At 45.2% G+C, this 143,501-nt stretch overlaps 8 protein-coding genes across 10 annotated transcripts; 7 read left to right on the plus strand and 1 right to left on the minus strand.

The window, feature by feature from the left end:
* The first annotated feature begins 26,418 nt into the window (after positions 1-26,418).
* On the plus strand, positions 26,419-33,614 carry LOC117837003 (protein NRT1/ PTR FAMILY 8.3). 2 transcript variants are annotated; one of them, XM_034716537.2, is made up of 5 exons: positions 26,419-26,719; positions 31,286-31,385; positions 31,504-31,721; positions 31,950-32,482; positions 32,686-33,614. In XM_034716537.2, the coding sequence occupies exons 1-5, from the start codon at positions 26,636-26,638 to the stop codon at positions 33,503-33,505; spliced, it is 1,755 nt and encodes a 584-aa protein (XP_034572428.1). In that variant the 5' UTR covers positions 26,419-26,635; the 3' UTR covers positions 33,506-33,614. The 2 variants fall into 2 exon arrangements, with proteins under 2 accessions (XP_034572428.1, XP_034572429.1); XM_034716538.2 differs by lacking the exon at positions 26,419-26,719 and adding an exon at positions 29,217-29,817.
* A 10,732-nt stretch (positions 33,615-44,346) lies between these two features.
* On the plus strand, positions 44,347-49,377 carry LOC117836740 (protein NRT1/ PTR FAMILY 8.3). Of its 2 annotated transcripts, XM_034716226.2 has the most exons (7): positions 44,347-44,521; positions 44,605-44,683; positions 44,794-44,883; positions 47,152-47,251; positions 47,369-47,586; positions 47,708-48,240; positions 48,375-49,377. In XM_034716226.2, exons 3-7 carry the CDS (start codon positions 44,803-44,805, stop codon positions 49,192-49,194), a joined length of 1,752 nt encoding a protein of 583 aa, XP_034572117.1. In that variant the 5' UTR covers positions 44,347-44,521; positions 44,605-44,683; positions 44,794-44,802; the 3' UTR covers positions 49,195-49,377. The 2 variants fall into 2 exon arrangements, with proteins under 2 accessions (XP_034572117.1, XP_034572116.1); XM_034716225.2 differs by lacking the exons at positions 44,347-44,521; positions 44,605-44,683; positions 44,794-44,883 and adding an exon at positions 44,890-46,799.
* Positions 49,378-53,322: 3,945 nt separating this feature from the next.
* On the plus strand, positions 53,323-54,063 carry LOC140221186 (uncharacterized). Its single transcript, XM_072290498.1, has one exon. The coding sequence runs from the start codon at positions 53,323-53,325 to the stop codon at positions 54,061-54,063; it is 741 nt and encodes a 246-aa protein (XP_072146599.1).
* Positions 54,064-69,359: 15,296 nt separating this feature from the next.
* Positions 69,360-71,986, plus strand: LOC117841094 (peroxidase A2). The gene is made up of 4 exons (XM_034721668.2): positions 69,360-69,726; positions 69,838-70,029; positions 70,850-71,015; positions 71,385-71,986. The coding sequence occupies exons 1-4, from the start codon at positions 69,505-69,507 to the stop codon at positions 71,825-71,827; spliced, it is 1,023 nt and encodes a 340-aa protein (XP_034577559.1). The 5' UTR covers positions 69,360-69,504; the 3' UTR covers positions 71,828-71,986.
* Positions 71,987-73,361: 1,375 nt separating this feature from the next.
* Positions 73,362-75,684, plus strand: LOC117841093 (peroxidase A2). Its single transcript, XM_034721667.2, has 4 exons — positions 73,362-73,662; positions 73,738-73,932; positions 74,427-74,589; positions 75,102-75,684. Exons 1-4 carry the CDS (start codon positions 73,429-73,431, stop codon positions 75,539-75,541), a joined length of 1,032 nt encoding a protein of 343 aa, XP_034577558.1. The 5' UTR covers positions 73,362-73,428; the 3' UTR covers positions 75,542-75,684.
* A 14,145-nt stretch (positions 75,685-89,829) lies between these two features.
* LOC117836271 (peroxidase A2) lies at positions 89,830-91,992 on the plus strand. Its single transcript, XM_034715663.2, has 4 exons — positions 89,830-90,134; positions 90,256-90,447; positions 91,085-91,247; positions 91,341-91,992. Exons 1-4 carry the CDS (start codon positions 89,901-89,903, stop codon positions 91,766-91,768), a joined length of 1,017 nt encoding a protein of 338 aa, XP_034571554.1. The 5' UTR covers positions 89,830-89,900; the 3' UTR covers positions 91,769-91,992.
* Positions 91,993-108,002: 16,010 nt separating this feature from the next.
* Positions 108,003-108,877, minus strand: LOC117835559 (serine carboxypeptidase-like 50). Its single transcript, XM_034714914.1, has 2 exons — positions 108,722-108,877; positions 108,003-108,515 (listed from the first exon to the last, which is right to left on the minus strand). The coding sequence occupies exons 1-2, from the start codon at positions 108,875-108,877 to the stop codon at positions 108,003-108,005; spliced, it is 669 nt and encodes a 222-aa protein (XP_034570805.1).
* A 21,033-nt stretch (positions 108,878-129,910) lies between these two features.
* On the plus strand, positions 129,911-133,590 carry LOC117840347 (peroxidase A2). The gene is made up of 4 exons (XM_034720853.2): positions 129,911-130,204; positions 130,330-130,521; positions 132,378-132,540; positions 132,752-133,590. The coding sequence occupies exons 1-4, from the start codon at positions 129,965-129,967 to the stop codon at positions 133,183-133,185; spliced, it is 1,029 nt and encodes a 342-aa protein (XP_034576744.1). The 5' UTR covers positions 129,911-129,964; the 3' UTR covers positions 133,186-133,590.
* Positions 133,591-143,501: the final 9,911 nt, after the last annotated feature.

Below are 143,501 nucleotides of genomic sequence, written 5' to 3' on the forward strand. Positions count from 1 at the left end.
TCATGACTACCATGGTTTATTTAAAGAATAAATGTGAGTGTTTTCAAATGAGAAAAATGAGTTTTTGGAAAGAAAGAAAGGAAATGCTTAGATGAGATGGATGCGTGTTTCTTGTGTGAAATGCCAATAAGTTAGGCTCGTACCTTTGTGGTTGAGCAAGGTTGGGAGATATCCATCTTGTCATAGTTAAGGACCGAGTTGATGTGCCATCTTGCCTAACCCAACTATCGTGCAACCACTCGACCGTTGTGTGGGTGGCGGCTTAGCATAAATCCCACTAGCTGGTCTGCTAGCTATCAGGAGAGCTGGTGAGCAACGGGAGACCATGGAGAAGGACTAAAAATTGTGTGAACATAGATCCTGACTAAGACCTCATTGGTAGGTTGTTAACCCCTTGGTTGCTTTCATGTTGGCTAGTCAGTCTTAGCTAAGGTGGATAATGACTTTGATAGGATCTGCACTAACACTAAGGTGACCTTGCTACGGTACCCTACTTATGGGTAAACTGTACAACCTCTGCTGAGTTAAAATCTATCCGGATAGCCATGTCCACAGCATTGGACGAGTTACGGCTTGGACAAATAACTAGTGTTTGGGTGATGGATGGTTTTCATGGTGTGAGTTGGATTTTGGAAGTGTCTGGCAGTTGTGCTGTGAGCTACCGCGGACGGGGAATCCAGTAGCATCAAAACTTGGATCCTTTGTGTAGGATCAACCCCACCTAATGATTCGGTTACTAAAAAAAATGTTTTGAGAAAAGCCTCTTTAAAAATGAACCCTTGCATGTGTTGAAAAACCTAGCTTTGATGCAAATAAACCTGAAGCCTTATCCTTGATATATCTGTGCATATTCTTGATTGTATCCCCCTCCGTAAATAGGGTTTGACTTGTTGAGTATTTTTGTACTCACCCTTATTTTGTTGCTTCAGAGGAAGACCCGGACTTCGTCGCCGATGATTTTGAGTAGAAGGTCGCTTCCACACCCAACGCTTCCTATGGTGTTGGCCTTTGCAGAATGCTTCCACTATCGTGTAGTCCTGAGTGTTGTCTCTTGACAGTAGCTTGGCTTAATACTATTGTTTATTTACTTATTATTTCGGCATGGCTTTCACGCTCACTCCCTCAGGAGTTGTACGGTTTATGAACCATCTGTTGAATAAATGTGTTATCAGCCTCCTGGGACTGATATTTGTATCACATTTAGTCTCCGCTGATGTGGGGACGCTTCAGGTGGTATCAGAGCCGTTCTTGGCCGTAGGACGCGACCCTTAGGACCGGAAAAGCCTATTTACCAAAATAAATGATTTACAAAATTTCTTCATTTCCCTACTCTATTGCAAAACTAATTTGCACCCCGATTCTTTCCAGATGGCCGAAGAAGGATGGGTCAATAGCCACTGCCTAGAAGAGCCTGGATTCCCAAGGTTGTTGTTCACCTGCATGGATGATCTTAGCATTTATGAGCGTCTAGAGTACACTAGTAGGGAGTACGAGCACCGTGGAACAACCCGATGCGAGATTATCATCTATGTCGGAAGAAACAGTCGCTACTCCGAGATCCAACCTTGGAATGTGACTGCCACCGGCTTCCAGCACAAGGATACTTACCAAGTGGTAGCCCGGAAGGCCCTCCGCTACTTGTGCCAGATCTATGAGAGGAACCTCGGCCGCACGCTGATGAGATTCTACCCACCGGTCAAAAAGAACCACCCCGTTTGGCTTGCCTGGGTGAAGACTTTGGAAGGATGTGGATAGCGGGAGGATGACCCCACTGTGCTCCACATGGCTACTTATCTTCTCACCCTGGACGAGCTCTACGACGAGCAGGCTGCAAAGCTAAAGTAGCAAATTCGTAGAGCCGAGGACGCAGAAGTTATGGTGATGAGGCTTCAAGTGAAGCTAGCAGCTGCTGAAGCACGAGCTGCAGCCGCCCAAAGCAATGAGGCTGCCACCATTGAGGCCGTCAAGGAGGCCGAGGATCGGCACTCCAAGGAATTGAAGGATGCCCACCTTGCAAATCGAGCCAGAAGGAGGATGGTGGCTCTTGAGGATGAGGAGGCCCCGATCCAGGATGGAATCCCTATCACCCTAGGGTTCGGCAAGAGGAAGAGCCCTGACGCCACACCAGCACCACTGCCTTCAGAAAGAGGCTCTAAGATAGCTGATGGAGAAGCAGTGGACCCCCCTCCAGCGGATAGGATGCTAAAGGACGAGGTGCTAGCCCTCCTCATTCCGCCAAAAGACCACTCCATCCAAGAGGAAGACTTGCCTCGCGAATAGTGTGCTCAACCCAGAGTTGCACCCAAGGGAATGAAGCCGTCTCGGTCCGAAGCTTAGAGTTGTACCCCCAGTTGTGTTGTAGTACCCGGTCGTGTAGTGCATGTTTTGGCCTTACCCCAAAGTATTGTACCCTCCCCGTGGCAAAAAAAAATCGTTTGTGCTTGTTGTTTGTTAGTCTGTGTGCTTGTCGACAGGAGGTGGATTCTGTCTTTTCAAAAATACGAATTAATTAACTTAAAGATCATATAAACCCAAATCCTAGTCTCATAAAATCCCGCTCAATCTACAGATGCCTCCCAAGCGTGCCACCAGGACCTCCCCGAGTTAGGCCCATGCGACCCCCAGAGCAGAGAGACAGCCGGAAGGGCATGGACCACCACCTGCAGTGCTTCATGAGGAGCAGGAAGTGAGTTAGCCCGAAGGTGGAGGGGAAAGTCAAGTGGGAGCACAACAGCCATCGCCCCCACCGGTCATTGATCTGGTTCAAGTGATGCACAACCAGACCCTTCTGTTGGAAGCTTTGACCAATGCGGTCGCTCACCAAAGGCCCCACAGGCAGAACATGAATGAGAAGTTGACAGATTTCCTCAGGACCAAACCATCCACTTTTGGTAGGTTTGTCAACCCTTTGGACGTAGATGACTGGCTGCAAGTCATTCAAAGGAAGCTAGAGCCATTTGGATGTGAGGATAGAGATAAAGATCTCTTGCCTGCCCATCAGCTCACCGGGACTGCCTTAGCTTGGTGGGACAACTACTGCTTTGCCACCCAGGGTGCCTCCACTATCACCTGGGAGGAATTTGTGATGGCATTCCACCACTATCACATCCCGGTAGCCACCATGAAGCGCAAGGCAGATGAGTTCCGTGAACTACGCCAAGGCAGCAAGTCCATGGAGGAGTGTACATATCAGTTCATGGAGCTAGCTCATTATGCTCTGGAAGAGGTGGACAAGGATGAGAAGAAGCAGGACATGTTCAAGAATGGCTTGAATGTAGAACTGAGGACCCTGCTCACTTCTCAGATCTACCCAGACTTCAACACCTTGATGAACATGGCCATCCTAACTGAGAGGGCCAAAATAGAAGAGAAGAGGGACAACAAGCACCGGTTCCTGGAAGGCAAGATCAAGCAAGACCACTTCTAGAAGCCAAGGAGCTTCAGCCATCCATTGTTCAGGGCCCATGCTCCCATGCAATACTGAACTCAGTCCTAGACCTCTGGTTCTCACCAGCATAGTGTCACATTCAGGAGTTAGAATACTACCCAGGCCCCGAAGCATAGTGCCAGCCAAGTCACTGGCAACATCAGGGCGTGCTTCAACTGTCGTGAGATAATGCATTTCATTGCCAACTGTCCATATGCCAACAAGCCAGTCGCATCAGCCTTCTTCAACTCTGTGAGTGGACCGAGGCCAGCATTATCAGGAGCCAACTGTGTCCCAGTCTGCAACAATTACAACCCTAGCAACAACAACAACCAGCAGATGAGATCGCCCCAACAATCATTTGGACGAGCCCGTGTCAACCACATCAGCGCGCAAGAGGCTCGAGAAGCTCATGGCGTGGTACTCGGTGAGTTTCTAGTCAGCTCAGTCTTGGCAACAATACTTTTTGATTCAGTGAGCATCACATTCTTTCATATCCTCAAGTTTTGTGGAAGAGCATAATATACCTACAGTACTACTAAAGTTACCCCTATTAACCCAAACGCCTGGAGCTGACATTCGGTGTCAACTAGGTTGTTCCCGGGTAAGGATCAATTTAAGTGGGGTAGAGTTCTTAGTAGATCTAGTAGTACTTAAGTCTAAGTGGATAGATGTGATTCTCGAAATAGATTGGTTAAGCCTGCATGATGGTCACATAGGATGTGCTGATAAGGTAGTACACCTGATCAATCGGGATGGTGTGCAAGTGACCTGTCACACTCGAGGAAGTAGACCAGACACCATGGTTTTTAGCATGGAAGCTAAGACCATTGAGGAAGTTCTGGTAGTGAGTAAGTACCCTGATATCTTCCCTGAAGAGCTACCTGGACTGCCCCCGGACAGGGATATAGAATTCATAATTGACCTTATCCCTGGAACCTCCCCGATAGCCAAGAGACCCTATAGGATGGCAGCATCTGAGTTGGCAGAACTAAAGAAGCAGCTAGGTGAATTGCAACAGAGTAGTTTTATCAGTCCTAGCTCATCCCTGTGGGGAGCTCCAGTCCTCTGTTAAGAAGAAGGATGGAAGCATGAGGATGTGCGTGGATTATTGCGCACTAAATGAGGTCACCATCAAGAATAAGTATCCTCTCCCCAGAATAGACGATCTCTTTGATCACCTAAAAGGAGCCAAATACTTCTCCAAGATTGATCTAAGGTCTGGGTACCATCAGCTCAAGATTAAGGAGAGTGATATTCCAAAGACGGCCTTTGTCACCCAATATGGTCAGTTTGAGTTCACTATGATATCTTTTGGACTAACCAATGCACCTGCTTATTTCATGAACCTTATGAATAAGGTGTTTATGGATGAGCTAGATAAGTTTGTCGTAGTCTTTATCGACGACATACTTATTTACTCCAAAAGTGTCAAGGAGCATGAGCAGCATTTACGGGTGGTATTAGAAAAGTTGAGAGCGCTCAAACTCTATGCCAAATTCAGCAAATGTGAATTTTGGCTTGAGAAAGTGGCTTTCCTTGGCCATATTTTGACTGCCAAGGAAGTAGCGGTTGATCCCATAAAAGTTGAAGCTATTTCCAATTGGCAGTAGGCAACCAATGTCAGTGAAATCAGAAGCTTTCTTGATTTAGCTGGGTATTATCGGAGGTTTATTGAAGGATTTTCCAAGATAGCCTAGCCCATGACAAAACTGCTCAGGAAGGATAAGAAGTTCACCTGGACAGAGTCATGTGAGAGAAGCTTCCAAGAGTTGAAGAAAAGGTTGATGACTGCCCCAGTGTTAACCTTGCCAAATATTCAGCGGGACTTCGTCATTTATTGTGATGCATCCCGACAAGGATTAGGATGTGTCCTCATGCAAGATGGGAAAGTAGTGGCATATGCTTCCTAGTAGCTCAAGCCTCATGAGCAGAATTACCCAACCCATGATTTGGAGTTTGAAGCCGTAGTACATACTCTCAAGATCTGAAGGCATTATCTAATTGGGAATAAGTGTGAGATTTACACTAACCATAAGAGTTTGAAGTATATCTTCACCCAACCAGATTTGAACTTAAGGCAAAGAAGGTGGTTAGAATTGGTTACGAATTATAACCTGGAAATTCATACCACCCCGGCAAAGCTAATGTTGTAGCTGATGCCTTAAGCAGAAAATCCTATGGACAGCCTAGACCCGAGGATGCCCGTCTGCAAGAAGAAATGGCATGGTTAAATATGCACATTGTTCCCGGGAATCCCAGCCGCAAGTTAAAGTGTTCAGCCCACTCTAGAGGATAAAATCAGAGAAGCCCAAGGTTCAGATCAGGACTTAATGAAAATCTGTGAGCAAATTGGAGAAAATAAGGCCCCAGATTTCAGAGTGGACGACAAAGGAACCTTGTGGTACAAAAATAGAATTTGCATACCCAAGGAAGGGAATTTTCAGCAGATCATTATGGACAAAGCCCATAACTCGACATACTCCAAACATCCAGGATCCACCAAAATGTATATGGACTTAAAGCAGAAGTACTGGTGGAATGGGATGAAGGTGGACATCGCCAAGTTCGTCGCCCATTGTGATACCTACCAAAGAGCAAAGGCCGAGCATCAGAAGCCAGCGGGTTTACTGCAACCACTACCCATCCCGGTTTGGAAATGGGATGAGATTGGTATGGATTTTGTGGTGGGTTTACCCAAAACTCGGAAAGGAAATGACTCCATATGGGTAATAGTGGACCGACTCGCTAAGGTTGCCCACTACTTACCTGTATGGACCACTTATAGTGGAGAAAGACTGGCTCGGCTCTATGTGGATAACATAGTGAAGCTGCATGGTGTGCCTAGCAGAATTGTTTCAGATAGAGGAACCCAATTTACCTCTAGATTCTGGAGAAGTCTGCATAAAGCCCTGGGCACCAAGTTGGATTTTAGTTCAGCCTATCACCCATAGACCAATGGCCAAACAGAGAGAGTGAATCAAATTATGGAAGATATGTTGAGAGCCTATGTTCTTACCTATGGCAAGGATTGCGAACAGAGTTTACCCTATATAGAGTTCTCATACAACAACAGTTATCAGGCCAGTTTAGGCATGTCGCCATTTGAGGCTCTCTACGGAATAAAGTGCAGAACCCCTCTGATGTGGTCATAAGTGGGAGAACGCACATTAGTCGGACCTGCCTTTATAAAGGAGGTAGAAGATCAAGTGGATGAAATCAGAGAGAAGTTGAAAGTGGCACAATCCAGATAGAAGAGCTACTTAGACAAGAGGAGACAAGAACTGAGTTTCAATGAAGGAGATTTTGTCTACCTTAAGATCTCACCAATTCGAGGGACTCGAAGGTTTCAAGTTCAAGGAAAATTAGCCCCTCGGTATATTGGACCATACCAGGTGCTAAAGAGAGTTGGAGCTGTAACATACCGTATCCAACTACCCGAGGAAATATCGGATGTACACCCGGTGTTTCATGTCTCACAGCTAAGGAAATGCTTGGGAGTACCTGAGGAGCAAGTACCGGTGGAAACAATAGATGTACAGAAGGATCTTCGGTATCAAGATGTGCCTGTCAAAATTTTAGACACCGTCACCAAAAGGACAAGGAATTCAGTGGTACGGATCTGCAGAGTTCAATGGAGTAGGCATGGTGAAAAAGAAGCTACTTGGAAACACGAACATGTGTTGAAGAAGGAGTTTCCCCATCTCTTCATAACTCAGCTGAATCTCGAGGATGAGATTCAATTTAAGTGGGGTAGGTTTTTAACATCCGTAAAAATCACCAACTTAAATCACCAGCTAAAATTTGTTTTCAAAATCTTTCTACCGTTGAGCTCCCAAAAATTCCATCTTCCCGGCAATTTCACCATCCCGGCACCCAAAGCCGACACCCATCATTTTTATCCTCTCCACAAATTTCACCGCGTGCCAGTCAACAAACCGCCACGCGTGCTTCGACCATTTTCCGCAATCACTGCCGATTCTCCCTTTTTTTTCTCTTTTCCCCTATTCATTCTTCTCTTTTCTTTTTCTTCCTTCTCTTCCTTCCTCCTTTCTTCTTCCTTCCTTGTTCCTTCTTCCTGGCTGCGCCTGTTGCCTCTCCTCCCTGGCGTGCACCCCAGCCCCCCTCCTCCACCAGCCCCTGCCAGCGCAACCCACCAGCCCCTACCGTTTGCTGACCCCGTCACTACACCGCCGGTGGCCCCTACTGCTTCGCCACCGGCACCGCGCTAGGACGCCGCCCGTCGCCGCATCTAGCCCCGGTCCCCACCACCACTGGCAGCTACCCCACTCCTTCCACCGGCTATAAAAGGGGGTGACACCCCAGCCGCACACCCAAGGTAAGGGGCCAAATGGGACCCCTCACCCTGCTCCACCTTCCCCGCCACTCGGCTTGCCGCTGGCGAGGCCCGACCAGCAGGCCGCCGCTGGCCATCTCCTCCCCATCTCTCTATCTCGGTACAGACGAAGAAGAAGGGGGAAAACACCCCCCCAATTTCGATCTAACCCCCTATTATCTCCTATTCGCAAAATTGTCCTCCCACCTCTCTCATACTCTATTCATAGAACAACCCTTCCACCTTCCAAAAATATTTACAAACAAATCCCTGGTTCCTCGCAGTTAAGCCTCTAAGCCTTGTTTTAACCCCTAAACACGCCTTTGCCTCATCATTTCATGCGCCAAACTTCCTCCAATTAATCCAAATTTGACCACGTCATCCTCTACTATATTCCCGCCGAGTCATCTACAAATCCCATGAAAATACTCATTCCTCCTATTTTCCGTTCGCTTTCTCTGATCGAGCTCAACGGGTAAAATCTTATTTTTCTTTTATTTATCGTGTGCCCGATTTTGTGTGCCGTAGATCGCGGAGTACCCGTGGAGGAGCCTGAGGAGGAGTTTGATCGTGAGTCCGAGCCTGAGGACCAGCACCGCGAGCAAGAACTCCCAGCCAACTACGAGGACGGCAAGTATAATCTCACCCTTTGATACATATTTATCATAGTTTTTCAAACACAACCTATTGGCCTATTTTATAAAATTGCATATTGTTTACTGCTGAAAACACGGTTGGATAGCCACCCCTTGATTGCTATGAACATTCCTTGATTATCCTATAATTATCTCTAAATATGATTTGCTCTGTTTGGATGATAATTACTGCTAGAATGCTTAGGACCTTGTTACTCAATTCAATCATGACTACCATGGTTTATTTAGAGAATAAATGTGTGAGTGTTTTCAAATGAGAGAAATGGGTTTTTGAAAATAAATAAAGGAAATGCTTAGATGAGATGGATGGGTGTTTCTTGTGTGAAATGCCAATAAGTTCGGCTCGTACCTTTGTGGTTAAGCAAGGTTGGGAGATATCCATCTTGTCACAGTTAAGGACCGAGTTGATGTGCCATCTTGCCTAATCCAACTATCGTGCAACCACTCGACTGTTGTGTGGGCGGCGGCTTAGCATAAATCCCACTAGCTGGTCTGCTAGCTATCAGGAGAGCTGGTGAGCAACGGGAGACCATGGAGAAGGACTAAAAATTGTGTGAACTTAGATCCCGGTTAAGACCTCGTTGGTAGGTCGTTAACCCCTTGGTTTCTTCCGTGTTGGCTAGTTAGTCTTAGCTAAGGTGGGTAATGGCTTTGATAGGATCTGCACCAACACTAAGGTGATCATGATGCGGTACCCTACTTGTGGGTAAAGTGTACAACCTCTGCAGAGTTAAAACCTATCTGGGTAGCCGTGTCCATAGCATTGGACGAGTTATGGCTTGGACGCATAACTAGTGTTTGGGTGATCGATGGTTTTCATGGTGTGAGTTGGATTTTGGAAGTGTCCGGTAGTTGTGCCGTGAGCTACCGCGGACGGGGAGTCCAGTAGCATGAAAACTTGGATCCTTTGTGTAGAATCAACCCCACCTAATGATTCGGTTACTAAAGAAAATGTTTTGAGAAAAGCCTTTGTAAAAATGAACCCTTGCATGTGTTGAAAAACCTAGCTTTGATGCAAATAAACCCGAAGCCTTATCCTTGATATATCTGTGCATATTCTTGATTGTATCCCCCTCCGTGGATAGGGTTCGACTTGTTGAGTATTTTTGTACTCACCCTTATTTTGTTGCTTCAGAGGAAGACCCGGACTTCGTCGCTGAGGATTTCAAGTAGAAGGTCGCTTCCACACCCAATGTTGCCTATGGTGTTGGCCTTTGCAGAATGCTTCCACTATCGTGTAGTCCTGAGTGTTGTCTCTTGACAGTAGCTTGGCTCACTGCTGTTGTTTGTTTACTTATCATTTCGGCGTGGCTTTCGCACCCACTCCCTCGGGAGTTGTACGGTTTATGAACCACCTATTGAATAAATGTGTTATCAGCCTCCTGGGACTGATATTTGTATCACATTTAGTCTCTGCTGATGTGGGGACGCTTCATTTAGTTTCTGACCTTTTCCCCTCAAAAGTTTTTCAGGACCATGTTAGTCTTGATCAAATCTTCCGGAGTCTTCTCAGGGTTGCGGTAAGTAGCATATGGCATTATATTAACAGCAGCACCACTATCTACCAGCAGCTTGGTCATCGGTCTACCATCAACATGGCCTTTCAGGTACAAAGGGTTGAGATGATGGTGTCTCTCTTCCTCTGGTTTCTCAAATACAGCTTGCTGAGCTGGCAACACCAATTGGGCAACCCATTTTTCATCGCTATGATAAGTCCCAAACTCAGCAGGTAACATAAAAAAAAATATTAATTTCAGCCAATACCTCTTTGCCTTTACCGGTTTTCTTGACGCGCCACTCCTAGTTCTGCTCTTTGTAGCGTAGGCGTTAAACCCTCCTTCTTTATGTCTTGGTCAACTCCTCTGGACACCAACGTTCTCCATGAATCAGCTTCTCTTGTTGCTTGATATGCTCTCCATAAACTCATCAACAACAACATATCCACGCCTTGAAGGATAACTCAGCCTCTCATGCACAGATTGCACTTATTTCCCTTTATCAAATCCCTCGACTGCAGGATGGTGCCTTGATGGCTGATACTCCAGACGTTCATACACTGACTGGCACTGTCTCTTAGAATTGTGATACTCTTGATATTGTGAACTACACTCTGGGCAATTAACAACCGATGGTAACCTCAGCTTCTGGTTCCAGCAATATTGGGGAAAAGGACAATTCCAGTGTGACTCAAACTTGCTCTGTTCTTCATCTATCCTAACTCCTCGAACCTCCCATCTACACTGGTACTTGTTGATCAACATCTTGGAAGTCACTTTAGATTTCCCCAGCAGATCAACTAGTTTCAGATTCCTCAACTTCTTGAGCCCAACTTACTTTCTTCTTGAACTCCTCAGCCAACATCTGCACTTGTGGATCCACTGCACCAGATTACTTTGCTCTTTTTGATGTAAGCAGAACTGACCTAAGCCTTGATTCATCTTGCTCATCAACTGGCACAGCCTCCACCATGTTGACCACTGGGAATGGATGTTTGTCAACCTTCATCGGCTTCTTGTTGTCATCCACTTTTAGCCTTCCTTGTTCTATAGCCATTTGAATCTGTTGACGGAACACCTTGCAGTCGTTAGTATGATGTGTAACAGAGTTATGTAGCTTACAGTACTTCCTCTTCTTGAGTTCTTCAACCGGCGGTATCTTGTGACCTGGAGGCAGCTTGATCTGTCCTTCCTGCAGCTGGAGATCAAAGATCTTGTCAGCTTTGGTGATGTCGAAGTCATATGTCTCTGTATTAGTTTTTATCCATGGACATGAGACTGGCTTCTTGCTTTTGACCCATTCTGCTATACTAATCTCCCCTCCGCATTAGAATCTTCATCAAATGAGTCATATGCCTTGAAGTGGGAAAATCCATACTTGCCCCTACACGTGTTCTGGAATCAGCTCTCATCAACCGAAACCTTATGCACCAGATGTGCCAGACTTTCAAAGTCCTGAGGAGCAATTTTTTCCTTAATGGAGTCCAGCAACCCAAGATAAGCTAATTCTACTAGCTGCCCATCAGTTAGGTATATACTCTTGCACTTGTTGTGCACTTCTCTGAACCTCTGAACAACTGCAGCCACTGACTCTCCATTCCTTTGCTTCATCATTATGAGGTCCGTCAGCTTCATCTCCTGGACCTCCACATACTAATGTTTATGAAATAATATCTCCAAATCTTCCCATATATTAATGGAATTTGGCGCTAATGTAGAAAACCATGTGGAAGCAGGCCCTGTCAATGACAACGGAAACATCCGTACTTTAAGCGCATCCATGGTAGCTGCTTCTCAGCATCGAACCAAGAATCAGTTGACATGTTCCCTCGTAGACATGTTGTCTTCTCCAGAGAATGTGGCAAAGTCAAGAACACGGTACCGAGGTGGCATTGCAACTTGATCAAACTAGCCAGGATAGGGGCATTGATACATGTAGGCTTGTTCTTTAGGCTTCAAACGGAACTGACTCCTCATCACTTCGGCAATCTTTGCAGCCCAATATTCACTGCTCTGCCCATTCCCATGCTGTGAGTGTGGAGAAGCTGGAGGCATGAGACCATCTATGGGTTGTGGCTCGCGAGTATCAAATACTTTGTGTCCATCGGATGTAAAATCCGGCTGTCTTGGCGGCATCGGTTGCGGGTTGGCAGTTCTTATAGGAATTGAACTAACGCCTGCCTCAGCTGCCATTAGATGGGCCGACTGTCGGTTGTCCCGCCGGCTGTCCGGAAGATGACATGTTAACCGTATATCTTTTCTAGTGTAACACCCAAAATGTTCAACTATGCATTTACTAAAATTTGCTAGAAACAAATTTGCTTGTTTAAGGCAAATAAGGTGGTTTTGCAATTTTTAGGCATTTAAGCATTTTTCTAATTAAATAATGAGATATAGGATTTTATTTGTGCATTCATGCCGTTGCATAGTTTTCATCATGTTTGTTTGGTTTGAGTTTCGCTTTTTGGTGGCTCCTCTTCCTTTCTGTCAAATTGGTTAGCTGTTTTTCAGTTCTTGTTTTCTGTCAGTTTGGTCTGTTTCAGTTTCCAATTGGTTTCTGTCGTCAGTTCTTGCCATTTTCGATTCAGAAACAGCAGTAGCTGGTGGCCGTGCTCGCTAGCGCTGGGCTTTAGCAGCGTTTCATGGCCGGTCACCATTTTCTTTCAGCCCAGTTGCGCCTGCTCCTTGCTGCCGGCCCAGCAGCTTCCTTTCCAGCCCAGCGCAGCGCCTGCTTTTTCCTCTGGCCCAGCTAGCGGCCAGCGGCCCAGCTGCCCGCACAGCAAGCCGTTTCCTTTTTGTTTCCCTCGCCTCGGCCTAGCTGCTCTTCGCTCGCACGCGTCGCAGCTTCTTTCTCTTGCCACTGGGGGCCGCCATCACCTTCTCCAGCTCGCACGCCCAGCTCCTTCCGCCCGCGATGTGTCGTAACCGACCGGACTTCGAGCACGCGTCCTAGTCGTCTCCACTCCAACACCCCGCGCCCGTCTACACCTCGCCTCTGGGCCCGCTCGCCAGGCCGTACAAAAGCCGCCGCCTCCTTTGTTTCTCTGCACCAAACCGCAAGCTTTTCGCATCTACAACGCGCCGCACCCGAGTCTCCTTGCGCCGCCACCCGGGGCTTCGGGCCGCTGCTGTCGATCTCCCCCACCACAGCCACTCATCGCCTCCGACTCCGCCCGAAGGTCGGCGCAAGGTTCACAGGACCGACCTTGAAGCTCTTGCTCTCACCCGTATTTTTCTTTGCCACTCGTTTGCGCTCGCCGGAGACGTCGGCCGCCGTTCGCCCTGCACCGCGTCCTCCGCTCGGAGAACGCGCCCATCGCCCCCTCATTTGTGCTCGCTGCGGTTTCCGTTTTCCTCTGGTCGAATCCCTGATCAAATCCACGGTCGGGAGCCCGTTCCGAGCAACTCCGGCGAACTCGCCGGCATAGCTCCGCCGCAAGCTGTTTTCTCGCCGCCGCTGACGTCAACGTCGCGTGGCCAGCCGTCGGATCGATCTCGAGATTACCGGTCCACAGCCGCTCTTTTGTGCTTTATCCCCTAGCGTTTTCTGCATTTTGCGCCGCTGCCCTTCCGCAGTTCAAAGTTATTTTAAATTAGATCCCTGGAAGTTTGATTTTCTCGCTGTTATGTCCCTGCTTCTTGTTTTAAGCGCAGTTTTTCCTTCGTAGCTCCATTTTTCGTGTTCTTTATATCCGTGTGTTCGTTTTAATGCATGGATTAGTTTTGTAAGCTTTTTTTCTCTGATTGGTGTATTGTTTTCTTATGTATTGCATTGTTTGCTTGTATGTGCTCGTGTGGCGTGTGTAGATGGTCAGCTGTTCGAGGGAGTTGAAGATCAAGCTTTTGAGGAGTATGAACAGCCAGGGCAAGGTCAAGAAGGCAAATCGTGTCCTTGATCACTCCTTTTGAGTCCTATTCACCTTTACTTTAATGTTCAATACAACACTGCCATGCACAGTATAGTTTAAACTTGATGGGTTCCAATTAAGGATTTCCTAGATTTTTGTACCTTTGCCTTGACCAACCGTGTTAAATTTATGTTGGGTAGCTCATGCTTAGTGCTCAAATATGGTTATGGTGGTTTAATCTGAAACATTATTAATTTGGTATTATTTATGCTATACCTTCCATTAAGTCAAGGTCACAAAGGTTAAATTGAACATGGAGCGACCACCTAGGAAAGCATTGCAACCACCAGAACTATCATGGCTCTGGTCTTGGCTAAGTAATTAGAAACTCTAGTTTAAAGCAGTCTTACCGAAAGGGCAAGAGGGGCGGCAGTAGATTGGGTGAGATGCTCGCTACTGATCTAGAAACCTTAGTGGGCTACTTTTAACTAGCGAATCTTTGTAAAAGCCTCATAGAGTCCCTGTGCGATCACACCTCGGTAGTGTGGTTTGGTGCCTTGCAAACACCGCATGGTTGGGTCCAAAGTTCATTTGAACTTTTACGCGACTGGTGGGTAAAGTTGTACAACCTCTGCATAGTGTAAAACTGATCGATCAGCCGTGCTCACAGTTAAGAGCGGCCTGGACCCTCACATGATAACATTATCGAAAGATGGATTTAAATCGTTGTCATTTCATTCATGGTTATGTTATTATTTTATTCATGTTCTTGTTTAATTTCGGGTGGTATAAACTTACATCTAGTTAATTGCTAATAAAATTTGACCAACTAAATGAAAAGTTGATGCTGATTAAGCCTTAGCCATACCTTGATTAGCCTTACACAACATTGTTCCCCACGACTTGTTGAGTACCAACATAAGTGTACTCACCCTTACAAAACCGCTATTCAGACCAAGTGAATCCGGAGTAGTTCCTGGACTTCGAGGAGTTCTAGGTGTATAGTTCTTCAGTCAGCTGCTTGTGGAGTCATCGCTCCTTTTGGAGTTCTGCTGCAATAATAATTACATTTTGTAGTTTATTTGAGACTTTCGGTCATGTAATAATGGTTAATACTCTCTTTATTTCATTATGGCACTATCTTTGTTATTCACTTATGTCGTACATGCATGTAATTTGATCCTGGCGCACATGTATTTAATGCACTCGATTTTGTCCTTAAAATCGGGTGTGACATCCATAAATACTTGTTGACATAATGATCTGCAACCTGCTGGATCATCTTCTGAATCTCATTTGCCAATACACCTGTTGGGCTAATCAAAGCATTGTTGACCATTGAGATGATCTTAGACTAGAGCTCATTGTCATCTTCTTCAATCACCACATTCTCATCTATAGGTGGTGGCATTGGCACTAGGAGAGGATGCTTCCTGTGAGCCTTGTTGAGGTTCAAACTAAATGATTGCAGACATACTGCCACGAATTGATCCCTAGCATCTTCAACTTCTTTCCTTTCTTTCTCATCAAGATTGTCTAGGGTAACCTCAGCAGCAGTAAACTCTTTGGGAGCCTTAGGATCACTTTGATTGTCACCATGTTCGCCAGCCATCTGGTAGAAGTTGAGGCAACGACGAGCACTAATGACATTCGTTGATTGTTTGTCCTACCGGGCATGCCAAGAGCGTGTAGATGCAAAAACTAGACTTCAGGACTCTGCATTGAATAACACGGAGGACCTGGGAGATCTGCTTAACTCCGGTGCAGGCTCCAAATCAGCTCGTGAAGGTGCAAGGCGTGCCAGTCAATTTGACCTGAAAATTGACGACGTAAACATTAAATTCCTAAGCTGATCGGCGGCGAAGCCTTTTGAACTCAAGGGTAGGCATTCTTGGAATAAACACCACAACAGATAGATTATTCAATGTAATCATGTGGTGTAAATAAATAAAGCATTTGTGGCATGTGCTATCGGCTATATGAGCCGACAGGCTAAGATAAAGCATTGTTAAAACAACAGGCATAAAAGGAGCCCCTTCTAACCCTGCGCATATCAGATAGACTAACAGATCTAGTCAATGTATTGATAAGTGTAATTGAACTTAGACAAGATAACACGAATGAGAGAGCATTGACATCAATGTATTAATCTAAGAGATGAGAACATAGCAAACAAGGACCCCTTGCATACCGCTTACAAGCTGATAAAACTAACGGGTCTAATCAATGTCATGATAACTGTACTGAACTTAGGTAAGGTAACACAAATCAGAGGATATTAACTTTGGCCCATTAACTTAACAAACAGGCTTGTGGAAGCAAGGCCTCATACGCGTGCCTATCGGGTCAATGACATCATCGCGCTTATGTGAGATATGGATGATACCCAGCCGATGCATTGGCTCTCAACATTAGCATCCTAACGTTAAGGATCCGACGGCTAGCAATACGAGGGGTAGGGGTACAGATCTATTGGACCTAGCATATATAAATCCATAAAAGTATGCGAAATCTAGCCAGTCGATATGATTAGATAACTGGTGAACACTTATACAAGGTCAGGGAGCCGATGAAGATAAGCTAACCAAATCTAAGCTGTTCAATAATTGTGAGCGCTTGATAAAACTAAGAGATCGATACGATGCAATGAATAAAACCAGAGCAACTCGATAATTGTGAGCAATGTCGAAGACAAGCAGAATATTGGATAAAGCCTAGAAAGTTGTACTTACAATCTAAGATAACTCGATAACTAGCCACACAATAAAAGATCATAATATTGGATGATGCCTAGAAAGTTCTGATACAGATAACGTAATGACCGGGTGATGGTACTTACAAGCTCACGTGAGATCTAAGCCGATGCAGCCGTGACGGCAAGAAGGAACTCATCAAAACTACTCTACTCCTACTCCTAGGGTTTTGGCGGCTTGGCGCCAAAAGATTGTATTGATTAATGATTATTCATTACAAGGCCAATGGGCTTATATTTATACCCTGGAGCAAACTAAAATCCTAGCCCATTACGACATTACTATTACAGCTATTCTAAAAACTACTAAAGATAAATCTCCACGCTTTCCCTTATTTGGTGGAGTCAATTTCACTTTGGATCTGGTCTTCTATCGGCTTCTGGAACCTCGGTCATCCGCGGCTACCTTGGTCAACGCAAAGTCCTCAATGGGCTTTTTCTCTCTCCTTCATCAGCTGTCAGAACCTTATCTGTAGTGGCTAACTCTGGTCAAATAAAGGTGTCAATAGATTTTATATAAGAGTAGGGGCTAAAACAAAAATAAAAGGATCTAAAACTAATTACTTTTGAACTATGCAGGACCTCGGGTGCAAAAATAGGAAAATGCGGGGGCTCTTTAGCAAAAGAGACTGGGGACAAAACAGATCTGAGCCACTCGGCTCAAATCCATTGGCCGAGGGGCGGTTCCTACGAAGGCAGTGGCGCGCGGTGACACTATAGGGTAGCAAGCCGGGATTCGCTTGAACTCGAGCTTCAAGCCACGCATCACGACAGGAATAGGCTTGGGAGAACATGGGGAAGCTCGTGAACCTACCTAGGGGGTTCTTGCAGTCAATTGCGCAGTGGAGGAGGCGCTACGCGGCTACTCCGGCGAGCTTGCGTGGCTGCAAAGAAGCACGGGAGAGAGCGAGGCTGTACGGGGAAGCTTCCTCACCTCCTTGCATACCTCCGGGTGTACCTCTCGTTGACGGGAAGGTGGTGGAGGTGGAGATAGGCTGCGGAGCTTGAGGGTGTGGGGTGCTCGGGATTTTGGCGAAAGGAGATCTGCGAGGTGGTGGCGGCAGTTAAATAGGCCTGGAGCGCAACCTTGGCGTGCGTGCCAAGACTCGGAGCCGAGCTTGGCCGGGGCTCGGTCGTACTAGAGTTCGAGCCTGATTCGAACTCGGGCGCGAGGTCGAAGATGACAGGTGGGGGCCATGACGTAGCGAGATGACTGGAGGCGGAAAGCTGCTGGTGTCATCGACGTCAGCCGATGCGAAGCAGGGGTAAAGCTGGACCGGCGGCCCAAGAAAGCCATGCGGGGTGACGAGCCGTCAAGCTGGCCAGTGGCTGGCGAGCTGGGCCACTGAGCTGCTGCAAACTGAAGCTGCGGGGAAGAAGACAGGCCCAAGCTAGAAGAAGAAAGGAGGAAGACAAGAAAAAGAGAAACTTTGCCATTTTAAAAATGATTCAAATAAAATTGAATTCAACTTTGAATTTGAACTTAGCGACCAAAAATAACGCACCAGCATGAGTGCAACTATACAAACTGAAGATTCATTAAAGAAATTTCAAAAAAATATTTAAATGCCTAGGAAATCAAATAAAACCTTAGAAAATTCTTAAATCCTTAAACAAGCTCAAATAAGTTCTAAAAAATTCTAACAAATTTTATTAAGTTGCAAACCTAGAAAATTATGGTGTTACAACTCCCCGTGAACTTTCCATTTCTGAAAATTTTTAATTCCCACAACGTTCTATTTTTAGAATATCATAATTTATACACATAACTTCGATGCATAACTTCGTACTACCACTTCTTATGGGATAACTTTTTAGCGCAACTTTGATGACGTGCAAAACTTACATGTAGAACTTCTACATACAATTTGTAAAGTATAACTTCAATTTTTTATTTTATAAAGTTATAACATATACACTTGATTTATATGCATAAATTTTTCCCAACATCTCATATGATAAACTTTGTAACACAACTTTCATGATATACACAACTTCTACACATAACATTTGTCTCAACCTACGAGAATGTTGTTAAAAAAATTTTGTATATAACTTATATGCAAAATTATTTACTTGAATATAAATTGTATAAAAAATTTTGAATAGGAAATAAATATAGAAAAGACAGAAAAAATAACAAACGTGCAGCGCGGGGGACAGCAGGCCGCCAGCGCATGGGTGACTGTGGCCCCCACCCCCGGCCGCTTGCTGCCTGCCTGCCTGCCTCACCTCGTGCGCCAGGAAGCGCGCTGGTGCGCAGGTAGAGTCAGCATAGCGGGTGACAAAACATCGTTGGATGATCCTAGCCTGAAAAGCTTCATGTGCAACCAAACCAGGTATTGAAGTCCCAATCTGGTTTTTCTTCTAACTGATTCAAAACTAAAAGATTCATCGACTGTTGACCACCAGAGTTGCCCTCAACTTCACCAGAGTTGCCATTGGCATCGCCGGAATTGTTGCCGCCTGTCAATGCCTTCTTCTTCACTTTGCTGCTCCTTTTGTCTTAACCTTGCACGTTGCCTAGTATCACACTTTGTGAGCACCTCAGTTTGGGTAGCGGGTCATACTTCTAAAGCTTCATGCCCCGATGGCTCACCACCGCCTCCATGACTTACCAAATCCGAGAAGGAAAAATCCCCAGATAGTGCTATCTATACGAATTCAGGTGTCGAGATGTCTTTTGCACTTCGATCCTCCATGCATAGGGCTCCGTGCTGATGATGATATTGATGAACGAGACATGCCCAAAGACCATGGTCCCGACGTCACCACTTGAGACGAGATCGCCATCTTCCACTTCCAAAACTTGCCACCAGCATCAATTCCCTCCAGCCACTACGGGAAACAGAAGCTTTGTCGAGTGCCAGAGGCACTCGGCGAAAGCCCAAAAACACTCGGCAAAGGCTTTGCCGAGTGTAACACTCGGCAAAGAGCACACGGCAAATTTTGTTTTTGGTATTGCACTCGGCAAACCGGTCCTTCGCCGAGTGCCCGCAATAATACACTCGGCGAAGTAATTACACTCGGCAAATTCGAGGTTTCCCGTAGTGAGCGAGACGGCCGGTGTTCGGATGCACACTGGTCTGTGTGCCAAGACACCTCACCTGCTCCTGCCGTGTCCACGACACAAACCGAAAACATCATCAGGAATCAAAGAAGGTCTGTACCTGTCCAACAAATCTGGGTTCTGTAGGACACAGACTAAGAACGAAGCCAATGGATAACCGAGAAATTTACCTACAAGGAAGAATATTTATGTTTTTTTTTTCAATGATTGTATCATTCACACATAGCCATAGCGACCACAGACTGCTGCCCCTAGCAGAACTATTGGTTTTCAAATCTTTTCTAATTCCCCTAACAAAATCCCCACTCTATGAGGTGGCTCAAGTCCTAATTAAGACCACCTATAATATGGACTATACTGCTCGATCAAAACAGCAATCAAGAAACAAGTGTTGAATTGTATCATGTCGGTGACAGAAGCAGCATGTTTTAGTGCCTTGCCAATTGCGTTTAGCTATGTTTAGCTATATGTTATCGTTCATTAGCAACTTTTGCTACGTAGATACCACAGAACGTTTGTTAATATATTGGGGATATCCGAATGGATCATTGCCATGTAATATGATTGCCCTGATATGAGAGGTAACAACTTATTTTGATCTATACAATTCATTTACCGTTTTGATTTAAGGATAAATATGGTATTTGTATGTTGTTTGCTGGTTAAGCTTGATATGTGTTCAGCTGTGTCCGTCCTACCTAGATTTTTTTCATGGGCCCGCCGCTGATGTTGAGAACTTAGATTTTCTCCATACTTGCATGCGTTTGATCCTTGGACAAAGCTCGAGCAAGGGAGGGCAGTGGTGTGCCCCTCCACTATCCCATGTTGCAAAGACCAACTATGCAATCTGTGCTATGAAGATGAAGGTTTTCGTGTGTGCTCAGTGGAAGGCAAAGGAGGTAACAAAAGGCAAACGCAATAGAAAATTTGACAAGGCAAAGGTGCGATGTTACAATTGTCAAGATTTTGGGCATTATTCTTTGGAGTGCAGCAACTCAAAAGATGAAGGACAGGGATGCATTTGATTCAAATTGATGACGATGATCAACCAAACATTACTTTGATGAATAATCATATCCTATTATATATAATAATTTATGTATGGTCATCTAAGTTACTAGTATGCGCGTGTTTCTCTCGTGATAGTTGTGTCCCCAAGAAGCGTGAGTTCTTGTGTTAGACGTGTCCACAAGAAAGCATGTGTCCATGGTAGATGTGTGTAGGATGTTGAAAAGATGTGAGCACCGTCCTGAGTTGAGACACCATGGGAAGATGACATACGGGATGTTGATGAGATGAGCTTCCATACTATGTGTGTAAATACATTGAAGAGATGTGTTCTCTCCATCATATATGTGAGTTGAGCGTGTCATAGTTGAGATTGACTGCTTGAACAAACTTGAAATGCGCCAAGATTAGAGCAGAGAATGTTGGAAATTAGGCCCCGTTTGGTAGAGATTCGGCTTCTCATTAAACGGCTTCGGCTTCGGCTTCTTCGGTGGAGTGGCTTTTTTAGTGAAGCTGAAGCCGTTTTGCAAAACGTTTGGTAAAACGGCTTCTCAATGGCAATATATGTAATTTTATGATCACTTAATGCTTGGAGAGAGAGGAGAAGCCGGTGAAGCCACTTTTTTCGGCTTCTCCTCTCTAGTGTAAGCCGTTTTGCGGCTTCTCCCCGGCTTTGGTGGTGAAGCCGTTTTGAAATTAGCCCTTTGGTAGGGCTTCATCAAAAGCCGGTGGAGAAGCACTTTGAGAAGCCCTACCAAACGGGGCCTTAATCTTGACAGGGAAGTTGAAGTGGGTTTGAAGCAAACAAGTAGCCTTGCATAAGCCAAGGAGCATTTAGTGCTTTTCTATACTATTCTCTCCATCTCAAAATATAATGCACGATTTACCCGGTCCGGTCTCCAACGTTACATTTAACGTATTTTGAAGGTGGATGTTCAGGGATCTTAATGGGGTGTTTGGGAGAGGAGTGCTAAAGTTTAGCAACCCCATTTTAGTCTATTTTAGCCCCCAAGCTTCCTAAACACCCCAGCTAAATCTTGTGGGCTAAACTTTAGCCCCCCTCTAATCATTTAGTCACTTGGGGGTAGCTAAAATGGACTAAATGGACTAAAAAGTGGTCCCCCGGACCACTTTACCCCCTGCCCCCCTCCCCTCTCTCTCCTCCCCTCAGTCTCTCTCTCTCTCTCTCCCCGCTCCTTCACCCGAACACCGCCGCCGCCGCCGGCCCCGCCCGCCCCCGCGACCTCAGCTCACCCGCCGCCTCCGGCCGGCCCCGCCCGCCCCCGCGACCTCCGCTCACCCGCCGCCTCCGCCTCGCCGCCGCCGCCTCCGGCCGGCCCCGCCCGCCCCCGCGACCTCCGCTCGCCCGCCGCCTCCGCCTCGCCGCCGCCGCCTCCGGCCGGCCCCGCCCGCCCCCGCGACCTCCACTCGCCCGCTGCCTCCGCCTCGCCGCCGCCGCCTCCGGCCGGCCCCACCCACCCCCGCGGCCTCCGCGCCGGCCCCCACCTCCTCCGGCCGGATCCGGAACGGCCGCGGTGCGCATGCGCCGGCGGCGGAGGCGGAGGATCCAGGGCCAGGGGCGGCGGATGCGCCCGGGGGAGTCGGCGGCGGGAGGGCAAGCCGGAAGTGGGCGATGGTGGGCGATGGTGGATCCCGCCGACCGCGCGGTGACCGAGTCCGCGGCGAGGTCCAGGGATAGGAAACAAGTAACAGTGCAAGCTATGCAGGGGTAAAAGGGTCATTTGGTATAGCAGGTGCTAAACTTTAGCACCCCTCCCAAACACCCCCAAAGGCTAAAGTTTAGCACTCTTTTTGAGAGGCCTAAAATTTAGTTCAGGACTAAATTTTAGCACACTTCTCCCAAACAGGGCCTAAGTGTAGGTTGGCTTCTATTTTGGATTCACGTGGAAGGGGATAAACACATTGTCCAAGCATAATTTGCTAGAATCATAGAGCAAAATCCAGTTGCGCTAGATTCGTAGAGGTTATACGCTTGGCTATATATGCACGGGAACCAAGCACATGATGAACACGGGAATTTTTATTATGTTGATGATGGAACAGCTGTGATATGCCCATTCACCGATTCACGCGAGATATAGCTCGGACTATTATTAATGCAAATTAATATTTAGTTGGGGTTCAGTAATTGCCAGGGATAGTGGTTATGAACTGACATTAATGAGGTGTTCCATTGTACAGCAGTGAAAGAAACTTCCTCTTTCAGGCGACACAACTGATGCTTCGTATCAACATCATACCATCGCAATATCATATCCTCTTCCTTTGAACTTTTCTTCCTCCAGATACTTCTCTTCATTCCATGCTCTACCCCATCCGGGCGCGGGTATACATCACTCGCGCGAGGCCCAGCAACAAGATGGTCCGTGAGGACTTCATCTTCCTCTTGGAGACCTCAGTTATACATCACTCACGCGATAATAGCACCTACAGTAGTACGCGGCTCAGCAATGAGACAGCCCACGAGAACTTTATCTTCCTCCTTGATACCTCACCTGGCGCACCAACGATGTCCGACGCTGCTACTCGTCGTAATTTGCTCCCACCCTGTCCTCCTTTATCCCTAGTGGCTCGCACCGTCGGATCCGCCGCCACCACCCACCACCCCCTTTCCTCTAGCCGCCCCAGTGCCACCCTCCTCCGCTATCGTCAGTAACGGGAACTGTCGGATTCACCGCCACCAGCCACCGCCGTCCTAACCTGGCTCTGTGGGGAGCTTGTCGTCACGCTCCTGCCTCATCCTCCGCCCACCGGATATCCCATACCCGCGGATGGCAGCGCTCCTCTCCCTCGCCACCCCGCCCACACCTTACAACGCCGCCGCGTACCCTTCGCTGACGGTCCTTCCAGCCGGGACCTCAGGCAACCCAGAACCCGAACCCTACCACAGCGAGGAGGTGCAGAAGCGACAGCGAGCAGTTTGCATGAGTTAGAAAGGGGAGGAGGGACGCTGGGATGCGTTTGGCAAGATTGGAGTCAGCGTTCACCCCTTTCAGGTGACAGTGGCAATTCTACCGCACGTGCGACGTATAGTCGCAAGCAGCCCATCCTCCTCCCATTGCCACCTAGATATGCCCACTGGCCATCACCTTCCCCATGCTTCTGCTGTGAAGGCCTTCCCAATAATCACCACTTGGCGATCCCAAAAAAAATCACCACTTGGCAGCAGTGAATCCCCTTCCCACAAGACATAACCAACCGTTGTCTGGCTGCTGCAGCCCTGTCGTCTTTTGAAACTAATCGTGACTTTTTAGTTGACTGAGCTCACTATGGGAAAGCTAAAAATTACCGAGTGTTTTTTCTTTGCCGAGTGTTTTTTTTCAAGCACTCAGCAAACAAGCTCTTTGCCGAGTACCAAGCTAAAAACACTCGGTAAAGAAAAAACAATCGGCAAATCGGGGCTTTGCCGAGTGTAAAAAAAACACTCGGCAAACCCTCCTCTTTGCCGAGTGTCAAAAAAAACACTTGGCAAAGAGGGGGGGGGGGTTTGCTGAGTGTTTTTTTGACACTCAGTAATAAAATAAGTTTTTTTCCTCTTTTCATTTTAAAATTTTTTCTACTCCCCACATATAACATGTGGTACTCCATGTTAAAATTTGGTATATTTTTGGATTTATTTGCTATATTTATTTAATTAATTGCATTTCAAGAAAATTTTTGGTATAAGTCAAATTTGACTGCAAGTGATTCAAATTATAGAATAAAATGAGTAGAAAAATAATATTCATGTTATTTAGACAAATTTGAGACATGACCCATGAAATGAAAAGAAATTTCGAATATTTTATTCAGGAAACACGACCACGAATGTGTGGCCGAATGATTTTTAAATTGTAAAAAAAGCAAGCGAAGTCTGAAAATCATGAGATTTGTCATGATGTGATCATATCATACGTGGAGGCTGTGGAAAAAAATTGAGAAGGTTTCGCATATTTCATCACATACGATGTTTACAAACCGAAGCATCTCAGTTAGAGTGACGGTCGAGTTTTGTTTTGACTACAAAACTTTTTCTATAGGCAGTAGAGAACATATATTGTTTCATGTAAAATTTTTGTAATTTTTTGGAACCGTTAGATAATTTTAATGAATTAAGTGCAATTATAGAATTTTTATTGATATAAATTGAATTTGAACTATAACCGCATAAAATATTGAAATAATATGAGTACAACAATCAAATATATATTATTGAGTGAATTTGACCTAAAACCGCATAATATAATCAAATAATATGAGTAGAAAATGTTATGAAAAAGAAGGAAAAATGAAAAAAAAAATCTTTGTCGACACTCGGCAAACAAATTTGTTGCCGAGTGTTACACTCAAGACACTCGGTAAAGAAAAAAAAAATCCCGCGCCCCATCCCTAAAATCCCGAGACCGACCGCCCCTCCACTCTTCCCCTTCTCCCGGCTCGCACCCCTCCTCCCGTACCCCTTCTCCTCCCACACCCCTCCTCTCCCATACCCGCCCGCTGGTGCCCCCATCCATAGGCCCCCACCGGCCCCTCCCTCCCTCCTCCCTTACCGGCGACCCTCCCCCTCCTCTCCCCTCTTCCCTCTCTCTGCCCCACCCCTCTCTCACGCGGTGGCCCCTCTCCGGCGGCGTCTCCGGCCGCCGCCCCGCCCCTCTCCTCGGATCCGGTCGGATCCGGCCGCCGCCCCGCCCCTCTCCCCGGATCCGGGGGGGACTCCACCCCTCCACCCCGGATCCAGCTCCCCAACCGCCGACGGCCTTCAAGCAGTTGTGCGGTGGCGAGCTGTGCTGCTGCGGCCCGCCACGGAGCAAGGAGTGGGGCGAGCTTGCTCGTGCGGCGGTCGACGTCGAGGCCAGGGTGTGGTGGAGGTGGTGGAGGTGGTGGCTGGCAGGTGTGGTGGTGGAGGAGGTGGTGGTGGCCGGCGGGTGGTGGTGGCGGCGGCGGGCATGGTGGCGGGAAGGTAAGGCACGGCAGCCGGCGGGAGGCACAGGTGCAAGGCATGGCGGCAGCGTCGACGGTAGGAGGCAAGGCATGGCGGCAGCGTCGACGGCAGGCGGTCGGGGGCCGGCGTGGTGGCAGCGGGCATGGTGGCGGCGGCCAATGCGGTGGCGTGGTGGCGGCCATGACGCGTCATCGGTGCCTGCTGTTTTTTTTTCATAAATGCTTCGCCGTGTGTTGGTTTAGCACTCGGCAATTGCCTTTGCCGAGTGCCCGACAAAAACACTCGAGTGATTTTTTACCGTGTGCTTTTTGCCGAGTATTATACTCGGTAAAGATTTCGCCGAGTGTTTTTGGGGCTTTGCCGGGAGCCCCTTTGCCGAGTGCCCTGGCTCCCGGCAAAGCTATCTCCTGTCTCCCGTAGTGCTCTAGCAATGTGTATGTAGTACCTTCTCGGATCAGTTAATGTCACTCTATCACTGGATCTTTTTGTACTGTAATGAAGAGGTCCAGAGATCAGTTAAAATTTATTTTAAGCCCATTAATGGATCTTCTGTACTGGAATGAAGAGGTCCAGAGATCAGTACACTTTCATCTGCTTGTTGTACAGCATCTTGCATTTTACTGTAGAAGACTTGCAGCTACTTTGGATCCGATCGGCGTGAGAGCCATGCTGGTACTGCCACACCAGTATACCTTATACATAACATTTTGGCAACTACTGATGATCTAGAGGCAATTAATATGCCATTCATGACAACAGAAATTTTAATAGGACTGCAAAACAAAATATATAGTAATATATAAACAAAATATATGATCTGTTGGGATTTATATTTATATACCAACCACCACCAGCTGGTAGATCTGCTAGCTAAGCTAAGGATCAGTTGAACAGGCAGGTGGAGTTTCCAGCCTCGTTGCCAGCGTGACACTGACCGGGAAATTGCTCTAGCTTTTCTCCGTGTGAGACGGACTGACGGTTACCGACCCAGAAGGATCCGGTCCATTCGGTTCACTTCAGTTACACCTTCTGCAGTATAAAAACCGCAGGTCATGAGTGATGTGCAGGCTTGCTTGTGAGTGAGGTGAGAAGCAAACACAATGAGAGGAGACTCCATCAGCGAGGCACAGCAGGATGAGCGGCAGCCTCTTCTTCCCCTTCTCCATGCCACACCAACTCCTCAGGTCATTGCTTAAGTGTTTTTTCTTTTGTTTTTTGGAACTTGCTATATGGTTGGCAAAAGTATAAGCATTCTTATGTTTGTTATGATCGATAGATCCGTACGCTGTTTTGTCGGCTCATCTTGAGCAACCGGGTGTGTGTCAAAATTTTGCATGGAGAAAAGGCTGAAGGTTACCTGATCTAACTTTTACTACGTAGTAGTGGGTAGTAAATTAGGAAGCAAATGGATGCATAAATTAAAAATCTCTCCCATCTGTCAATTTACAAAAAATCATAATTTCTCTATCTCTAAAGCAAAAAACAAGAGATCCTAACCATAACCATGAAGAGTGAGAAGATGAAGTTGCTAATCTTTAAAACGTTTGGATAAGTGAAAACTCAAAAACAAATGTGAGAAAATCAGGTAGTACCTCACGTAGACCCGAAGCTCCATGAGCAGAACTCTGTCTGTTCATGGCTTGGACTTGGAGGGGAAGGACTATGTCGTTTAGAAAAGCGGTTCACCCGAAGCTCCATGAGCAGAACTCTGTCTGTTCATGGCTTGGACTAGGAGAGGAAGGACTATATCGTTTAGAAAAGCGGTTCCCCCTCCTGATAACATTAGTACATGTTAGTAGCAACAACAGGTACTGTTGCGCAACGCATTAGTACCGGTTGTTATTCCAAGCTGGGACCAATGCCACGGAGGCATATTATACTATCAGTTGGGAACCCAACTGGTATTAATACTCTTTCATGTCTAGGAGACATGACCGTTAGGTCTGGTACTAATACTTGCATTAATACCGGGCCTTATGCTGGCCAGTGCCAATGCTTGAATTAGAAAGTTGAAGATTACCTGATCTAACTTTTACATAGGGTCTCTAGATTCTGCATAGAGAAAAAGCTGAAGATTACCTGATCTAACTTTTACTACGTAGTAGTGGGCAGTACTAAATATCATCGGACTAAGCAACTTTTTAGCCTGGCCCCGGTTCGGCGCTTTCCGAACTTTTGGAACACGTCATGACTTACAGGTTGACAGCTCAAATGTTGATTGCTGTCGGTTTTGGTTTCGCCCCAGTAATCGTTGATTGACGGTCCCAAGATCACGTTTTCTTCCAGCTGAGCATTTGCATGTAGGTTCAATTAATTGAGCAAACGAGACAGCATGACAGGGTGACACCTTGAATATAAGGACCCTGCTGCTGCTCGGTTTATAATTCTATCAATAGAAATATGACTAATGGAGGTAGAAATCATATACTCCATCCGTAAATTATAGGTTGTTTAGTGTCTCTACATTTATAATTTTTACTATGTAGACATACACTGTATCTAGAAGCATAGTAAAAATTGTATACTAAAAAAGCTAAAATAAACTATTTGGAACAGAGGGAGTAATATGTAGCTAGCATCCATAGAAATGGACCATCTAGCAAAGTCATGATATAATTTTAAAGCGTTGATAAGTAGTACGACACACTGATCGACTAGCACTTGCATGTTGATTCATTTAACGCAGTCGCGCTCACATCCTGATAGGGATTTACGCACTGCCGACCCAGCCGCTACACCACGCAGCACGTAACACGTACACAGCTACTGCATGTGACAACAACCTATATATGAACACAGCTGTGAATAATGCAGGATACAACAAGATTAATCCAACTTGCTTCTTACTTCCCCACCTCTAACAGACTTGGTCCGGTTTTGCTCAAGGCATCTTGGGCATTTGAAATTAAGTTTAGATGCACAAATAATACAATTTTATCACAAACAATTTCCCGAGATGCATGTTGCTCAAGATGCTTACCACAACTTATTTGCATGATCAAATCATGGTTTTAAATAAAGATGAAGAAAAAAATTCTCATTGTCAACGCTGGATTGGAATGAAGAAATCTAGATTAGCATCACTTCCTTTGATCTGCTATCAAGAAAGAGTTTATATATACTTTGCAGATTTTATAATCGCCTCGAATCAGCCATACAGGTGGCGCGAATACATACTGAACCAACTACTTGTGCTACTTGCAAGTATGCTACACCTCGATCAGACATGTTGATATTTCTAAATACAAAGTACAGGCAAGAAATAGTAGTACACCACCAATGAACGCAATAGAAAACAAAATAAGTGAAAATAATAATAAAGAGCTGAGCATAGAATTGTTTGGTGCATTTTTGGATTTGATACTGGTCCCAGATGGCTCAAGATTGCAATATTCAAACAAACATTTGACCTCATTATTAACGTGACACCGACTAGGAAAGCTCTGGGCTTTATGCTTGTAATTATGATTTAGACATGAAAAATAAACTGACAGTTTCTGATGCCGATTCTTGATCTGGCCTTTTCAGTTTTCAGTTGTGTCGGATTTCTAGTCCGTCAGTCCAGTTAGGGTGCCTTTTCAGTTTTCAGTTGTGTCGGATTTCTAGTCCGTCAGTCCAGTTAGGGTGCCTAGATAGTTTACGCTATATGTGTTGACATGCATATACGCAAGGTTTATATAGGTTCGGGCATCCATGGTGGTGTAATATCCTATGTCCTTTGTTTTGGTGGATTGCTTTGATTTGCTTGTCAAAGTCAGGGCAGAGGTATGAGTTGGATGAGTCGTCGTGGGGGTCAATGGCCGCCGCCTTATATAGGCTGATAAACTAAAGTTAGAAGTCGGATAGAATCTATTTCTAGTTAGAAGTCGGATAGAATCTATTTCTAGTTAGTTTGTTACAAGGAAACCAATCTAGTTCGGTTACAACATGCCATATGTGATATCTGGCTGAGATCTATGTACGTTGCAGTCAACTTGCGGTCCATGCCATCGCGTCATGCCCTGGACGCCTAATATGAGTCGGGCCCACACTCCGGTCAGCTCGCGGTCTAGTCGGTGGGGATGCCTAGGTGCCCACCTTCATCAAGTCGCTTCCTCTTCTTCTTGCTACACCACTCACTACAAATCTTGGTGTATAAAAAGAAACCGCATCCAGTGAGGCTAGGCTCGTGTGCGAGATAAGACTAACCAGCCTGCCAACCTACATAATGAAGGGTGGTTCCATCACTATGGAAGAGCTGGATGGACTTCATCTTCCCCTTCTCCATGGCAGCCCTTCGCAGGTCACTACTTAGTCTTATCTTGATTCTCTAGCGCGCTCAACGTTTATTTTCTGAATGAACGTAGTGGTTTGAGAAAGTATAAAAATATGTTTTTGTGTTCGTTTAGGAAATGTTTTCCTACCACTAGGTATGCTTCTAGAAATAGTGACAAATGTATAACTTTCATATGTTCTGTAAATGTATATTACAATAAAGAGTATTATTCAAAGTTATATTTTGTGGACCGTCAATGTTCAAAACATGCCTTGTTTCTATCTGGAGGGAGTATTAAGTACCAAATTCAGAGATTGAGTACTCCATTGTTGTCATTGGTCATGAAGGTCTATTTTACTAACTAAAAGAGTCTAGACACACGATAAGAATCATGCAAACCAGGTTTTTGTTGTTCCGTTGACTTGTATAGAGTTATATAAGGAGATCAAAAGTGAAAGCATGGAATTTGTGGGAACCCGGAACCACACATGTACACGTCGTATCCTGCCATATGTGGTATATATAGAGATGTAAACGAGGAAACACCAAAACGAGCAGAAGCGCATTACATTTGGCCTTGGCTACGGGCATGTATGGCGTTTGCTTGAGTGCATACCCTGCAAAATTAATCGAGGAACTATCTCCCCTGTGTTCAGACCTAATAGAGCATTGCTATGTGCTTTTCACTATATAAGGTGCGCCTAGAACTGAATATTTTCAAGGCAGCGATCTCGGTTAACAGTAAGAAAAACAGAGAAACATTACCCTCAACCTTGAGAATGGCGCTGCCCGTTGGCAGTTAGTGCTGTTATAGAGTATTCCTTTTATATGGCTTGGAGTTGGAGCAAGCAGAGGTATGGAGTCTTAGCTTGTTTATCGTTCAGCCCATACCATGTAAAAGCAGCCATATCCTGCTATGCTTCCTACTGGCACAACAACATATCATGGTGCGAATATGTATCCGACTTACGATAATAAGACACACTCCTCTGCTGCACCCATGATCGGTGCCTACCCCAGGGCAGCAGGAAGATGGCGCAGAAAAGGACTCTTTCAGAAGCCAGTGTGCCAGCTTTGAAGCCTTGTTGGCTTTGTTGCTATCAAAGATATCAGCGCAGGAAGGAGAGGGAGCTTATGCCTAACACCCTTTTTAACTTTTTGCATAGGAATTAGAGCAACGACATTACAGGCTGACCTGCCAGTCTCACTAGCTGGATGCAAATTATACTTCCATGTCATCTCCGTTGTAGATCTTGGAGAGTGACGTGGCGTCATGATTAGGAAGTTGATGTATGGACAATTTTTTTACTTGATCAAGTACCGAACTTAGTTTTGATTTGTCTGCATAATGCAATGGAACAATCAGCACTACTAATGATATGTTCAAAGCTTGGAAGTAGTACAAATCTACAAATATTTGGTACCAAACGGGTGACTTGATCGAAACAAGCAGGCAATGCTAAATGGATGTCATTTCTCTGATCATGCATTGCAGGACTATGAATCATATACATGCAATGGATCTGTTGATATCAGAGGCAATCCAGCATCTAAAAACGATACAGGGAAATGGAGAGCCTGCTACTCAATTCTAGGTAATCAGAAACTACTATCGCGTTATCGGCTTTTGGCATCCCCAGTGCGATGTGCTTTCAACTTTATATTCTGTAGTTATAGTCAGATTTACAAATTATGGGGGGGTTTTCTTCACAGGTGGTGAATTTTGTGGCGCACTGGCGTACTATGGAGTTGGGACAAATCTTGTGAGCTACCTGACCAAGGTGCAGCAGCAAAGCAACGTTGTTGCAGCTAGCAATATTGCTTCCTGGCAAGGCACCAGCTATCTTACTCCCCTTCTTGGAGCATTCTTGGCAGATTCATATTGGGGAAGACACCGAACAATCGTGATTTCGCTGACGACATTTACAATTGTAAGCGTTGGCATCTCCCAATAATCTTTTGCAATTTGCAAGTCCGTCCTTTTCCCTCTAAAACATCATCGTGCTCAGTTAGGTTTTGTTTGAACTTTTTTTTTGTCAGTTAAGATGTTCAATTTGGCAGCACCAATATGTGTTCTTTTTTTTTGTGGTTAACCTATATGTGTTCTTGTGAATTCAATTTTAAACTGGACTCATGATTTCCTATTTTTGCAAACGCAGGGAATGATTTTACTCACGCTTTCTGCAATTGTTCCAACAAGCACCAATACAGTGGTGATGCCCCTGCAGCACACCTTGCCTTTCCTGGGCCTATTCCTGACTGCTCTGGGCTTAGGTGGCATATGGCCTTGTGTACCAACATTTGGAGCTGATCAGTTCGATGATACCGATAGGGCAGAGAAGGCACAAAAAGAGATCTACTACAACTGGTATTACTTTGCTGTCAATGGAGGTTTCTTCATCGCGAGCACGGTCCTAGTGTGGATTCAGGACAACTGGGGATGGGGATTGGGTTTCGGGATCCCTACATTGTTTTCAGTTATTGGAATTGTTGGATTCCTTTCTAGTATGAAACTGTACAGGTACCAGAGACCTGGAGGAAGCGCGCTTACTAGGATTTGTCAGGTTCTGGTTGCAGCCACTCGCAAGATCAATGTGGATGTGCCCAATGGTAGCTCTTTACTATATGAAATGCCGGGGAAGGAATCAGCAATTCTGGGGAGCAGGAAGCTGATGCACACTGATGGACAAAGGTTTGCTGAACACAATAGTTTTAGCTTTTCTAGATTCATAGGTGTTTATATGCATCTAGACATAGTGTATATCTAGGTGCATAGCAAAAACTATGCCTAGAAAAGCCAAAACAACCTATAGTTTGGGATGGAGGGAGTACTAAACTTTAAAATCATATACATTCTCTCCGGGACTCTAATACTCGAATGATTGTGGTGTTTAGGTTCTTTGATCGAGCTGCCACCATCACTTCCTCCGATGAAAGGTTTCTTGACGCACCAAATCCATGGAAGCTTTGCACCGTGACCCAAGTGGAGGAGATGAAGATCTTGGCAAGAATGATGCCTGTCCTTCTTGCTGGCATAATCTTTAACACAGCAGAAGCATTCTTCCCGCTGTTCATTGAACAAGGAGAGGTCATGGACAACCAGATAGATAATTTCTCTATACCCCCAGCCTCTGTGACAACCTTCAACTGCCTCTGCATTCTCATCTTGGCACCAGCGTACAACAAGGTTCTCATGCCTATGGTGAGCAAGATCACTGGTACGAAGCGAGGACTGTCAGACCTGCAACGCATCGGTGTCGGTATGTTTTTCGCAATGCTATCAATGGTATCAGCTGCAATAGTTGAGATGGTGCGTCTTGACATTGCAATGAAGACAGGCCTAGTGCACCAGAGTGCTGCGGTTCCCATGAATATCCTGTGGCAGGCACCACAATACTTCTTAGTAGGTGTCGCAAAGGTGTTCAGCGTGGTCGGTTTCATCGAATTTGCATATGAGCAGTCACCAGATGCCATGAGAAGCTTGTGCCAGGCTTGCTCTCTCATAATGGTCACGCTTGGGAGCTACCTTGTTTCTGTTATGTTAATGTTTATCAATTCAATAACAGAGGGAAGAGGGAGCCATGGTTGGATCCCAGTGAACCTGAATGAAGGGCGTCTTGATCAGTTATTCTGGTTGATGGCAGGATTGCAGCTGCTGAACCTTCTTGCATTTGCGTATTGTGCCATGAGGTACAAGCGCAAACTTGCTACATAAGTTTCTTCTGCTAGTTTGGGTTTGCGAGCGCTTAAGTAAGGTTGCTGAAATACTATCTATGTTAAGTTGTAACATTTGTGCTACTTGATATAAGTACACTAGTAGAGAATTGGCTTTCGATCCGACCCCTTTTGTCCCGGTTTAAAGTTGGCCCGGGACAAAAGGGGGTGCGCCGGGGTGGGGAAAATTGGAGGGGAGCATTACTCCCGGTTGGTAATTGCAACCGGGACTAAAGGCCCCCCTTTAGTCCCGGTTGCAACGGCTAGCTGGGGGGCGTCGGTGGCGGGACCCTTTTATCCCGGTTGGAGGATCCAACCGGGATAAAAGGGACACCCTTTTATCCCGGTTGGAGGCACCAACCGGGATAAAAAGGTTAGTCCCGGTTGGAGGATCCAACCGGGATAAACTTCCAACCGGGACAAAAGGTGTTTCCTTTTGTCTCGGTTGGAGTTTTTAACCGGGATAAAAACTCATCCCCCGCTATATCCCGAGACAGAGACTTTCTTCTTCCTCCAGCCCGAGCCAGTCCAGCACATTGATAGAGAGCTGAGCTTCACCTACTCTCCGGTGGTGCCAAAGCAAGGGAGGTGCTGCCCGAAGTTTTTTCCCTCATTTTCGTGGGAATTTGACTCAGCCAACACAAGTGTTGCAAAGGTTTGCTACTTCATCCTCGTGTTATGCTTTGATTTATGCTTTGGAGATGGAAAGATTATTTGCTACAATGTGATGATGAAGTAGAAAAATGGAGAGGTATTTTGAGCTAGAATGTGAGGGAGATTGATGTGTCATATATAGTATGCATTATTTCAGTGGTTTAAAAATGATGCTACCTTGTCTAGACGGTTTATCTTATCAAATTCAATATGGTTTTTTAAATCCATATACTTGTTGAACTTGCATACCGTGTTCATTTCTGCGACGATGTTCTCCGCCGAGTAGCAACGTATGTCAAGAAGGAGGTTCGATTCTACGAGAAAGAGTGGATACGGACATCGTGACCGTGTCCCCTTTTCCGTAGCATCTAACCTCTTTCATGACGAAGTGCGGTGCCGCCCAGCTGAGGACATCCTCGTGAAATGAACACGGTCTTCAAGTTCAACAACTTCTGTAGTGGTAAGGAAAGAATTTTTTTACATAGATGACTTCTGCTACTTGTTGAACTTGCATACCGTGTTCATCTCGCCGAGGATGTTCTCCGCCGAGCAGCAACGTATGTCAAGAAGGAGGTTCGATTCTACGAGAAAGAGTGGATACGGACATCGTGACCGTGTCCCCTTTTCCGTAGCATCTAACCTCTTTCATGACGAAGTGCGGTGCCGCCCAGCTGAGGACATCCTCGCGAAATGAACACGGTCTTCAAGTTCAACAACTTCTGTAGTGGTAAGGAAAGAATTTTTGTACATAGATGACTTCTGCTACTTGTTGAACTTGCATACCGTGTTCATCTCGCCGAGGATGTTCTCCGCCGAGCAGCAACGTATGTCAAGAAGGAGGTTCGATTCTACGAGAAAGAGTGGATACGGACATCGTGACCGTGTCCCCTTTTCCGTAGCATCTAACCTCTTTAATGACGAAGTGCGGTGCCGCCCAGTTGAGGACATCCTCGCGAGATGATCACGGTCTTCAAGTTGAACAACTTATGCAGTGTTAAGATAATAATTTTTGTACATAGATGGCTTCTGCTACTGGAGGAAGTGGCGATGGTGGGGGCGATCGTGGTTCCTATTATGGCAAGGTTCCAATCATAGTTGGCCCTCAGCATAAGCCGAAGAAAAAGAGCGCGCTGGAAAAAGCAATGCTTCGTTATTTGCAGCAACGTCATGAAGAAGTCCTCCGTGATAATAACCAGTGGATGGCTTGTTGTATTGTATAATGTTGTTTGGGACTTTAATTTAAATATGTGTATTTGGATCTTCATGTTGTTGTATTGTACCATGTTGTTTGGATCTTTAATCGATTTTCACGCGTAATCCATTGTCAAGTGTAATCCATTTTCATGCGTAATACAATGCAGATGGACCGGCAATGGATGTATAATGCAGACAGGCGGAGCAAGGCGTTTATTGATGGCTTGCATTATTTTCTCGAAGTGGCAAAAGTGAACAAGCCAGAGAATGGGTTCGTATGTTGTCCATACTTCCAATGCAATAACAGGAAGGAGTATTCAAAGGATTCCTGGGGGACTATTCACAGCCACTTGTTTAAATACGGTTTCATGCCTAACTATTTGGTTTGGACCAAGCACGGTGAATTAGGGGTTGTAATGGAAGATGGCGAGGAGGAGGAGGAAGATGACACCATTCCGGACTGGGTTGCAGGCCAAGCTTTTGCAGGTACTACAATGGGCGAGGCTGATGAAGATGAGTTTGCAGAAAATGACCCTACTGATGACCTTGGTCAGGTGATACGAGATGCATACAGAGATTGCGAAACTGAGAAGGAAGCAGCAAAGTTGCAGCGCATGATAGATGATCACCAAAAATTGTTGTACCCAGGTTGCCAGCAGGGCCATAAAAAATTAGGTACGACACTAGAATTTGTGCAATGGAAGGCAAAAAATGGTGTGTCCGATAAGGCATTTCAGGGGATGCTGAACATTGTCAAGAAGATTCTCCCCGAGAATAATGAATTACCGTCCACAACATATGAAGCTAAACAGATTATTTGCCCTCTCGGATTGGATGTTCAGAAGATACACGCATGCCCTAATGACTGTATCCTCTATCGTGGTGATGAATACAAGAAATTGGATGCTTGTCCCGTCTGCGAAGCCCTGCGGTATAAGATCAGGCGAGATGATCCTGGTGATGTCGAGGGGCAGTCTCCCAAGAAGAGAGTTCCCGCGAAGGTGATGTGGTATTTTCCTATAATACCACGCTTGAAGCGCTTGTTCAGGAACAAGGCGAATGCTAAGTTGATGCGATGGCACAAAGAAGACCGTAAGGAAGATGAGATGCTGAGACACCCCGCAGATGGGGCACAGTGGAGATCAATTGATAGAACATTCCCAGACTTTGAAAGTGAAGCAAGGAACATAAGGTTTGGTTTAAGCACTGATGGATTCAATCCATTCGGTGAGTTGAGTAGTGGTCATAGTACTTGGCCTGTGACCCTTTGTATGTTCAACCTTCCTCCTTGGCTGTGCATGAAGCGGAAGTTCATTATGATGCCGGCGCTTATCCAAGGCCCAAAACAACCCGGCAACGACATTGACGTGTACCTAAGGCCGTTGGTTGATGACCTTTTACAGCTCTGGAAGGAAGAAGGTGTACGTGTGTGGGATGAGGATAGACAAGAGATCTTTAATCTACGAGCACTGTTGTTCGTAACCATCAACGATTGGCCTGCATTGAGTAACCTTTCAGGACAGACAAATAAGGGATATCGGGCATGCACCCACTGTTTAGACGACACAGACAGCATGTACTTGAAGCACTGTAAGAAGGTCGTCTATATGGGTCATCGTCGATTTCTCCCTGCTCACCACCAGCTGAGAAAGAGCGGGATGCATTTCAAAGGGACGCCAGACCATCGTAAAAAACCTGCACACCGTAATGGAAAGCGTGTGTTCAAGATGATGAAGGATGTATATGTAGTCTTCGGAAAGGGACTTGGTAGCCAACCTGTTCCGAACGACGATAACGGACATGCACCCATGTGGAAGAAAAAGTCAATATTTTGGGAGCTACCTTATTGGGAAATCCTAGAGGTTCGCAACGCAATAGACGTGATGCACCTGACGAAGAATCTTTGCGTGAACGTGCTAGGCTTCATGGGTGTTTATGGAACCTCAAAAGATACATTGGAAGCACGACAGGACCTGAAAGCCATGGGGCAACGAGATGACCTACATCCGGAAAAGAGAGATAATGGACAGCACTACTTACGTCCTGCCAGTTACACTCTCAGCAAGGAAGAGAAGGATAGCATGTTTGAATGCTTGAATAGTATGAAGGTCCCGTCTGGGTACTCCTCGAATATAAAGGGAATAATAAATATGAAACAAAAGAAGTTTACAAATCTCAAGGCTCATGACTGCCACATGTTGATGACCCAGTTGCTTCCGGTTGCACTGAGGGGTGTTCTACCAGAAAATGTCCGGTTGCCGCTCGTAAAGCTATGCACGTTTCTCAATGCGATTTCGCAGAAGGCAATCGATCCATCCAAGCTATCAAAGCTACAGAACAATGTGGTGCAATGTCTTGTCAGTTTTGAGTTGTTATTTCCACCATCCTTCTTCAATATTATGACGCACGTACTGGTTCACCTAGTAAAAGAGATTGGTATTCTCGGACCTGTATACCTGCACAATATGTGACCTTTCGAGAGGTTCATGGCAGTCTAAAAAACTATGTTCTTAATCGTGCCCGTCCAGAAGGAAGCATCGCCAAGGGATATGGAACAGAGGAGGTGATCGAGTTTTGTGTTGATTTTATTGATTCAATTGACTCGATTGGGGTTCCAACTTCACGCCACGAGGGGAGGCTCCGAGGAATGGGCACCCTTGGAAGGAAATCAAGTTTGAGCAATGATACTGATTTGTTCGACAAGGCACACCACACTATTCTACAACAGTCATCCTTTGTGTCTCCGTATATCGAGCAGCACAGGCAGATGGTAGCTTCCAAAAACCCGACCAAATCCGATGCTTGGCTTACCTGTCATCACATGGAAACTTTTCCCTCCTGGTTGCGCCAACAACTTATGGGTAACTCTGAGGTCGTACAAAGGTGATGGAAGGGAGGCTTGTCATCACCGAAGTTACAGAAGAGGGCAGGCCGGTTGCTCCCGAGAAAGTAGCAAAGAAGTACGTGAGTCAAATCAGGGCAATCGTCCAGGACAACATGCCTATCAGCATCAGAGAATGGAAGGGCAGAAGCGATAATCCGTACGCCCTTCCAGAGACAGAAAAGAATATGCTGTGGGAAGACGTGAAGAGACATTTCACATTCCCCGAAGGATATAGTGAGAAGGATGTCAAAGCGTGGACGCTTAAGAAGATGGCTACACAATTCCAGACATTCAAGAAGATGCTGGACACCCACTACATCAAGAAGGGCAAAACTCCAGACTTCAACGCGTGGCCAAAGTTAAGGGACCACTGGGATGCATTTGTTGAATACAAGAGGAGTGAAGAAGGTGTGAAAAAGATCACGACCAACACAGCAAATGCTAGTCAGAAGGGCTACCACCATCATTTGGGGCGAGGTGGGTATGGCTCAGCAATTCCCAAGTGGAGGAAGATGGAACAAGATCTAATCGAACGGGGAATCGTACCTGCAACTATTGAATGGCCCGAACGATCAAAGAACTGGTACTACGCTCATGGAGGCTCCCTAAGCCAAGAGGATGGGACGATGATTTTCAATGACACAATACGTGAGAAGGCCGAACATCTCATGAAGAACATTGAAGATTCCAAGGCTGGGAGGTTGAGGGTGGACCGAGAAAATGATGAGCTCACATTGACCCTCGGTAATCCAGAGCACCCAGGACGTTGCCGGGGGTTCGGGGTGGTTCCGTGGAAGTTCGCTTTCCGAGGCGACAGCGCCTCTTACAGAAGCCGGAAGCAAAGAAAGGAACAGATCGAGGAGAGCTGGCGGCAGATGCTAGAACAAAGAATGATGGATGAAATCAATCGGCGGGTGGCCGACGCAGTTGCGCAGTTGGCCCAATCTGGAGCAATGCCGAATCCTAACACCGCCAGCCCTTCTCAATGCCTCGGGAGCAGTTGTGCTTCTACAGGGGTCCCCGATGCGCAGACGCCCAGGTTACCCATGGAGGAGCAACGGTTCCCCGTGGATGCCATCACGCAACGGACCTCATGTGAGCTGCATGCACCGGTTGGCAACCTCACTATTAAGGTATACTTATACATAATATTTATGCAATCTTGTCAATTGATCCAGGCCTCGAGATCGGAGTTCAACTTGTTTACTTCTGCTATATGTACAGGTAGCGTACGGGAGTGCGTTACCAACCCTGGCAAGGCAGAGCAGTCATGGCATGGACATTCCAACAGGCTACGCCAGCGTCTGCGTCGAGCAAACAGTTGATCCCGAGTATGAAGGTCTAGAGCTCGACTTCCCGGGAGGCGACGGGGAAAAGACATTGGCAGATGCGCTTCATGGGATCATTCTATGGAAGAAACGCTACATCATTATTCCCCGCACGGAGCCATCTCCTCAGACCTCAAGACCGCTCCCCGTAGATCCCCAGCAGCGACCTTCTCCTCATACCTCGAGACCGGCATCTCCTGCTCCAGGACCGTCTCTTCCATCTATATCAAGGTCTCCATCTCCACCACATCCTGGTGCTGGGAGCGACGACGACAATAACAACACCCCTCCCCGATCACCGTTGCCGGCACCAAGAGCGACCCCCTTGAAGGAACCTGCAGCACCACTAAAGAAGTCACGAGCACCGCCTCCCAAGCAAAGACAGAGAAAGAAGAAAACAAAGGACCCTGAAGTGGCTCGTAAGGAACGCTTTGAGGCAATGTCTCATGAAGAATAGTGGGCAGAAATCCAACGAGAGGCCAGTGAGTGGTTCAAGAAACAAGCCGAATTAAAAAAGGCAAGGGAGATGGAGCCACCGCCAGTAAGTCGGCGAGATTTAAACTTTTTTATCAGGATGGAAGAAGGAGCCAAGAAAAGGATACCACTCTTGTCAAACTATGAACGGGCTCTAGTAAAGGCTGATGAAAAGGATAAAAGGAAAGGAAAATCATCCTCCAGCGGTCCAGTCCCCGACCTCAGCCATTTATCAAAAAAAGATGCTCAACGGGTAAAAGCAATGCCCTTGGATCAACAAGCAAATATATTGAAGTTCATGGAAGAAACAGGTCTGGGACTTGATGAATGCATAGGGCAAGTTGAGACGCCAACTGCACCGCCCCCTAAGCCGAAGTGGACTTATGAGCTAGGCAAACCTCTAGTAAAGCCTTCAATGGTACGGAAGCTATCAACAAAGATGTACGAATTCCATCAATGGTACATGATGGCATCCGCCAACTCGAGGGAGATGATCGGCATGAAGGTAAAACCGATAGATTTTCACGGTGAAGGGGAGAAAGTGCTGTGGCTAGACTTCAAGGATATATACGAAGTGTACCATCATGATGCCCTGGACGTCTCTCTGATCAGCGCTTGGATTCTGTAAGTGTCCGTTTATTATCTCTACATGTAAATTTTGGCGTGCGTCACCGTACTAACTTCATCTTCCATTTCATGTAGGATGCTAATCCAGACATGCCGCCGAGAGGCGTACCTACATGTAGGCTTCATGGATCCATCTGTAGTTAACCAACAACAGATACAATTAGCGCCGGAAAAAACCTTTGCGGAAATATACAATTTCCTACACAAACAAACATTCAAGGATTTCATACTACTTCCATACAACTTCAAGTAAGTGTGTGTATACCGTCTACTTTCGATGTCTTTTTCCTTATCTCTACATGTTAGTTAGCTCTAATATGCATGAACATTTTACGTACGCAGCTTCCACCGGATCCTTATTATAATTGAGCCTGAAAGAAGCCACGTCACTGTCTTTGATTCGTTAAGGAAAGATCCGGTGGACTACCAAGAATTGCAAGACATGCTAGGCTTGTAATAATTCTGGACCTTTATCTCTATGCAAAAATTTATTTCCTAAATTTTATCCCTGTTACACTATGTCATTCATTATTCTAATCCGCAACGCATGGAAACAATTCATAAGGACACACAAAGGTCCATTCAAAGAAAATCTTACATGGAACACAGACTTCCCGGTACGTATGCAGTCTGCACATTTATTACATTGTATAACACGAATATTTCATAACTTATTTTTTTCCGCACTGAAGTGCTTAAGACAGGAACCCGGGAATAATCTATGTGGCTACTACATCTGTGAGCACATGCACAGTTTTTTGGGACCCAAGGGACCGAAGATGACGCCACACAACTTTAAAGTACGTAAAATAAATATATTACTAGTTAATTATTTTCTAGCTCCTTATATGTATTTGTTCATGTAACATTCACAAATTTCCAAATTATAGATGTTAAATATTCAACAAGGACTCTTGAAGGAAGAAAGAGTAGCGGCAATATGTGAAGGTCTCATTGGATTCATAATGGACGAGGTGGTAAATCCAAGAGGAGAATTTTATTACGATGGACGACAATTAGACACTCCGATCAGCAACACCACGACGGGAAGATCGTAGGAAGATACTTTGATTTATTTGTATATATAATACGCGCTAATTATGATCCATTTGTACTAAGCTAGTTGAATTGTGTATATGAATTGTGTATAAGGATTGTGTATATATATAGTAATTGTATAATTACAAATCCCATTGGTTTAAATACTAGTTGATTTCGTTCTAAAAAAATCTCAACTACAAGGTTAACAAATTAAAAGGGCCGCGGTACTACGTATACGTGATGCATGCATGAAAAATTCAGGCAGTGCCATGCAAGCGCCATTTAGTCCCGGTTGGAATTGAGCCGGGACTAAAGGGACCCCCTTTAGTCCCGGTTGGTGTCACCAACCGGGACTAAAGGGCCTGTCCCGCGCCTGGCGTGGCAGGCCCTTTAGTCCTGGTTGGTGACACCAACCGGGACTAAAGGGGGTCCTTTACTCCCGGTTAAAAGACCCGGGACTAAAGACCCCCCCTTTTGTCCCGGTTGGTTTATCCCGGATGGATATCCGAGAGATATGCACCCTACCAACCGGGACTAAAGGCCAATTCTCTACCAGTGGTACAAGCTTTGTTACAATCATTTTTTTCCAACCACCGTAAAAATCCTCTATAACTAATAATGCTTTGGGAAGAAAAGACTAGTTTTAAATACTTAAGAGAGTAGTGGAATTGGTTTAAAAAATGTACTCCTGCATCAGGAGCCTCATTCGATGAAATTTAATTTGATCCCATCATGTGTTCATGAAAACTGATTGCACATTTATTTGTTTACTCTGGATTTGACTTATCATAAGAAGGCACGTAACGTTTCTTGCTGATCTTCTGCAAACAACAGGGTCAAGATCCTAAATACCATTTCATTCATATTCATATATCACTTAAACCATAAATATAGAGAATAGTAGCCATGAGCAATAGCGGCCGCAATAGTGGGAATAGCGGACAATAGCGACTGCTAAGTCCAAACATTCTATCTTGAGTCCGCTACCCTGTAGTGGTAGCGCCAGGGTAACGTACCGCTATAGAGGCTACTATTGTGGGCGCTATGAATGCTATTTAGTACCTTGGATCGGGTAATAATGTAGGTATTGTCAATCATCTCAATTGCAGGCTTAAACTATTGTTCAAAATATTTTAAAATGAACTTGTTCAAAACATAAAATAAGTTTGGAGGTTTTGTAGGTTTATCTCAGGCATATATAGGTCTAATCCTCTTTACCTACTTGAATTATTCCTCACTTCTGAAAAGATAGTTTCCATGGAGCCTTGGAGGAAATATTTCCGCCATTGAACAAGTGGAAAGTTCGGATTCGATTCGTAATTGCAGAATTTTATTTTTGTTCAAAATTTTAATGAGGTTTTCCAGTTAATTTGCGTGAAATTAGATGATTATAAATGAAATTGACAAAAAAGTGTAGTACACCAAATAATTTGGAGTGCAAAACAGAGGATCCATCTCTAGTGGCAGTCCTTTTTTTAAGGAAAACAGGAGGGGTTGGTTATATATTATAGCTACGCATAAGGAGTACAAAGTTTATACAGAGTTCAAAAAACAAAGAAAGAAACAAACAAGATCATTGCAGCTACATAAAAACTTCTATCCATTGATCAATAACTAAAACACATGTGGGCTTGGCTCGTAGGGCAACTAGGAGCACTTCTTTCTTGAAGAGAGCCTTTGTGTTCACACTTTTACCGTTAGCCAAGTAAAGGGCATATTAGTGATTGTGTTATATATCAGATGCACTGCAGTGGGCTGGCACCGGCGTCAGGATGGCTGCAGAAAGAGAAAGATGTTGAGAGCAGATGTGGACAATCAACAAGATGTTGTGGCCATCCTAGTCATCAAAACAAGCAAATCCACCATCCACATGTCTAAACCAGATTTGATTTGATGTTAAAGGTGAAAATTGTGCTGGTTTTAGAAACCCAAGAGGTTAAGTAAACGGTTTTATAATTTAGAGGGTTATGTAAACTTGACTCATAGTTGGAGGGAGTAAACAATAAAAAACTATGAATACAATCATTCGGCAATTTTCACATATATATTTCAAAGATTTTGAGTAATTAACAAAAAACTATTCAATGTTTTTATGAACAAAGTTGCTTGAAATGAAATGATTCAGTTCTAGAACAAAAGGGCATATATCAATTATCAAGAACTCGAGGCAGAAGTTGGCAGCACGAAACAAAGTTGACATGCACGTACTGATAATGGAGTTTTCCCAGAAACAGTTCCCGTGATCCAAGCATCTATTTCAATATTTCCCAGCGTGGAAATCCTATGGGTTGGCATGACGACTTTCATATTAAAACTAGTATCTATATTTTAGAAACTTTTCAACTATTTGATTCAGTTAGCTTGCATTGAGATCGAGCCAAACTGGTACAGGCCAAAAAGGATTTCCCTAATAACTACTTGTGCAACAACAATCAAGGAACCAGCTTAAATATTGATTATCCTAAATATCCGTTACTGTCATTCAGATTTCGAATCACAAGTTCACAACTGCAAATAAAATGATACTATTAAAAAACAAGTAAATGACCCTACACTTGATGCATGAATATTCGTTGTGATCTTTACCAACCGCAAGCTGCTTGCTCTGGTCTGCTACCTGCTGGCTCAAGATTGGTGCTCATTGCTTAACAAACAAGAGCTATAGCGTCATTCTTAGCCTGACACTGGCTGGGAATTAAAGGTTTAGCCGTATTGCACACCATTTGCTTTATCCACTTAATGAGCCATGCTTTCACTGTCCGAGAACAATCTGACAGTTACTGATGCAAAGTTGAATTCTTAATTTTCAGATCAGGTACTTGCTCTGTTTTCTCCTCTTGCCAACCTCACCTTTTAGTGTAGTATAAAACGTACAACTGCATTGCATCCCTTGACCAGAGTGCAGTGTTGCGAGAGGCTCCAAGATCAGAAGTACAGCCGTATACAACCAAAGGCGAAAGCTCTCATCTTCTTTTAGGTACTTCTTCTGCTTGCTCTTGTCAGTAGTATTGCCTTTCGGCATAGCATAAGAACTTAAGAAGTGCATCCCGTGAGGGGCTCCATGATCAGTGAAGGCTTGTGTGACAGGTATAAGTCATGAAAGGCTCCATCAGTGAGGCAGAGGAGGAGCAGGAGAAGCTGTCGCTTCTTCCTCTTCTCCATGGCACACCTTCGAAGGTCAGTTCACAGTATATCTCAGTTTCCCAAATACTAGTACATCAGCCGTTGCTTCTGCACGGTCTAATGATTTTGGAGGCATAAACATTAAAAATTCATTTGAAAATTAGAGCCATGGAAATAATAAAAATTATTTACCTTCCTTTCTCTCTCATTTGTTAAATATTTTAGAACACAAATACATATGTAATTGTCTTTATCCGATTTTGGTAGACTTTACTTACCATTTACTTTGTACTATTTTTATCCACATTCATAATTTTTTCCACACTGTATAGCTCATAAATGTATTTGTCATGTGTTTATTGAACCCTTAGTTTGAGCTAGCTATATAACATAGAAATTAGTATTCTATCACTTTCTACAAATATATATTCTACATAGTGACGCATAACATGCATTTAATCCTTAAATTTAGGGCATCATATTTTTATTGTGTGTGCGTGCGCGTGGGGGTGGGGGGCACGTGGAGGGAAGAAGGTGATAGAAAGCTGACAGGCTATGTGACGATGTGACTAGCCTAGCAGCACCATATGCATCCTTTAAAAACAGGCTACAATCTATATATATTAAAAGAAGGCTGACCACTTGCTACCACAATGTCATCCGTAGTACCAAATTAAAGGAATACAAAGACAATAACTACCTTTGAGAAATGCCACTTGTTTTCTCGGTGAAAGTAGCTATTGCTGATCGGTACAAAGATAGAGGAAGTAGCGGGGCATATCCAAGAGAGGTTGGCCTTTTTTTTAAGATAATGGAAAGATTTTATTCCGGCTTGAGCCATCCCCTGATGGATATGCATCAGACCAAAAATTACAGGAAATAAAAAGAAAGCTATCCACCGCTACCAAGATAGGCATACGAGTTAAAGTATGTATCCAATACATCTCCTCTAAGAAAAGAAGTAAACACAATAATAATCTCCAACATGCTCTTCTTGTAGTCACCTTTCTCAGCTTTTCAGCTTTTATGAGATGTCTCCTCCAAAAGAAACAATTTCACCACAATACGTGTAAAAGTGGAACCGAGCCAATCGTGAAGAAAACTGCAACTCCAAATAATGACTGAGCTCCGACCACCAAACCAAGAAACCATCGTCACGCTGTCCTCGTAAAAGGAGCTCTGTGAAACCAAAGACACCGATTGTTGTTGGAGACTGAAACTAGCAACAGCAAGTGCCCAAGGTGGTAAGGTGCATGATATAGCTATTTATTCTCATATTTGGAGAAAGACGTGGACACGGGCGGATCCTTAATGACCAACTGGAAAACTGCGGCACACACGGAGTGGCACAACGGTGCCACGGTGGTGTTAGGAAGAAAATTGAAGAAGAATGGCGACACAGGTGAAAGATACAATTGGCTGGCAGGATGCGGCACGATTATGGATCCTTTCGCTTTTATTCGACCCATTCGATGGCAAGGCTTTCCCATCCTTGGCGATGCGCTGCACGTGGTCGTGAAGACGTGGCGACGTGTGATTAGCTCCTTTGCCGAGGTCTAAACTGCGATGCCTGCCATTGCTGAAGGATGTGCGAGTCTGCTTGCAAGTCCATTGTCTCGAGATCCCCGGAGTTTGTTCCCCTCTAGCAGGACGCTCCCGTCGTAAACCTCGCCGGCGCACGGCGGGCGGCAGGGTCGGTGCCATTGCCATTGCGCCGGGAGCAGCACATGGTAAACGAGGAGCGGCGTAGCCGGCCTCAGCAAAGGCAATGTGCTGTGTCCCCTGCTTTCTTGGCGCCAGGCGGCAGCGACGAGATGGCGTCGACCGGCACCACCTGCTGCAAGTACAACTTCGCCGTGGAGGTGGGAAACGGAGCTCCCATGGCAGAGTGCTCATCGGCAGTGACCTGCAAAGGCGACACCACCACGGAGGCCGCCGCCCACTCCTCTGGTTTCGCCGGTAGCCAGCCGGTAATTTTTATTTTTGATTCCCATTGAGTTACAAGTTTGTTGAGTGACCTAGGTAGGATCAATTCATCGAATGCTGAGTGCTGACATGGAGTGCCAAAAGCCATCTTGGCTGTGTGCCCGGTCCAGAATTTGGCCCGGTGTTACAAGTTTGCGGCAGTTACTTATTTTGTTCTGAAGTAGTGGTGGCGCTTATCACAGATTAAAGTAGAGGGCCTTATTAGGAACTTACTGCAAAATACAACCAAAACTACTTTTGGCTTTGCAATGCCTTCAATTTTACCGTTATATAAACCTCAATCACCATTTCAATTTCAAATCTTTCATTTAAAAAATAATATAATATGGATGGCAGGACCATGAACAATATACCTGCAATGGCTCTGTTGATATCAGAGGCAATCCAGCTTCTAAGAAACATACTGGAAAATGGAGAGCCTGCTACTCAATTCTAGGTAATCAGACGATGGTACTTATATATCAATCAATGGTTTTCAATCTACTCAATATGCATTCCGGTAATGAATCCTGTCAATGCCTTTCTTACATTTGCCTCTCCTTGTTCTTTGCAGGTGGTGAATTTTGCGGTGCTATGGCATACTATGGAGTTGGGACAAACCTGGTGAGTTACCTGACCAAGGTACAGAAGCAAAGCAATGTGGCTGCAGCGAGCAATATAGCTTCGTGGCAGGGCACCTGCTACCTCACTCCTCTTCTTGGAGCATTATTGGCAGATTCATATTGGGGTAGACACCGAACTATTGTGATCTCCCTGACAATCTTTACTTTTGTAAGTCTGCGCACCTCTCAGTAATTCCATCATTTTCTAATCCACATTTTCAAACTCGAATGTGTTTGCCAGTTCAAGTGAACAATTACGAGCCCGTATATGTCTGAACTTGTGTTTGTAGGGAATGGTTCTGCTTACACTTTCAGCAGTGGTTCCAGCAAGCATGAACATAAGTGTGATCTCTCCTCAGGAATTTTTGCCTTCTCTGGGCCTCTTCCTGACTGCTCTAGGCTTAGGTGGCATGTGGCCATGTGTTCCAACATTTGGAGCTGACCAATTCGACGACACAGATGGAACAGAGAAGGCGCAGAAGGAGCTCTATTACAACTGGTACTACTTCGCTGTGAATGGTGGTTTCTTCCTTGCAAGCACGCTCCTGGTGTGGGTTCAGGACAACTATGGATGGGGATGGGGATTTGGGATCCCTACACTGTTCTCAGCGACCGGAATCGCTGGGTTTCTTGCATGTGTTAAGCTTTACAGGTACCAGAAACCGGGAGGAAGCGCCCTCACTAGGATTTGCCATGTTGTGGTTGCAGCCACTCGCAAGATCAATGTGGATGTTCCAGATGACAGCTCTCTTCTGTATGAAATGCCAGGCAAAGAGTCAGCAATCATAGGGAGCAGGAAGCTGATGCATACTGATGGACTAAGGTATGTCTTTCACAGTTTCTGAAACGCAATGTTCTCACCATTCACTTAATTCTTTTTATCTGATTTCACCTATTAGTTTAGTATTTATATAATTTTTCTCTATTCTCCAATAAATTATCAATTGTCGCATTTAGGTTCTTTGATCGAGCTGCCACCATCACTTCTTCTGATGAAACATCTGATAATGTGCCTAACCCATGGAAGCTTTGCACGGTGACGCAAGTGGAGGAGCTGAAGATCTTGGCAAGAATGTTGCCTGTTCTATTAGCTGGCATAATTTTCAACACTGCCGAAGCTTTCTTCCCTCTGTTCATCGAACAAGGAGAAGTCATGGACAACGACATCGGTGGTTTTTCCATTCCTCCAGCAACTCTGACGACCTTCAACTGCCTCTGTATCCTCATCCTGGCCCCATCTTACAACAAAGTTCTCGTGCCAATTCTAAGTAGCATCACTGGCATTAAGAGAGGGCTGTCAGAACTCCAACGCATTGGTGTCGGTATGGTTTTCACTATGCTTTCCCTGGTTTCGGCTGCATTGGTTGAGATGGTGCGCCTGGACATTGCAAACAATAGAGGCCTAGTGCACTACAACTCTGCCGTCCCGATGAATATTCTGTGGCAGGCACCACAGTACTTCTTCGTAGGTGTAGCTAAAGTATTCACTGTGGTCGGTTTCATCGAATTTGCATATGAGCAGTCTCCTGATGCAATGAGAAGCTTGTGTCAGGCTTGCTCTCTCATCATGATCACGCTTGGAAGCTACCTTGTCTCTATCATGTTAAAATACATCAATTCGGTGACAGGGGGGAGAGGGAGGCATGGCTGGATCCCGGAGAACCTCAATGAAGGTCGTCTTGATCAATTCTTTTGGATGATGGCAGGCTTGCAGCTACTGAATGTGCTTGCATTTGCATATTGTGCCACGAGGTACAAGCGCAAACTAGCTACTTAAGTTTCATCTCCTAGTTTGGGCTCAGGAGTGCTTATGGATGATTGCTTTTTGTGTAAGATTTCTACTTGCATGCTATGTGAGCTCAAAATTTTGACAGTCTTTTTGTCGAAGAAAGGACTGGAAGATTTTGGACACTACCATCTTAAAAATATGACGGCCTAATAGTAACATATCTGTTGGCAACCATCTTTTTCCGATTAGCAGTGTTCAAAATCTGTTGCGGTGATCACCTAATATTTGAGATTCGCAGCTGTATCTCAGGTATAGATCAAGTAGTGGAACTCGGTGGACAACAAGTTCAAACACCTACATAAGAATCCATACTAATTTCCATGATAATATTTAGTTCAAAAAATTTACTTGAATTTTATTAATTAAAATTTGGAATTGAAATTTGACTTGATATTTTTAGCAGGGGAAATTCACAACCACCTGAAAACCATAACTAAATTTTTAGTTGTAAGCAGCGTATAGGCAAGAGGCTACCTAGCACGTCTGTAACAGCCCAAAACCATCAGTATTTCACTCTTTCGTAAAAATATTTCTGATTTTTTAAATTTAGTTTTAGTACCATGACCTTCAAAACTCAAATTAACATTTCCAAACTCCAAATGCTAACAAGATAGCGCCAATAAAATTTCCTTTTTCATTTTGACACTTGACACTTTGTTTTTATTTTTTGGAATTAATTTCAATTCCCTAAAATCCATTTGTAAGTAAGTTCAAAACTTCTTTTGAGCAGATTGACTTAAGGGAAAGTCAATTATATAATGTGGAGAAAACATAGAGCATGAATTTAACTACAGCATGAAAATTTCGGCTGAACCTTTCAGAGGGCAGGTTGCTAATACAGTAATACATAACTGTATAATGCATGAAATCTATCGTATCTTCTTTCAGTTTCTCCAAATGCGACTAAGGGGGGTGAATGAGATTCTTTAAAATTCTCTTCCAGAACAATGACTATATCCCGATTGCCATCCCAAATACACCTCGCTTCTAATCACCAAGATGACATAAGTTAATTCGTGACAAGCTCACCCTATAAATGATTAGAACACTCAAAGCGTAGAGGAAGCAAAGCGCAACGAGACTCCAAAAAGCTTGCAGAAGAGAAAGCAAGCTAAGCCACTACTAAACCATTATTTTACTAAGCATGCTTGAAATAATTAATTAGGAACTAAACATAATTAGCAAGTGACACTACTGATTAAGTTGCTAAGACATGTAATAGAGATTAACAAACAAAATTGCAATGATTAAAAGCAATTTCAAACCTTCATGGGCCTGCTGTATCACTTGGCCGCTGCTGAACCTGTGCACAGCTGGGCTGTGCTGGCTCGGTCGCACCCCTGGCCAGCCTGTGTTGCACAGCCGCGCTAGCTAGGCCTGGAGAACCTATGTAGCTTCCGAAAATTAGGAAGCCATTTGAACTTTCGGTGTTTGAGATCCGTAAGAAATTAGAACGGACAAACGAGACTGGCTGGCGGGAGCGCAGGCAGCATCAACAAGAATTTCCGTTGGACACGTGCCCGCCCAAGACCGGCTAATGTGCATGCATGCGTTGGAGTGGCTGGTGAACGGAGAGATTCCTTTGTGCTTTGGATCTTTGAATTCAATTTTCTTCAAAAATATGATTCATTTTTTGAATTCATTTTTGAATTCATTTGGACCATTGTGTTAGTTAGAATTTATGCAACAAACCAATATCTAATGCGAATATGTTTTAATGTTTTATATATTTTAAAAAAAACAATATTTGAATTGTACATTTTGATATACACGTTCAACATCTATGATATACCGCTTCAACATTTCTATGTAAAATGTTGGATTATTTTACTGGAATTGTTGAACTAGATTTGAATAATTGTTAAATCTAGTATTTTTGAAATGTTAACTATAATTTTTTTTATTTTTTTTTGAAAGCTTGGGTGGCTCTATGGCCTTTCATTACCATCACCGGATTCCGCTAAATCGCGGATCACCTGCACATTTACAGATTCGGGAAGAGGGCCAGTCCATATGCATGACTGTTCCGAACCCCAAAATAAACCCAGTCTTGCAAGCTCGTGCGCAGACGAGTTAGTACAACGTGGAATAAGAGAAACAGCTAAACACACAAACTCATTAGCTAACAGGTTTCGGATATCCCTGAAAATCACTCCACAGTGGCCACGATCATGAGTATCACATGTAATAGCTTCCTTTAGAACACTTGAGTCAACCTCCAGCTGCACATGGGAGATGCCATATAATTCTGCTGTTTCCAAAGCTTTGAGACAGCCAACCGCTTCCGCCATTAACGCATCATGAAGCAGACTAGCGTTGCCTGCACCTGCCAGCACGTGTGCACCTGTGTAATCTCTAATAATGAAGCCCCAGGCGCCATGCTTAGTTGCCTTCACAAAAGCTCCATCAGTATTGATTTTCAGGACACCTTGGGGAGGTCTGAGCCATCTCTGTTGTAGCCTAGCAGTCGGTCTAATTTTTATCGTTGGCAATTCCAGCAGCCCCGCCATCTCTAAGACTGAGTGACAAACATTTTGTATATTTTGAATTGGATCTCCAGCATTTACCTTGTTTCTTACATCCCACCACTTCCACAGCAAGAGGCTAACCTTACATGCCAAGCTTTGTTCAAGTTGCAGCACATTCCAAACAAAATCCTTCGATGATTTGGCCGACAGCAAAGCAAGGCGTGTTTGTTCCATTTCCAAAATACGCCAACATCTCTTTATTAGCTTGCATTTTAGAAAACAGTGACCCCCATCCTCATCAAAACGCATGCACACCGGACATCTCGTGTCAAGAATAACCCCTCTCCGTTTGATGTTTTGCTTCAGTGGTAGGCTGTTATCAGCCAGGCACCAAATAAAATGACGTACCTTTGGAGGACATGGCAGCTCCCACAATTTCTTCCACTTCTGTGTTTCGTGGTCTCCCTCCCGACAGCACACGCTACTTTCTCCTTGCTGGTACTGCCGCTGGCGTCTCTCTTCATCTACTAACATGTGGTATGCCGACCTGACCGAAAATATCCCCTTCCTGTCATGGTGCCAGGCAATAACATCATCCCTGCCGATGCATACTGGGATTGATAGAATATTTGGAACGTCTTCTAAGATTTCACGCACAAGCTGGGAGTCCCATGTTCCAGTAATCGGATCGATAAGTTCTTCAACTTTTGAGAGTAGCACCGAACCCCGTGGTGTTATTGGTTGGCGGGATATACCTGTTGGGATCCAGGGGTCATCCCAAATTCTTACTTGGGACCCATCGCCAATCCGCCAGATCAAACCATTCTTCAAAGCTTTAAATCCCCGAACAATGCTGCGCCAAGTATAAGAAATTCCTGACCCCTCAGACACCTGCAAAAGGTCACCACTTGGGCAATACCGAGCTGTGAGTAATCTCGCACATAAAGACTCCGGGTTTTGCAGAATGCGCCAAGCTTGTTTTGCTAGCATAGCAAGATTGAAAAGATGCAGATCTCTGTAGCCCAAGCCGCCCTCATCTTTCCGACTTGACAGAATCTCCCAAGACACCCAATGCACTTTATTTTCCTTCTCCATTTGAGCCCACCAAAAACGGCAAATCATAGTACTAATCTCATCCGACACTGACTTTGTGATTTCAAAACAGGCCATCGCATAGCTTGGAATTGCCTGGGCCACCGCTTTTATAAGAGTTTCTTTTCCGGCCTTCGACAAAAGCTTCTCCTTCCAGCCATGTATGCGCTTCCAGACTCTGTCTTTTAGATATGCAAATGTTTGTGACCATGAAATACTCCCTAATGGGTCTCGGCACCTAGGCCACGTCCTGGGCGACTCGAGTAGCGGTTACATTTCTGGGTGACGGCTGCTTCGATTCTCCTGTTTCCTCCCTACGTTTTCCTGGTTGATCTGCTTGTTCGTTGTGTCTTAGGTCTCCCAGGGTCGGATCCATCTTGGATTTTGGACTCTTTCAGTTCTTTCGTGCGTCCACAAAGCCATAAACCTAGTTGTTGGAGGAGCCGTCGTTTTTTTCTGCCGGGATCTAATCCCATCGGCTGGGTGGTGTAGGCGTCGTTGTTCTACCGGGATCTAATCCCTCGGCTGGGTGGTGGCGGCGGTGATTATGGAGGGGATGGAGGGCCTTCTGAAGAACCTGAAGCTGTCGGAAGTGGAGAAGAAAAGCATTCGCATCGGGGGTGACAAGGAGGGAGGACTTGGCGATGGTTCACTGAAAGCTTTCGGAAAACTTTTGTTTGATCGCGAGGTGAGATCGGAGGTGGTGGAGAAGACTTTGGGATGGATTTGGTGCCCTAGGAAGGGAATCGAATGCAAGGACTTGGGAGACAACTGCTTTCTGCTCACTTTCTCGCAAGCAACGACGAAGAGGAGGGCCCTGGAAGAGGGGCCATGGATGATCTTCAACGAGGCGCTGGTGATTGCGGATTTCGATGGGACAAAGTCTTTGGATGAAATCAGTTTCTCTTTCATCCCTATCTGGATTCGTGTTGCCCGTCTCCCAATGGGTCTCATGAACAAGGCGACGGCGGAGGTGATAGGGGATGAGTTTGGGAAATTCTTGGAGGTGGATTTTGAGAGTGATGATCTTGCGGCGGGAAGGGTTCTTCGGGTCAAAGTCAGACTGGACATCCGTCTACCTCTGAGGCGTGGCATTACGGTTGACTTGGGCGAGGGAGTTGGAGATCGCTGGTGTCCTGTACAATATGAGTTTCTTCCGGAGTTTTGTTATGTGTGCGGTATTATCGGACATGTTGACAAAACTTGTACAAAGAAGCTTGGAAAGGAGGAGAGGGCACCTTTTGACCGGGTGCTGAGATTTATTCCCCCAAAAAAGAGGTATGGTGGTGGGGGATAGAGAGGTGAAGGTGGACAGTATGATGGAGGACGTTTTCTGGGAAGCAGAAGCTATCGAGGAGGGGGTTCAGGGAGCTGGAGTCATGGCGGATCAGGTGGTAGAAGTAATGGTGGGAGGTCTAGGAGTGATTCTTTAACCTGGAGAAAGGATGTTGCTCTAGGGGGTGTGGAGAAGAGCCAGCATGGAGCAGATGTAGAGGAGACGTTTCCATCTAAAAGCCTGCAGCAGAAAACACTTGGCCAAAAATCTGGTGCTGCAAAGCATGCCCTCCTGCCGGGGCTACTGAATGAGAAGATGGGGACAAACGTCGAATTTGCTAGTACGACTGCAGGAGCCCAGGAGAACAGTAGCATGCAGATTACGTATGAGAAACTGGAGGGTGCAGGGTCAGGCGAGGGCAGGAAAATTTCTCCAAAAAAGTTCAGAAGACAACCTCGGGTCTCAAAAGAAAAGGAAAAGGGGACTGGGGTAGAGAAGAAACAGCAAAAAAAGAGGGGCTTGGTGGAGTTGATGGAGGTGGAGCGAGGAAAGTCACAGGAGCAGAAAAAGGCAAGGGTGGAGGGATCAGCAGAGGAGACGAACATAAACAGCGCGGGGCTGTCGGAACAGCCCTGCGAGTCAAAATGAAGATCATAGCTTGGAATTGCCGTGGGTTAGGGAACGGCGCGGCAATTCGAGGCCTTCTGAATGTTCAGAGGAGGAGGACCCCGATATTTTGTTCTTGTCCGAAACAAAATTGGATGAGCACAGAATAAAAGGTTTGAGGTGGAAATTGGGACTTACTAACGTGGTGGTGAAGGACTGTGTGGGTAGAAGTGGAGGTCTGGCCCTGTTTTGGAGGACAGGGGTGGATGTGCACGTGAGGTGGATATCACGTCTGTACATTGACGCAGACGTGCAGGAGGCAGATAGTTTCTCTTGGAGACTTACGGGGTTTTATGGAGAACCGAGCACGGAGAATAAACACTTGTCGTGGAAGGCGTTGAGGACGTTGAACGCTGCCAGGCGCAAACCATGGTTGTGCCTGGGGGATTTTAACGAGATTCTCATGGGTGCGGAGAAGGAAGGTGGACTGCCACGAGGGCAAGCTTGCATGGATCGTTTCCGGTCGGCGTTGGAGGACTGCGAGCTCTCTGATTTGGGGTTTGTCGGGGATCTCTTCACATGGTGGAACAACAACCATAATAGCAACGAGTATGTTCGGGAACGGTTTGATCGGGCGGTGGCCAATGAGGAATGGCGTGCTCACTTTCCGCTGTACAAAGTAATAAATGGTGAGCCGCGCCACTCAGACCATAGGCCGGTGGTGGTGTTGATGGAGGAGGATGTCCATAGTGGTGCTCGGAGGGGTGGACAAAGCTTTCGTTTTGAAGCCCATTGGGTGGAGGAGGAGCAGTGTGCTCCGATTGTGGAGAACGCCTGGAAGACTGTGATGGAAGGAAGGAGGGGGACGGTGATGGAGGCAGTACAGAGTGTTGCTACTGATCTGGGGGACTGGAATAGAAATGTACTAGGGGATTTGGAGAAGCGTATGAAGCAGTTGAGAAAGGCAATGGAGGCATGTAGAAGAGGGCCGATTAATGAGCAGTCTTTAAGGAGAATGGAGTTGCTAAAATTCCGTTGGGAGAGACTGGAAGAGCAGAAAGATTTGTATTGGCGCCAACGAGCTAAGGCACATTGGGTTTCGAAGGGGGATAGGAATACACATTTCTTTCATCAATACGCCTCAGAGAGAAGAAAGAGGAGCCGAATCAAGAGATTGGTGCAGGATGACGGGAGGGTGGTGGAGGAAGATGGGGAGCTGGAAACACTAATTACTAATTATTACAGAAATTTATTTACCACAAATGCAGGGGACCGTATGGATGAACTCCTCCAGCATGTTAAGCAGGTGGTTTCAAATGAGATGAACGATCAGCTGCTACGTGATCTCACAGAGGAGGAGGTGCACCAAGGACTTGATGCCATCGGGGACCTTAAAGCTCCGGGGGCAGATGGCATGTCGTCTCTGTTCTACAAGAAGCATTGGAATATTGTGGGGGCGGATGTGGTGAGGGAAGTTCTCAATTTCCTCAATGATGGCAGCATGCCGGCAAAGTGGAATGAGACGGTGGTGGTGCTGATTCCTAAGGTGCAAAATCCTGAGCGGCTAAAAGATCTACGACCAATAAGTTTGTGTAATGTCATATACAAGATCACCTCCAAAGTTTTGTCCAATCGGCTCAAGTTAATTCTTCCTGAGATCATCTCTCAAAACCAGAGTGCTTTTGTCCCGGGCAGGCTCATTTCTGATAATATTCTGATTGCTTATGAGATGACTCATTACTTGCAGAATAAGAGATCGGGAGGTGAGGGCTTTGCTGCACTGAAGCTAGACATGAGCAAAGCGTATGATAGGGTGGAATGGAACTATTTGGAGAAAATTATGTTGAAGATGGGTTTCAGCCGGCGATGGGTCAGTTTGATCTTGTGCTGCATTTCTACGGTGACTTATAGAGTTAAGGTGAATGGTGTACTCACAGAAGAAATCAAGCCAACGAGAGGGTTGCGGCAGGGTGACCCGTTGTCCCCGTATTTGTTCCTGTTATGTGCCGAGGGTTTCTCATCAATGTTGAATGTAGCGGAGGAAGCCGGAAGGCTGCAGGGGATCAGTATCTGTGCTAATGCGCCCAGCATTACTCACTTGCTCTTTGCAGATGATGCTTTGCTTCTCTTAAAAGCAAACCAGGAGAATGCAAATTATCTGCAATATGTACTCCAAGTGTATGAGGCATGCTCGGGTCAGATGATAAACAAAGATAAGTCTTCTGTATTGTTCAGTAAGAACACAAGTCAAACATCAGGTGATCAATTCCTATCCACCCTCGGTCTTGCACAGGGGGTGAGAACAGACAGGTACCTTGGCTTGCCTGTCTATATGGGTCGAACTATAATTTATTTTGGTTGTCCTTGTTCCAACCCTCCTAGGTGATAGCGCAGACGATAATGTCAAAATTGTTGAACCGGTTTCCGTCGAATTGTTGAACCGGTTTCAGTTGAACTGTTGAACGAAGTTCGAAGAAATGTTTAATTTGTTATTTGATTATATTTGTTCAAGAAAAAATGAAAGAAGGCAAGAGAAATAGAATAACGGAGACGGAAAGATATATGCGGAACAAAAAAAGTAAGAAAAATGGAAGTACTATGTGATAGTATGTTACTTGGATTTTTATTAGGCTCTTCCTGGGTTTAAAGTTTACACGCTTATCCATCTTCCGCAATCTGGATAGGAGCCTGTCACATCCGGTTTTATAAACTCAACCAGGTGCTCACTTTATGCATGCGATCATATTTCATACATAAAGTTTGACTTCATCAGTGTTACATCACCCTATCACGATTATTAATATAAAATGAGCCGTTGGTCCGAAAGAAAATTACAAGGATATGATGTATATGCGGAAGCATGACTCCATAGTGACAGGGCAATCAACTAGGGGTCACATCCCAGATCTTCATGGCCTTCATCACCTGAGCAATATTTATGGGGCAGTGTGACATCTCAAGATGATGTACTTGCGCCCTGGGTGTGGCACTGCGCTCGCCGTTGCCACGTGGTGCGCGATGCCTGCCGCTCCAAGCCAATGGCTGGCGGCAACGCAACAACGCTGGAGCGCGCCGCAGCTCGCCCTACCCTCCCGCACACGATCTCCCCTTCCCTTTGCCGCCTATAAAAGGGCCCGTCCTGTGGCGTCCCGCCCCCCCGGGGCCGGGCCCGCTTACACCTGGCAGGTCTCTAGAATATCAAGAATTCCCTCACAGACCAACACAAGTCTTTTCTGCGCACTTTGTCCTCACTCGTGCGCACCCGGGAAGAACTTCCTGGTCGGTCACCCATCCCGAAATTGCTCCGGACCAAGCACGCTTAACCCCGGAGTTCTTTAAGGATGAGCTTCCGGAAAAGAAGTTGCAACTTGTTGGTATGAGTATTCTTATCAATCCTATTAAGCCTTGGGCCAGGATGTCACACGTGCCTATGCCTCGCCGGCCGCACTCGCTACCGCCGCTCAACCACCCCCTTCCGGCCATCCCCGTCGCTACCCAAGCGCACGAGCACCTTCCCCTACCACCACTCAACCTCCCCAGCCCCACAAACCTCTGCCACTGCCGCCACAGTCGCCGAAGCCGAAGCAGAAGCGGCCGCGCCGCCACTGCTCTGCCGCGAGCCATCACCGACCCTCCTCCGACCCCGAGTCCTGCACCAAACCGGTAGCTGGGAGTCCCTCGTCTCCCTCCTAACACTAGCCCATGACCTCGCGGCCCCACATCGTCGGAATCGAGCTCCCCGAGCCGCCAGTCGACCAAGGACCGCATTGCAATCTAGGTTTTAGTTTCAGGGTCCTTAGTGCAAAAATGCAAGGGCATGTTCTAAATATTAAAAATCTCTAAGGCTTATTCTGTAAAAGAGAAAATTCAAGTTTGAATAAAAAACATAGTGAAATATTAATCTTTGCTAAACAGTACCAAAACAGCACAACCTGTTTGTCTTTTGAATAATAAATTTCTAAGAATTTTATATGTATACACAATCACCATCAAAATAAAATCTATGTTTTCTTTCTAACCAAGCGTGTTTTGTGAAGGAAAGAAATGCTTATAAACTTGTCTAGGTGAAGCCGGAACTCCCGGAAGGCTTTGAGAACGGCAAGTCCAATCTCACCCTTTGATGCATATTTATTCCTAGTTTTAAACACAACCTATTGGCCTGTTTTATAAAAATATATATTGTTTTATTGCAAGACATGGTTGGATAGCCACCCCTTGATTGTTATGATCATTCCTTGGTGTCCTATATTTATCTCTAAATATGACCTGCTCTGTTTAGATGATAATTACTGCTAGAATGCTTAGGGACTCGTTACTCAAATTCAATCACGACTACAATGGTTTATTTAGAAAATAAATGTGTGAGTGTTTTCAAATGAGAAAATGGGTTTTCGGGTGTAAAGGCAAGAAATGCTAGATGAGATGGATGGGTGTTTCTTGTGTGAAATGCCAGAATGTTGGGCTTGTACCTTAGTGGTTGAGCAAGGTTGAGAGATATCCATCTCGTCATGGTTAAGGACCGAGTTGATGTGTCATCTTGCCTAATTCAACCATCGTGCAACCACTCGACCATTGTATGGGTAACGGCTTAGCATAAATCCCACTAGTTAAACTGCTAGTCTTCGGGTGAGCTGGTGAGCAACGAAGCCCATGGAAAAAGGATTAAGATCTTGGTGACTTAAGTCCCGGTTAAGACCTCGATGGTAGGTCATTAACCCCTTGGTTGCTTCCATGTGGACTAGTCAGTCATAGCTAAGGTGGGTAATGCCTTTGTTAGGATCCGCACCGGCACTACGGTGATCGTGCTGCGGTACCCTACTTGTGGGAAAAGTGTACAACCTCTGCAGAGTTAAAACCTATTCGAGTAGCCGTGTCCATAGCATTGGACGAGTTACGGCTTGGTCACATAACTAGCACTTGGGGATGAATGATTTTTATGGCGTGTGTTGGATTTTGGAAGTGTCCGGCAGTTGTGCCGTGAGCTATGGCGGATGGGGAGTCCGATAGCAATAAAATTTGGATCCTTTGTGTAGGATCAACCCCACTCAATGTTTCGGTTACTAAAAGAAAAGCTTTACCAAAAACTCTTTTGAAAACAAACTCGTGCATGTGGTGAAAATCTAACTTTATTGCAAATGAACCTTAGCCTATCCTTGTTATATCCTGTGCATATACTTGCTTGTATCCCCCTCTGTGGATGGGGTTGGACTTGTTGAGTACTTTTGTACTCACCCTTGCTTCGTTGCTACAGAGGAAGACCCGGACTTCGTCGCTGAGGAGTTTGAGTAGGAGGTTGTGTCCGCACCCAATTCTGCCTGTGGTGTTGGCCTTCACAAGATGCTTCTACTGCCGTGTAGTCCCGAGTGCTGTCTTTTGGCAGTCGCTTGGTTAGCCGTTGTTATTTATTTGCTTCTTATCGCGACATGGCTTTCACGCCAACTCCCTCGGGAGTTGTACGGTAACTGAATTATCTGTTGAATAAATGTGCTATCAGCCTCCTGGGACTGATATTTGCAACATATTTAGTCTCCGCTGATGTGGGGATGCTTCAACAAGGTTAAGAAATTCGATTCGAATCGTCTGTTTCTCGCAGTTATTGAGTCTGCTTGACCACTATGATGTTGCATTGAGTAAGAAGATGAACAATGATAATGCTTAATATTGAGGCTTGATTTAATTGCTTATTCTACCATGCTTGCTTAGAATAGATGCTTATCTAGAATGGTTAATCAACTAGAATTTGATGCTAAAACTGGAAAGCAAGGACCCACTTTAGAAGCTTTTGGCAAAAACAACCCCTCAACCAAAAAGCCTTGCATGTCTAGGAGTCGGTGGATTAGATACCACCTGTCGGGTAAGCCTTGCGGAGTATTAGTATACTCAGCCTTACTTGTGGCTTTGTTTTCAAGTAATGAAATTGATGAAATGGTCGCTAGTTTGATTTAGCCGTGCCAGCTCCCTCCGGGATGGATGGTTGAGTGGGACACGTCCTCGATGGATGAGGACCGTGGTGAGTGATGTCATGGACGGTTTCACCATGATGTCATGTATCGTCGTTAGATTATCGTTTCTTTCTGCTGCACTTGAACTTTGAACCACTTTATGAATTTTGAACTCAGTTTGTAATAAATAAATATGGACCTCTGTGATATTTTCATCTGAATTGTTGTAATCTCTGGGCTCATCTTCGTACGAGTATTTGTTTGCTTGTTTTGATCTCAAATACATGGTTGTATCGGGTGGAACCTAACAGACTGCCATCTTGATCCGATTAACGTGTCTGATCGCATTTAAGGCGATGTTTGGCACACTTAAGCCAGATAAATTTGGGCGGTTCTAGAATAGCAAGGGGTTGAAGGGAAAATGGTGAGAACATTGAAACTCTGCAAGTGTGGGAGGTAAGGGTACGAGGGGCTTAAAATCAAGGAAGGCTGACAAAACCAAATTACTAGTCTTCCCAACCCAAAATCCAACTTAAAGGTTAAAGATCACTTCTCAAACCAAACCACCAGCTAAACATGTGAGGGTCCAGGCCGCTTAAGACCGCGAGCACGGTTGTTATAACAAATTTTACATTCTATAGAGGTTGTACAGTTTTACCCACGAGTCGTGATACCCGTCACGCCGAGGTGGCCAAACCTCTTACACATTTCCTAACGTGTTGGCATGGATTCAGTAGGAGGCCTTTGTAAAGGATCCACCAATAGTTGTTGGCACACTCCTTGTTGAGTATTGGCCCTGCCCTCATCAGCGCCGTCTAGACACACCCATCACTGATTTGTCCTAATTAATTTGCCAAGCCGATTAGGTCTCATGGTTGCATGGGTTTCTTGGGTGATCGCTCCACGTAACGGTCCTTAACTTGAGAAAGACATAAGCATCCATGTAACCTTAAATCCATTCTTCTCATTTCCATAAACCATCATACAAACATTTGCTCAAGCCCTAAGGTTCCATGTTGCTAAAACATTACCAACCCACATTGTTGCATAGTTTCTTAGTCAAGATTAAGATTAAACCAACCCATGTAGAGCAAACTAAGCATATGAACTACTCTTAAATAAAACAACTCTCTAAGGGCTTCAAGAAATGTTAAGAACATATCTAGTAAACCCTACATAGAATTCCCAGCAAATTGACTCGATGTAGTGTATAAAGCATAAAACAAAGCGTGATATTATTGTAAATGCATGGAAACAAGGAGTATACAACAAAAACACTTGCCTTCTTCAAGCTCGCTGTCCAAACTTCACGTACTATTGATCTTGTCCAAAAGCTGCTCATAGCAACTATTGAAAATAAACATACATACAAAAGTATAAGAACAATACATCAAATAGTGATAAAACGGTATGAAAATCATTTTAAAAGAATGGGCTCATCGCTTCGAACACGTGAGTGCAAGAATCACCTAAAACGGTTATAAGCATTTTACTAACGAGCGACTAAACTGTAAATCTAGCATTTCTGAAATTATTTAATCACTGGAAAATAAGAATTATGACATCAGCGAGGTGATTTATGACGTTAGCAAGGTAGCTTGTAAGTTGCACAAGAGATAGATAAACATTGGCTGGATTTCCGGATTTCTCAGGGGCTAGACTGCAAAAAATGGCATTCTTGACTTGGTTGACCAGTCCCTGGGCGGATCTGATGCGCGCATAGCCGATCGGGCGGCCAAGGGCGCTCGCTCGGTCCTTTCGCCTGTGCCGCCTAGAAACAGGGCTCCGCGGTGGCGGAGCTCACCGGCGGTCGGGTGCAGCGGCGCTACGGCGCACAGGGGACGCCGGTGTGTGGCGGAATTGGAAGAGGGGAGGATGGGGAGGCTCACCATGAGCTCGGTGCCTCGGTTCAGCCGGAGAAGCGGCGAATCAGCCTGTTAACGGAGCGGAGCGGAAGGAGCCACGGGCGTGCGGCGTGGGCGAGGTGGCGGCCTGGGATTCACGCGGTTGGGCGTGGGGGATGTGTCACCGTGTCCCTGTGAGGCCAAGGGAGAAAGGAGGAGAGGGAGAGGAGCTCTGGAGGCGGCAAATGGGGGCGGCGGAGCTCTTCACTGTGCGAGTGGAGAACGGCCAAAATCGTCGGCGATTCTTGCATGGGAAGTGGAGGTGGCGGCGTGGGAGAGCGAAAGGCAGGGCTCTGCCACACGGGATTTATAGTGGAGGAAGAGCTCGGGAGGGAGAGAAATTTGGAGGCGGACGGCGCGGTCGCAATCATCGCATAAATGGCAATTACTTGCCTCTGTTGCTCGGTTGAAGGTGGGGAAACGGCCGGGACGGGAAGGGAGAGGGGCGAGGTGGACTTGGGGGCGTCCAGGTTCAGACCGCAGGGGCGGGGCATGCTCAATCCGACAGGGATGGCGGTGCGATGCTGCTGACCGGCGGAGGGGAAAAGAAAGAAAGAGAGGAGGGCGATGACGGGTGGGCCCCGCGTGGAAGTAAGAGAGGAGGGTGGAGGTGGATTGGGCTGCTGGCGGGCTTAAATAGGCTTCGGCCTGGATGCGAATTTTGGCCCGATAACGAAAATAAATAGTGAGAGGAGAGAGGGAAAGGGGTGGCCGGGTGGGCTGCTGTTGGGTTTAGATGGGTTGAAAGATTCGGCCCGAAGAGAAGATGACAGGAGGGAGAGGAGAGTTTGGGCCGGGATGCTTGGAAGGATTTGGCCCAAATTGAGCTTTAATTATTTTCCAGCATTTAAATTTTTTAGAGATGTAACTAATCAAGTTTGAGCAAACAAACATTTTTCATACAATAAACATTTGTGCATCGTATGCAACAAACAATTTATATAGTATATGATTCATTTATTTAAATTTATAAATGATTTTTATTTTCAAACAATTGCACTCACCCCTAATTAATTCTAACAAATTTATTAAAAATTAACAACCTACCAAGATTCAAACTAGGGTGTCACAGAGCTCCCAGCTAGGCCAGCCACACACGCCGAGCTGGGCCAAAAACTGCTGCCGGCCTGCCTTTGCTGACGCGCGCTGCTGGGTGGGCCACGCTGTCCAGCTGGGCCGGCCACCGCTCGCGGCTGAACCGGTGCCTGGCGAGGCCGTCTTTCTTGGGCGTGCTGCGGTCCGCCTGCCTTGCGTCAACGCCTGGTCGCACCAGCCCGCTGGATAGCCGGCCTGCTACGCGTGCGAACAAATGGAGCAAATTGAGCACGATATTCAACCTTTTTTTAATGAAATAGGAGGGTTTCCTGCTGGTTATATATTAAAATTAAATAAGGTATTACAAAAGGAGTAGCTATGTACAAGAAAACAAAGGGGGTGAGGGGAAAAGATTACACCAGATCATCTAACCATTCTTCTATATTTGGGAAGTAAGCAGATTTAGCCCGATACAATATCAGATCAAACATATTCTTGGAAAAAAGCTTTATTGCGCTCAATACCTTTGAAAATCATATCATTTCTTGGCATCCAAATAGTTGAGCTCATCAATATTATAATTTCCATATAACGACATTAAACTTTGGATAACCATGATTACTAAACAAATTGAGCATAAAATTTGAACTTTGATTCTGCTACATTTTAAGCGTTTCTGATCAAAGCGTAGTGGATGTACGTTGCAAGCTACTTCTAGGCAAAAACTCAAACAAGAACCTCTTATCTCTCTCCCTCGCTCACCTACTAGAACCCACACAAATCACAAATGAAAAGCCCATCTCCAAAGATCCAAGAGAATGGCTGCCTTCATATATATATATATATATATATATATATATATATATATATATATATCTGTATGTATATATATATATATATAGGTATTTTGCAAATGTCCAAAATAACCTTACATGAAGCACAGCGAACCAAATACCCCTAGGGGTAAAAACATCAAAGTTTTCTCGGTACATTGAACGGACCCGACATCTTCACGATTTCGCTTCGCCTCGACGCAAGCTTCGCGATGGTGTCACGCGTATTCCGACTCGACGTTGTCTAACACACTAGACTCGCCCATGATTTTGAGGCCCAAACTGGCAAACCATCTTGCACACCTCACCAGGCATGACTCACCCTCGGTTTTGATGTCAAACTGGTCAAACCCTCTTGCACGCCCCGCAAGGCATCACTAACCGATGTCGACGCGTGTCCGGGCTCCTCCAAGCCTTTGACGCCTCCAATTCTTTCACTCCCGCTCCTGGACCGCATACTCGACTCGCATGTTTCCCACTTGATTCGATCGACGTCGTCTCCATCCCGTTCGTGTACTCTTGCACTTCAATGCACCATGGGGATTGCCCATGACTCCACCCGAACTCTTCGTATCCTTCGATCCAAGCCTACTCGTATCCACCCTTCACCGCTCTTGGTTTATCGGTATGAACCTTTCGCTTGACCTTCACCCCATGCCATCAACTGCCATGCATGTCTCATCCAACACCTACACATCAGAAGTCAAGACACACAAAACACAAGATATGCACAAACACACCACAACACAACTCACACCTCCGGTTAGCTATTAGCGTAATCATGCACATATGAAATATGAAATCAATCGGAAAAGTCTCAAATTATTTAGTCAATCACTCATCACATATAGATGAAGGGACATTTCAACTTAGTCTCTCACAAATGGATTTGATGAATAAAGCACTGGGAAGCATGCCAAGTGGAGCTCTGTTGCACTATATTTGTAATCAGAAAAGCAGAGGAAGAGGGACCCTTCCAATACTGCAACTGCAATCTTCGCGATGGAGCAGTCTGCAGTGCAGTCACGGCCTACATACTGGAAGCTTACAAGAACATATCAAGGAGCCATACCCTATCCATGCCCTAAACGACGTTTAGCAGAGACCAATTACTGAATACTGACTAAGAGTTGCTGCTTTGTAAATATGTCCATTTGTTTCAAAGAGCTAACTGAGGACATATAGTGACAGGAGGGCATGTAGTCTGTTTTTGCTATCAATATGTACAGTCTGTTAACTTGTTTCTCGCCATCTCAGAAGTCAGATCTTTGAACCTGTGATACCAAACCGTTCCACTGAACCTCTGGAAATGTTGAAGTTTCTAAAACGGTGTGATGCCTGATGTTGGCGTGTGATGGCCTTCCTTGACGGCAGTGACGGTGAGAGATTCCCGAAAACTACCTTTGTATGCTCATCAATGCCGGCGACTAAACAAGGCAGTCTCTTCCTACGCACCATGTAGGCCTTGGGAGTTCGGTTTGTGGGGAACTTTCTGTGGTGTCAGACTCAGACAGAGCACCGTAATTATAATTGAAACATTGCAGTGTTCGTTTTCTTTTCAGTAACCATTGCATGAGCTTGTTTGGTGACATCGTGGGTGGATTGGTCCCAAAACCGACGCTACAGTTCCAGTAGGTTCAGGTATAGTTCTCCTACATACTGTTCCCGCATAAATTTTGTGTCACCATCTACGAACAGTGATGATACGGAAGACGAATATTGTTCTTAATCAAAGGCTGGAAATTAAAACCAGTACTCATGTACTGTGCAAAAACAAGAATTTTTTTTTGAGGAAAGCAAAAACAAGATTCATCAGGTACAGACGTTTGTGTAGCGATTTGCATTGTGTACATCGGCAACGCATTCCGGTGAGAGGACAACAACAACGTCACTGTATTTCACTGTTAAATCTCGTGAACAGCCACGGATATGATACAGAAGCTACGAGAGGCGCGTATAAATCCCACTGAAACCACACTAGTTAATATTGTCGGAGAGACATCTTAGTCAAATTCCTGCACTCATTGACAGCAGATTCCCTATGCTGCGGCGAAAATTGAGAGTGACATGCTGATTAAAATCACGAGCTTGTTGTCCTGTGCTGCACCACACGCACATGCATACAGGCAACATGTCCCCTGCAGGTTACCCCATGAAACTGACGGCCAAACCATGCATCTCTGCTGCAAAAATGTATATGCGAGTCGTGTCTCCTTTGCACTTGTCACTTCTTTTGGATTATATATAGTAGTATAATGTATGCACGTCCACATGGTAGTGCCGGCTAGGGGTACGTAGTATATATACAATTGGGAGGAGATACATGCATGGACCACACTAACTTTATGGATACGTCAAGAAACTGGAAACTGAGCAGAAGCATAGTATGTCCATATCACCCAGCAGCATCCCAACAACATTACTGCTCAACATCACAATTTAATGTTTCGTGTACCATAGTGTCGGTCAGCATCACGAGAATGTGCATATAAGAAGATACGATGTACTCCATTCATTTCAAATTGTAGGTCGTTTTGACTTTGTAGATTCATAGATATTATTATGCTTCTAGACATACATATACTATATCTAGATGCATAATAATATTTATAAATCTAAAAATCCTAAAACGACTTATTTTAAAACGACTTATAATTTGGAATGGAGGGAGAATATATGCATATGATGAGTAAATACCGTATATAACAACCTTTTTAGAAGTATGCATGAGGATATTTTATTCCTATAGCTAAAGTAGATTTTTTTTTATGAATACCTTGTGATGCTATAACACATGGCAATAAGCGTAACAACTATGCTGCTTTAGTCGCTGTCTAATATATAAGTCGTTCGAGTGATACCTACTACATCCATCCTACTACACAGCTAACAACACAGGTGGTCAGGAGCTTACTATAGTCAGTGTGCAGTTAATTAATAGGTTCATCGTCCTAATCATGCCATGATTAGAACGATGACTAATTACCTTGAGTGCTAATTTACATAACTTAGCCAAAGTTAAAACTGGAAATTAAGAAAAAAAATCGTTGTCAAAGTTGGGTTTTTGAACAAAAAACCAGAGTCCTAAATTGACTTTGCTATCCAAGGGCAGATAGTAGCTAATAATGCAGGGTGAGCGACTGGCACATTCGTTTTATTTTGGCGTACATTCCCTTCATTTTCGACATGCATGTATGCCTCGTCGTAACCTACACTCCCATCCAGATGCACGAAGCAGCCTCCAATAATGCACGCATGCATTCATTGCCGCAGCTAGCTCTGCACTCTGTTGATGGGCCGGGCCAGACGGCCAACATGATGATGAAGGAAATCGTCATATATGCCAGCTTGCTATATAGAAAACCATTTCTTAACCCTAGATATATATAAAAAAGGAAATTCATTTTCAAGTGTCTCGCTTTGTCAATGTAGATGGACTTTGCATTGACCTTTCCTTCACCATGTAGCTTAGCTGATATGCATGTGTACGATAGACATACATCCACTACTATAGAATGCCTTTCATCCACTGCATTAGTGCCGGTTGCAATTGGACCCGGTACTATTATGAGCAATAGTACCAGATCTAACTGCTAGTCCTCAGGAGGCCCCTACGAGCCCCTTTAGTACCGGTTGGGAGCTCCACCCGGTACTAAAAACCCTCAGGCACATTAGTACCGGGTGGAGACTCCACCCGGTACTAATGAGACTCCTTTAGTACTGGTTGAAACTACCAACCGGTACTTAAACGAGCTCCCACTTCCACCCGTCGTCCCATCCACTAACTTCTCTGTCTCTCTTGATCCTTATCCGTCTACTAAAGCATTGGTCCTCTCTCTGTCTCCCATCCTCTCTGTCCTCTCTCTCTGTCTCTTAGCAAGTGCAAGCGGTGGGGCCGGGCGGGAGGACGGCCAGGTGGAGGGGGGGAGGGCTTCGGGAGGGCGGGCGGCCGGAAGGAGGGCGGCAGTGGCGGGGGTTGGGCGGGAGGGCGGCGAGAGGGAGGCTGCGGTGGGGCGGCGGGTGAGAGGGTGGCGGGGGCGGCGGGCGGGAGGATGGTGAGAGGGAGGCTGGTGGCGGGGGGCCGAGCAGGAGGGATGGCTGGATTTCCTTTTTTTAATTTTTAATACTCCTTTAGTACCGGTTATTTCAACCGGTAAGGCCTCCACTTTAGTACCGAACTAACAATACCGGTTGCGAAACCGGTACTAAAGGGGTTACTAACCGGTACTGATGGCGCTTTTTTCGGTAGTGATCTAAGAAGGCGATAGGACAGATCCGTCCAAATGAAGATTGTTTGGTCCTTCGTGTTCTTTATTCGTAGGATAAGATTGTGCTCGCATTCTTGCCGATCCAATGGCCTCTTGATGTGCGTTAGCGAGCCCCGCCTGTCCCTGCAGAGGATATTTTTATTTGAATCGATATTCTCGGCAGTATTAAGTACAGAGCCATTGAAAGTCACAATAACATGTGGACCAAAAGATTGGCCCATATACTTGCATTGGTGGCTCTTAGTGCGCCTCTTGCAGTGCTGAAACCTCGAGTAGATTGCACTGCGAGTAGGGGCAGATCTCAATGGAATTTGTTATTTTGAAAGAAGATTTTTGTACTGCGCTTATTGGCTTGCACACTAGCAGGGTACCAGTGCAGTACAGTACAGTTTCGTGACGAACATGGATATATAGGAACAAAGTATAACTAACGTTAGGTGCACCACCCAGTAGAATGAACCAAACAGACATCAATTGCACTATCGCTGTTTTCATCTTATCTTTGTAGATGCATGTGCAGTTCCACAGTAATACAAGGCATGCCGTCATGTCACAAGTGGCACGGAGCCAAGTTTGACAAGTCTTGACCACCAGCATTGCGCCCATGATGATGATTGGTTAAGCCTTTTTGGACCATACTTGACCCGTACCTGTCTAGCCATATAGTCCTCATCCATCTTTTTTATCCATCGACCTCAGTGATGAGCAAGTAAAGGCAACTTGATTTGAGAATAACCAGCATCATGCTTGTCCATCCGATCCTTAAGTGTGGAGCTATACAGCCTATAAATTACGGGCGCGTGCCAGCCTCATCGTGCGCCTCATCTACCACTTGATACTTACACGACACACACAATTAACACATAGCAGAGACATGGCTACCTCTCCTCGTGCAGCCGTTGCCGGCGTGGTAGCGGCGGCGGCGGTGGCGCTGTGCCTCCACGGCGCGGCGGCGCAGCTGTGCGAGGACTACTACGACGACACGTGCCCTGACGCCTACGACATCGTGAAGCAGGTGCTCATCGACGCCCACAGGTCGGACGTGCGCATCTACGCCAGCCTCATCCGCCTCCACTTCCACGACTGCTTCGTCCTGGTAACGAACCTTTCCTTCCTCTGTCTGCTAGGACGCCATGGCCGTGCCCATGCATTGTTATTTCCTTGGTGATGCCATGGCCGTTTATGTTATATTGTTCATATATAATAGGGCTGCGACGGGTCGATCCTGCTGGACAACATGACTGGGATGCAGACGGAGAAGGAGGCGGTGCCCAACATGGGCTCGGCGCGCGGGTACGATGTGGTGGACGCAGCCAAGGCAGCGCTGGAGGACGCCTGCCCCGGCGTCGTCTCGTGCGCCGACATCCTCGCCCTCGCCGCAGAGATCTCCGTCGAGCTGGTACGTTTCTCCTAAATAAACATGCAGCAAAACGTACGTGCATCTGGATTGTAAGTTTATATGATGCATGTAGCAAAACTTTTCATGACGTACGTGCTTGATGGATGGATGCATGCATCATATCTATCACTCCTGTACTCAGTTACTCACCATGCATGCATAAGGGGTAAGCATGCATGCTGGGTTACTTGTTCCAAGAATGTTACCACAGAGTTCAGTCCCTCCCGCTGACGTAAATCAGAGTGACATCAGTTGCTCTTGCTCCAATCCCTCGATCAGTTACAAATAAGTGTATGCATGGACTTCACGAAACACAACTTTTTAAGTACTACCCTTTTTAGTACACCCTATAAATAAGTATCATACTAATACAGGTAACTTTTAATGAAAGTTTAAACCATCCAACTATAGATAACTCAACTCTTCGACGTGTAAAAAAATTAATATGGAGCGAGTATCTTGGTAATAGAATCTACGACATGAATTAGCTAAGACTGTATGGAGGGCCAATCCGAAAAACAATCCAAGACCTCTTGGTCTTGAATATCAGAAAACGATGAACAAACTGGTCTTTGCTTGGGAACAAAATAATATGTATTATCCACATAGGAGATCTTCAAAACGAGAAAATCCATCGATCTGAGACAAAGAGAAAGACTTTTTACTTATTCAGTTAAACCAAGGATTCATTACGGAAAAGATAGAAACAACCATTCCATCAGACATACACATTTTTATTATCTGGCGGGCTTATATAATTTCATTAATGGAAATTGTCTGCTGGCTAGCTGTAATTTTTCATTAATGCTCTCCCACGCAGTCTGGAGGCCCAAAGTGGGGTGTTCTGCTGGGGAGGCTGGACGGCAAGACGTCCAGCATCAGCGGCGCAAACAACCTGCCGGCGCCCTTCGAGACCCTCGACATGCTTCGGAGAAAGTTCAGGGCCGTCGGCCTTAACAGCGACGTCGACCTCGTCGCCCTGTCAGGTAGTACAATATATATTTCTCACTCCACACGATCTTCACTGCATCGGTTGGGGTTTCCTCGGACTCGACGTATATCAAAATTATATAGTTACCATATATAATATAATATATATATGTATATATATACTTTCTCCGTTCCAAATTACTATTCGTTTTGGCTTTTCAAGATATATGGACTTTGACATGCACTTATATATATTATATCTAGGTACATAGCAAAAGTTATGTATCTAGAACAGTCAAAACGAATAGTCCACGAATAGTAATTTGGGACGGAGGGAGGATATACTATATGTGCAAACCAAAATTACTGTTCTGAGAGTTTCTGATCAAGGCCCCTTCTGTTTCTGTCGAACAATATGACAACAGGGGCCCACACGTTTGGCAGGGTGCAGTGCCTAAACATCGCCGACTCCCCGGCCGACCGGCTCTACAACTTCAGCGGGACAAACAGGCCTGACCCAACCCTTGACCCGGCTTACCGAGCATTCCTAATCCGGAGGTGCCCGACGAAGAATGGCAACAGCCCGGTTCTAAACGACCTCGATCCAACAACACCAGACCTCTTCGACAAGAACTACTACACCAACCTTGAAGTGAACCGTGGGATCCTCACTTCCGACCAGGAGCTCAAGTCCTCGCCCCAAGCGCGGGGCACCACGGCGCCGATCGTCGACCAGTTTGCGAGGAGCCAGGACGCCTTCTTCAAGAGCTTTGCGCAGTCCATGATCAACATGGGGAACATTCAGCCCATTACTGACCCCTCCATGGGAGAAGTCCGTTGCGACTGCAAGAAGGTTAACGACAGTTAAAAAATGAGTAATCACGTGGATGTGCTCCTCCGATCCGTTAGTTTCAATTGTACAGATCCAGTACCTTGGCTCCTCTAATGCGCAGATCATTACTTATTGTTCTTCTGTTTTATAATTGTTCATAAATGTGCAATAAAGAGGAAACAATTTCTCCTGTTAGCTTACAAGTATGCTTGATCCTCCTCTTGGCCTCTTGGGACACTATTGCACATAGAGACAAGGGGGAATTCCAAGCAATATATGGCATGGAAGGGATATATAAGAACATTTTCAGTGGCAAATTCAGGTTTCAGTAACATTCAGTGGCACATAAGGAATTCTGTCAATTATTGTGTGAAAAAAGTAACATCGCTCTAGTGCTTCACAATACCTTCACTCTCTAGCTATTACGTTACAACTACATTAACTATGACCATCCACAATACTGTTTGCGTATAGATGAATGTGTCTTCCTTTTTTTTTCCCTAAAGAAGCCTTGTTGGATTAACTCTAAAAATGAACCACTGGGGACGACGAGAAAACCACCATGCTGACGTGCTCAACATAGGTCCATGCTCAAGATAAGGAGGATAGGCCCCCAGCTCGATCATCACTAGTCGGCATAGCATACAGTTCCAACATGCGAATGGCAATCAGCGGAACAGCGTTGATCTTTTGAATCACGGATCACATCGGTCATGAATGCAACGTTTACCCTTTTTTATTTCAGGTCTATTTCATGACCAGGACATGCTTGAAGGAGAATGAAGATGAATAACCAGAAAAAGATCGCAGAAGAAAAATAGTGATGTAAACACAAGGATGTTGGTAATCATCTGATGATGATTGATTGCATGCATTAGTTGTTGTTTTTTTCACATATTGTTCTCAACAGCATATTCAGTAGGTTTTGCTTAATTCAATTCAAACATATTGCAACATCAAAATTATTCACTGGACAGAAAATGGTGCATAAATCCTATACTCTGAGGAAGAATCGGAAGTAGTAACGTACTAACGTTAGAGTAGAAAGAAAAAGATGTTTCTACTGTAGAACTCGCGCTATTTGTAGGGCAATTATTGACTTGTACACTAGCATGCAGTACAGTGCAGTTTTGTGACGAATATGGATATGAACAAAGTATAGCTAACGTTAGGTGCACCACCCAGTGTGGCATGAACCATATAGACATCGGTTGCACTATTATTGCTGTTCTCATCTTTGTAGATGCATGTGTGCAGTTCCCTAGTAATACAAGGCATGCAGTCATCATGTCACAAGTGGCAGAGAGCAAAGTTTGACAAGTCTTGACCACCAGCATTTTGCGTCCAGGATGATGATTGATTGGTCAAGCTTTTTGGACCGTACTTGACCCGTGTGCCTACCCTATCTGCATCTCCCTTCACCCATCCATGCACATTTTTATCCATGGCCGTCATCATTGAGCAAGCAAATAACGGCTAGTTGATTTGAGATTAACTGGCAATCATGCACGCATATGCTCGTTGATCCGTACGTTAAGTGTGGAGCTACAGCCTATAAATTACGTGCGCGCGTGTGCCTGCTGCCTCATCTATCACTTGATGGTTCAACACACACCACACACATAAAACATAGAGACATGCCTTCCTCTACACGTCCTCGCGCAGCCGCCGCCGTCGCCGGCGTGCTAGCGGCGGCGGTGGCTGCATTGTGCCTCCACGGTGCGGCGGCGCAGCTGTGCGAGACCTACTACGACGACACGTGCCCCGACGCCTATAACATCGTGAAGCAGGTGCTCATCGACGCCCACAAGTCCGACGTGCGCATCTACGCCAGCCTCATCCGCCTCCATTTCCACGACTGCTTCGTCCAGGTACCTGCTGCCTGCCGCTGCCGTCACCGGCCGCCATGACCACGCATGCCAAGCTTCTGATGCATGTAAATGTAGGGCTGCGACGGGTCGCTGCTGCTGGACGGCGTGCCGGGGGTGATCAACTCGGAGAAAGGCGCGCCGCCCAACAACAACTCTGCGCGGGGGTTCCCGGTGGTGGACAAAGCCAAGGCGGCGCTGGAGGGCGCCTGCCCCGGCGTCGTCTCCTGCGCCGACATCCTCGCCCTCGCCGCGGAGATCTCCGTCGAGCTGGTACGTATGTGCGGTGGCCCTATGACTATGAGGCGCATGATGCCATCATGCAAACAGAAAGGATCGTCCTGCTGCAAAACACAGGGCCCCACCCATCAACACAAGGATCCAATTAATCCATCGAGATACTGCAACTTCTAGCACTTCCCAAAAAAAAAAAACATGAACCCTATGCACAAATTAAAACACAAGGATCCAATCCATCGAGATAATGCAACTTCTGCAATATAGAGCACTTGCAAAAAAAAACATATTGCACTTGTCCACCAACAATAATACCCTATGCACAAATTAAAGAATCTACATACGACAGGAACAAGAGCCTACATAGCAGCAGGTGCGTGCAAACAAAAGGACGTTTGTCCTGCTGCAGAACGCGGGGCCCCACCCAATGTGTGCATTATTCGAACACGGAATAAATCCATCGATCGATAATACAACTACTGCTGGCTGTAATTAGTAATTTTTCGCTTCACTCTAATCTCCGTGCGCAGTCCGGCGGCCCAAAGTGGGGCGTTCTGCTGGGGAGGCTGGACGGCACGACGGCCGACTTCAACGGCGCATCCAACCTGCCGGCGCCCTTCGAAAACCTCACCGTGCTCCAGGGAAAGTTCAAGGCCGTCGGCCTTAACGACGTCGACCTCGTCGCTCTCTCAGGCACGAGCCCGCATCTTATCAGTTCCGGTTAATCAAACTCATTATCATTAATTAGTTACGACGTAATCCATCCATCCCAAATTGTAGGTCATTTTGACATTTCTAGATTCATAACTTTTACTATGTATCTAGACTTATATCCAGGTGCATATAGTAAAATCTATAAATCTAGAACTGATAAAATGAACTACAATTTGGAATGGAGGGAGTACATGTGTTTCTCATCATTCATGACCTTTTCTTAGGAATGCAAGCAATAAATACTTGATTTACTTGGTTCACCAAAAACTTGATAAAAATTAACTAGACCGACATTCCACGTAATTAATTTGTGAGGAGAATTGAAATAGAGTAGCATGCCATTATAATTAATCAGTTGTTGTCGGCTTTTCCTTGACGTACATGAACTATATGTACATAGTTGTCACATGAAACTTAATGCACAGTATACCAGATTGCTGTTCTCACCAACGACCCATCTGATGTTTCTATTGAATATAATGTGATCGCAGGGGCCCACACATTTGGTAGGGTACAATGCGCAAACATAGCCGACGCCCCAGCTGACCGACTCTACAACTTCAGCGGGACGAACCGACCTGACCCGACCCTGGACTCGGCTTACCGAGCATTTCTATCCCAGAGGTGCCCGAGAAATGGCAACAGCATGGTTCTCAACGATCTTGATCCAACAACACCAGATATCTTTGACAAGAACTACTACACGAATCTTGAAGTGAACCGGGGGTTCCTCACTTCCGACCAGGAGCTCAAGTCCTCGCCCCAAGCACGGGGCACAACGGCACCGATCGTCGACCAGTTTGCGAGGAGCCAGGATGCTTTCTTCAAGAGTTTTGCACAGTCCATGATCAACATGGGGAACATTAAGCCCGTGACTGACCCCTCCGTTGGAGAAGTCCGTTGCAACTGCAGAAAGGTTAACGACAGTTAAAAACGTGGATGTGCTCCGGTAGTTTCAATAGTACAGATCAAGTACCTTGGCTACTGTAATGTGCAGATCATTACTTATTATTCTTCAGTTTTATAATTGTTCATAAATGTGCAATAAAGAGGAAACAATAATTTCTCCTGTTAGCTGACAAGTATGGAAGGTATATATATAAGAACATTCACTACTACAAAACATAGATATTGTAACACATTGTTGTAACACATTCATCATTGTGTTACAATGGAGTTTCATTTTTTTTGAAACCTTTAACAATGGAGTTTCATAGGAACACAAAAGTATGTGTTACAAATGAACGTTGTAACACTTAGTGCTAGTTTCGTAAAAAGTTTGTTACAAACAAGGATTATATATAGTAACACAAAATTAATGTTGCAGCTAAAATGTTACAAAGATAGTAGTATATTGTAACACATAGAAAATAATGTTACAGCTAAAATGTTACAAAGAAACATGTATATGTTCTTGTTTGATGATCCATTCATATTTCCATATAGATGTCTACCACTTTATAGTACCTCAGTGTTAAATACATAAACAATATGGAAAAAATGAGAAGAGACGACATGACGGCCGCAGACATAAAGAAACGGTGAGTTGTAGTCAGCTCTGATGTATGAGCCTACAAGGTTGGTGCTGCTTTAAACGGGTCCGACCGTCCGAGAGATGTCAAGATGATGAATGCGAAAAAGAAGATACAGTATTGGGGCTGTGGACTGGATGAGGAAGTGATCAGTAGGGTCGTCATAGCTATGTGCCAGTTGCTGGTCATAAAGGTTGGCTCTGCTTGACATTAATTTATAGCGACCTTATAACTAAAATAATTTTAAAATACTTAGCATTCACGCACAAACCTATGAAAAATTGGAGTTTTCATTGGCATGGTAAGATGGTGTTCAGAATCCTTTAAAAATATGACAAAACAATTGCAGAAACAATAATCAAATACTAGATTCTTCACTTAATTTGTGGATTAGCTTACCATCAGGCTGTAACACTTTGTTTTTTGCTTTTCCTTGCAATTTTGTTTCTATAACAAAAAAAAAAGATGGCCACCACTTGTACATTATTGATGATGGCCACGCAGCGCATGTTCATTCCATAGGGCACGAATCTAACGAGGAATTATTCTCTGTACTGAAATCTACGTGTATGATTTTATAATAGAGATTTACTCCACGACAATCAATTGAAATCTTGTCCATCAATTACTGGATTTTATACTAGACATTTAGTGGGAACAAGGATTTGGAGTTAGGGTTTGGGAGATTTTAGGTTGGGAGTTACCTATGACTTGTGGGCCTAGAGCGAGTTCTGGACAGCTCACTGGCCGACAGTGAAGGTGGGAGAGATGGCACGATGGAGTGAAGTGGAGGCGGAAAGGGTGTGTGTGTTGGATGGGGGGAGCGTGGTATGGCCCAAATAGGATTGCATGGGTCGATGACAAAAGGTGGAAGCTACAGCTATTGAAGGCAGTAGTAGTGAAAGGTCATCACACATTGAGATCAAGCGTCGGGTGACCGCATGAGCTAGGAAGACATAGTTGACTTTACCTAGTATTTTATCTACAACCACACAGATATATTTGACACATACATATAAGGGTGCTAATCAGGGGCGGACCCAAGCCCAAAACCGAGTGAGGGCTTGCTAACAGCTCGGCTTGCTTAAGCTAGAGTAAAAGGCCTAATTCCCTTTGAATATCAGAATTCGAGTGTGGGCCTGGGTCCACGCTGGCCATAACATGGGTCCGCCACTGGGTCTAATGGATCATGACTCTTATACCTCCTCACAATCTAACATGATCCTAATTAATTTTAGTTCAAAATATATAATATTTTAGATCCGATCCTTGAAATTGTTATGCTAAATTATTAGGTACAACCCCTACATACGTACTACAACAAAATTGTTTCATGAGTTATACTTTACCTATTAGTTTTTTTTTTGAGAAAGCCATTTGGCGCCCTTTATTGATATTGAATAATAGTTACATCGTTCGCCAAAGCTCCTAGAATGAAACTAGGGGGTTCATCGACCCAATTACAAGATAATTTGCTTTTCATTGCTTCTCTAGCTAACTCATGTGCTGCACAATTCGCCTCCCGATTACAATGATCGATGCAAATAGAAACAAAATCTTGCCATAGTATGAAACACTCATCATAAATCGGAGCACTAGCTGTCGCTGAGATGCCGTCTTGTTTCATCGTCTCAACTACCTCCACACAGTCTGACTGAATCATAATTCGATTGCATCCCAACAATTGCGCCAACACCAGGCCTTCCTTAAGAGTTGTCACCTCTGCCATAGCAGCATCTACAATATTTTCAAAGTAACAGACCCTGGCTCCCATAAAATTTCCCGTTGAATCTCTGATGATTGCGCCTGTGCTGCCTGTGCTCGATTCAGCTTTGTAACTTGTATCAACATTCAGCAATATCCTGCCCTCCGGGGGCTTTTTCCATCCATCTTCTTTCTTACTCTTCTTGTTCATTGATCTCTGAAAATTTGCTGTCAATGTTGCTATTGCCATACTCGCTCTTGTCGGATTTTGGACAGACTCTCCATGTACAAACTTCCTGCGTTCCCACCAGATATACCATCCACCTGTTAGGATCAATTCGGCCATACCCACATGGTTTAACCCATCGACTATTTTAGGTACCATGATCATCTCGGCCACTGCCTCTGAACCCGATCGGTGAGTCGATACAACTGCGTTGATCTCATCAGCAACACCAAGTGTACGCCAAATCTCCTTTGCTCGATAACATGTAAATAAAACATGTCTAATATCTTCACAGCTTTCATGACAAGCAGGACAACTGCTATTTTCCTCAATGTGTCGATTTGCAAGGATCCCTCGGCAGGGAATCAGACCATGCAAAACCCTCCATCCAGAAATCTTTATCTTTGAAGGCACATCTAAGCTCCAGAGCTTCGACCAGACTTGTTCACAACCTGCTCCACCAGCTTGGTCAAAAACCCTGTTTGCTCCAAACTTGTGATTCCATTGCAGATGATATGCTGACCCAGCCGAGAAGTAACCATTTTTGTTATAATGCCACGCCACTACGTCTTCTCTTCCCTGTCGAAGGGGAATCTGCAGAATTCTGTTCACATCAATATCCCAGAACAGTGCCTTTATCAGATCTTCATCCCATGTGCCTGTTGCTGGGTTGATCAGCTCATCCACCCTAGTGATCAAATTGTTTCCTCTCAATGTTTGTACTTTCATGTTATGACTAGATGGAATCCAGTGATCCTCCCATATGTTGATTTGTGTTCCATCCCCCACTCGCCAAATGTATCCTCTTTTGAAACATTCTAGTCCTGCTATAATACTTTGCCATGTGTACGAGCTCCCACTCTTCAGTCTTGCATTCAGAAGTTTCCCATCTGGATAGTATCTTGCCCTTAGTGCTCTTGCACATAAAGAGTTTGGTTCTGACAATAATCTCCAAACTTGTTTTGCTAGCAGGGCCTTATTAAAAAGCTTCAATATCTCTGAAGCCCATACCACCCCTATTCTTTGGAATACAGAGCTTCCACCAAGCTTTCCAATGTATCCTTTTATGATCCTCATCGTCGCCCCACCAGAACTGAGATATGGCGTCTGCTATCCCTTTGCAAATGTTTTTCGGGATGTTGAACACCATCATCGCAAAAATAGGCACGGCTTGAGCAATGGATTTTATAAGGATTTCTTTTCCTCCCATACTTAGTAGCTTCTCCTTCCAACCTTTTGTTTTCCCCCGGACCCTATCAACCAAATACTGAAAACAGTCACTTCGATCTGCCCCTACCATGGCTGGGAGCCCAAGGTACTTATCATTTAGTGATTCGGTCATGATGTTAAGGGTCTCACACACCTCCACTTTAACTTCGACATCTGTATTAGCACTGAAATAAATGCTAGATTTTGCATCACTGACTTTTTGTCCTGAATTGGAACAATATCTATCAAGCAAGTTCTTTAGCACATCTGCATTTTCCTTATCTGCTTTCATCAATATCAGGGAGTCATCAGCAAATAACAAGTGTGAAACAACTGGTGCCTCCCTGCATACACGCACACCTTGTAATTCCCCCCTACTTTCTGCTCCCCTCAACAAACTCGATAAACCCTCAGCCACCATTAGGAATAGGTAGGGGGACAATGGATCCCCTTGCCTCAAACCTCTTGTAGGACAAAAGGTTTCTGTCTCCATTGAATTTACTCTGACCTTGTATTTTACAGATTTTACACAGGCCATGATTAACTTTATCCATCTTCGATCAAATCCCATTTTCATCATAATTTTTTCCAGGAAACCCCACTCCACCCTATCATATGCCTAATGCATATCCAATTTCACTGCACATAACCCCTTTTTGCCTCTTTTCTTTTTGATAGTATGAATACTTTCATAAGCTAAAAGAATGTTATCAGTGATGAGTCTCCCTGGCACAAATGCGCTTTGGTGATCACTAATAACATCTGACAAAATTACCCGAAGCCGATTTGATAGCATTTTTGATATGATCTTATACACCACATTGCACAGACTTATAGGTCGGAATTGGGAGACCAGAGTAGGGTTGTTTACCTTAGGAATTAGAACAATTGTCGTATCATTCCACCCATCTGGTATTTTTGCTGAGTTCACCGCTTCAAGCACCTCCATCACCAAGTCATCTCCCAACAGCTCCCAAAATCTTTTATAAAAAACAGCATGCATACCATCAGGCCCTGGGGCCTTAAAATCGCCAATCTGAAACAAAGCTTTTTTAACTTTCTCGTGGGTAAACGGCGCCAACAGTCCCATGTTCATATCCTGTGTGACAGATCGTTGGACATCTGACAACACACTAGGATCCGGATCCCCCACTTCTGACGTAAACAAAATCTCAAAGTAGTTTTGGACTATGTTACACATAGCTACACCATCTTCCTGCCTTGTCTCATTGTCATCCATCAATCCCTTAATTGTGTTCTTTTTTCTCCTCTTCGTTGCAAAATTATGAAAAAAACTTGTGTTCCTATCACCCTGCTTAAGCCAATTTGCTCTAGCTCTTTGGAGCCAGTGAATTTCCTCTTGCTCCAGCATGAGTTCTAGGCGGACCATAATCTCCTTCTAGGATTCTGTGTTGGCATCATTCATCGGTCCCCTTTTCAATCTTTCTAACTCCCTTTTTAGATCGGATATCCTCTTTGCCAGTGCCTTTAGCACCTCCTTATCCCATTTATGAAGTTCCTCATGGACGTCATTCACCTTCTCCAAAAATGATGGTCCATCGCCTCGGGCCTTTGCTCTCGCCCATGCAGCTTTGATCATCTCTTCCACTGTATGCTCCTGCAGCCATCTTGCCTCGAATCGTTTCTTGCTCCCACCTCCTTGAATTGGTGAAAGATAAAGAGTATCCATCACAATCGGTCTATGGTCTGATCTTGTACTCTCACTGTTTATCAGAGTCGACTGAGGAAACAGGTCTGACCACTGCATGTTAGCAACCGCTCTATCCAGCCTTTCTCTTATGTGACCACATTAGCGTTACTATTTATGTTACACATATTATGTTACTCGTATCCTTAAATATGAAGCTGCCAGTTCGTACATATTTTTGCTACTAGTAACATGTTTAATATTAGCGAATGGATGTTTTTTTAAGAAAAATTATCCAGATCTGTAAAGCTGGTATATTTTCACTAGTTCGTATACCCTATCTAAGTTTACTGCCAGAAAAAATATCACCAAACTAGTGTTTTAGAGCAAGTACATTGCTACACATCAGCGGTTTTATAGGTCGTCTCATGCAGTACCACGTAGGATTTTTGATGATGTGTAGAGGAGAGACCAAGGAGAGAGAAAGATGTCGTTGTTTCGCGAAACAACCACCTTATGAGCTAAATTGTAGAACTATGAGACAACTCAATAACCATTGTATAAGTTATTGTTGCCATGCAACTCATAATATTTCCTTTTTTCATATACACAAATTAAGAAATTATATAACTCTATCAGACAACTTGTAAGATAACCCATTCTACGGGTTGCTTGTTGAGTTTTATCAAGATTACGTGTCAATGTATAAAACCATTTAATCGTCTATTAGATGATACCAATGTAACTTAATTTCCCTCCTGATACAAAAAAAAAACTAACTTTTCGGATTTTACCATTTGATTAGTTTCCCTCCAGAAATTCCCGCTGACTGCTTTTGCAGATACGGAACAAATCACGTTGACTAGAGAAAAGAAGGCCGGTTCCTATTGGACTCTAGAAGTCTACGGAGGGTGTCATTGACTCATTGTCCACGCCGCAGGTCTCAAGGACGATGTTCCTTGTCGAGCAGTCGAGGTAATCAAATCAGGTAACTGAATCCCATCTAGCCGATGCGATCTGCCCTCTCCCCAACCGCACTCACCTCCCTCCCCGCCTTGCAGTTGTGCGGCCGAGCCATATCTCCCGATATCCCAGCGCCCGGCCTACCTGATGGGCGATGATCTCTGGCGGAGGATCCAAAAATTACAAGATCAGGGCGCGGGGTGAGCAAATGCACCGTTCTTCTGATTGTGATTTGAATCGTTACATATGGAAGAAGATGTAGTGCATTAGCATGCTACACCAGGCTGCAGGTCGATGTCTCGATCCATCTGCAATCTCTAGGATTAAAGATGGGTTCGACAGTCGATGTGCTGTTATTCTCGGTTTGGCATAGCTGTAGTGAGAATAATCAATCAATTATCAAAAATTATCAATTTTTTGCCTGCTTCTATGGTTCGCTCATTTTGCAATTACTGAATTTGTCATCATGTGGCTCGGTTCAGAGATTATGTGCTAATTGTTTTCTGGCCGAGAAATACATCCTGTTACTACGTATTGCTTGTGCTATCTACTTGTTCCTGCTGCTGTTTGGCTCGTTGGAAGCTACAATTGTGATTCTGTATTACTACAGATACTAACCATGCATTCTGGATAATACAATTGTGTCTGAACTAAGTACTGTTCATCATCTGACACTATGATTTTGTTCTGTTTCCATTTACAGGTGAACATTATTTTGGCTTGCTTGTAATTTGAGTAAAATTTAAGTGAAGCAATCATCTGACACTAGTTTAGCAGTAGGTTCTCAAATAATCTATAACCTCAATATGTAATTTTATTCTGCTTTTTTATATATTGTTGCAGTATGGCTGGTGAGAGTTGGGGAGTTTAGTTTTTGATTGTGAGGGGGGCACCTCAAGGACAAGAATTCCAAATAAATGAACTGGACATAGCTGATCGATGTCAAATAGCTTGATTTGTTTCAAGAACAACTTGTGTATGCAAAGGACTACTTACATACTATAAGAAGTGATCCAGGAGGGAAGTGGCATGTCTTGACCTGATTGATTTTGATCATGAAGTGCCAATGTTTGCTTTTATTTTGCTGCATTTTTTATACCGTGAATTCTTATCGGTCATGTAACAAGCATGTGTGGTTGATGGGTTCATGGCCTGTACAGATATAACATATTGATGACTTGCAGAATTTAGGGATGATTATAGAGAGGATACAGTCAAAACATGTAAGGATTTCCTGAGGGTGCAAGGTGAAATTCAATGTATCTGTGATTTATTGTATATTATATTGATCATAATATTCTTGAATGAAAAATGACCATATGGATTGATGTAATCTATGTGGCGCAGGTTGTGCTTTTATATATGTCTTACAAATTTTCATTGATCATTCCCTGTCCGTTAAGCACTTCTGAAAAACTGAGCATTAGTCCTAACTCATAGTACTGGTTGGTTTTTGACCCGGTACTAATATGAGCGTTAGTACCGGGTCTACCTAGTAGCCCTCCATGACCCCTTAGTACCGGTTGAAGCTCCCACCCGGTACTAAAGATCTACCCTGCCTTATCCGTCCACTCCCCCGACCCATACCCGCTTCCCTCTCTCCTTATTCGCTCCCTCTCCCTCAGCTCCTCCCTCCCTTTCTCACTCTTGGCCCGGTCTCCCTCCTCTCTTCCTCCCTCTCTCACTCCCTCTCTCCTTCTCTCACTCTCCCATTTGGGCGCGCGGGGAGGTGAGGCGTTGGGGGCTGAAGGCACTGCGGCCGGCCCCGACTGCGCGTCGGTAGGATGTGGTGGCGGGGGGAGGGCGGCAGGGGCTGGGCGGGAGGGGCATGCGAGGGTGGCGGGAGGGCGGCGGGGGTGGTGGGATGGCGGGGGCCGGGCTCGGGCTTAGGCGGGTGATTTCTTTTTTTTATTTTTAATACCCCTTAAGTACCAGTTATGATCCTTTAGTACCGAAGTAGCAATACCGGTTGCACAACTGGTAAAAGGGGGTTAGAAATCGGTACTGAAAGGGCTTTCCCTAGCAGTGAAGTCTCGCTTCCAATTTTTCATTGAACATTCCCGTCCATTAAGTCTTGCTTCAAATTTTTCCTTAACAATTAAAAAGTTCAATATTATGATTTCCAATGCTGAAAGCAAGTGAAATAATTTTAATACTATATTATCTTGGCATAAGTTAAGACTTCATATATGTTGCTTTCCAAAATGCTTGAAAGCTTGCTGATATGTTGTTTCTTGGTCGTGTATTGACGCCGGATGTTCTTTGCTCATGCTTATTTAAATACCTAAGAAAATAACAAAAAATAGGTAGGGGTGTGGTGATAAAATTTCTGGTGCGTCGCACATCCGTGAAAGAATACTAGTTGATCGCAAAGAACTGTCATGTCTTTCTTAGGTGGTATTCTAGAGAAGTCTATGTCCAGTGATGATATAACATGCTAATTACAAGGAATTTTCACATCTGCAAGCAGAGCCATCTTCCCCACAATGCTCTACTAATGATTTGAGACAAAAAGAGGTATACTATTCTAGCTGAATCGTTGACTAAATATATATTATCCATGCAATGTTTCAATCATTCAGGATTATTGTTGCACTTGTACAACTGTATAAATACAATATTTTCATTTGCATTAAATTTGATATGTGTATAAAGAATTCAAGTGTTGTAGAATAAAAAAAAGAAAGATATATGAGAAACACACTTCTCCATTGGAGTCAAGCTAGGCAAACAATTTTACAAAGTTCGCATCAATCATCCTATTATACAAGATGAGCCATTAGTAAGGCTCATGCTACAACATCATTGGTTATGCCCATGTTAAAGGAGCACCAATTGCTTGACCTTCAATTTGTGTATGTCACAACTAGCTTAGCATTACAACTAGCTTTCTTTGAACAAGTTGAAATGATCAATGTTACAACTTTCTTTCTCTATGCACGTTGAAATGATCATAGTTAAATTGCTATATTTGGTAAAGAATGGATCAAGAAGCAATAGATTGGAAGAATATAGCATATTTATGTTTCAATTTCATTCCCACTAGTCCAAACTCATACTATTCATTGCAATGTAAATTTCCTCTATAGAATCATGTCCTTATGTAAATATACTACTACATTTTGTAAATAAGGACAATGTTTCCTTCCTAAAATCACTGTAGCTTCTCGTGATCATTGAAAAAATGTGGTTTTTGTCATTGTGCAATGTGTCACATTCCCTCAAAAATATCATGTACATGTCATTATTATATGACGTACACAAGTGTAAAATAGTTATTTCTTTTTCAAATTTTGTATGTGTTACAATAGGTAAAGCATGTGTTACAAACATATGTTCCTAAAATTCCATACATTGTTCTTACAAAGTGTTACTACCACCGTGTGCAAGTGTTACTAGAGCTTAAAAAAAATGTTACACAAGAGAATTGTTGTAACACTTAAAAATGTTCCATCAAATCAGTAATTGTGTTACAAAGTAGTAACACTTTTTTGAGTGTAAAAGAACACATATCTTTTGTTCCAATAGATCAGACTGTGGTAAGACCACCTAAAGTAAAGCTAACAAGATGTGTTACTAGGTCACCTCATAACACATTTACTGAGCTACAGTAACACATTCTGGTGTTATACTAAAACCATGTTCTGTAGTAGTGATTATCAGTGTCAAATTCAGGTTTCAGTAACATTCAGTGGCACATAAGGAATTCTATCAATTATTTTGTGAAAAAAATAGCATCGCTTTAATGCTTCAAAATATCTTCTCTCTCTATCACGTTACAATTACATAACTTGAACATATCCACAATACTGTTTACATATAGTTGGATGTGTCTTCTTGTTTTTTTTCTAAATAGCCTTGTTGGGTTTTGATCTAATGATTGAGTGACATAAAGTTGAATAATTGAGGACGGGCGGACGGAGAGAAAACCACCATGCATGCTAACCTGCTCAACATAGGTCCATGACTCCATGCTCAACAGCTCAAGATGTGGAGGATACACCCAGAGCTCACTAGTGGGCCTAGCATATAATCCCAACAAGCGAATGGCAATGAGTTGAACAGTGTTGATCTTTTGCATCACGGACATCGGTCATGAATGCAACGTTGACCTTTTTTTTATTTCAGGTCTATTGCTTGACCAGGACATGCTTGAAGGAGAAAGAAGTGAATAACCAGAAAAAAGACTGCAGGAGAAGAAAAATAGTGATATAAACACAAGGATGTTGGACTGTTGGTAATCATCTGATGATGATTGATTGCATGCATCAGTTGTTTTTGTCATATCATTTTCAGATTACACTACTGGAGAACAAACCTTCCATTTAGGTGCTTTTGCCCCTCCCCCTTTATCATGGTTGGTAATTCCAACCGGGACTAAATTTTTTATCCCGGTTGGTCCAACCGGGACAAAGCGCTTTCCCACGTGTCCCCCTCTCTCTCCATATTAATATCTTCTCCTCATACCAGTGCAGATCCCCTCTCTCTCCTTTTCCTTATCCTCGTGCAGATCTCCTCCACCCTTTCCTTCTCTCTTGCGCAGACCTCCTCTAGCTTCTCCCTCTCCTCCTCTCTGTGCTGCCGCCTCCCCTCCCCTCCCTCCTGCCTTCCTCTCCCGCCCCCTCCCCCTTTGCTGCCCCTCCCCTTCCCCCTCTGCTCGCCCCTCACTGGCAGTGAGGAGCGGCAGCGGGGTGAGGGCGGGCGGCGGGAGACCGGGCTGCTGGCGGGCAAGCGGGCGCGGGTGGAGCCTGGTGGTGGCGGGCGGAGGCCGAGCGGGTACGGGTGCGGGCGGGTGGGCGGTGGGCGTGGGCGAGTGGGGGCAAGCGGCCGGCACGGGTGTTACCAACTAGGACTAAAGGGGATTTTTAGTCCCGGATCTTTTGTCTCGAATAATTAGTCCCGGATGGATTTTCGGGATCTGTGACCCAGGGACTAAAGATCCGTTTTTCAGTAGTGTTACCCTTAATAGTATTCAGTAGGTTTGCTTAACTCAGTTCAAACACATTGCAACATCAAATTATTTTTTTAACCAAAAATAAATGGTGCATAAATTCTATACTCTGGGGAGGACTGAAGTAGTAACGTTAGAGTAAAAATATAGAAATGTAAATAAGTGGGTTACAGAGGATGCAAAATCAGCATAATGATTTTTGCTGTGGTACCCGTATTCAAATGCTACCCTTAGTTCACATTTGAGCTTTATCAAGGATATGCTCACTGTAACCAAGTTTCTTCCGGCCAAAATTTTCGATTCGCCACAAATGTTCAACACTCTCTCTAGTCGGATCACCTTCACCTCGTGGCCTAAATGGGCCATATTTCTTACATATTCTTTCAGTCAAGTATGTGGTCTTTTACGGTATAGCTAGATAGTTACGAAAATAGTAGAGACCTTTCATCAGCTTTAGGAGTAGTTGAAGCTACAATGTTTATTAGAAGGAAAAATGGATGTTTGCAGCCTTGCCCTGGTTGATTGGTGCAGAGGCAAAAGATTACCACCATTATGTAAAACTTGAAGCTACAAATAATGTAACAGACCATCCCACAAGTTTCTATTCTCACAGAGGCAACAGGCTCCTCCAAAAACACAGCTGTATCATAGAGGGCCTACATGTTCATGCATGCCGCTGAAAGTATATATGTACGTCATGAAAGCGATGGCTAAACCACACATGCCAATGTTTGCATGTTCTTTTCGATACAGGGTGTCAGTTGACGCAAACATATCATTGACTCATTGTACTGATGACTCTTTTCTTTGGGAGAACTTCGATATTTCATCAAAATAGAATTTCCGAATTCATCGTTAATTTTTGTTGGTTATAATACATTTTCTTATGGAAGTTCAGATAAACATTTATTAATTTCAAACTTGCTCCATATACAATCATGCATTTGCACATGGTAGTGGCGGCTAGGATACATATACAAGTGAAACATATATAAGAAAAAAATGCGAATGGACCACGCTAACTTTACGGACACATCAACAAACAGGAAGATGAGTAGAAGCATGCTATGTCAAGATCACACCATCACAACAATACAATATAGGTCGTCATCATCGCAATAGTAGGATCATGTATGATAGTAGCACTGGTCAACATCCAGACCAAAAGATACCATGTATTCGTAGTATATATATGGTCCGTCGGTAAAATAAACTTTTGCGATTAATACTCATAAAGAATTTTACATTAGCCCGTATGGACTGTGGGAAATTTGAATAGTTAAAATACTCCAACCTTCGAGAGAAGTTATATATAGATCTATATAGTAATATGAGCTGTGTAACAAAAAACCTAATACATCATAAACGTGCCTAGCCGAATTAATGGTTCATTTGTTGGAACAGCTGCATTGGTAGCAACGAGGATAGATGTTCTGAGCTGCCCCTGCAACTTCATTTGGTTTACTACTGGTCCCCGGTTCTTCTGTACTGCTCCCTCCGTTCAAATTGTAGGTTGTTTTAACTTTTTAGGTTCTATGAATTTAGAAAAGTCAAAACGACCTACAATTTGGAACAAATGAAGTACAAGAGAACAAATAATAGCCGCCAATTATTAATAGGAATGAAAAAGTTCATATGAATTTTAATTTTTGTTGTAGACTGAATAAGGATATACATAATAAGGAGTAGGTCAAGGCATGATTGTATACTAGTACTATCGGAAAGGAGACTGGTGTCTCTCGTATATTAGCACATGCATTTGTTTTTTACTGTACTTACAGATCACTTTAGACTTGTCACTCTGGATTCTGGAACTTGTTTAGGAACCTGAATTTCATGTAGCAAAAACATTTAGGCCATGCTTGGAAGAAGGTGATTTCTTTAGGAACTTTCAGAATTTTGTGTTAATAATGTTACAATTAATACCAAGGCTATGTTTATTTTACATCTGATTGTAAAAACAGTGGTTATAAGCTGAAGTGGAAACAAATAGACAGATTTTGATGCATGCCAGATAGCTGATGTCATTGATGTCCTATCACGGAACTATATCACATCGTCATTCCAAAGCTAGCCCTTGTCAACAAGATAATCTTATCAATGCTAGCATATTAGGTCACAAGCACTTCTCCCATAAAACAAGTACAGTAGCCAGTTTCACAAACAACAAAACACAACCAGCATTAGGTACAGGACCTAACAAGAGCCCTACGTACTTGCGAATACATCCATGTGCAGCTAGTACACAAGAAAATGCAGTACTTATACTGACAGCAGATAGAGCAGCTGGCAGAAGGTTTGAAAAATCTTGACCATCATGCGTGCGTTATTGCTCAGGCATATTCGGCCATCCTCCAGATCCATTAATATACTTCTTTCTATAGACCCATTTGTATATATTTGTGTCTACTGTCTGTTTATCGATCTCTATCGAACAGAAAGCATTAGGCCAGTTGTTAATTGAGACGGTGACTGAGAGTGATCAAACCACCATCAATGAGGACGATGACTAGCTTGTAACACTATTGCAGCTTCATAGTGAACTTAGTATTAGGAACCGGCATGGATCGGTGACACATGCCTCATGTCGTCGATCCCATTATTGTTTGTATCTTTGCATGTGAAGGTAGCGCAAAATATAAAAGACTTGTGGTTGGCACTCAGAAATAAAGAAGGCGTTGGAGGAGCCAATTTTTATACCCCTTGAGTCTCGAATGATAATGAATTTAATGATCATCAATGTATGATTCGGAAGGTCAATTATTTTGGACCACGGTTGAACCACACATCTGTCAGCACATGGATCCATTATTTTAACCAACACAGTACGTAGATGCAACTTGGGATTTTCTTTTTGGGAATCGACACAATTTGTGATTGGGAATCATGCATGCAAATCATGTTGACTTGTGAACGAACGACCACAATGATTGGTGCAGTAGTAGTACACTAGTACTTAGTTACCTTCTGCTTATAAAATCAGGGAAGCGTGACTGCCTCACCGTGCTCGTGTCTCTCCATCGGTGGACATTTCGGACGTAGAGAGTTTTCCTAGAGATGGCTTCTTCTTCCTCTGCTCCTCGTGCAGCCGCCGTCGTCGCCGGCGTGCTGGTGGTGATGGCCGCCCTGTGCCTCCACGGCGCAACGGCGCAGCTGTGCGAGGAGTACTACGACGACACGTGCCCCAACGCCTACGACACCGTGAAGCAGGTGCTCATCGACGCGCACGACTCGGACACCCGCATCTTCGCCAGCCTCATCCGCCTCCACTTCCACGACTGCTTTGTCCAGGTAACTACCTTCCTTCCTCTCTCTGCTATGCCGCCATGCCCGTGTGCTCATGCATGGACATCAGCGTCTCGGATTCACGACGCATTTTCTTTGCTGACGAACCGTGTTAAATTGTTACTAGGGCTGCGACGGGTCGCTGCTGCTGGACACAGTCCCCGGGATGCAGTCGGAGAAGGAGTCGCCGCCCAACAACGCCTCGGCGCGCGGGTTCGAGGTCGTGGACGCCGCCAAGGCGGCGCTGGAGGCCGCCTGCCCCGGTGTCGTCTCCTGCGCCGACATCCTCGCCATCGCCGCAGAGATCTCCGTCGAGCTGGTACGTCCTACTACTGCACAGAATATTTGTGATCAACGTATAGTAGGGTGGTAGGTGCAACGTCGCAGTGAACGTACGGGCAGGCATCTCGATTGATGATCATCTGTCAATAACATGCATGCCATAATAGCTTCATCGATTACCATCGTACGTCTTGTTTCGAAGGAACGATTTGATGGACGTGTCGGTGCGTGCATGTAAAGTACAATTTTATTCGTATTTGTAGTTATCATGCTAGATGCTACAGCTTAAGTGCTAATGTAGTTTCTTACGTATACACTTGTAAAGTACGACTTTACACGTACACTTGTAGCCATCAAACTAGATGATAAAGCTTAAGTGCTATACGGTAGCAAGGTTCTTGTTTGGTTATTTTTTTGCGTATACTTGTAGCTACCAAACTACATAACAAACCATGATTAATGGACAATCAGTCTGCTGATTGTTTGGTTATTTTTACTAGCTATTCTGATAAACTAATTAGAACGTGAAAAGTTTTGGCAAAGAATCTACGTAGAACAGCGAGGGCACATATGACTTACGATTCACATGCATGATCGCAAAACGACGATGAACACGGATCGGTTGGTAAACTTAGCAAACATAATAATGCACACGCCCATGCCATCACATGCAGTCAGGAGGACCCAGTTGGGGTGTCCTTCTGGGAAGGCTGGACGGCAAGACCTCCGACTTCAACGGGTCCCTGGATCTTCCGGCGCCCACCGACAACCTCACCGTACTTCAGCAGAAGTTCAGTAACCTCAGCCTCAACGACGTCGACCTTGTCGCCCTCTCAGGTACAGATAATTCACCTCTCTGCAGCATACGTTTATCATCTTCGATACTGTTACCTTAACCTGAGCTGATAAACTAGTCTCTCTTGACCACAGGGGGGCACACGTTCGGCCGGGTACAATGCCAGTTCGTCACGGACCGGCTCTACAACTTCAGCGGCACCAACATGCCGGACCCGACCCTGGACTCGGCTTACCGAGCGTTCCTATCGCAGAGGTGCCCGAGGAATGGCAACGGTTCGGTCTTGAACGACCTCGACCCGACGACACCGGACACCTTCGACAACAACTACTACACCAACATCGAGGTGAACCGGGGTATCCTCAACTCCGACCAGGAGCTCAAGTCGTCGCCCCAGGCGCAGGGCACCACGGCACCCATCGTCGACCAGTTTGCGAGCAGCCAGGACGCCTTCTTTGCGAGCTTTGCACAGTCCATGATCAACATGGGGAACATTAGGCCCCTGACGGACCCATCCGTAGGTGAGGTCCGTACCAACTGCAGAAGAGTCAATGGAAGATAATCATGGAGGAGAGGAGAAACTATATAATGTGTTTATGAGTATGTAACTGAAAAATAAGGGCTTTCAGCTCCGATCCCTCAAGTGTGCAGTTTATATGTGTATATTTCTGATTTTACCATCTTTATAGTTTGTCAACCAATTGTAATGTGCTCCAAATTCATCCGTCTCCAAATTAAAGCAGGTCATGCATGTGTCGTTGAAATAAACCAGAAACCCTTGCAAAATGATGATCCCAGTGATCGGTCATATCGTCAGTTGGTGAAACAGTTTAGATTTAAGCATCTCTGGTGCTGTGTCTGACTATCTGCTTGCATGCGTCGGATCCATTTAGTGCAGACCAAACAAACTGTTTCACTTATGTGATGATAAGCTGGGGATACTTTGGATGCTTCCTTTGTCTGGTCCCTCAAGAATAATGCACAAATGTCAAGGAAAATCCAAATTCTGGTAGCGATTGTTTGCTACTCGTCACTAGCAGAGAATTCACCTTCCATGCAGCCCATTTTATCCCGGTTTAAAGTTAGTCTCGGACAAAAGATTCACCAACCGGGACTAAAGCTCGATCACTGGTGGGGGGCTCACCAACCGGGACCTTTTATCCCGGTTGCAAAGGCTAGTGGAAAAAAAAGACCCTGAGAGTCCCCACGAGTTAATACAAAACGATTGCATCCCATATATAGTCAAATGTGTTGTGTAGGTGGGATGGCAAGGAAGCTACACGCGAGGTTGGAGGTTGTGGGTTCGAATCCCACGCAGCGCGCACGCGCATATTTTGCGTGAAAAATCGTGTGAAAAAATCGTGTGACTTGTGATGTGCGCGTGTGGGGGGTCCTCCCGGGATTTTTTTTTCGGAAGATTTGCATTCTACCAACTGGGACTAAAGGCCAATTCTCTACCAGTGCGTGTTGTAATCATGTGCCTTTTCATTTAAGCATTGTATTACTCGCCGCTTTAGCATTATTCTAAATCAAACATCTCTATATTTGACAAGCTTATAAAAATATATAACTTTTTACCGTACTAAATAAATAAATACACTATCAATATATATTTCACAGTGGATTTAATGAAACTATCAATAATTTGCTGTAATTTTGTCAAAATTAGATAAGTTTAATATAAAACAAAACTAATGTGACCAGTAATTTGGAACGGAGGGTGTACATGCACGTCGGCATATAAAAACGGTATTGTATACGCAGGTGATAAGTCAGACAGTACGGTGCTGTATAGTTACAGTACTGTGGTGCACATGTTTTCATTATTACAGCTAGCTAGGTTCTTATTCGCTAGTTTAGCTGCAACAGCTAGTAGTAAGTTATCAGTCGCTTTCTGTCCTATATACCCAAATCCATGGATAAAGGCTGATCGTTCCTATATGCTTGGACAATATTTGGCATCGCTTTGTAGTATGATGTTTGCCATTTGATTTGGGAAGCACACGTAGATGCGCGTGCTTATGTTTCAACATGTACGTAACGTAACCTGTTAGGGATTAGTGCTTCAATTAATAAATCATTGTCTGCATAGAAAATATTAGAGAGAATTCCCTATTTGACACTAGAAAAACTATGTGTTCCATTCCTTTCTTGCCTCTCAAAATATTTTCATTCCCTATTTGATACCAAGTTCAACTTTCGTTCCTTATATAACACTATATTGAATTTTCTATTCGAGAACCGTTAAATGCCCTGTGGGTCACACCACCGTTCTCCCTCCTCTCCTCCCCTTCTCCCTCCTCTCCGCGGCAACCACGCTAGGACAGCCTTGACGTCACCCTTGACGCTCCTCATGATGTCCTCGGCCAGCGCCTCGGACATGGCCTTGCTGCACCGCACCCACGCCATGTCGTGCCGGGCGCCGAGCGTCACCTTGGCCTCGTTGGTGTTCAGGAGGTTCAGGAGCGGGCGCGTCAGTACAGCCACTCGCGCGTGTAGTTCCTCTCCCACCAAGCACCCATCCAACTGCCTGGAAGCTACCGCCGCCCTTCTTCTGCTGCCACTTTGTGGCGGATCCACTTCGAATTAGCTTGATTAAACCGGGTTAAGCCGCCTAACATGCGACACCCATGATTAAGCCAAGAAAATCACGAAGTGCCGTCGGATTTCATCCGATTTAACCACTTGAACAGGATCGAGTTTAGCAAACCCACACGAAGGTGAGTGGTTCCAGAGAATACATCGAGTCCACTGAGTTAGACAAATTTACCCATTTCGTTTGACCATAAAAATCCAACATCAGAGTTTTACAAGGTTCAAAAGAAACAACAGAGATAAACACTAGCGGAAGACTTCGTCGGGGTCGGAGGTTCTAGTGAGGCCAGTCAGAACATCACTGATTCCTCTCCTCGCCGTCCGAGGAGGGACCCCACTCGACCGTCCAGCCCGGCGGGAGCTGGGGCGGCCAAGCGCCAGCAAGAGAGGGGTCGGGAGCAGCAATTTCACCTGAAAAACAGGAGCCACAACAAGGCTGAGCTACTAAGCTCAACAAGACTTAACCGATAGGAGTAAAACTCCTCCTTCTAGACATGCAGGACCTTTTGGCTGAGGGGTTTGTTTGCCAAAAGCACTAAGTAAAACCTTATTTTCAAGTTTTAGCTCCGGTTCTAAGTTCGATTACCAGTCTAGGTTGTGCAACCTATTCTAAGCAATCATAGAGCCAAACAAGATGTGTAGATATATCAACAAACATGTCATCATCAGATTCCTCATTTACTCAGGGTGACATAGCGATCAAGCAATCTCAAACTGTGAGAGGCAGACGAATCGATTCGAGTTCTTTAACCATGCATGGTGAACCTAGCCTCACGACATCCGCGCACCAGGAGGTCGCTTCCTGTGTCGGCCTTCCCCATCAATCCCCTAACCCGTGTCGGGCCCATTTCCTTTGGTGCAAGGTTCCACAGGCCCGGCCTCTGCCGTCCTGTGACCACGCTTGCCACCACGTGCGACAACCAGCAGGGGAAACTCCGTTCCAAGAACAATGGGGCGACCGCTCACGTCTAGGTTCAATCCGGTACTAGGCTTCCTCATCCCATACTAAGTATGAGGCTAGTACTTTCAAACACTTGATCACGAACACCACCACTGTCGGGCCTTAGCAAGTTTTCATAGACAGACGGGGCAACCATCCGTCCACCAAAGAGTTACCAAACCCTGCCCCGTCCATCGTCCTTATAGTTATAACAGGAGAGTAAACATGCAACTCCTACAACTCGCGAGTGACAGGAAATCACTCGACTTTTACCGTTTCCTAGTTAAGAAATGCAACTACTCGGTACAACAGCTAGTGCTCAGATCATGGGAATAACTACATCATGCATCTAGGGTTTCAAACAACTCCTATACGTAAATGCACAAGCATGTTACAGAAGGCATGCGCAAGTCTGGCAAAACATATAGGGTTTTTATGCAACCGGGGCTTGCCTTCGAGCAAAGAGGAAGGAAACTTCTCGACTTCTGGGGCGACTTCGGCTTCAGCGGGCAGGAGCTCGGCTACACCTTCTTCTTCGGGCGTCGGGTGTAACTCGTAGAAGCAGTCGGCGAGGTGCAGCTCTATACGAATGCAATGCAAGAGTTAGCATAGACGGTTATTTCAACAGCAACGCTGGCTCGCCTGAGCCCAGAAACTCGCGACAAAGAGCAGGAGGGTAGGGAGGTTCAAGAGAGCTGGTGATGATCAAGAGGCAAGGGTAGGAAAGGAAACTTATGATCTGATCCTCGAACTAGAGGATGTGATACATTAGGAATCCTCAGACGCAGCGCTGAAGGGTTCCTAACTTTTACACATACACCCTCGGGTTGAAGAAAAGATCACAGCCGAACCCTCGGGCGAGGCGGATAAGGGTCGGCGAAACAGACAGGGTCGGGCGAGACGGAACCGGGGTCGGGCGGATAAGAGGGGTCGGGCGAGGCGGACTGGGATCGGCAACTCACCTTCTTTCTGAAAGGAAAGCTTGGGGTCGGGAAGAAGCAGACTTGGACGGAGGGACTAAGGCTTGAACAAAGCTAAGACTGGGAAGCTACTGCGGCGGCGCTTCTTGCTAATCACAAGAGAGCTTCTACGCAGCAAGGAGGAGCAAGCTACTGGGTGACTTGGAGAAAAACTAAGGAAGAATCTGAGAGGAGAGTTCCTCAAGAACTTGGTGGTTGGCGCTAGGAGCTTGAGCAGGGAGCGAGAGAATGGTTAAGGCAACAATGGCGGAGGAAACTCCGGCGACGGGGGCATTCCTTTTATAGCTGCTGGAACTGAGAAGGAAGTGGCGCGGGAGAGAGAGAAGGGGAGCGGCGCGAAGGCCGGGGAGAAGCAATGGAGTGCTCTGCCGGGGCGGCGATTGAGCGAAGAGGGCGGTGGTGCAGGACTCCGGGGGTGACGCCAGCAGTCATTGGGTTCTGCCGTCGGGGCGGCGTAGGAGCGGGTAGACTGGTGGTTGAGATTTGGCGGAAAGCGGACGTCGCCGTGCGGAAGATTTGATAGAAGCGACCGGTTTAACGGCGCTAGAATCGAGGGCGCACAGGTGAGAAGACAGGCAGCCGCGGGCGCGCGGGCGAGCGCGGAGCAACAGATTATCGGGCGGCTTCTGATAGGGCGGGAAAGGAGCTGTCGCAGCCGCGGTCGGGGTTGGCGATGGGGGAATCGTCGTGTAGCGGAGACCAGGCGGCGTGACTGTGGTTGAAGGGACGGAAAAGACAGGCGACATCGGGCTCTGGGGCCGGGATCTGGCGGCGTGATGATGGGCGCGGGAGGCGAGGCTCTGCAGAAAGGGGTGCAGAGGGGCTTCCGCTGCCATTGGGGAAGGGGGCGCGAGAATCCACTCGGTCGCTTGCCAGAGACAAAACTGAGCGGCGGCGTCGGAGAAGACGAGCCACGCGGCAGGAAGACTCTGAAGTGGGCATGCAACTCGAGGGCGCCTGTCGCGGAGGATCTGGGTAAAAGATCTCGCGGGTCCACCGGTGGATAGAACGGACGTTTGAGGAAGCTTAGCAGGATCCGACGGTGGGCTGGGCTCGCCAGGGTCGGGAGAGGAGCGAAGCGTGAAGGGGTCGGGTCTTCCGGGGTCGGAACCGGGCGGAAGGCTGAGCACTTGGCGCGGTAAAACAAGACAGATGACTATAGATCAAGGGCTCCGATTAAGATTAACTCGGAAGATTAGGGGTCGGTCGTCACAGCCTACCCCTCTTAAAAAGAATCTCGTCCCGAGATTCAGGGATCAAGGGGGGTGTCCTGTCCTTACCTCCTTGATGAGATAGAAAACCTGAAAAGCGCTTGTTCAGATACTCGTCCGTTTCCCATGTTGCTTCATCTTCAGTGTGGTTTCTCCAGAGGATCTTGTACATCTTTACCACTTGGCGTCGGGTGTGCCTTTCCTTCTGGTCAAGAACTCGATCTAGGTACTCGACGTAGGTCAGGTCGGGCTCTACCTGAAGCTGTTCTTGCTCTAAGATCTTTGCTGGAACTCGGACACATTTCTTCAGTTGAGACACGTGGAAAACATCGTGTATGACCGATAGCTGTTCTGGAAGTTGGATCCGGTAAGCAATGGGTCCACATATCTCCACAATCTCATAAGGGCCAACATAACGGGGAGCTAACTTGCCTTTTACTCCAAACCGTTGTACTCCTTTGGTCGGGGAGACTCGAAGGTATACATGATCACCAAGGTCGAACTGCAGGGGTCTTATCCGCCGGTCGGAGTAACTCTTCTGTCGAGATTGGGCAGCCTTGAGATTAGCTTGAATTACCTTTACTTGTTCTTCGGCTTCCACCACCAAGTCAGGGCCATAGACTTGTCTTTCTCCTGGTTGGGACCAGTTCAAGGGTGTCCTGCATCTCCGGCCATACAGGGCTTCAAACGGTGCCATCTTCAAACTGGCCTGGTAGCTGTTATTGTAGGAGAATTCTGCTAAGGGCAGACACTTGTCCCAATTCTTGTCATAGTGGATAACACAAGCTCTTAACATGTCTTCGAGAATCTGGTTGACTCTCTCGGTTTGGCCATCGGTTTGAGGATGATAGGTTGAGCTTCGGATGAGCTTGGTGCCCATGGATGCTTGTAGTTGCTCCCAAAAGCGTGCCACAAACTGAACTCCTCGATCAGAAATGATGGTCTTGGGTACACCGTGTAAGGAAACTATGCGGTCGAGGTACAACTCTGCATACTGCTTGACGGTGTAGGTGGTGCGAACAGGAAGGAAATGTGCGGTCTTGGTCAAACGGTCCACTATAACCCAGATGGAATCATATCGTTGTGATGTAAGGGGCAATCCCACTATGAAATCCATGCTGATGTCTTCCCATTTCCAAGAGGGAATAGGTAGCGGTTGCAGGGTTCCTGCTACCTTTAAATGACTGGCTTTGACGCGTTGACAGGTGTCACATTCTGAAACATACCGAGCTACTTCCGGCTTCATTCCACTCCACCAAAAGGTTTGACGGAGATCATGGTACATCTTATTGCTGCCAGGATGGATTGAGAACTTGGAGAGATGAGCTTCATCTAGGATTTGCTTCTTCAGGTTGGGGTCGGCGGGTACAACTATTCGGTTTCCGTAATGCACACCTCCAGTTTTGTCCTACCGGAATTGCTTATATCCCTCATCCTTTACTGAGATCTTACTGATGATCCGTCGTATTTCGTTATCTCTCACTTGTGCGGACCGGATTTGGTCTTCCAAAACTGAGTCAAGGATGATGTGACCAAGGGTTCCTTGAGAAATAATCTCCAAACCGAGTTTTCCCATCTCGTGACACAGAGTCTTGGTGAAGGCTGTTGACAACAAGCAGTTGCAATGGTGCTTGCGATTAAGGGCATCGGCTACCACATTGGCCTTGCCGGGATGATAGTGCACTTCCAATTCATAGTCCTTTATCAACTCCAGCCATCTTCTCTGGTGCATGTTGAGGTTGGCTTGAGTGAAGATGTACTTGAGGCTCTTGTGGTCGGTATAGATGTTGCAGTGGGTTCCCATCAGGTAGTGTCTCCATATCTTCAAGGCATGTACCACTGCTGCTAGCTCCAGGTCATGGGTTGGGTAGCTCAACTCATGAGGTCGTAACGCTCGTGAGGCATAGGCAATGACTCGACTGTCTTGCATAAGAACACATCCGAGTCCAGTGCCAGAGGCGTCACAGTATACGTCATACGGCCTAGAGGGGTCGGGCTGAGCCAAAACTGGGGCTGTGGTCAGCAAGTGCTTCAGGGTCCTGAAGGCTTCTTCACACTTGTTGTCCCCCACAAATTTGACCTCTTTCTTCAACAACTCGGTCATCGGCTTAGCTATCTTAGAGAAATCCGGTATGAAACGCCGATAGTAGCCGGCCAGTCCAAGGAAACTTCTGATCTGGTGCACTGAGGCAGGAGACTTCCATTCCATGACTTCCCGCACCTTACTGGGGTCAACGGCGATACCATCCTTAGAGATAGTGTGTCCCAAGAACTTGACACTATCTAGCCAGAACTCACACTTGGAGAACTTGGCATATAGCTGGTGATCTCTTAGCCGTTGGAGAACTATATGAAGATGGTCGGCATGTTCTTCTTCGCTCTTTGAGTACACTAGGATGTCATCAATGAACACCACTACAAACTTGTCCAGCTCGGGCATGAATACCGAGTTCATGAGGTACATGAAATAGGCGGGTGCATTGGTGAGTCCAAAGGACATGACTAGGTACTCGTACAGTCCATATCTGGTAGAGAAAGCTGTCTTGGGTATGTCGCAGGGTTGAATCTTTATTTGGTGATACCCAGAACATAGATCGATCTTGGAGAACACTTTTGCTCCGGCTAACTGATCAAACAAGACATCAATGCGTGGCAGGGGGTACTTGTTCTTGACGGTCACAGCATTGAGGGGTCGGTAATCCACACACATACGTAGACTGCCATCCTTCTTCTTCACAAACAGGGCAGGGCAACCCCAAGATGATGTACTGGGTTGGATGAAGCCTTTTTCCAACAGATCATGCAACTGGGTCTTCAACTCAACTAACTCAGCGGGTGGCATCCGATAGGGTCTCTTAGATATTGGGGCGGTGCTAGGGATCAACTCTATGGAAAACTCCACTTCTCTATCAGGTGGCATACCGGGCAAGTCTTCTGGAAACACGTCAGGATACTCATAGATAATAGGGAGGTCTTTTAGGCGGGCTCCCGATAGGGGGTAGGCACAAGGAAACGCAGACTCAGGATGGGTCAAGGATATGGTAGAACTGCCATGGGAGGGTGAACTGATGCAGAGAGATCGGGCTGATGTATCTAGAACCACATGATGTCGGGCCATCCAATCCATACCAAGGATGACATCTATGCCTTCTAGGTCAAGGATGATAAGGTTTTCCTTGAAGAGGGTGGGGCCTAGCTGGAGAGGTACAAGAATAACAATCTGATCCAATGTTATCCTTCCTCCAGGAGTGGCGATCACATAAGGTTCCTTAGTGTGACCGACATCCAACCCACATCTTTCCCTAGTCTTACTCCCGATAAAGCTATGCGAGGCTCCCGAATCAAACAACACAACAACAGCTTGATTTAAAACAAGGAAAGTACCCGTCATTACTGACGCACCTTCGGGGAGTTCGGTCAAGCTGGTGTAGTTGAGTCGGCCTTGTCGGACTTGCACCTTGGGCCTTCTTCCTCTGGCTGTCATGGGGTTCTGACCTTGCTGTTGATTCTTGTTCCTGGGGCAGTCCTTTGCAAAGTGCCCTTCATTGCCGCAGGTAAAACAACGGTTACTGGCTGCCGGGCGGGGTGGTGTTGGCAGGGTCGGCCGGGGCACCTACAGTTGGAAGCCTGGAAAACAAGGCGCTGTTACTGGCGGGGGTCGGGCAATCCACCTTCCTGACTGCTGGGGTCAGCCAGGGGCTTGCGGAGGAACCATCCGGAACCTTCGAGTCGGTTGACTCGGAAATGCCACACAGGATTTCCTCTTCTGGTCGGCCTTGAGAGCTTGCATGCAATCCTTTTGCGAGATGGCCAGATTGACCAACTCATTGTAGGTGTCCACCTTGATGGGGTTCAACCTTTCCCTGAGCTCCAAGCTCAGTCCTCGGCGGAATCTGTCCCGCTTCTTCTCGTCTGTGTCCGCATGGTAGCCAGCATAACGGCACAGGTCGTTGAAAGCTTGAGCGTAATGCAGCACATCTCGAGTTCCTTGTGTGAGGGCCAAAAACTCGTTGAGCTTGCGCTCCAAGAGACCTTCTGGAATGTGATGCGCCTTGAACGCCGTCTTGAACTCATTCCAACTGACCACATGGCCAGCCGGCAGCATGGCATGGTAGTGATCCCACCAAAGCCGTGCGGAACCACGCAGCTGTTGGGCTGCAAACCGAGCCTTTATGTTGTCGGGGCATGGAGCGGTGAGAAGCTCAAACTTGGATTCGATCATACGAACCCAGGCATCAGCATCGAGCGGTTCTTGTGTCTTTTGGAACAAAGGGGGCTGTGTCCCCAGAAAGTCCTCATACCGAGTGATATGCGGCTGCTGTTGAGCTCTTCCACCATGTGGTTGTTGCTGTTGCCCTTGTACCAGATGCCTTAGCAGCTCAGTTTGAGTTGCTAGGATTGCCTCCAGTGGCGATGAGGGCGGGGGTGGGGGAAGGGAAGATCCTGTCGCTGATCGCCACTGCCGGGCACAGAACCAGACCTGGTGCGGTGCGCCATCTGCAAGAGTTAACGCCCCATCAATTTCATAACCTTAGGTGTACTCTAAGAAATGGAACGTATAATTTAAACTCTCCAATGCAACTCTTGCCAATGGTGCAACACACGTCCTCATAGGGAAAACACACTTTTCTCGTTCTCCGGTTAGACAACATCTATCTTGACCTGGTACTCACTTCAGACAAAACATGTCACATACAGACTCTTATGATCCAACTCAAGCCAAGGGGTCGGGCTAGGCGATCCTTCCGAGAGAACAAGGGGTCGGCATCGATCTATACTTAAAAGGGTCGGACGAGGCGAAAACTGCCTCAAGGGTCGGCGCACTTTGTCTCACAAACTGGGGTCGGCCAACTGATCAGGCTCCCCGAAAAACAGCATATGGTCATGGCGCACTCACTTAGCCTAGCATCCACACCATACAAAGATGAAAAAGCCAGGCACCAGAATCAACTTTATATACAACGGTGTTCCAATCATAGGGAGTACTCAACTCTAGGCTAACCTATTACAACCTTTCCAAAATTAGGCTGCCGAGGAGTACAACAAAAGAATAATCCCCTGAGAACCCGCAATCTACCAATGGACACTATGAGTAGGAGAAGGGGCGCCATCTTCCTCAATATCCATGCTGGACGCTCCTTCGTCTTCCTCAGGGTCCTCCTGAGCTTCGAGCTGCATGTTGAGGGCATGCATATCATCGAGCTCAGCTTGATGCTCCTCCAAATGGGCATTGGCAACTGCCAACTCCATTTCCATCTCCATCTGCTCCTCCGATAGCTCTATCATGCCGTCCACGAGGTCGGCGACTTCTCCCTCAAGCTCGGAGATCCGGTCTTGCATGTCGTGGATCTGGATACCCCGTTGAATAAGCTGGTAGGTTTGGCCTACCATATCTCTTCGTGCCGCTTGGAGGTACCCGTGAACATCTGCTGCTGTCCGGGCGAAGAGGGTCATGGCTCTCCCTTGAAGCTCTATCAACCGGTAGAGAGCTGCCATGCACCTGATATTGGTGGATATGGTGACCATGGCGCTTGTGGTGGCTAGCACCTCAATGTTCCCGACGCGGTCAAGCCATGCCGGGTCCAGCCGGTTCCTGACGGGGAAAAGGCCGATCGGGTCGAGCGTGATCTCCAAGGGATGCAGCTGGCAGAACTGTGTGAGAAGCTGAAGGGCGGCAGACTCCCATGTATACTCAGGAGCGAGGCCATAGGCTATTATGCCGAAAGAGGGCCAGTCCGGCCGTACAGGGGGAGGAGGTACCACCGCCTGTACTTGGCACGTCTGGATACCCTGCTCCAGGTATAACCGTCTGGCATACAAAGGTGGGGACTGGTACCCAAACCACTTCAACGTATCCCACAGAATCGTAGGGAATCCCTCGAAATGCAGACACGTCGATTGGAAAGTACCGTCCGCTCCAAAAAGAACATGCCCGGGAACAGCCATCTGGAACCAAGAAACCGAAACGACGTGCGATAGACTCCAAGGATCAGGGGTCGGATAGAGAAGCATACGGTTTTGACCAAGAGCAACCAAAAGAAACTAGAAATCCTTAGATCCAAAAGAACTCTTCCGAACAAGGTTGCTGTTGAGAAAGAACCGTACAACCTTTTTAGGTATGACGCATGCACGGCCTACCTTACACATAACCAAAGCAACTGCCCGAACTCGGGTCTTACGCGGTCAGTGCCGGTGACAAGGCAACCATTACGTCTCTCCCTATAATAGCTAGTCGGTTCTAACAATGTCTCCTAAACGAACGCGGTTAGCGTACCTGCAGAGAAACACCACACACGAACCTTCCGTGCCAGCACCCACGGAAGCGCTCCCAAACATTACCGCTCACTTATAGGAACGGCACCCATGCGTTTAAGGCTGCATGGATAGCACTCAACCGTGGAAATAGGTTCCCCTTGAATGGAACCATATAACCCTTCGCATACTCGTGATGCGGAATCAGCACACGTATGATAAACGTGGCGAACCAACCGTGCCGATAGGTTCGTTGGAATCGAACCGTACCAACCTTCGTATGGGATACATACGGAACCTGCGCACGTGTGATAGACATGGGCGAAAACAACCACGAGGATAGGGTTCCTTGAATAGAACTCCCTATCAACCTTCGCATGCTCGTGATGCGGAACTCGGCACACGTATGACAGACGTGGTGAAGTGCTGGAGGGTTAGCAGGATAACCAAGTAATTATTAGTCACCTAAAACAACCCCAAAATCCCCTAGGGCCTCTCGCACTAAAGCCATCCTTAACGGTCGTACGAGATTTTTCAAAAGTTTTCTTGCAACTTTTATCTTTTCAAAGAAGTGTTTAGGGCTTGTTGTGTTCTCTGAAATGCTAAACACGGCTCTGATACCAGCTGTGGCGGATCCACTTCGAATTAGCTTGATTAAACCGGGTTAAGCCGCCTAACATGCGACACCCATGCTTAAGCCAAGAAAATCATGAAGTGCCGTCGGATTTCATCCGATTTAACCACTTGAACAGGATCGAGTTTAGCAAACCCACACGAAGGTGAGTGGTTCCAGAGAATACATCGAGTCCACTGAGTTAGGCAAATTTACCCATTTCGTTTGACCATAAAAATCCAACATCAGAGTTTTACAAGGTTCAAAAGAAACAACAGAGATAAACACTAGCGGAAGACTTCGTCGGGGTCGGAGGTTCTGGTGAGGCCAGCCAGAACATCACTGATTCCTCTCCTCGCCGTCCGAGGAGGGATCCCACTCGACCGTCCAGCCCGGCGGGAGCTGGGGCAGCCAAGCGCCAGCAAGAGAGGGATCGGGAGCAGTAACTTCACCTGAAAAACAGGAGCCACAACAAGGCTGAGCTACTAAGCTCAACAAGACTTAACCGATAGGAGTAAAACTCCTCCTTCTAGACATGCAGGGCCTTTTGGCTGAGGGGTTTGTTTGCCAAAAGCACTAAGTAAAACCTTATTTTCAAGTTTTAGCTCCGGTTCTAAGTTCGATTACCAGTCTAGGTTGTGCAACCTATTCTAAGCAATCATAGAGCCAAACAAGATGTGTAGATATATCAACAAACATGTCATCATCAGATTCCTCATTTACTCAGGGTGACATAGCGATCAAGCAATCTCAAACTATGAGAGGCAGACGAATCGATTCGAGTTCTTTAACCATGCATGGTGAACCTAGCCTCACGACATCCGCGCACCAGGAGGTCGCTTCCTGTGTCGGCCTTCCCCATCAATCCCATAACCTGTGTCGGGCCCATTTCCTTTGGTGCAAGGTTCCACAGGCCTGGCCTCTGCCGTCCTGTGACCACGCTTGCCACCACGTGCGACAACCAGCAGGGGAAACTCCGTTCCAAGAACAATGGGGCGACCGCTCACGTCTAGGTTCAATCCGGTACTAGGCTTCCTCATCCCATACTAAGTATGAGGCTAGTACTTTCAAACACTTTATCACGAACACCACCACTGTCGGGCCTTAGCAAGTTTTCATAGACAGACGGGGCAACCATCCGTCCACCAAAGAGTTACCAAACCCTGCCCCGTCCATCGTCCTTATAGTTATAACAGGAGAGTAAACATGCAACTCCTACAACTCGCGAGTGACAGGAAATCACTCGACTTTTACCGTTTCCTAGTTAAGAAATGCAACTACTCGGTACAACAGCTAGTGCTCAGATCATGGGAATAACTACATCATGCATCTAGGGTTTCAAACAACTCCTATACGTAAATGCACAAGCATGTTACAGAAGGCATGCGCAAGTCTGGCAAAACACATAGGGTTTTTATGCAACCGGGGCTTGCCTTCGAGCAAAGAGGAAGGAAACTGCTCGACTTCTGGGGCGACTTCGGCTTCAGCGGGCAGGAGCTCGGCTACACCTTCTTCTTCGGGCGCCGGGTGTAACTCGTAGAAGCAGTCGGCGAGGTGCAGCTCTACACGAATGCAATGCAAGAGTTAGCATAGACGGTTATTTCAACAGCAACGCTGGCTCGCCTGAGCCCAGAAACTCGCGACAAAGAGCAGGAGGGTAGGGAGGTTCAAGAGAGCTGGTGATGATCAAGAGGCAAGGGTAGGAAAGGAAACTTATGATCTGATCCTCGAACTAGAGGATGTGATACATTAGGAATCCTCAGACGCAGCGCTGAAGGGTTCCTAACTTTTACACATACACCCTCGGGTTGAAGAAAAGATCACAGCCGAACCCTCGGGCGAGGCGGATAAGGGTCGGCGGAACAGACAGGGTCGGGCGAGACGGAACCGGGGTCGGGCGGATAAGAGGGGTCGGGCGAGGCGGACTGGGGTCGGCAACTCACCTTCTTCCTGAAAGGAAAGCTTGGGGTTGGGAAGAAGCAGACTTGGGCGGAGGGACTAAGGCTTGAACAAAGCTAAGACTGGGAAGCTACTGCGGCGGCGCTTCTTGCTGATCACAAGAGAGCTTCTACGCAGCAAGGAGGAGCAAGCTGCTGGGTGACTTGGAGAAAAACTAAGGAAGAATCTGAGAGGAGAGTTCCTCAAGAACTTGGTGGTTGGCGCTAGGAGCTTGAGCAGGGAGCGAGAGAATGGTTAAGGCAACAATGGCGGAGGAAACTCCGGTGACGGGGGCATTCCTTTTATAGCTGCTGGAACTGAGAAGGAAGCGGCGCGGGAGAGAGAGAAGAGGAGCAGCGCGAAGGTCGGGGAGAAGCAATGGAGTGCTCTGCCGGGGCGGCGATTGAGCGAAGAGGGCGGTGGTGCAGGACTCCGGGGGTGACGCCAGCAGTCATTGGGTTCTGCCGTCAGGGCGGCGTAGGAGCGGGTAGACTGGTGGTTGAGATTTGGCGGAAAGCAGGTGTCGTCGTGCGGAAGATTTGATAGAAGCGACCGGTTTAACGGCGCTAGAATCGAGGGCGCACAGGTGAGAAGACAGGCAGCCGCGGGCGCGCGGGCGAGCGCGGAGCAACAGATTGTCGGGCGGCTTCTGACAGGGCGGGAAAGGAGCTGTCGCGGCCGCGATCGGGGTTGGCGATGGGGGAATCGTCGTGTAGCGGAGACCAGGCGGCGCGACTGTGGTTGAAGGGACGGAAAAGACGGGCGACATCGGGCTCTGGGGCCGGGATCTGGCGGCGTGATGATGGGCGCGGGAGGCGAGGCTCTGCAGAAAGGGGTGCAGAGGGGCTTCCGCTGCCATTGGGGAAGGGGGCGTGAGAAGACGAGCCACGCGACAGGAAGACTCTGAAGTGGGCATGCAACTCGAGTGCGCCTGTCGCGGAGGATCTAGGAAAAAGATCTCGCGGGTCCACCGGTGGATAGAACGGACGTTTGAGGAAGCTTAGCAGGATCCGATGGTGGGCTGGGCTCGCTTGGGTCGGGAGAGGAGCGAAGCGTGAAGGGGTCGGGTCTTCCGAGGTCGGAACCGGGCGGAAGGCTTAGCACTTGGCGCGGTAAAACAAGACAAATGACTATAGATCAAGGGCTCCGATTAAGATTAACTCGGAAGTTTAGGGGTCGGTCGTCACACACTTCTTCTTGCCGGTGCCGCTGCTGTCGGTGCGGCCGCCGCTACTGTTGCTGCCACCACTGCCAGTCTGGACAAAACCAGATGGCGGGCGACACCCGCCCGCACAGTTGGAGGATGAAGACGACGAAGAGTTCCCGGTGAGGAGGACGGTGGAGTTGGAGATCTTCTCCTCATTGGTCAGGCGAAGTTCCTTCAGGACGAGCATGTCCCATGCCTGGGCGAAGGACAGGAAGCCGGCGGTGGAGTTGGCGATGTCGTCGGTGATGTTGGCGAGGTCGAGGACGGAGTTGTCAATGGAGCCGAAGAGCCAGGAGCGGATGCAGCAATCCGCTTGATCCTAGTCGGGGTCCTGGGGACGGGGTGCCACTGTGCCATCGATGTGCGACTTGAGGCTGAACTTGCCACACATGTACTTGAAGAAGGATGCCCATCTGAAGTAGGCGTTGGACTTCATCATCAGCGTCACAGGGATGTGAGACTTGATGAAGACAGTGGTGTAGGGGTGGATGGTGGGCGGCGGCGCCGGGTAGATGATGAAGCCACTGCTGCCATTTTTGGGCACGTCGCTGGCAGGAGGAGCTTGGGGTGCACCGCATGAGGAGCCGCCAGTGCTAGGTGGTGGCATAGATGCACCACCGTTGCTAGCTAGGGGTGGTCTAGGGGGCGGCACAGAATTAGCAGCAGGAGTGGTGGTGTCGCCGGACACAGAGGAGTCGGCGGAGGACATGGCGCACGACAGGGAGGGGGGTCGGACAGGGAGGTGCAAGTGGAGGGTGGGTGGCGGCAGCGTAGCAGGAGGGCGCTGCCTAGGTTTGCATGGATCAGGGGGAAAGGTGCAGGGAGAGGAGAGGAGGCCCATGATCTAATCTCGTGATACCATGTAGAGAAGTAGATGGAAAAACACTACACACCCTAATGAGGGGGGTTGACCTCTATATATATATGGTCAATATGGCTTGGAGTACAAGGAATACATCAAGTGTACAAGGAAAGGATAAATACATCCTAATCTAAACATATACTTCCTAATACTCACAAGGCTCACCGTCCTGTTCTGCATTGTGTCGATGGTGGCCTTCTACTTGGCGTTGATCAGCCCAGCAAAGTAGGCCTGGTCGGCGTGCATGGTAACCTGTGCGATGGGGTGTGTCATGATGTTGCTGATGGCGATGCCCTGCAGGTTCACTCTCCGGCCCACGGGGAGCTTGTTGTTCGAGTCGAGGATGTGCTTGGTGGCCACGGGGATGTACTTGCCAGCGTAGCTCTCGCCGGCAAAGAATAGCGGGCATGCGCGGAAGCTCTGGTTGAGTGCCATGAATGACTGGTGAGCCACGAGGAGGTGCGCGGTGATGGTGGGCTCGTCCCTGGGGATGTCTAACTTGGACGCTGGCGCGCTGAAGCCAGACCCGAGCGGGTTGTCAATGAAGATGACGCTGAAGTGGTGGTTCCAACGGTTCCGGTTGCGCGAGAGCCCTGTGGAGTTGAGGAGGAGGTAGGGGCCAAGCTCGGCGACGTTGTCAATGACCGAGGAGCACCCGAGCCCGCCTTGTAACGATACGAGCAGCAGTGTGGCGGTCGCTAGTGCGGTGACCTGGTTGGTGTCCAACTAACTCCCTCTCAGGCGCTCCCGTAACCACCGCGGGCCACCGTGCCTTCTCCACCGTGGGTGACGCGTCGATTGCCGCTGCCGCCCCATGTGCCGTCTGCCGGCGGCACTTCCGGTTGCGCAGGTTCCATGGCCGGGCCGCTGGGGCCACGGCCTCCTGCTACTCAGGCCACGGCCTGGTCCCTGCTGACATTAGTGGCGGCGAGACGGCAAAGGAGCACGTCGGCGGTGTACGGGGATGAGCATTGGGCAAGGAATAGGTGGTAACGGAAGGTGAGGGAGAGGAGCGAGAGCGCGAGGAGGAAGACCAGTGGGAGATGGCGGTGCTTTATCTCCATGGTCCACATGGTCGTGCGCGCGGAGGCCACGGTAGCCGGGGCAACGGCAACGGTGGAAGCAAAGGCAGTCGAGGCCAATCAACGCACGACTAGGTCGCCATCGAACGTTGAGGTGGTGGCGGCGGCACGCAATCGAGGTGGACCGAGGGAAGAGAGACGGTGGGGTGGGGTTGGCATCTCCGTGTCGCAGCGGGGGAGGTGCGACGGAGAGGAGGGAGAAGAGAGGGAGAAGGGTGGTGGGCCCTACAAGGGCAGAATTGTCTTTTCGCAGGGCATTTAATGGTTCTCGAACGGAAAATCCAACAGAGTGTCGTATAAGGAATGAAAGTGGAACTCGGTGCCAAATAGGGAACGGAAATTTTTTGAGGGGCAAAAAAAAAGAATGGGTAGTTTTTCAGTGTCAAATAGGGGATTATCTCAAAATATTAAGCTCGACGACCAAATGTGCTTTCAGATGAAATTGAGAGGATGGAGTAAGAGTATCTACTCCAATACGCACAACAGACCTTAACACCCTCGCGCATACAAAAGTTGGCTGCCACCTCCACCATCCCGATGTTCATGGTGTCTTATTAGCTACTCCCTCCGTTTTAAATTGTATGTCGTTTTGGCTTTTCTAGGTTCAAAGATATTATTATGTATTTAGACGTGCACTATATTTTGATGCATAGTACACTTATAAAAGTCAAAAAAACCTATAATTTGGAATGGAGGTGGTAGCTAGGATCATCCATGTCTTCCTCGTATCTTCCTCTAGCACGGCAATACCTACTTGCATTATGCCAAGATGGTCGCTAGCTATAATGTCCGCTGCAGCCATGAGCCAACCTCCCTAGTGTTGTGGGAAGCGACGCCACTGTTGCCGTCCTCTATATATGCTTACGGAAGAGGCTGACCTGTTAATCATGTGTTAACCTGCTAAGGTTTTTTTATCGTTGAAACGGTTATGACTTTATGTCTTTATCCGGTCCGTGGCAGATAGCGACTCGTAACCGGCCTCTGACCAATAATTAATGTTGAAACAAATCTCGAAAGGGATAGAAAATGCCAATCTTCAATCAGGCATCAGCCAGCTAGATGTGATCATTAGTTGCCGAGATATTATAGGACGAAACTGAGCAATGATGGGCCAAGTATATGTACTCCCTCGATCTCAGATTATTGTTCACTTTTACCTTTATCCTAAGTAAAATTTCTCTAACCTTAGCGTAATTTATAAAAGCATCGACATTTACAAGATCTAACTAGTTTCATGAAACACCTTAGAATATGTTTTTAATGGTGCATTTGTTTGATACTGTATATATTACTATACTATAAAAAGCGAGAGAATCGATGTCAATTTTTATCCACTGCTATACCCACGTACTCCTCATAGAGGGCCCGATAGAATCCAGCTGTATTACAAAGGACGACGAAGGGGAGGGGGTGGGGGGAGTCATTTCGTCGTTCTCTGCTGAAGGAAATCGCTAAACCTCACAATTTTTCACACTTCTTGTACCCGCCTGACCCACCTACTCATTGCATGCGGCTTTTCCGTGCAATATTCCCGCACCTCAACCATCAATCATCACCAATCACGGGCAAGCCTTTCCATTAGGTGGTCTTCCAAATCGCATGCTTCGGCTTACCCGCCCGCCAATCACACTTCTCTTTCCTTTGCTGCGCTGCCCTCTCCCTTCCCCTCCCCATCCATAAGCGTTGCCCTCTCCACTCCCCTCCCCGGCCAATCCAGAGATCCTACGGAAGTGAAGCGAGCAGGCCAGTGACGTCAAGGCGCATAGATCAGAGCCCCCCATCCGTGTCCCTTCCACCAAGGCCATGAGCGAATGGCGGCAAAGGCAGCAAATAGGCACTCGCTCCCGCCGCCACAGACTGAGGAGGCGTGTCATGAGAGATGCATGACTGAAGATGGAGTTGTGTGAGAAGGCGTTTTCGTTCTTTGTTTATGGGTTTATGTTTTATGTTTTAAGCTTTATGACATGTGGGCCCTGCGTGGTGACTTCGGTGGCATATATGCCAGATGTGTACCGATGAACAACGATGAACTTGTTATTGAAGTAAAATAGAAATCAGAGAGGGAAATCCTTCCTTGTACGCCCCCAAATTCCATCTCTCTGTTATTGCTCACGTCCTCGGCATCTCGCTGGCAGCCAAGGATGCTTACAGTGGTATCAGATTCCGGCGATTCTCGGCGTGCATTTGTTGTGCTGCTCGCGTATTCTGTCGATCTGAGCTGACAATTGGGTAGGTCTTGGAGATCGGATTTTGTGCCGCGTAGAACCGGCCATCATTCTTGATCGACTTGTCAATATTGCACTCCGTCTGTTCTATTTGTGGGTGAGCTCACACGATGTTGTCTGCTGGGCAGCGCATCTCATTGGAGTTCGGTGGCATGTGGTGGCGGCGTGGTGCGGGGATTCGGAGGTGTTGTCATGGTGAGTCCGATTACTCCATCGACCTTGAATTGGCAAACGGATCGGTTGGTTTTGCTTGTTCTTCGTGGTACTCTACTGCTTAGGACAAGATCCATAATTCCCATCCACGCTAGTTCAGTTTGTGGAGTGATTCATCACAGCACCACCGAAGCTATCGGTGCAGATGCAGCTCATTCTAGGAGCGATGGCGTCTGCAGTTGAGCACGAGGATGAACATTGGGATAAAGTGACAGAGAGCATTGATCTATTGTATGCAAAGATGGAAGTGATGGATCAACAGCAGCAACGTGTGGCAACACAAGTTGATGTGGGAAACAAGGTGATGGAACAATTGTTAAAGGATCAGCAGGTTTTGGCCAAGCAATTGGAGGTTACAAGAACAGGCGGTTGCACAGTTGAACCTTGATCGTTAGGAGACTAAAGGGGATACTCATCAGAAGCAACAGTTTCATTCAAGCCAGGGTCCTTCTCTTTAGAATCATATGCAGTATGGTGCTTCTTCTTCCTATCAGTCCCAGAGAGATGAGAGAGACTTCCACACACACCACAAGTATCATACTCCTAAGATGTCCTTTCCCAGGTTCAGCGGTGAGAATCCTATAATATGGAAGGATAAGTGCCTCAATTTACTTCCAGATCTGCAACGTTCCTGAAGCATTGTGGACTATAACTATATCATTGCATATGGATGACCTAGCCTGCAAGTGGCTGCAGGTGTACAAACTGCAGAATGGATTAGGGGATTGGAATGAATTCATTAATACTGTTGAGAGCCAGTTTGATACTTATGATCACAGAGATGCCATCAATGAATTGATCAACCTGAAGCAAACATCCTCTCTAGAAGAGTATATTATTGCTTTTCAGAATCTACAGTATCTCATTGCAATGCATAATGGTGGTCTTCAGGAAGTGTATTTTGTGGCACAGTTTGTGTAGGGCCTTAAACCTGAATTGAGAATTGGAGTTCAAGCTCAAGTACTTGCTACCATGAAGAAAGCTATATTACTGGCCAAAGTGCAGCAACAGTTACAGGACAGTGACAAGTTCAAGTCCAACAAGTTCAACAATTGGTCCAGGAACAATAGTCTAGCTCCAAAAGTTGAGCAGAAACAACCCCCTACAGCTACATTATGGAAAGAAAGGCAACTAAGGGATTTTAGGAAAGCTAATGGCTTATGTATTTACTGTGGTGAAGCTTATAATCCTAGTCATGCAAAGGTGTGCAAGCACAGACCTCAACCTCAAGTAAATGCCTTGGTGATCAATGATTTAGATCAGCCCTTAACTGAAGAAGTACTTAATCAGTTGGTAGTAGAGGATGAAATTATAGAAGAGTTTGCAAACTTGTCTCTAAATGCAATTTCTGGTACTGCTAAAGCTAATGTGTTGCAAATCAGGGCCATGGTTAAAAACAAAGTCATGCTCATATTGTTAGACAGTGGTAGTTCTCACAGCTTTGTCAGTTCTTCTTTTCTATCCAACAGCTCCAGCTAAGAAAGTCAAAGTTGCAAATGGGCAGGTACTAATTACGAATAAAGTGGTGCCTAACATGGAGTGGTGGTGCCAAGGATACACTCTCAACACCGCTATGCAAGTGCTAGATCTAGGTGCTTATGATGCTATATTGGGGTATGATTGGTTGAAACCACATAGTCCCATGCTTTGTCATTGGGAAAATTATACGGTTGAGTTCGCGGACAATGACAGACCAATCAAGTTGAATAGCGTACATCCAACTCCCTTCTCTCTACCTGAGGTATCAATAGAAAAACTCATCAAGATGCATCAAGGGAATGATATCTGGGCTCTAGCTGTGGTAATTTTTGTGGAACCAACCCAGTCTCAACAGTCACCAGAAATTTAGGCTCTCATACATGATTTTGCTGATGTGTTTGCCAAACTTTCAACATTACCACCAGAAAGGGCTTATGATCACACTATACCTCTAATACCTGACATAATTCTATTTAACTCCAAGCACTATAGATACTCTCCCTTACATAAAGATGAAATTGAAAGACAAATTCAGGAATTGTTGTTTGCTGGTTTGATTACTCCAAGCACAAGCCCTTTTGTTTCTCCTGTTCTTCTGGTGCACAAGAAAGATGACAGTTGGCGATTCTGTGTTGATTATAAAAAGTTGAATTCTCTTATAGTTAAGAACAGATTCCCATTACCTGTGATTAAAGAAATTTTGGATGAATTGGCTGGTTCAAAATTCTTCACCAAGCTTGATATGACTGTGGGATATCATCAGATCTGAATGAATGCAGAAGATGAGTATAAGACCAACGTTGAAAACACATCAAGGCCTTTATCAATTCAAGGTGATGCCCTTTGGAGTTACTAATGCCCCTGCTACTTTTCAATGTGTCATGAATGACATCTTACAACCATTCTTGAGGAAATTTGCACTAGTATTTTTGGATGATATATTAATCTATTGTACATCATTGGAAACACATCTAGAGCACATTAGAGCAGTTTTGCAACAACTAAGAAAGCATCAATTTTATCTCAAGATCAGTAAGTGTTCTTTTAATTAGACTCAAGTTGACTATTTGGGATAGATTATTTCTCAAGAAGGTGTAGCAATGGACCCCTCAAAAACAACTGCAATGCTTAATTTGCCTCAACCAACTACAGTAACAGAGTTGAGAGGATTTTTGGACCTTACAGGCTATTATAGAAGATTTGTCAACAATCATGGCATTATGGCTAAACCACTAACTCAATTACTCAAGAAGAAATAGTTTCACTGGGATAATATTGCTACCAAGGCCTTCCAGGACCTTAAAAGCATAATGACTCAAACACCAGGCACTGATTCTTCCAGATTTCAACCTCCCATTTGTAGTGGAAACAGATGCTTCTACTACAGGAGTTTGGGCCGTACTAATGCAACAAGATAGACTAGTGGCTTATCTTAGTAAAGCCTTGGGGCCTACTCTCCAACACCTCTCTATTTATGAAAAAGAGTTCTTGGCCTTGATTATGGCCATTGAAAAGTGGAGATCCTATTTATAGAGACAAGAATTTATTATAAGAATAGATCACAAGAGTCTCTCTTATTTGACTGAGCAGAATTTGTAGTTGGAACTTCAATGCAAAGCTATGACTCGACTTATGGGTCTCAACTTTAAGGTGGTCTATCATAAAGGCAAGAAAAATGCTGCAGCAGATGCCCTTTCCAGGGTTCCCCATCTCATGGCTATTCAAGCTATTTTTGAGGCCACACCAGTTTGGCTTCAAGAGGTACTCAACTGTTACCATTCTAATCCTGTTGCACAAGATTTGCTACAGTCTCTTGCTATTTATTCACCTAATGCTCAAAGCTATTCACTGGAAAATGGTTTGATAAAGTACAAAAAACATTATGGTCGGGAGATAACTCAGATTTAAGAACAAAAGTAATTGCAACACTTCATGCTAGTCCTATTGGAGGTCATTCTGGGATTCAGCCTACATACCATAAAGTGAAGCATCATTTTTACTAGAAAGGATTGAGGCAAGATGTTGAGAATTTTGTTAAACAGTGTGATATAAGTCAACATGCAAAACATGAGCATATTCATCCTGCTAGCATACTTCAACCCTTACCCATTCCCCAAGGTGCTTCGCAAGACCTATCTCTAGATTTTGTGGAAGGCTTGCCTAGTTCAAGAGGATGTAATGTGATCCTAAAGGTGGTTGATAGATTCACCAAGTATGCACATTTTATGGCTCTTAAACATCCTTTCACTTCTCTACAAGTGGCTAAGCTATTACTTGACTCAGTGATTAAGCTGCATGGTATACCCAAATCTATGGTGTGCGACAGAGACAAAGTCTTCCTCAGTAATGTGTGGAAGGATCTTTTTTCTCACTTGGGCACAAAACTAATTCACAACACAGCTTATCACCCTCAAACCGATGGTCAAATAGAGCGTGTGAATCAATGTCTGGAGATGTACCTGCAATGCTCAGTGCAACAATCACCAACTTTCTGGAAAAATTTGCTTCCATTAGCAGAATTATGATATAACTCTTCTTTCCACTCTTCTCTTGGTTGTTCTCCCTTCAAAGCTTTGTATGGCTATAAACCCAATCTAGGGGTGTTGACCGCATCATCAGTTGGTCCAAGCACTGACAAGACTGTGTTCGATCTGATACAAGAGCGTGAGGAACACACAGTCATGCTCAAGGAGCAGTTGGCTGTTGCACAAAACAAAATGAAGTTGTAGGCTGATAAATTGCGAACTGACAGAGTTTTTCAAGTGGGTGATAGAGTGTTGTTGAAATTACAACCGTATGCTCAGTCATCTGTTGTGATTTGCCCATATCCAAAGCTGGCTTTCAAATACTTTGGTCCTTATCTGATTCTAGAGCGTGTGGAATCAATAGCTTACAAACTGGATTTGCCACAAGATAGCAAAGTCCACAATGTATTTCATGTCTCGTAATTGAAACCTTTCACACTAGATTACTCCCCTGTATATGCAGATGTCTCAAAGGTGGCAGATCTCAGTGCTAGTTCTATTGAACCAGAATGCATTTTGGACCAAAGATTGGTAAAGAAGGGCAATTCAGCAATTCCTCAAGTGCTTGTCAAATGGACTAAATTCCCAGCTACTTCTGCTACATGGGAAGATTGGAACGTCATCCAAAAGCAGTTTCGTTCTTTAGCGTTTAGGGGGGGGGAAGTTATCATGAGAGATGCATGACTGAAGACGGAGTTGTGTAAGAAGGTGTTTTCGTTCTTCGTTTACGGGTTTATATTTTACGTTTTAAGCTTTATGACATGTGGGCCCTGCATGGTGACTTCGGTGGCATATAGGCTAGCCGTGTACTGATGAACAACGATAAACTTGTGATTGAAGTAAACTCGAAATAGGAGAGGGAAATCCTTCCTCATCCGCCCCCAAATTCCATCTCTCTATGATTGCTCACGTCCTCGGCATGTCACTGGCGACCAAGGGTGCTTACAAGGTGGGGGCTCCCACGGCGCCCGAGAAGTGTGCCCGCCGATGGACGACGATGAGGAGCAGAGTGAAGTCAAAGCGACTATGCGCACGGGAGCACATCACGGTGCTCGAGAGCGTGCCCCACGTGGCAATGGCACCGAAGGTCGCGAGCATGGAGGATGATCGAGGTGGATTCTTTGGGAAACAAGGTGAGGATCGTGATCTTGTCGCCCCCCATTCCCTCGTATTGCAGCGAGGCCAGCCAAGAGCGGTAGGGTAGGGAGGCCTTCGCCTCGAGGAAGCGGGGCAATGAGGTGTGTATTGATCGAGGAGGCCATGGCGGGCCTACCGAAGCCCGAGGATGGCCACGTCAAGTACCTGGTGGACACATTCGAGCAGCTTCTCTTGTTGGCCTGCGGCGATGGGCGCAAGGGACGTGGGAGGGGTGCCAAGTGCAAGAACAAGTTGACAGCAACAATAGCGTCGGCGCCAGCAGCGCCGTTGAGCGCCATGGAGATCGACATGTCGTACCGCTCCATCGCTTCGTTGTCCGAGGTCTCCTTCCCCACCATCGCTGGCATCGCCTGCATCGTCAAGGCCACTGACTGCACCAGGTTCTGATCCATTGCTACATTTGCGTCGTCGTTGCTTTGCTTTATTGTTGTTCTTGACTCTCCGCGCATGAGGCCAACACCGACAAAGGACATACAATGTACGTATGCTGCATGCTCACAATCTCACTTTTTGTTGAGATCAAGATGAATTTTTAGTGAAATTTGTGTAGATATTGTTCATCACACATTGCAGAGCATCGGCTCACCGGAGACGGGCTAGAGTAGGAAGGTGACATGGGTGACGAGCTAGCATCCGTTGAACCTTGGGACTGAGGTACGAGGGATGTAATGCTCGTCATGTTTTGCTCATCTACAGTGCTTGCTCTACATTTTTTTGGGAAGCACTATTGCTTGCTTAGCTGGTCATGTTCTGCATGACAATTATTGTGACTAACTGAAGAAACTTTGATTCTATTCTTGTACTCAGCAAAGGGGAAAGGTGAAGGAAGAGAATTTTGTTCAGAAATTGAGGAAGATACATTTGGAGGAGGAAAGGCTGCACAACGCGTTGGCTCAAGGTTTACCCTATACCATTGATGAACCAGAGGTATGGCAGCGACGCCTATAATAATTTCAGTTCAGTGTTCACTTTTACATTGCACGAATTGCAGGGAGCAAGTGTACTTAAATGATTGGCCTGAGATCTCACATTTTTGCTCAAGCATGCATTTGTGCTAGGGTAAAGAATGTACAGTTCATGAACTGGTTTTTTCAGGTGATATAATTTCTCTAGTTCATTACCTAGGAGAGACAATTGTATTTGTTTTAATTCTTGTTACGTAAAGCATAGAAGATGATTATAACCATAATAGATAGATCTATTGATTAGTTTCAAGCAGCTTTGCAAATCATGTTTAATAGTACCATGAGCTGATCAGTGTATTGATTATTTCTTTAGAACTCGGTATTTTGGATTTAGTTTACCTTGAACATGTGAATGTAGACGTTGTACACAGATTATGTGGAAGCCACTTGAGGATTCCGGCTATCATATTCTTTGGGCACCAGTTTGGGTATAAGCATATCCTTTTCTCACTTGGAGAATATCTCATTTGATCATATCATTCTGTAGCTTAACGTCATTGGTTTCAATATAGTAGCTGGGTCTCGGTTAGTCGGTTTTTAGGCTGATTAATGTTTTGTTGACATTATTGCAGTTGGCACTTGGCACTCTTTCAGTCCATCTCTAGAACATTCATGCTCATGTCGGGACTTCTGAGGACACTAATTTAGATTCTATGATTTTTCATGCTTTTATTCTATATTGTCACATGTGCACAGGTGACAAAATTATAGCGATGCATGCCTCTTCTAATACTAAGATTACTGTCAAATTTAGTAGCTCGACAGTCAATCAGGGGTTACCCAAGTGGTTGATTTGTAGGTGGAGGCGATTGTGAAACCAAGAACTCGAAGGTGATTGCGAGAACATAAGGGACACAAGGGTTTTAGATAGGTTCGGGTCTCCGGAAAGTAATACCCTACATCCTGTATGTTGGTGGATTGTATTGCTCGTGAGCTTCGATGGGATAGTTTTTTTGGGATGCCCTCAGGAGGCACCCTTGCCCGCCTTATATAGGCTGACGACCAAGGATTACAAGTCGGTTTGAATCTAATCTACTCGATTGTTACATGGAAGGTAATCTGACTCGGACTACAAAATGCGTTCGACGTTATCCTATCAGATTTGGACTGTCTTATTGTGTTGACGTGTACTCCAAGTAACTTCATGTCCTCAGCCAACACGTCCTGGTCGAGTAGGCCCACTTGTCAGACCCGACCAATATCCTGGTCGGTAGGGACCTATGGGGTACCAATATCTCTTAGAGACCCAATAATTGGCTAACTGCTAAATGACCTTTGGCTCCCACATTGGTGGTTCTTGTCATGAAAATGGATATGAAATCTATGAAACAACTCAAAGAAATTACAAAAAATTGTTTCCTTCTCATTTGATCATTATCGTAAGATGTTCCTGAGAAGGTAAGGTTAGATACTAATATCTAAGTTTAATGATTTCAAATTTGCCAGCTGGCTGATTGATAATGATTCTTTTATTTCCCCCCTTGTATATGTATGAAAAATATATTATTACACGTGTTTGTTGTAGAATTTAAGTACACAACTAAATTATCGTACCTCCATTGGTTCCAAGAATTTAGACAACTCTTTCTCGAGTATCTTCCTCTAGAAATAATGCTTCCAAATATTGGAGCAGGGAACTAGAAATTTTAGAAGAGATTCAAAAGAATTTTTTTTGAATTCTTTCTTGCTGGTAGATCCGTGTGGTCAAAAAATGTTGGTAGTTCGTTTGGAACATCTTTGATATAATAGCTTTCATGAATATGAACATACATGGATCAGACCATAATATTTGTTTAGCGGTGACAACAAAGTAGGGTGATGTACTTGCTGTGTGCTTGATCAAGTTTATTTTTATTATATCTTTTAAACCCATGCGTGTCGCACGGGTATCTCCTCTAGTATTTGCAAAAAATTGGTCAAAAGCTGAAGTGTATTTGCACATATATATGTATACATGTGACAAATTTAACGTGCGAACGAAAGAATCAAGGATAAAGATGTCCGTGACATGATGATAACATTTTAATAAACTAGATTCAACATTTTAATAAACTAGATTCAACATTTTGATAAACTTGTTCAATATTTTCTAAACATTAAATCAACATCCAAAAATATAAGATTCAACAATTTCTAAAATATAGATTAACATTCAATATTTTTTGTTGCCTACTTCAACATTTCCGCTCACTGAATTCAACAATTTTTCAAACAAAATTCAACATCTCAAAAAATAACCTTCTTCTCCAACCCCGATGGCCGCCGGCACCACAGGGCCGCGCGTGCGTGTGCGGTGGCTGCACCGCGGCCAACGGCGCGGGAGCCACGTGCACCGCGGCAGCAGCATGGTCGGCACGCCTGCAGGAGGGGGCGGTGCGGCCAGTGATGGACACGGCGGGGCGCACGGCGACCAGCGCACCTGCGGCCGGTGGCGGCGGTGAGTGGCAAGCTCGTGGGTGAGCCGGTGACGGCGGCGGTGGCTGCAGGCGTGAGGTGAGCTAGGGTGAGAAGGTGGGTTGCATCCAACGAAGGAGATTTGATTGCATGAATCTTAAACAATAATGTAAGTTAGGTAGAAATAAAACTTCCGGAAGCTGTATCCAGATGGCTAGGGGCGCAAAATGTGATGTCGACATGTGGTGACCATAGGCTCAAGTAATGTGCTGCAACAATTTTTTTAACAACTAATAGTAACAAAGGACCACAACTAATAGCAACAAACGACGACCACAACTAATAGCAACCATAAGTATTATGGGCCTTAAGTTATTACAAGTCGTGGTATGCATTTTCCATTAAAAGAGTTTATGATACACTAATTGCATATTTTAGCAAGGTCAGACGTCGACATTGTGGTTGGGTCTGCTCTTTGTCGATAAAATTATTATATTGCATGAGAAGTAGGTGGTGTAGATTATCATAACTATGTGTAGCCGCCGAGTAGTTCATTCCTTCAATAACATGTTTTGATCTATAGATCGCAAAGTTAATTAACCTTGCTTAAGGGAACTTTCATTTGACCATCTGTAGCAAACTCTATACCTAGTCGTGTCCTAGTGTTGTATACTCGTGTCCCAACTTAGCACCACACGAAACAAAAGGACAAACCCAGTCCCATGGTTTTAGTTAGGGGCGGAACTGTGTAGGAATTAGATAAGCGACCCACTTGTTTATTTGGATTCGATATAAATCTTGGATGAATACTACAGATTCGAGTTCTTATTACGGTAATTGCTTACAACTATGCATAAGTGCAACATCACCATAGGAGTAGAGTAGTTTATAAGCTAGTCGTGTATGGGTGCCTTATATTTATTGCATTACATCTTAATCATTTTCAAAAAGGAATTATCTCCAGCCTCTGCGATCATACACAACCCAGTTCTTACAGCAAATTCAGCTCCAAAACTTATCACCAAAATAGAAATAAAACTTGGGAAATCATAAGCATTGCATCTTAATACGCATGTGATTTTTTTTTGTCGTCAACAAAACTAATAGACTATGGTATCAAAGAAAAAACGAATGCTATGGCTGACCGAATTAGCTAATCGTCACCGTACCCTGATCCCATTGCTCCTAGAAATGCTTCACGCCTCCACCCACCCCTTTAATTTAAGCAGGTTCCAATAGTGGCCCAAGGGCCAATAACACAGGCCAATATTCTGCAAGATTTGACCCACCTAGAAGCAAGAGAAATTTGGCCCAATCTCAATGTGCAGCCAAACCCCGAGTCCACCTTGTTTTTTTTTTAAAATTTAGTCTTCACTTTTTTATTCGTATGCTCTATTTCTTTTATAGTCCTAATAGAAAGAAAAATCAATGGTTCAATGTTATATCTTTTATTTCCATTCATGCTATTTATTTTGCTGCAGGTACAATTCAATTGCTCCAAGAATATTTGAAATGTTGTATATATCATATATGTAGCTGTATTTAGATTACTCCAACAGGAAACGTGCATTGGTTAGTGTTATATTATAAATTGTTCCATTTGTGGAACCATATAACAGCATCTCAATTAGTCTCTCCTTTCCTGAAAAATCTCAATATTAGTAAAGGAAGTGCTCCATCAATTTTCCAATACTTATTGGATCATCCCAATATTTACGCTCACCCCTTCTCCTTCCCAAATAAACGGGGAGTTCATACTCCCAACGCAATATGGTAGTTGTCCATGGCACCATATTGTTTTCCCTAACCCACCCTTCCCACGATCACACTGCCGTGGCCTTCATCGACAAGTCATGCTCACCACTAGTTGGCAGAGCTTGCCCATGCGACCGATGTTGGCCTCCCCAGCCGCCCCCCACCCCCACAGTCGCTGGCCACCCATCCAGAGCTGACACACTGGCCGGCTTGAGGAGCCATGCCGGTTGCTGCATAGAGGTGGAGCGCTGGGCGTTGGGCCCCGTATGCCACTCCGGCCTGACTCCCCTAGTCCCCTATAGCTTAGCCTATCATCTTTCTCTGCCTGATCTTCTCCTCTACCGACCTTCCCAGTCACTATGGCGTGAGCTTATATGTTGGCAAAACCCTTTAATCTATAAGATCTCTGTACATTGATTGAACTGAGAATTTTCCACTTATGTGTAAAGACCAGATTCACATGTCCGGTTGATCCACAAGTGGCACGTCAACTATCTTGATCACCAATTAATCCATGCCAGTCTCTTCGATTGTTCCATCTCATGGCCCTTCTAAAAGGAGATATTAAGTGGAGTGTATAATCTTTTGCCAGTCTCTATGCCATGTTTCTGAAATTCCAGGTTAAACAAATTTGGGTATTGCTCACTGAAGCTAGTACGTATTTGTCCTGCCAAAATCTTACTTATGAACTGAAGCTAGATTAATCCAGACCAGGAATGAAAATCACATAATTTTTTTCTCCGCTCGAGTAATGATTAATAGAGAGGGAAAGAAAGGGCTGGCAAGTAGGTCCGGTTGTTGGATGAGATATTGTGATGAGTTTATTAGAAAACTGATGTACCACCTACCCCTAATAAATCTAATGAACTTTTGGAGGTTGCCTAATAACTGTTGTAGAAGTATTTGGTGCATATTTCTCCGGTGCTTGGCTACATACATATAATTAACATTGTGCTCGGATAGGCATCTCCCTCCAAGGTTCACACATTCTTATCCATTTCTTACTAGTAAAAACAAAGGATATTGACATGCTTTCATTGTCCACACTTGCAGAGCGCATGCATACATTTAACATGTGGTTGCAGGGCGCCCCACTCGTTCGCACCATCCGTATGCATCTCGACACTTACCATCCTACCATACAGTCTATCTGTTATAGATATATATATATATATATATATATATATATATATATATATCATTCGGAATTGAAAAAAATATTGAACTTGCTGAAATCCGTGCATTTTTTAGGACATGTATAATCCACCAAAACATAACTTTCAGAACATATACAGTCATGCATGAATAAAAGGCAGAAGTATATTGATTTTGAAATGTTCGTATATGTACAATAATCTAGCATGTGGACAAGGTAGCATACATAACTTATGAGAGGCGTTCCAAATTGTAGGTTATTTTGACTTTTCTAGATTCATAGATATTATTATAAACCTAGACATACAAGATGCATAATAATATTTATGAACCTAAGAAAGCTAAAATGATCTACAATTTGAAACGCAGGGAGTATATTCATTGTGGACCGCACTAACTTTATGGACACATCAACAAACAGGAAAATGAGCAGAAGCATACTATGTCCATATCACACAGCAGCATCGCAACAACACTATACAATAATGTTTCATGTCTGATATTATTTTGTATGTATATGGCACAGCAAACACGATGTAAATTTTTTTTCTAGCCAATAACATAAAAATTGATTTGTAGCGAAAACCTTTTGCTACTAGCGTAAATTTTAGTGCCTATTTTCAATATGGGGGATTCAGAGAAGCTTAAGTTCAGTTTCCTAGCCAAGGGAGCGCGCTAGACTAGAAGTGTATAGGATGGTTATTATTATACTCACTACGGGAACGCTAAAAATTGCCGAGTGTATTTTTTTTTGCCGAGTGTTTTTTTCGAGCACTCGGCAAACAAGCTCTTTACCGAGTGCCAAGCCAAAAACACTCGGCAAAGAAAAAACACTCGGCAAATCGGAGCTTTGCCGAGTGTCAAATAAAAAACACTCGGCAAACCACCCTCTTTGCCAAGTGTCAAAAAAAACACTCGGCAAGGAGGAGTTTGCCGAGTGTTTTTTTTGACACTTGGCAAAAAAATAATTTTTTTCCTCTTTTCACCTTGAAATTTTTTCTACTCCCCACATACAACATGTGGTACTCCATGTTAAAATTTGGTATATTTTTGAATTTAGTTGCTATATTTATTTAATTAATTGCATTTCAAGGGAATTTTTGGTATAAGTCAAATTTGAACTGCAAGTGATTCAAATTATGGAACAAAATGAGTAGAAAAATGATATTCATGTTATTTGGCCGAATTTGAGACCTGACCCATGAAATGAAAAGAAATTTCGAACATCTTGTTCAGGAAACACGACCATGAACGTGTGACAGTAGTATTTTTAAATTGTAAAAAAAAACAAGCAAAGTCTGAAAATCATGAGATTTGTCATGATGTGATGATATAATACGTGGAGGCTGTGGAAAAAAAACAAGCAAAGTCTGAAAATCATGAGATTTGAGAAGGTTTTGCACATTTCATCATGAACGATGATTACAAACCGAAGCATCTCAGAAGAAGAATAGTAACTTTGAGAAGGATTCGATAAAATTTAGAGTCGAAGTGACGGTTGAGTTCGGTTTGACTACAAAACTTTTTGTATAGTCAGTAGAGAACATATGTTGTTTCGTGTGAAAATTTGGTATTTTTTTGAAACTATTAGATATTTTTTAATTTTTTTTAAAATTTTTTTGCCGAGTGTCCACCCTTTACCGAGTGTCCACACTGGACACTCGGCGACGTTTTTTCCCTGTACCGGCCGGGCCCGCCTCCTCTCACCGCCCCCGCCCAACCCCCCTGAGACACCCCCTGCCCCCCACCCCCCACCCCCCACCCCGCGCCTCCCCACTGCACGCCGCCCCCCCACCCGCGCCTCACCCTCACGCCGCTCCCCTCCCGCCGCCCCTTCCCTCCCGCCGGACGCCGCCTCCCCTCCCTCTCCTCCGGCGGGCGGCGCCCCTCCCCTCCCTCTCCTCCAATGGGCGGCGCCCCTCCCCTCCCTCTCCGGCGGGCGGGGCAACTCCTCCGGCCCTTCCTCTCCCGGCCGGGCGGCGCCCCTTCCCCACCCTCTCCGGCGGGCGGCGCCCCCTCCCGGCCCCGATCCCCACCGGTAGATCTGGCGGCCGGGGCGGCCTCCTCCCTCCCTCGCTCCGCCGCCGGTCAGATCCGGGCGGCTAGAGGGGAGGGGGCTCCGGAGGGGGCCAGATCCGGGCGGTGGCCACGGATCGAGGGGAGGGGGCCTTGCGGAGGCACGCCCCTGCCCCTCCCCTACCCCTATCCGGCGGATCCAGCGGCGCCGACCCTCCCCTCACCGGATCCGGCGGCCGTGGGCCTCGGCGGCTGGAGCGCGTCAGCAGCGTTGACGAGGCAGGACAGTTCGTCCACTTTCACCACCGCCGGCGACAGGTTACAGGTACCCCTACTACTCCGAGCTGGGTTCGGTCGCCAACGGCGTCATGATGGTCGACGCGGACAACTTTTGGAATGTCGTCGACAACTTCTGGGTGCTGGCGGTGGTGGCGACCGTGGCGGCCGGTGGTGGCGGAGCTGGCGGTGGTGGCGGCCGGTGGTGGCGGAGCTGGCGGTGGTGGTGGCGGCGGCGGCGTAACAGGATTTTTTTTTTCAAAAATTAGATGCCGACTGTTTTCTGGCCACTCGGCAACGACTTTGCCGAGTGTGCAACACAAAACACTCGGCAAATCCAGGTTTGCCGACTCGAAATTTGCCGTGTGCCGTTTGCCGAGTGTTACACTCGGCAAATGGTTCGCCGAGTGTATTTTGCCCTTCGCCAAGTGCCCCTGTCACTCGGCAATTTTCCTGTCTCCCGTAGTGACTCACCCATCAACACCCATCAACGTAGCCCGTCTGGTGTACCAGCTGACTGGGGATGTAAGAGACGACAGACAAGGATAGGGTCATATATAAACCAAAACATGCCTGCTAGCTTTGACGTGCCTGTATTGCAATTTGCGAAGGAGTTTAATTTCTATGTTCTAGCTATACAGCAAAAGCAAATGAATTTCATGTCACTTAGTTTGTCGATACAGTTGGAATTCACATTGACCTTTAATATATTGTTCGCTACTCCCACTAAACCCGAATTCTTTTATTATGATTAAGACATAACTAACTCAGTATCAAATATAATATTTTCACTAACAATATCTATGGAAACTATATTATTATCACGAATAGAACGACAGATATATCATGGAAATACTGTTTTTCATGATGAATATATTTACAACAAATGTATGTTGTCAATCCATATCAGTTTTTGGCTGACTCATGGTCCAACATAAAAGTTTGGCTTAGGATATTCCTAAGGCGTTTTATCTCTGGGAGAAGAAGTGGTTTAGTGGTGGATAAGAGACGGTGATGGCTGTTGACCTGTAATCATAGTTTCTGGTGACAAATAACTAGAAGTTGCGACCACGATCTTGCACGGGAAAGCCTGAAATAACATAAAATGAGTAATAAATTTTAGTGAAGGAAGACTAAGTAGTTTTTAACTGGACACGCACAACTGAATCACATAGATAATGATCAGACCTCATGTAAGCATGCTGACTTTACGACACACTAGTACAGTTTCATGAGGAACAGAATATGAATCATTATTGTTAGCTAGGTACATTTTTACAGCACTCAACATATGAACCATATCTTCGGGCCAAACCGCAAAGCTAGAGGGGGTAAGTTTGACAAGTTATGACCAGCAATCAGCATCCATGATTGGTTGGAAACAACAATAGGAGCATAGTCCTCGAACAATATGTACTTAATTTTGACGGATAGATATCACAATCCTATGCACTTGTGTCGCTTTTGCATCTTAGTTCTATTTCTTATGTTGATTTATATATGTGCATACGTGGAAGACAATTATGAAACAGATGTGTCCAACACGTGATATTTGCATCATCCCACATGGCCTTGATCTACAAGAGAAATATCCCAAGTCCGTGCTCCAAAGCCTTAGTGCACCATGAAAAATAGTTAAAAAAATAATTAAAAAACCATTAGGTTACATATGTTGATGGAGGACGGTCCCGAAGTGGGATCCGTCACAACAGCTAGGGAGTTTCACTCTGATGGGGCCAAATCCCCCTTCAGACGAAGCCAATCGAGTAAGTGACTAGAAACGCTAAACAATAAAGAACAATAAATGCAGATAGTCGTCATTAACTTCGGACTAGCCAGACCAGCCATCCCATTAGTTACAGTGGCTCCGCTATTTATAGGGAGATCAACCGCAACAAAGCACAATTACAATTTACCGTTACCCAACGATTATATTCCAAGAATATTCCAGGGTACAACGGGAAATACGGCCTTCATACGGACTCCACCAGCTTGCTCCTCGTACTGCTCCTTCGCTCCACGTGGTGGATAGCATGGTCTTTCAATGCACGCTTGGCTTTGGGGTCGAACCACTTGTTCATTGGGCCACTCCATTCTTCCCTCCGAGGGCGAGTTATGGCGAACATGAGTCAGACGCCGCAGTTCATTGCTTAGTTCCGAAGGAATCTTCGTACGCCTAAGGACCCTTCATCACCATCTTCTTTTTCTCCCTGCATTCCGATTCTGCCATAAAACAAACAAGCTGTTATGGTTAATGTCAAAAGAACTTCTTCCTCCGAAGGGGTTCTGAAGGTGTGGTTTCCCCAACAACACTGAGGGAAAAAAGAAACATTCTGATGTCTAATATTGAAATTTCCCCTCTTTACACAAATTGCTTTAATTTGACTTAAACATTTTTGAAATGCTTTTATGCTATCAAACTCTTATTTACAAAAAATACACTGAATAATTTCAATATTATCCCCATGATATTCTAAGGCCAGGACTTAGGACCATGGAAAAATATGGTCGTTTACAGTACATGCATAGTGCCATGAATATTGGATAACTCCTTTTCATCAGTAGATCACATTGGTAATTGCCAAAAAAAACCTAATGTTTCTAGTGTAAATTAACAAAGTGAATAGAAAGGGAGGTCCCTACTGATTATATTAAAAATAACAAGAATTCATAAAGAAGAAAAATAAATGAAAAAGATCACTATTTTTTTTATTCATAGAATGAAAAGTTGAAAATATATACTCTAGTTCACTGCAGAATTTTAAGAGATACATGCATGGTACTCTCACTAGCTATAAATTCATTGAATGATAATAATGTAAGAAGGTTGAAGCATTCTCCTCCCGCAGCTTTCAATTAAATTATTGAAATTTAGACATTTTCATTATAACATTGAAGACGATGGTCATCGACCAACAATATTCGAAAGGAGTATGGAAGATTTGTTTTGACCACTCAAGGCCTGGCTAGATTTTTTCGGTTGAAGCATTCTCCTCCACAGCTTTCAATTAAATTATTGAAATTTAGACATTTTGATTATAAAATTGAAGATGCTGGTCATCGACCAACAATTTTCGAAAGGAGTATGGAAGATTTGTTTTGACCACTCAAGGCCTGGCTAGATTTTATCCTATCTATTTATCGTTGTGCCATGTATACTTCGATTGATCAACATATCATGAGTATGGAGATGAATGCATGCTAGTAGCTGACGTGATGCAAGTTATATCTTGGAAATATATCACGATGTTAAATTTCTTGTGGTGTACGTAGACACTGCCCAATGCTATGAGATCACACAGCATTTGTTTTGTTGAAAATAAGTCTACTAGATATTACACATCAGATGAACTTGCCCCACAAAAAGAAAGTGAACTAGCTAGTTTCATAAGTCGCACTGCCTAATAATTAAGAACCCTACCTACTTGTTTTGCGCACGTCCATGTGCAGCTAGCTGGTACACACAAGCAATGCAGTAGTCATACTAACAGCGAGCAAAGCCGACAGTTCTTGACGATCATGCATACTACTTGATTGTCTATCTGTTTGTCTATCTCTATCAATGCTAGCTGATATGTGTTAAGGTCAGTTGTGAATAGAGATGGTGATCGAATGATCTTGACACCAATGAATTCGTGCTATACAGGAATAGCTTGTGCATTATTTCATTTTTCATAATGTACAACAAAACACATATATGCATTGGTATTAGGTATCACCACCTGAGCAACTATGGTGAAAACACCTCACATTTTTTAAAAGCCACGAAAGTTTATCCCAAAAACATACTTTTAAGTTTAAAAAATTAAGACTTGCCACTTCAATAGTTCATCTTATATATTATATACTTTGTGCAAAAGTTGGGAGTAAAACTTTCTCTAGTTTAATTAATAAAAACTGAAACATTTTGTGCAAAAGTTGGGAGTAAAATTTTCTCTAGTTTAATTAATAAAAACTGAAACATTTTGGATGAATATGCAAGTAGATAACAATTTTTTTTCTCTAACTATATTCACCCAAAGTATATCTTGTTTAAAATTAAACTATAATGAGTTTAAATATGAATTTCTGTGGCAAAACTATATTAAGACATGGGATGTGGAAGTACCAACTACAAATTTATATTTATTTTGAAAAGTTCAAAGTACATTTTTTTGATGAATTTTAGTTTCATTATTTTTAAAATGGTGAGATGTTTTCACCAGCTGATTCACGGCGAATGACATGTGTAGAGGTACATGGCACTATTTCTTGTACTGCGCTCCTGTGTATGCAAGACAAATATATGGTGGGTATACTCACGGTGTCAGTTTATAAGAGCTTGGGGGGAACCAACAAGGCAACAAGCTTGAAAAATCTTTACCCTCAATCAACATCCATGATTGATCGATCATTTGGTCAAGCATTTTGAGAATATAGTTGAAGCGCATGTATTTTTTTACACCATAGCATGCAAAAGGCAGCTTAGGACTTCCCCCTTCTTTTTTTGTTGGGACTCAACGCAATTTGAGATTGACGTGTTCATTCCACCGATGCTGACTTGTTAACTAACAACCTCATCAATCATTCCAGCTACAGTACGTACTTCCTAGCTCCGTTCCAAATTATAAGTCATGCTAACTTTCTTAGAGAGTCAAAACATCTCAAGTTTGACCATTCATGATACGTAATAAGTACCATTAGTTTCTTCATTAAATATATTTTCATAGTATATCTATTCGGTGCCATAAACTTTTATGATCCTTCGTATAATTTTGATTAAATATAAAATGGTTTGACTTTTTAAAAATATTGGAATAATTTATAATTTGGACCGGGAAAGCAGTTATCAGGCTATAAATCTGGGGCGCGTGTACTGCCACAGCATGCTCGTGTCTAAGTTGATATTTTGACATTGCATGACATAGGTGCCTAGAGATGGCTTCCTCCCATTCTCCTCGTTCTGCCTCCGGCGCCACCGCCGTCATGGCCGTGCTGTTTGTGGCGGCCCTGTGCCTGCACGGCGCCATGGCGCAACCGCTGCGCGAGGACTACTACGACGGCACGTGCCCTGACGCCTATAACATCGTGAAGCAGGTGCTCATCGACGCGCACGAGTCGGACGAGCGCATCTACGCCAGCCTCATCCGCCTCCACTTCCACGATTGCTTCGTCCAAGTAACCTTCCTCTTCTCTCTGCTAGGCCGCCATGCCCGTGCCCGTGCCCATGCGTGATCATGCAGCATTCACGATGCATTATTGTTTCATTGGTGAGTGTGGTGATGACCGTTTATTGTTCATAGGGCTGCGACGGGTCGATTCTGCTGGACAACATGACAGGGATGCAGTCCGAGAAGGAGTCACCGCCCAACAACGGCTCGGCGCGCGGGTACGAGGTGGTGGACGCCGTCAAGTGCGCGCTGGAGGACGCCTGCCCTGGCGTCGTCTCCTGCGCCGACATCCTCGCTATCGCCGCGGAGATCTCCGTCGAGCTGGTACGTACCCGCGGCTGCCTAGATACAACCTAGCTTCATGGCATACTATACTACCATTGTGATCATTGATGGACGTAGTCACGTAGCGGCAGGTGCGCGGTAGCTTTCGATGAGGGTTGAGGGGCATGCATGAATCTTGATTTGACCGTCAACAACATGCTATAACTTTATTGACACCATTTAAAAATTATAGGGAAAAAATGATTGCGTAGACATGTCGGTGCATTCATGCAAACCGAGGGTTCGTTTGGCAGGGATGTAGCTGAAACGGCTCCGACTGTGGCTTCGCTTTTTTGGTAGAGTTGAAACTATTTTTGAAAAATGTTTGGCAAAACGGCTTCTTAGGAATGGATGTGAGAAGTCAAATGTCCTATATGCCCTTGGCTGTGTGGATTGTTTGAATGGATAATTTGAGTTTATTTGAAATTGAAAAATATTTGAAAAAGACTCCTCTCTATTTTTTCTTCTTTTCCCTTACTACTTTTTTTCTTTCTTTCTTTATTCTCCCTTATCCGTTCTCTACTCTGGCTCCCATCTATCTGCTTTGGTCAGTCATCATCCTCTTTCTCCATCTTCCCCGCAAGCTGCCGCCCCTCCGTCCCTCCATCCCAGCCTCGCCATGCTGCTTCCCATGTTGCTGCTCCACCTCGCTGTGCCGCTTCCCCATGCTGTGCTGCACGCTCCTGCCATTGCTCCCCTGCCCAAGCGCGCAGGGCCACGGCTAAGGCATGAATGGCAGGCGGCGTGCTCCCGCCAGCGGGTCGACGGTGGCGAGTGGCGTGCTCGCGCCGACGGGTCGGTTGTTGCGGGCGGCACGCCCGCTCTAGCCATGGAAGGTGCAGCTGGCCTCAATCATCGGCAAGCCTAAAGCCTTCAACCTCTAGGTACAACACGATTTTGGATGCAATTTCAGCTGTGATTTGCACCAAGTTCATGGGCAATTTGGTAACAGCAGGTGTGGGGAGGGGGAGGAGTTGTGGGGAGCTAGTTTTTCTGCTCAAGAGAGCTAGTATTGCGGGGCTTCTTTGGTGGAACTGTTTGGCTGGGCTTCACCGGAAGCTGGTGGTGAAGCCAACAAGGGAGCCCTGTCAAAGAGGGCCTAACTTCCCATGTCCTTTCGTCAATATATATGTCCATTACGTTTGGTTCGGTACTAATGCGCGAAATAAGTACCGGGTCCAAATTATCAGTCCTCGAAGGACTTTTAGTATCGGGTCAAAACGTCACCTGGTACTAAATGTCACCCTTTAGTACATGTTGGTATTATGACTCGGTACTAATACTCCTGGACCATTTTAGTACCGGACAATAACACCAACCGGTACTAAAACCGGTACTAAATGGTACTCCATGCGATACTGGTGTTATTGCCTGGTACTAAATAATACTTCACGGGATACTTCAAAAGAAAAGCATATCTAACTCCATGACATGTGTTATGTAGGTAAAGTGGTTCGAAGGTTCGTGCGAGATTTGAGGTCATGAGTTCGAATCCCACAGACAGCGCACACGCATATTACGGGGCCTCCTAGCTGTTCGTGAATTTTTTCATTATTTTTTGGACACAAATGTTGCATTTAATACTGGGTATTTTGGTCGGTACTAAATGACATGACATTTAGTACCGAAGAAGTGATACTAGTGGCGCTGGTACTAAAGGGTTCCGACCGATAATAGCTGGAAGTCAATCCTCCAGTAGTGTTCAATGATTTACACATGGTAGTATGGGAAGTAGCTAGCTACTGGCCACAGCTTACGTGTCTACATGAGCAGACGATTAATGTACAGAAAAGCTGCTAGAAATATTGACACGTAAATATTGATTTATAGCTAATCTGCTCGTCCATAACATGCAGTCGGGAGGACCCAGCTGGGGTGTACTCCTGGGAAGACTGGACGGCAGAACGTCAGACTTCAACGGCTCCCAGGACCTGCCGGCGCCCTTCGAAAATCTCACCACGCTCCAGAGTAAGTTCCAAGCCGTCGGCCTTAACGACGTCGACCTCGTCGCCCTCTCAGGTACGCGCGTGAACAATAGTTGGCATATATTCTACGTCGAATTTTCTAAATGTATAGATAGAAAATTCTATGTACATAGTAAAGTCTATGTACCTAGAAAAACTCAGACAACCTACATTTTATACTACATTTTGTAAAGGAGCATCACACTATTGCTCTGACCAACGTTAACGCCCCATCTGTTTCTCTTGAATGCATGTGACCCACACAGGGGCTCACACGTTTGGCAGGGTACAATGTGCAAACGTCGCCGACCAACCGGCCGACCGGCTCTACAACTTCAGCGGCACCAACATGCCGGACCCGACCCTGGACTCGGCTTACCGAGCATTCCTATCGCAGAGGTGCCCGAGGAATGGCGACAGTTCGGTCTTGAACGACCTCGATCCAACGACGCCGGACACCTTCGACAACCACTACTACACCAACATCGAAGTGAACCGGGGGTTCCTCACCTCCGATCAGGAGCTCAAGTCCGCACCCGAAGCGCAGGGCACCACGGCACCGATTGTCGATCAGTTCGCGAGCAGCCAGGATGCCTTCTTTGCTAGTTTTGCACAGTCCATGATCAACATGGGGAACATAAGGCCAGTGACGGATCCATCCCAAGGGGAAGTCAGGACAAACTGCAGAAGGATCAACTGAAGTTAATCAAGGAGGAAAGAAACTGTGCGTTCGGTTTATTTATATACTTGATTACAAATAAGAGCTCAAATTTGGCTCCTCAAGTGTGATGATATTAGATATACTTTTCATTTTCCAACTTTAATTATTTGTTTCTGGGAGGCAAGGAGGAACTGCAGATCAAGGATTTACGCTCATGTCGTGTGGATGAATCAGTTTGAACAATGTTTTGAGAGCCGGAAGGGGGAGCTACGCTATATAGATGTGTCTGTGCCCATCGTGCTCCCAGACAGTGGTGTATCCAAGATGAATGTAACTATGTTTTGTTGGATGTATCCAAGATGAATGTGACTCCCCTCAGGATGAACAATGCTCTCATAAAAAGATGCAATAAAGTGGAACTTAGTTGCACTTTTCCTTATAAAACTCCTCTGTCTTCTCTCCGTCGTATACAAAAACAGATTATATGTTGTTGCAATGTGTCCAGTTGCTCACATAAATCATGTCGGTGAAATGTGTTATATGAAAATTTAGTGTTATATGAAGAATTGATATAAGTGAGCCAGATAAATGATTGGTAGTTGCAAGACACCATTAATCCGTGACAGGTCTTAATACGACCTAACCATTTATGTGGCCTTTAGGTTAACAGACAATTGGAAGAGGGATATCCTAGGACGGACCATTCAAATCCCCTCAAGCACCCATCATGTCCTCATCTAGCAAAGTTCCACACACGATCTGCAGAGATTAAATACATCAACATTACTGGAAAACTTCCTATAAGTATCAGGTCTAAACCCCCTTTCATCTCGTGGTTGATGGAATCAGGCCTACGAATTCGGGAGTACAAGTCTTAGCCTTTAGTACCGGATAACTTACTCGGGACCCTTGCACACACACGCACATACTGTCACTACAGGAGAAGTCCCTATTAGTACCGGATCCAAAACTCATTTAATCCCGGTTGTTGGATCCGGGACTACGAATTTGGGACTCAAACTCCCTGCCTTTTAGTACCAGACAAAAAGTCACACAAGTCGCACGATTTTTCACGCGAAATATGCACGTGCGCGTTACGTGGGATTCGAACTTGCGACCTCTTGCCTCGCGTGTAACTTCCTTACCATTTCACCTACACAATACATGTGATTGAGTAGGAGATGCTTTCCTTTTGAAGTCAGTCATGTGGGACTTTTTAGTACTAGTTTGTAACACCAACCGGGATTAAAAGTGACTTTTAGTACCAGTTGGCACTACAAACTAGGACTGAAGCCTTGAGAAGCATTAGTACCAGGTTGGTATTATAAACCGGGACTGAAGTGTATGTTTTAGTACCATTTAGTTTTACCAACTGGGACTACAAAATTCAGAGCCGGTACTAATATGGCATTAGTATTGGTCCAATGCGCTTTGAGATTTTTGTTAAGGATCGATGTCCATTTTTATACTAGTGCTACCTTCCAACATCACGAGAAAACCCATCCCTCCAACCATATTTGCCACCATTCCACCGTAATCAATCCTATTGTCCGTGTAATCCATCCCACTAGTTTCACGACAATCCACTCCTATTTGCAAATGCAACCAACTTTGCTAAACCTAATCCCCACCACTATGGCAATATGGCAGAAGTTCCTCCCACGCCATCAGTCAACCCAGGAATCTATGTCGTCTTGTTGTGGTGTTTTGATACAAGGATGAAGAGGTGGAGAGCTAAGAGCCCAACATGCCTAATCCGGAGGAGGAGGTGGACGTGTTAGATAACGACTCCATTGGGTTGGACTGGCCGGTGCTGACGCTAAGAAGAGGCAGAGGAAGCAAGATGAATATTGTTGATGACCAAAATTGACACGGCTAGGCTAACCGGAACATCTTGTTTCCTAAAACTGGAGCTTCCGATTTTGTAGAAGTTTCAAATCACAAATTAGACTTCACAAATTGCATAGCCCTTGTCAAAACAATCCAAATTCATATGTAGATCTTTTAATTTGGACTCCAGATGAGAAAGTTATGATCATCTTACAAAACTACACCAGGGAAAAATGGGAGGTACGGGTTTTGTAACTGGAGGTTCCGGTTTTTATTAGGAAAGTCCTATTAGATTTGGTTTTAAGCGTGTTCGTGATGTATATGGTCTCTTCACGGGGTAAGATCTTCCACCCTATAAATATAAAGAGCCGCAGCAGATTGAGGATATCCAATTAATAAAAACACATCTTTTATCTTTTTACCTTTTCCTTTACCGCAGCTTTTCCAACCTTATACTTATACTTGATGTTCTTCATTAATGGGATGCGTATAGTGGGTTACTTCAAATTAGGTGTTAGTTTAACTTATTTTTACAATGGCACACATGGGTAATTTACATGAAGATTAGCGAGTTACTTTTGATTCTTTTTATAATGGCAGAAGTCAATAATTTAGATATAGATTTAGATGATTACTTTACACTATTTTCTTAATGGCACACGTAGGTTTTTTCGGAAAATATATTAATCCAAGTGCAATGATGACTCGAGTTTACTGGATTGGTATCCGGATGATCACTAGTAGAGAATTGGCTTTCGATGCGCCCCCTTTTATCCCGGTTTAAAGGTGACCCGGGACAAAAGGTTCACCAACCAGGACTAAAGCTCGGTCACTGGTGGGGGGCTCACCAACCAGGACCTTTTATCCCGGTTGCAAAGGCTAGTGGGAAAAAAAGACCCTGAGAGGCCTTTTATCCTGGTTTGAAACACCAACCGGGATAAAAGGGTCGAGAGCCTTTTATCCCGGTTTGTAATACCAACCGGGATAAAAGGGGGTCATTTATCCCGGTTGGTGTTTCAAACCGGGATAAAAGGGTCCCCAACGAGATCACTGAAAGAGGACTAAATCCCTCGAACCCTTTTATCCCGGTTTGTAATACCAAGCGGGATAAAAGGGGGTCTTTTATCCCGGTTGGTGTTTCCAACCGGGATAAAAGGGTCCCCCACGAGTTAATACAAAAGGATAGTATCCCCTATATGGTCAGATGTGATGTGTAGGTGGGATGTCAAGGAAGTTACGCGCGAGGCTGGAGGTTGTGGGTTCGAATTCTACACAGCGCGCACGCGCATATTTTGCGTGAAAAATCGCGTGACTTGTGACTTGTGGGGCCCTCCCGGGATTTCTTCTTTTTTTTTGCAGCGCCTGGCATGGTGACCTATTTTTAGCCCGGTTGGTATTACCAATCGGGATAAAAGAGGGTCTTTAGTCCCGGTTGAGTGACCCGGGAAAAAAGACCCCCCTCTTTTGTCCCGGTTGGTTTATCCCGGATGGATTTTCGGGAGATTTGCACCCTACCAACCTGGACTAAAGGCCAATTCTCTACTAGTGAATTGTGATTTTTGTGAGAATTTTTAGGATTTATCTTTTTTCCCTAGCATCGTCTATTGAGAATTTAACATGGAGGCTTCAAAAGTAGTCTCTAATTAGTAATAGTAAGATTGATTTAGTACGCAGAAGTCTATAATTTGTATGCTTGTGCCCACTTTATGATATAATCATATAGTGGTCCTATTTTCTCACCATTGTTACTATATTTTTGCGACGATTTCTGCTACTTTAATTACAACAAGGCAAGTGGTTAAAGCATAAGATGCAATAATTGGTGTGGAATCATTTCCAAAATAGTAGGACAATGGTGCATGAAGGGACCGTAACACCCTAAGAAGGGAGGGGTTGAATTGGGTGTTTTAAAAATTGAGGCTCCAAACACATTTAAAAACCTATTCCAATTTTGATCTTGATGTGTACTAGGTTTTTATATGTGTTTCTATCTCTACCGCAAAAGAGTTTTGCACCCTAAGATCCAATCCTATAAACTACAGATGGTAATTCTAGGAAAGGTAAACACGGAATGTAAAGTGCCATATTAAATGCGGAAGGTAAATGGGGTAGAGAAGGCAAATTCCTAGCATAGACATGGTGATTTTTACCAAGGTATTGAAAAGCAAAGCTTTCCACTCGTCCTCGATATTGGAGCCCCTCTCAAACGAAAGCCTATGCAAGGGCATAAGCTCCCTAGTGAAGTAACTCTGTAGGATAGCCGAGAGTCTTCCCCACACGCAAGTGGGTCACTACATAGCCTCTCCCAGATGATCCTCACTACACTTTACTTAGTAGAGCTTTAGCAAAATGCCTAGGTGCAAGAAACATGGCCCCATTAGGCCATAGTGTGTGATCTTAGTGGTTGAGTGACAACATAGTCATTGGGACTAATGGTTTGTCAAGCATGTGCCTTCTAGGTTTTATAGGTTCCAAGAATGCAAACCAAACCATTGCAAGATCTAAATCATGGTATTCAATGATCCAAATGATGGTATCCAAGTATCCAAGCCATAGTATTTAATATTGTAATATGGTATCAAAGTGTCCAAATGACGGTATTCATGGTGCTCAAATGATGATATTCAACTTAGAAAAAAATAGCACCGGATGATTCAATGGACAACCAGAGCAACCATCGGAACAATTGGTACAAGTTACAAATATACTTGAGTTGTAGCAAGTACGGATGATGCGGCGGGTTCCCTTTTACAAGCATAGAAGCAATGCACAAAGAAAATAGAGAAAATCCTAAGGCACCGGATGATTCGATGGCTAGAAGATGGAGGCATTGGACGAAGCATATTTACTTTGAAATCATCTAGAAAGTTTCAGGCCAAATCCTCTTCAGCACTGGATGTTCCGATGTGTGTCGAATCAAGCATGGGATGAATTTGTGTCTCAGACGAAAGTGAAGACAGGGCACTGGATGTTCTGATGGTTCATCAGATGAATGTTGATGCTCATTATTTACACACTTTTAGTGCTTTTTAACTAGTGTCTTCATGCTTATTCTTATACTAACTCGCCACTTAGCACCTAAAATAAACCCATTGTTGCATATGTGGTGTATTTTGGAGCGTATTTATTTTGACAAAAAATATGAAATAATCAAGGGAGTTTTCATAAAGAGCTTAATAGATATTTAAACATGGGTTATTGAGGGAAACCAGCATGCGGACGGAGAGGACCAGATGGGCTAGAAATGGGCCCAGGCCTATCGGTCTGGGACTCTCTGGGCTGATTGACCTGGCCCATTCTTGGACCCGGTCGACCTCCCGTTTCTTCAGCATAAAGTCTACCATGTTGTCTAGGATTTTTTCACCAACAATTGACCCAAAGACGCTGCCTATGAAGGACTATAAATAACCCCTCATGGATATCAAGGAAAGAGAGTTGGAGAAGAGAGAAAACACCACGCAAACACCATCCACCGCAGCCACAAGGAGGAAAAATGGAGAGAAGATTGGATCTAAAGGAGGCCACGCGAAGCGGAGCACCAGAGGAGGGGAAAACCTCCCAAGCCGATCAGCTTGGAGGTGCCCAGGCTGATTGGCCTGGGGCTTTCTTGCCCCAGTTCATTGTCATCTTCAGTCCAATTGATGTACAGGGCGTCCTTTACCCCTTTTTGCGTCAACATGTGTAAGTTCATAGGGTAATACCTCTATTTGTCCTCGGGGTTGTATGGAGATCTTTATTTGTAATCACCGAACGTTTATTTAAGATCTGTTTTGTTACCATTCATATCTTGATGATGCTCTTTCATGTAAATGTTGGCTAGTGCTACTTTGGGTTGCTTTATTGCTTACCTAGAATGATCATCATGTCATGTTCTTATGTTCCGATAGTTGAGTACCCCTGTGTAGTGACAATAGTGCGAGAGGGAAAGTGTTGGGTATGGTTCATATCCACTCACGATAACACTTAGATCTAGTTCTTTCATGCATGGCAGTTGCATCTACGAGTGATCCTAGATCCCTAGGACAAGCGTTTAATCTATCTTGTTCACACCTCTACTCTCTATCTGCTTGATATCGACTGCTTAGTTCTTTTGTTAGCATAATCATATCTTATACAAAGAGCTTTCAGTTACATTGATTAGTGCTTAGTTCAGTGTGCAAGTCCCTTGTTCTGTGGATTGTAAACTTTGGGGGAATCTCTAAGGAAAAAGCTACAACTGATTCATGTGCTTGCGGTTCACAAATTAGGGTGCTAACTACCATCAACAAACTTTTCTAGCGCCGTTGCCGGGGAACAAGTCAGTTTTGCTACATTTAACTTTGTATTAATATTTATTAACTTCTAACATCTAAATTTTTCTCTAGAAAAGAAAATTTTTGTTTTTGTTTTTGGTGTCTAGCTTGCTCTGATCAATCATAACAAGGAGGAAGGGGAGAAGTCACTAAGGGACTATGCAATTCCATTAACCAATCAATTCCACATGCAGAATTCCCACTCAGTGCTTGCAGCCATGCAGTACAAATTGAATCAAGAAATCATTGAGATGGCTGGAAATAATCCTTTCCAAAGAGTGAAGATTGATAATCCATACAGGAACATTGAACGATTAACGATGCTTTGCAACACGCTTCAAAAAGAATGAGTTCCACCAGCTTCCTTTAGGTGGAATCTATTTCCGTTTTCACTTGCAGGTGAAGCAAAAAGATGGTACGCTGAAGCTTCTTTCAACGCAAAGGGAAATTGGGAGACACTAATGAGTAATGACAAAGTTTTGTGGAAGATTGTCCATGAGCAAGGTCCAAAACCTTCGGAAGGGAGTGATCAATTTTGTGCAAGGAGAAGATGAAGGGATAGATCAAGCTTGCGATCGATGTAATAGATTACTCGAACAAGGACCTAAGCTTGGATTCTTAGGTGATGTGTTGTTGCATACATTCTATTTTTCACTAACCAAAAATATTGTGAGTTCATCCAAATGTGTGCAGGAGGAAACCTTATGGAGAAAACACTCAGGGAGGCTGCTCAACTCTTACAGAAGATCATCTGAGGAGCAGCCGTTAATAGAGAATGGGATAATTATCAATCTGGAGAAAAGGGAGGAACACAAGGACAAATACTTGTTGGAATTTTCAGAAAAGAACTCCAAGAGGAGGCAAAAGAAGAACCTAGGGTGCAAAAAGATGAAGAACCTGCGCACAAGATGGAAGAAACAACCCCAAGCATTGAGAGTGCTAAACTAGAAACATCATAAGCTCGGAGTCTGGCAAACGCGAAGCCCTTAAGCGTGTTTGAACAAATGGATTGGGTTTGATAACAATAGATCATATCCAAATAAAAAAGGGTCGACCAGAACTGTTGAGACAGATTTTCCACCAGAGGGAAACACTGGGTATGTGCTCGACAAGGAGACAGCTGGGGAGATAATTCAAAAACTCTTGATTGAAGAAGAAGTAGACCCAGACTACATTACTGAAGTGAAAAGAATCATGGGAGTAAAGCTAGAGGCATCGCCATTTGCTAGTTTGAGGAAGGTATACGCAATTGGAGCTAATCACAATGATGGTGAACCTCTACATACACCTCATATTAATTGGACAATCGATGGCGAGATTATCTATAAGGTGTTTTGTGACATTGGAGCACACGTAAGTGTTATGTCTTCGAAAATTTATGATGAGCTTTTTAGAAAAATGTTGCAATTTGCTCCAACCCCAATCAACTTAATCATGGGAGGTGGTAGACAACCAAACCTTTGGGTATGCTTAGAGATTTAGATTGCTATCTCAAGTAAAGTTATACCAACTGATTTCTTTGTTATTGATGCTTGCCATGATGAACTTGATGATATAATTCTTGGTAGGCCTTTTCTTAAGTTGGTTAATGTTGTGCTTAATGCTAGGGAGGGCAAAGTAACAACTAATCTTGACGGTGCCAAATACACTTATGATTTTTTGCCTACTTCTTGACAAATCCTGCCTTTACCTACTAATAGCAAGGACGTGGAGAGTGTATGCTTTGCTGAAAATTTCAGGGATCCTCTACTAAGAGCAATGGAAAATAATGAGGATAGCCAAGATGACGAACTAGGAGAAGCAACCGATGCATTGTCACCGCAATATGGAATTCTCGAAGAAGAAAAATTTGAAGACATTGGAAATTTGGTGCAAGAAGAGACTGAAGCACCAGATGTTAAGCAAAAGCCATTTCCCAAGGGATTAAAGTACGAATATTTGGGAGCCAATAGGACGTATCTAGTCATTGTCAGCGATGAGTTGAGCAAAGAAGAAACTGAGAAGTTGCTAAATTTATTAAGAAAACATCAAAAAGTGATTGGATACACAATCAATGGCTTGAAGGGAATCAGTCCAGCCTTCTGCACTCATCGAATACAACTAGAGGATCAACATAAGCTAGTTGAGGAGGGTCAGAGAAGACTAAGCCATACCATGCGTGACGTGGTAAAGGAAGAGGTGATCAAATTGCTTAATGCTGGGATAAGTTATCCACTACCAAATAGCGAATGGGTTAGCCCAGTGCATTGCGTACCAAAGAAAGGAGGATTGACTGTTGTAACAAATGAGAAGAATGAGCTAATTCCTTAGAGGACAGTGACAAGATGGAGGATGTGTATTGACTACCGGAAGTTAAACAAGGCCACGAGGAAGGATCACTTCCCTTTGCTGTTCATTGATGAAATGCTTGAAAGGTTAGTGAAGCACTCTCACTTTTGCTATCTAGATGGGTATTCTAGCTTCTTTCAAATTTCTATACATCTGGATGATCAACATAAGACTACATTCACTTGTCCCTATGGAACTTTTGCTTATAGAAGAATGCCTTTCGGTTTATGTAATGCACCTGCATCATTTCAACACTGTATGGTAGCTATATTCTCATATTTTATTGAAAACATTATGGAGGTATTTATGGATGGCTTCTCTGTGCATGGTATGAGCTTTGAAAATTGCTTGGAAAATCTTGATAAAGTTCTTAAATGATGCGCAGAAGTTGATCTAGTCCTGAATTGGGAAAAATGCCACTTTATGGTGAAACAAGGAATACTGATGGGGCATGTTATCTCAAAAAGAGAGATAGAAGTTGATAAAGCAAAGGTTGAAACTGTGGAATAATTGTCTCCGCCAACAGACATCAAGTCACTAAGAAACTTTCTTGGACATGCTAGATTCTATAGAAGATTTATTAAGGACTTCTTGAAGGTAACAAAAACATTGACACAACTTCTACTGAAAGATGTGAGCTTTGAATTGATTGAAGACTGTATCCATGGTTTCGGAACTTTAAAGCAATCACTTATCAGTGCACCCATCATTTAATCTCCAGATTGGAATCTACCTTTTGAGATAATGTGCGATGCAAGTGATTATGCTGTTGCAGTAGTTCTTGGACAAAGGAAAGAGGGGAAGATACATGCAATTTACTAGGCTAGCAAGGGTCAAATAAATTATGCAACTGTAGAAAAGGAATTGCTTGCCATAGTATTCGGTTTTGAAAACTTCAAATCATATATTGTGAATTCTAAAGTGATTGTGTACACCGACCATGCTGCAATTAAGTATCTTTTGTCCAAGAAAGATGCTAAACCACGACTGATTCGCTGGATATTGCTATTACAAGAGTTTGATGTGGAAATTAGAGATAAAAAGGGATCACAGAATATGGTAGATGACCACTTGTCAAGGATGTACCAACAAGATTATGGAAAAGAGCCTATTGAAGATCGGATGAGAGACAACCATCTATATAGAATACTTGACAAGGATGATTGGATGAATGACATTATCAAAGCAATAAAAAGAGCACCTTTGCATCACTTGGACAGGAATGAAAGAAGAAAAGTGATTACTGAAAGTAAGAAATACTATTGGTTTGCACCTTTTCTATATAGATATGGGGCAGACGGAGTATTGAGATGATGCATCCCAAAGGAAGAAAGAGAAGCAGTGCTTAGAAAATGCCATTCATCATAATATGGAGGACACTATGGACACTTCAGCTCAAGCAAAAGTTTGGGCAAGCAAATTTTATTGGCCAGAAATGCATGAAGACGCAAAGAGGTTCATTGCCACTTGTCCAAAATGTCAGAGAACAAGAAATATTTCATCCAGAAACTCTATTCCTTTGAACTATAATCTGCAAGTAGATCTACTCAAAATTTGGGGTATAGATTTCATGGGAACTTTCTTAAATTCACATGGTTATGAGCATATCCTGGTCATGGTTGATTATGTGTCTAAATGGGTGGAAGCTATTGCATGTCAGAAGGCATCAACAAAAGAATCAATTCACATGATCAAGACGGTGATATTTCCTAGGTATGGAGTGCTCAGAATATTGATAAGCGATGGAGGATCACATTTCACAGGAAAGGATTTTGGCAAATTTTTGAAGAAATTGGAGATTGAACATAGAGTGTCTATAACTTATCATCCTCAAACAAATGGCCAGGCAGAAACTTCAAATAAACAGCTCAAGCATATATTGAAGAAGATGGTAGTCAAAGGAGG

The sequence above is a fragment of the Setaria viridis genome, chromosome 9 (assembly GCF_005286985.2).
Source record: "Setaria viridis chromosome 9, Setaria_viridis_v4.0, whole genome shotgun sequence".
In the NCBI taxonomy this organism is placed as follows: domain Eukaryota; kingdom Viridiplantae; phylum Streptophyta; class Magnoliopsida; order Poales; family Poaceae; genus Setaria; species Setaria viridis.

What these genes read in the sequence shown, in the direction of transcription:
- LOC117840347 (XM_034720853.2), top strand. Translation starts at nt 129,965, where the DNA reads ATGGCTTCCTCCCATTCTCCTCGTTCTGCCTCCGGCGCCACCGCCGTC. An exon ending in CGGAGATCTCCGTCGAGCTG is followed by an intron (nt 130,522 to 132,377) that starts GTACGTACCCGC and finishes CATAACATGCAG; the next exon opens with TCGGGAGGACCCAGCTGGGG. An exon ending in CGACCTCGTCGCCCTCTCAG is followed by an intron (nt 132,541 to 132,751) that starts GTACGCGCGTGA and finishes TGACCCACACAG; the next exon opens with GGGCTCACACGTTTGGCAGG.
- LOC117841093 (XM_034721667.2), top strand. Translation starts at nt 73,429, where the DNA reads ATGCCTTCCTCTACACGTCCTCGCGCAGCCGCCGCCGTCGCCGGCGTG. An exon ending in TCCACGACTGCTTCGTCCAG is followed by an intron (nt 73,663 to 73,737) that starts GTACCTGCTGCC and finishes ATGTAAATGTAG; the next exon opens with GGCTGCGACGGGTCGCTGCT. An exon ending in CGACCTCGTCGCTCTCTCAG is followed by an intron (nt 74,590 to 75,101) that starts GCACGAGCCCGC and finishes ATGTGATCGCAG; the next exon opens with GGGCCCACACATTTGGTAGG.
- LOC117836740 (XM_034716225.2), top strand. Translation starts at nt 46,557, where the DNA reads ATGGTAAACGAGGAGCGGCGTAGCCGGCCTCAGCAAAGGCAATGTGCT. An exon ending in CCCTGACAATCTTTACTTTT is followed by an intron (nt 47,587 to 47,707) that starts GTAAGTCTGCGC and finishes TTGTGTTTGTAG; the next exon opens with GGAATGGTTCTGCTTACACT. An exon ending in ATGCATACTGATGGACTAAG is followed by an intron (nt 48,241 to 48,374) that starts GTATGTCTTTCA and finishes TGTCGCATTTAG; the next exon opens with GTTCTTTGATCGAGCTGCCA.
- LOC140221186 (XM_072290498.1), top strand. Translation starts at nt 53,323, where the DNA reads ATGGAGGGCCTTCTGAAGAACCTGAAGCTGTCGGAAGTGGAGAAGAAA.
- LOC117835559 (XM_034714914.1), bottom strand. Translation starts at nt 108,877, where the DNA reads ATGTGGACCATGGAGATAAAGCACCGCCATCTCCCACTGGTCTTCCTC. An exon ending in GCCGTCTCGCCGCCACTAAT is followed by an intron (nt 108,516 to 108,721) that starts GTCAGCAGGGAC and finishes GACACCAACCAG; the next exon opens with GTCACCGCACTAGCGACCGC.
- LOC117836271 (XM_034715663.2), top strand. Translation starts at nt 89,901, where the DNA reads ATGGCTTCTTCTTCCTCTGCTCCTCGTGCAGCCGCCGTCGTCGCCGGC. An exon ending in CAGAGATCTCCGTCGAGCTG is followed by an intron (nt 90,448 to 91,084) that starts GTACGTCCTACT and finishes CATCACATGCAG; the next exon opens with TCAGGAGGACCCAGTTGGGG. An exon ending in CGACCTTGTCGCCCTCTCAG is followed by an intron (nt 91,248 to 91,340) that starts GTACAGATAATT and finishes TCTTGACCACAG; the next exon opens with GGGGGCACACGTTCGGCCGG.
- LOC117841094 (XM_034721668.2), top strand. Translation starts at nt 69,505, where the DNA reads ATGGCTACCTCTCCTCGTGCAGCCGTTGCCGGCGTGGTAGCGGCGGCG. An exon ending in CAGAGATCTCCGTCGAGCTG is followed by an intron (nt 70,030 to 70,849) that starts GTACGTTTCTCC and finishes TCTCCCACGCAG; the next exon opens with TCTGGAGGCCCAAAGTGGGG. An exon ending in CGACCTCGTCGCCCTGTCAG is followed by an intron (nt 71,016 to 71,384) that starts GTAGTACAATAT and finishes ATATGACAACAG; the next exon opens with GGGCCCACACGTTTGGCAGG.
- LOC117837003 (XM_034716537.2), top strand. Translation starts at nt 26,636, where the DNA reads ATGAGAGGAGACTCCATCAGCGAGGCACAGCAGGATGAGCGGCAGCCT. An exon ending in AGCCTGCTACTCAATTCTAG is followed by an intron (nt 31,386 to 31,503) that starts GTAATCAGAAAC and finishes TTTTCTTCACAG; the next exon opens with GTGGTGAATTTTGTGGCGCA. An exon ending in CGCTGACGACATTTACAATT is followed by an intron (nt 31,722 to 31,949) that starts GTAAGCGTTGGC and finishes TTGCAAACGCAG; the next exon opens with GGAATGATTTTACTCACGCT.